Here is a 144179-nt window from a genome sequence, read left to right on the forward strand (position 1 = left end):
AAGACACATGGCTTGTTTCCTCTTCTGCTATTGTGAATAATGATACGATGAACATTGGCACACAATGTTTCTGAGTCAAGGAATGGAAGTACCGGGTCATACGGTGAATTCCACGTTTGGCTTTTTGAGGAGCTGCTTACAGAAACTGCGCTGTTCTACATTTTCACCAACAAGGTACAGGGTTCTAGTTTCTCCATATTCTCACTTGTTTCCACCATTTGGGATTAGATTTTGGACTACTAGGTGTGCAGTTTTGTATCTCACTGTGATTTTCATTTTATTTCCCTCATGACTAATAATATTGAAAACCTCAGTAAGGATTTTTTTAATTTTTAAAATGTCTGAAAGTATTCTTCAATGTGTTACAATATAAGTTTATTGTAGAATTTAGACTCTCAATATAAATCCAGTGAAAACTAAAATGTGTTGAACCATTATGTTTAGTATTTTGGTTTGTTTTCCTTTCCTGGACACCTGCTTCACTATCCAAATGAGGGTAGCTGTCTGGCCACAAATTAAAAAAGAACCCAAGAATGATGTGGAGAGGCTATCAATTAAAACTGTCACTATGACAAGAAACCTGAAGGTTTGGGAAATGATGCACTTTACACCAAGTTTTAGTCTCTTCTTTCTAACTCAAGTGTTCTGAGGGGAACTTAAGCTGTGGGTTACTTCCAGGTTAGAAATGTTTTAAGCCTCCTGATTACAATGAGATACAGAATCTGAGCAGAATCAACAGTAAGCTCTCACATTCTCACTTCAGCGTTTGCAAAGATTTTAAAGCCCCCTTCTTTTGCTCATTACTCACCTCTCCACTTTCATTCCCCACCCTTGTTTAATATTAAACATTTAACTATGGTTAAATAGTATTTTTTGGTATTACTCACTTTAGTTAAATGAAAAATTATGTATCTTAGTGAAAAGCCAATACTTCAACCTGGGAAAAAAAAGCCTGTGGTGACACATTGGACATGCTTTTGAATCAGTATATTAAGGAGACATTCATACATTTCAAGAATTGCTTAAATTCTGATATCCAGATTTAAGCTTGTGAACATATGACTTTAAACATACAATTAAAGCTATTCATAATGTGCTATTCTACCAACATTAAATTACAGTTATTTTGGAGCATAAGTTAAATGGTTTAAAGTAAGTCTGTAACATACCTGCAAAACACCTTCCTAACTCATACATGCAAATTACTTCTCATCACTCTAACCTCTAAGTTACCCTGCTCCAGAAGTGACTACTCTAAGGCTTACTGTGGTCCAAAGAGAAGGAAGAAAAAAAAAAGTAACCAGGACCAATAGCTAGATATATTAAAAAAAGATGGCACAGCAGAAGGGAATGCAATTCTACAAGTGCAAGCCCTTAAGAAGCAGCATGTTATATGATAAACCCCTTCTTTAGAAAGGTATCATTTCTATCACTGATACCACAAGCTAAATTATATAGCATGCCATCTTCAAGTAACCGTTGAGGCAATAGAATAAATGCAGAGGCATCACAATGAATCCCACTTAATACCACTATACAGACCAACACTTCTCTACAAATTCTTTGTCTGACTGCCAGTTAAATACAGTTTTAACTTCATAGCTTAACAATTAAGGGTCATACACTGAAGCCAATACATATACCTGGCATTTCAGTCTAAGCTATTCCATGTACATAGCTGAAATCAATTACAAAGTATGGCCTAACAAATGCTAGGGGTAATTTTTTTAAGTAGTTTTTACAAGTATTAAACTTATCTTGCACACTGAAGTCATCATACATACAGGGCAAAGTCAGAGCTTTTATATTCGAGTTTATTCTTCATTTAACTTTTAAAACACTACTATAGTTGAATATTAAAACAAACAATAGCAAGAAGTGAGCATATTATGATTACAGTCCTTCACTCAACCACTACTGCAAATAAAATGCCAGCAGTGAGTGTTATTCACTGGCCCCATTAGGAGGTCTGACACTGAACACCACCTCGAGGATGATGTTCATCATCCTCATACGCTTCTCCATTGTAATGGCGCCGTCTTTCCTGATTTGGATCAAAGTCCACTAGTTCTACCTGGTCCATTTCATCAGTCTCTTCTACTTCCTTCCTCTCAGGTAGGAGTTTTTCCAGCAAAGAGAGTTTATCCGGGGAGAGAAAGCCATTCTCAGGAAAGTTTACCTATAATTAAGAAATTTCTACTTTAAGTTTAAATGACACTTCATCCTTAGCTCCTTAGACAAATACCATTGACCCATCTTCCCCAGGAAAAAAACATGAAACCACACAATCTTTTGGTAAATCTGCCAATCCCAGGTTAGAACACATGTTCTAAGAAGGCATATATCATCTACTATTTTGAACTAGAGTTCAAGGTAAGGCCTTAAAAAAAAAGATCCTAATAAAACTACACTGTAATGATCACTTCTATTCAGCAAATACATTTTAATAGGAGAACCCATCCTAAAATACATTCTCATTCCTTCTAATGGATAATTTAAACAAAGCTATTGTTACTCAAAGATAGTCCCACCCAAAGATGTTTTTAATAAATGTTAAATTTGTGGGTCTGAGGCCACTCAAGATTGAAGGAAATGGTTGGGTTACTTTAAGAACCAGAGCATTGCAGTATTTTGCCAAAAATCCACACCAGCTAACATGCTTCTGTTGAACTTTAAGATTCCAGTTATAGCCTTTCATTAGTAAATTACCCACTTGCCACCCCCCCATCTTTAAATAGACAATAATGATGCAAACAAACCAATACCAACTTGTTAACAAAAAATGTTCAACATAACAAGAGTAACATTAGATCTAGACAAGGGAGAATATAAACTTGGTTTCTGGCCATTCAGAAACTAACTGCTACTGAATTTTAATAAACTAATCATTCTCAAACATTCCTACAGTACTGTATAGCTTACCTTAAATTCAATGATTAGGCGACCCTTTTCATATGGTCTACGGTAAATTGGCATGCCTTCATTTAGCACACACTTGATATCTCCATGCTTGACAATCTGACCTAAAAACATTGAAGCCAAATTCCTTAAGTACAGTCACACTTTTACGAGGCAGGGAAAATAAAGAACAGAGCAATGTCCTAGCTCATTGATAGGGGTAAATTTATATGAAACGATGCTGATACCTTTCATTTACAGGTTTTCTAGGGGCTTACAAGAGAGCCAACAATGCACGATTTCAGCTCAGCTCAAGGACAGACATGTACCGAGCAACTTAAATGCCACTTTCCTCCGTGGCTATACTAGCTATGAGCAGACAATGAAAACACTAGAATAGAAACAGACGCTCATCTAGTTACTGTACCTGGATGAGAAGTGATGACTATGGTTCGGTTGTCAAGAGTAGATATTGGCTTTTGGAAGCCACACAATGCCTCAACCAGCTGTATGTCCATACACATGAAAAGGTCTTCTCCTCGTCTGTACAATGTAAATACGGCATATACTTAGATCTTCAAACCAGCAATGATTACAACTACCAAAATAGGCAATTCTGTTCTCTTATAAACAAATGGTATCTTTCAAGAAGATGCCCTTTCTTCCCCATTCTTTTTTGTTTGTTTCTTTTTGACAGGTACGAAGTGGATTTATTTAGAGAGAAACATACTCCACAGAGTGTGGGCCATCTCAGAAGGTGAGGAAGGCCTCTTCCGCATTCTTAAGAGCTGAGAACTGGGTACAGCAAACATATGGAAACTGCCAGCAGTTTCCTGGACAAGGCTTCAGAATCCCTCCACACACTCTAGGCAGTGGAACAAACCTCAGGCTGGGTCCTGGATAAGTTAGGGTCTATGAAATTAAATAAAAGGTATATGGCCAATTTCAAGGGGTAGTAATTTACTGATGTACATGAATTAAGTAATATAGTGCCTGCACAGTATGAACACTATTTTTTATATTTAATAACAACCCACTTCTTCCTCCTCATGCTTATTTTCTTTTCCAATTCATATTAATGAAATCTTTTCATCAGGCAGAATACTCTCCAGAAATACTCCTGTTGAGGATTCACCTCAAATGATAGCATCAAAATTCTGAGCTCGATAGCACTTCCCATTATTCTTGCGACACTATTAATCTAAAACCTGTTCCTTCAGATGTCATTCCCAACAGACTTACTGGAACCCTACTCCAGTCTAATGTTTTAAAATTAGCCATTGATACATTATTTAACACTTAACTTTCTTGTGCATCACTATAAATTTATCATAAACACAAAATTATTTCCTAACAATAGACATGAATATATTACAGCTTCTTACACAGATGATTTTGGACATTTATTTAAAATTAAAAGCAACCCAATTTACCATGAACTCAGGATTGAAGAAACTGGTGAAAGCTTTAGGCTACTTATTTCAAAACTAACTGCTTATAAAAAAAATTGGGGGCCAAGTTTTATCTAGAGATATTTCCCCTACTGTATTTATACTTATACAACACATCTCCTAACTGAAGTATATCCTTCAAAATCCAAATTAGGCGACAATTTACCTAAATTTAGACCAAAAAAAAAAAAAAAAAAGATTTTTGTCTTTAGCTTCTTCTAAGATTGAAACATTAATGATTAACAATCATTTATAAAAGACACATATAGTCTAACTTTTCTGCTATACTTTTCTAGGTTATTTCTAGGAAATGTATTCCAAAAGTAATGAAAAAGCTCATTTATATTTGAGGAAAAAAAAACAAACCCAAATATGCAAGATGTCGGTTTGAGTATTTGATAAAAGTTTTTACCGAGTAAAAACAGCATGGTCCTTCTGATCTAAAACGATGATAATATCTCCTGGCTCCAGTCCTGGTTCTTGGTCTCCTTCACCATGGAATGTTATCTTCTGGCCATCTTTCATGCCTAAAAACAAAAGGCTAATTTTACACTCTTAACATCTAAGTAAGGTCAGAATCTCTACTGGAACACAAATGCACGTTTGTGCATGAAAAAAATGTTCAAGTCTTTGCGGATGCTGAAGTTTTACAGAATTTACCAAAAACGCCCACACGCTTAATAGATCAGTCCAATTTCTTACTGAAGAAAGCTATCATAGTGGAGAACACAAATTCTAGAGGCAAACAAGTCAGGCTTCGAATCTCAGAGCTGCTATTTACTACTAGGCCAGATTACCCTGGGGAGGCAAATTGCATAACCTTCCTAAGTATCAACTTTCCCACAGAGACCTATGTCCTCCACCAGGGCTCTTGTGAGGACTAAAGAAAAAGGTCTATGCTGGCACCAAATCAGTGACTGCCAAACATTATAACCATAAATGTTTTTAACTATTTCATCACTTTAAAAAAAACTTAAGTCAAATTATTTCTATTAAATCTAACAGAAGCATAAGTCAGACATTCTTCCTTCTATTGTATTAGCAGTAATATAAAATCTAAAAATTAAAAAAATATGTAATATTTATAGTGAATGATTTTAGTCCTCTTTTTTTTTTTTTTTTTAAAGAGGATAATTACGGTTGGGTACTTTCAGACCACGTGGTTATTAGTGTCAAAAATAAAGAAGTTTTTCCAATAGGCAAACGCTTAAAAAATTAATTTTATTTTTGGCTGCTTTGGGTCTTTGTTGCTGCGCGGGCTTTCTCTAGCTGTGGTAAGCAGGGGCCACTCTTTGTTGCGGTGTGCAGGCTTCTCTTGTTGCGGAGCACGGGCTCTAGGTGCGTGGGCTTCAGTAGTTGCAGCATGCAGGCTCAGTAGTTGTGGCTCGTGGGCTCTAGAGTGCAGGCTCAGCAGTTGTGGTACATGGGCCTAGTTACTCCGCGGCATGTGGGATCTTCCCGGACCAGGGCTTGAATCCGTGTCCCCTGCATTGGCAGGCGGATTCTTAACCATTGCGCCACCAGGGAAGTCCATCCAACAGGCAAACGCTTCTTAAAGGCCAACACATTTACTGAGATTTCTTCCCTCTGGCCCATGCACCTTAGTTCAGTAAGGGATTACTTAAGCCAACTAACACCTCTTTAAACAGAACTCATGTGTTTGCAGATGATTTCTCTACAGCAGTAGTGCCAGATTTCCTGAACCAATGATCACTGAGGTCACCCAACAAGAGCAACTTTGTTTCACTTTGTATTGTGGAAAGTATTAAACTTACATAAAGTAGCCAACAGTACAAGAAGTCCCTATATATCCATCAATATAGATCCAGTAATTACCAGCTCATGACTACTATTTTCATGTTATTACACACCTCCATCCACATTCCCTGCATATATTTCAATTAAAATCCAGACATACCAATTAACCCAAATACTTCAATATATACCCCTAAAAAGAGAAGGACTTAAACCAAAATATCAGTATTACACACTGACAAAAGTAAACATTTTTTAAAAATTTATTTATTTTATTTATTTTTGGCTGCATTGGGTCTTCATTACTGTGCGCAGGTTTTCTCTAGTTGTGGCGCACGGGCCTCTCATTGCTGTGGCTTCTCTTGTTGCGGAGCACGGGCTCAAGGCAATTGGGCTTCAGTAGTTGTGGCTCGAAGGCTGTAGAGCGCAGTCTCAGTAGTTGTGGTGCACGGGCTTAGCTGCTCCGCGGCATGTGGGATCTTCCAGGACCAGGGCTCAAACCTGTGCCCCCTGCATTGGCAGGCTGATTCTTAACCACTGTGCCACCAGGGAAGCCCAACAATCTGTCTTTAATCATTCACAAGGCAAAGTAACTGTCTCACTACACTAGTGAAGCAATTAAACTCAGCTAAGTTTTGCTGGTTGTTCCATTAATGTTAAGAGTATGGGCAGGGACTTCCCTGGAGGTCCAGTGGTTAATGCACCACGCTTCCATTGCATGGGGCACAGGTTCGATCCCTGGTTGGGGAACTAAGATTCCATAGGCTGCAGTGTGGCCAAAAAAACGGGCAAGTGCAGCATTCATAAATGGCTTCACTTACTACTAATGCCCTCCTGAGTACATACTGTTGGTAGCAAGGGGGAAATCTTACCAGAGAGAAATTCAAACCCTACTAAACAGGGACCAATTAAGGGGAAAAAATGGGAGGGAGGGGAGGTACCATGATTCACATGGGTGAATACTATTTCAGGAGCTTAAGTTAATGTAGATGTATATTTTCTAATAATAGTTTCATTTTAAAAGAGCAAAGTCTGAAAGAGCCAGCCATACTGATTATTTCAGAGTAAGAAGCACCATTTATTCTGGGGCTATACACATTTCTAAAATTTCTACAATGAGTTTGTACTGCTGTAATACATTTTAAAGCATTTTTAAATAAACTGTCAAAATTAAGGAATTGGCAAAATAAAGTAAATCCTAATAATATTTAAAGAAAATTTTAAGTTATAAGCCGAGACAGAAACTGAAGTATGTTTACATAAATCTGTAAAAACCATTAGAAAGTAACATTCATAGTCTCATAGTCTAAGTTCTTACAAATAAGTTAATAAATCAAAATATACCTATTCCTTACTCCAACAGTAGTTTTAAACCACTATAAAATGTAACGTTAATATAATTTGCAACAGCACTCAAGAATTGAAAATAGAAAGGGGCTCAGAACTCACCTTTGTCAATATGAACTTCTAGAATTTTCTTCTCTCGAACTATCTTCCTTCCATTGCAGCTTTTACATCTATCTTTAGGACTGATCCGCTCCCCATGGCCCTGGCACTCCATGCAGACAGACTGAATTTGCTGAACCATTCCAGGTCCTATCTGATGAATTCTTATTTGCATTCCAGTACCTCGGCAATTGGGACAGCACTCTACTGCTCCTTTCTTACCACCTCGGCCTAAATAGTTCAAAAAGAAATTATGTTTGAATTTAGTACTGGACATGGTGACGAATGTTTTAATGAGACGGTTCCTAAACACTCCACTTCATTAATATTTTCAAGGTCTGATGGAATGCCGCTATAAGATCTACAATTCAGCCTTTTTATTTGATAAAATATCGCCACAATCAGCTTCAGTTATCTACAAACATCTTGACTGCTGTTTTCCCAAGGAGCCATTTCAGAATTCTGGATTTTAAACATGTGCTCCCAAAGCACAGTTCATTCATTCATTCACTCATTCATTCATGGCTGCGTTGGGTCTTTGTCACGGGGCGCGGGCTCCTCATTGTGGTGGCTTCTCTTGTTGCGGAGCACAGGCTCTAGGCGCGCGGGCTTCAGTAGTTGCGGCTCGTGGGCTCAGCAGTTGTGGCTCACGGGCTCTAGAGCGCAGGCTCAGTAGTTGTGGTACACGGGCTTAGCTGCTCCATGGCACGTGGGATCTTCCCGGACCAGGGCTCGAACCCGTGTCCCCTGCATTGGCAGGCGGATTCTTAACCACTGTGCCACCAGGGAAGCCCCCAAAGCACAATTCTTAAAAGCCTACTTTAACTGTGAGATGAAAACATTTTAGAGTTCATTCTCTTTAGAAAATACCATATTTCCAACAAATAACTTGTATTTATTAAAAAAACACCTTAGAGGTTCATAGCCAATAATCTAACAGCTGATACCCCAAAAGAGGATACTGTCAAATCATATTACAGATTATGAAGCCATTGGAATGCCTCTGAAGTTCTAGAGAGCATAGGAAAGACTCATCTCTGAACAGTGTTGAGAAAAACAGACACCAAATTAGATCAGTCCCACTTGCATTCAAAATACACATATAAAAGTGCTGATAATTTGCTAATATTTCTCTAGGAGGTGGATTCAGGTGGTTTTCGTACTGGCACTCTTCAGAATTAGTGCAATATGTCAGTTTTATATATCCAGAATGACTTCAGTTCCATTTTCAATTATATTATGAATGTTAAGACATACCTTCACATTTGTCACAAATCACATTCTTTTGCAGAGCTAGTTTTCTTGTTGCACCATTATATAAATCTTCTAAGGTTACTGTGAGTTGATGCACAACATTTTTACCTAGAACAAAACATTGCACATTAAAAATCTAAGATGCTGAATCTTGTGTTCTGTACTATAAAAACGGTAAAGGGTAATGAAAGATGAGCCCTACAAGGGTACACACATAATCCTCTAACTGTGGTGTAATTTCAAATAAGAAACATCCAGTGAGATTAAGCAATTTGTATAAGGACGTAGTTACAGCCATCCTACATTTTACGGCAATCAAAAATGTTAACTGCAAAAATCACTTGAGAAAACTCACGTTATTTAAACAGACACATTTCACAGTAAATTAACCCAAACTGCTTTTCTGTCCTAATATATTCTTTGAATTGTTCACTTATTATATTGAGTAACATGACCAATTACATCATCCAAAAATTCTTCAGCACACTAAATTCCAAAAACGAATCAAGTTTGCCCAGGGAAGCTAACATATTTATTCAGCACTGTTTAAAGGCTAGATTTCTCGGGCTTCCCTGGTGGCACAGTGGTTAAGAATCCGTCCACTAATGCAGGGGACACAGGTTCGAGCCCTGGCCCAGGAAGATCCCACATGCCGTGGAGCGACTAAGCTCGTGGGCCACAACTACTGAGCCCGCACACCACCACAAGAGAAGCCACCACAATGAGAAGGCCGCACACCAGAACGATGAGTAGCCCCTGCTCACTGCAACTAGAGAAAGCCCGCGCACACAGCAACAAATCCAACACAGCCTCCCCCCAAAAAAGGCTAGATTTCTCATCCTTTACCATAGTACTGTCCAATAGAACTTTCTGCAGTGATGGAGATGTTTGGTATCTTGTGCTAGCTAACACAAGAGCCAGCAGTCACACATGGCTGTCGAGCATATAATTATGGCTACTGCAGACTAAGTAACTAAATTTTTATTTTTCTTTGCAGTGATCTAAATTTGATGTGGCCAGTGGCTACAAAAGAGCGACATATCTCATCTAGGAATGGGAAGTAGAAGGGGAGATCATCTAAGAACAGAGGTTACAGAAATGTAGTCACCTGCCCATACGTAGTAAGTTCCTAGCTAGTGATTCTCCCAGAAGGACTTTATTTACCATGAAATACTGCCTTATGCTTAAATGAAAGCTCTTGAACTTCCTATCTGCAGAACATGTCTAATGAACATTTTTAGTTACCAATCAAGAGTGAAGTGCCATCAACTATAACCTGTTCCTAGATCCACTTTTCTGTTCTGCATCACAAATACCGTTCCATGTAATTGGTTCTGGCAGGCTGAAAACTGCCCTTCTTACTTTAGCCTTACAGAGTTTACAGTATAGGGAAGAAATAAAGCTTCTTAAGTTTAAGCAAATATTTTCCAATATCACACTAAAAAAATGACCCTGCATTGATCTAAGCCACACAGTAGAGTTTGCCAAACAACTGACCTTGACTGAAAATTGTTTTAAGGTAAATTTCTTAAAAATAAATAAAATACACCCCTCTCCTTTTAAGAAAATCTGAATAAATGATTTCCAGTCCTTCTGAATCCAAAAAAGCTCAGAGAAAATTTAGTGGTTTGCTCATTCCTTCTAGAATGGGCTCTACCCATTAGTCCTTGTTTGTATGAACTACACTGGGGACAAAGTAAGATTAACTCTGACCAGAACACTGTACTTCTACAAGCAGTATTTCCACAGCCCAGAAACCACATTTCTATGAAATGTTAATGGCACGTATTTTGATATAATAAAACTGAAGCAAGCTTAAACAGATAGCATGCTATTTGGAAGCAATGAACCCGTGTTCCAATCAAGACTCTGATGCATAGCTATATATAACCTTGACAAAAATTTACCATTCTGAACTGTAATTCACTTTCGACTGTGTAAGGCCACTGTACCTCCCATTGAGGCTGAGGGGTGGGGGTGTGCGGATTGAGAATAAAATAAAATCTGTGAAAAGGGTTTTGAAAATTATGCTCCTATACTTCATTCCTTTAATGCCTGATAACATCACAGAAATCCTATGTATCCCAAGAGCTTTAGAAGCACTCACTTGTTAGCACTTGGTTGGCTTAGCTATTTTTAGTCTCATCAAATCTCATTCTTAAAAACTCTTAGCATAAATCAGTTTACAACATTATGCTAACAAGTAAACAAGCATTTAGTAGGTGAATTCTTAAGAATTTACTTTGACCAACGGCTAATTTTAATTTGCCACATGTGAACTGTCATTCTTACCTCTCCTTTCTCTCTGCATCCTGCCTCCTCCTCCAAAAAACATATCGAAGATGTCCATGGGGGAGCCAAAACCGCCACCTGCTCCACCTTCTTTAATTGCCTGCTCTCCTCCTTTGTCATATAATTCCCTTTTCTTTGCATCAGAGAGCACTTCGTAAGCTTGAGAAATCTGTTTAAACTGTTTCAGAAAAGGGGGGATAAATTTCACTCAAAAAACTCAACTGTTAACAAACCACAGCCACTACATTAGACATACTCAATTTCATGTTGTAATGGAAATACCGTACACCTGGCAAGAACTATTCAGCTATGTTACGAGTGTACTACTTGCCTTCTCTCCTTCATTTGGATTCTTATCAGGGTGGTACTTCAAGGCCAGTTTCCTGTAAGCCTTTTTCAATTCTTCTTGGGTGGCATTGGGTTTGACCCCCAAAACATCATAATAAGTGGTTTCTTTCACCATTTCCTACAGCCTAAAATAAGAAAGTTCAATTTTAGCCAACTTTCAACTGGTAGTTTTAATTAATAAAATTTAGGCATAGAAATCTGTTCTCTGAGAAACCTGATTGTAAGAACACCACCTTCCCTAAATTTCACAGAGAAGGTAACAATTCCTTTGGTAATTCAGCCATAAATTCTAAGACTATAAGTTAATAATTATCAGGGGATAATTCAAAAGCCTCCTATAGCAGCTGGTTCCCACTCTCCCACCTGAAAGCTCCCATAATAACGCGACTATTGTCTGGATTTTTCCTGTTTCCCTTCCCAACCAGCGACAGAGGGCAGTAAAGAAGAGGAGCACTAAGAGGTTCAATCCACTGTCATTATTCTTGGTAAATCTGATAAATCATACACTTCCTAGAAAAGACATCTGGGCACAAGGCGGGGAGGCAGTGTTTTATGAAACTAAGAACACCAGCTCCAGAAAGCAAGCTCCCCTCCCCCTCAATCCTGAGGCTGTTTCTCAGTCACAGGACGTACAGCTCCTCTGCTTCGACCGCCGAACCTCCTTCGCCCCCACAAGCCAGCGTAGTTTACACGTTGTTAGGTTTTCCCCTGCACTCAATGCCGACCGTTAGGGGTTCCTTCCTTTCCCCTCCCACCCAGGATGAAAGGGGTGGGAGGCGGCCAGCACTCAACAAAGCGGAGGAGGAGACCCGAGAAGCGAACGCCGCAGCCCCTCGCCCCCTAGCTCCTTCTGCGCGTGCGCACAGGGTCGCCCCCCACCCCCACCACCCCAGCCCACCCGCCCGCCAGCGAGCGCGGGCGGAGGAAAAGACGGAGGCGGAAGGTCCTTGGAGACCCCTGGCTAGATAGATAGGGCATGGAGAAAGCTCCAGGAAGGGTCTCGGGCCCACTCGCTGCACGCCGGCGAGGGGTGCCGGGGTACCCCCACCAGCCCTCCAGAAGGAGAATCGTGGGTACAGGAATCGACAACCCTCCCGCCCACGAGGAGCCAACCGCCTCCCGACCGCGGCTCCATCCGGCTTCCCGGCGCAGCCAACGGCGCCAGCCTTGGGACGAGGTGAAGCCCGAAGGCTGAAGCTCACCGGTGAGAGGGCCGATGCCGGTGTGGGGGAGCGGAAAGAAGCGCGTTGCCGTGCGCAGCTCGGGCAGCCGCCGCTCCTCCGCCTTTTCCCCGAGCGTTCTGGAAAGTTCCGCCTGGAGCGCCGCAGCCCTTGTCTTTTATAGCCGAGCGCAGGCGCGTCACCCGCCGGAAGTCCCGCCCTTCCCGCCGCTGCCACCGCCCCGCGGTTGCCTGGGCAACGGCGCAGGGGCGTTCGGGCTGGGAGGGGCTGTGCGCAAGCCTGGGTCTCTGGCGTTTGTGGAACTTTCTGGAGCCCTTTCATCCAGCCAGTGAGTGAGAGAGTGCAGAAGTCTCGAGCGGGAACGGGGATTACCTAAGAGCGCTACAATTTTGGGTCAGCAAGGGGTTCCAAAATCTGTGGGGCCGCCGCCGCTTGCGGGAACGCGGAAGACTCGGGAACTGGGCCCCGGACAGGGGCTGTGCGCTGAACGGGAACCTCTCAGAACAAAAGCCTTTTGCCGCACCTCTTCCCCGCTGGCGCCTCGTTCACCTCTTTCGGCGTCTCTAACCGGCTTAGTTTTTTAGCCTTGAGATTCTGGGAAGCCGCCGAGCACGAAATGCTGAGCAAGACGGGCCTGGGCCCCAGAGCAATCACCCACGCAGTCCAAGGCCTCGTAATTCACCAAACTGCGAAGTTGGAAGAGCTCTTAGTTCAAGTCCGGACCCGTATATACACGTTATTTGCTTTGGGCCTTGCCATACGTCGGGCTCAGGCGGCGCTCAATGGGGAAGCGTTTGCATTACCTTGGTGCAAACCGTGGGCCTTGTAGTCTCTCTGGCCAGGCGTTCACCGGGTTTGGCTAGCGGGGGACACAGTAACACCAGGAGTGGCTAACTGGCAAATAGTTTTAATTATTTGACCTAACGTTTAAGTCCTACTAGTCTATGAATCTGGATCTAGAGTCTGCAGAATGAGTCCTTCAGGCTTTCAAATGTTGAGTTCGGGACATAATGGAAGATGGGGTCTGTCTTCCTTATTCAATAACAAAACAAACACAGGAGGACTTAGCACCAAGGAAGATGGAGATGCAACGCTGGAAAATCCTGGTTCACTCAGACTTTAGTAGGGAGACAGGCAAGTCAGAGAACTGTAGGGGAATCCTGTTAATCTGATGGAACAGGGAAAGCTTCTCTGGGAAAGTGGCAGTTGAGCCGAGTTGTGAAGAAAGAAGAGTATTCCCAGCAAGGACAAAGTGCAAGGGAAGGCTATGATTAAGGTGTGAAAGAATATGATGTTTTTAGGAAATTGCAGGTACTTGAATATAGCCAGAGCTGAGAGCTGGAGTGACGGAAGGTGAGGCTTCAGAGCTAGTTGGCAAACACCTGTTGGTGTATGTTACTAAACTAAGAATTTTGAACTTTACCCTGGAGGCATCCCATGCTTATCAGTTCAGCCTTATCTCTTTAAATTGTAGCTTTGTGCATTTTCCCAAATGCACTTTTTCACCTGTTTGTGCTTGTGGTACGGCTGAGAAACACCTAACGTTTCTTTCTGTTTTTTTAGAAATTTTATTTATGTATTTTTGCTGCGTCGGATCTTCGTTGCTGCACGCAGGCGTTCTTCAGTTGTGGCGAGCAGGGGCTGCTCACTGCGGTGGTTTGTTGCGGAGGCCGGGCTCTAGGCGTGCAGGCTTCAGTAGTTGTGGCTCGTGGGCTCTAGACCGCAGGCTCAGTAGTTGTGGTGCACGGGCTTAGTTGATCCGTGGCATGTGAGGTCTTCCCGGACTCGGGGCTCGAAACTGTGTCTCCTGAGTTGGCAGGTGAATTCTTAACCACTGTGCCACTAGGGAAGTCCACACCTAATGTTTCTAATCTTAGATGTTACCTTCTCAATTATCACCTCAGGTATAAAGGGTTTTGTTTTGTTTTCTTAATTTTCAGTCACTAAAACTCCAATGCTGCCAGGCAGCGAGCTAGGGCTTGATAATATAAAAATCACGTAAGTCGTTTTCCCTGCCCTCAAGGATAAATGTTGACAAAAGAAGAGTATTGGGGTGCCAAGTAGTGGGAAACTTGCACCATCCAGATGAGTATCCCAGGCGGAGAGACCAACAGTTGTGAAAACATGAACAATTAAAAGAGAACAGTAAACAAACAGCTAATAAATATCGTCCATGTGTTATGTAGGCTTTGAAGTCCTCAAGTCCCTACTTTAGTGTAACGTGAACTGTGCGTTTGTGAGTCTAACATTGGTTAAGCATATGAAATAAGCATCAGTATGGTGTATATCAAATCACTTCAACGGAGAGTTTCCACAATAAATATTACCATGGCTAGTGTTTCTCAAGTATTACCATGTTTAGTGTTTCTTTTTACCTGAGGAACCCAACTGAAATTCCCACACGTTTTAGAAAGATGAAAGTATTATACAAACATGAAGATACCGTCTTGAGACTGAAACATTAAGACTATGAAATATGATATTGAAAATACTTTTAAAATCTGCAAGCTCTTTAAGCTTAATTCCTTTTTTCCAGTTATATATATATTTCAGATTATTTTCGAGTATAGATTATTACAAGTTAATTCTTTATTAAGAATAAAGGGCATAAAATTTGATTAAAAAAGAAAACTATGTATTCATTTGCTAGTATGTGCGTAGAATATTTCAGAAAGATACCCCAAAACTAGTAATATGGTTGCCTGTGGAGAGAGCTAGCTGCTAGGGGGAGGCAGATGGGAGGAGGAAGTTTCACAATATACCTGTTTGTAATTTTGGAATATTTAATCCATTTGAATGCAATACTTATTTAAAAAATTAAACTTAAAAATGTATAAAATTCCCTCCTCCCAATTCAAGCTTTGAACTAGTAACTCATCACTCCAGAAGCAAGTTAGGTGATTTTTAGTTGCCTTAAAAAACATCATTACGTATGTTTGACGGTTTTTCCTTCATAGAAACGTATGTAAGTAGTGCTGAAAATATGTGCTGCTAAATATCCTGGTTTTTCAGTAATAGAAGTTAACACTTTTAAGAAGCATTATTTACGTAAAATACAAAAAGATTAGCAGTAATTTAGAGTGTGATCTTTTTTGGTGCAGAAATAAGATCATATTATATACATGCTGTTTGCAATTTGCCCTTTTGGCTTAATTTATTGTCATCTTACCATGTTAGGATAAATAGTCTAGCTTGTTATTTTTAACGAGTTTATAGTGTATAGCATGCAGGCACTATATTTAACCATTCCCCTATTGAGCATTTTGGTAGTTTCCACTGTTTCATGGACAATGTTGCTGAGATATTCTCAAATAACAGCTTTGGGCACTCATGAAAGTATTTCTGTAAGACAGGCATCTGGAACTGAAATTGCTGTGTCAATGTGAATGCAAATTAAAAATTGAGTAAATAACTTTGCATATCAATTTGTACCCCTGTCAGCAGTGTATGAGTGGACCTTGCCAATGTGAGTTCTGTCTTTTTTTTTTTTGTCTTGTCTAATCTTAAAGGTTAAAAAGTGATATCTATTGTTTTAATTTGACTTTCTTAAATTGTGTGGTTAGCATCTTTTAAATGTTTACTGACTCTTCTTCTGTCACCCTGTCTGTTCCTCTCATTTGACCATTTTTCTGTGGTGTCCCTCCACTGTTTTAATGATATATAATAGCACCTTTATCTGTGATAGATAGTAGGTGTTAATGTGTCGTGTGTTGCAGTTATTTTCTCTAGTGTTTTGTAGCTTTTGACTGTATCTATATGTGTATATATTTGGACCATATAAAGTTTAAAATTTTTATGTAGATAAGTTTCAACTTTTTCTTTTGACTTCTTATTTCTTTTCTTCTCCTCTCTTCTTTTCCCCTCCTACTTCTCCTTCATTTGCTATGTTTAAAAGACTTCACCAATCCAACATTATATATTCTCCCAGGTGTTCTTCTAGCACTTTCATCGTTTCATTTTTCATATTTAAATCTTTATTCCACCTAGAAGTTCTTTTGGACTGAGGGTTATTTGTAATTAACTGAGCTTTATCTTTCTGCAGATGGTGAGCTAGTTTGTCTAAATATTTTAATACTCTTTCTCCTAACTCATGTGAGATGCCACTTTTATTGTGTACTAAATTTACTTAAATTTAATGTCTGGTAGACCTCTTTCTCCTCATTGCTCCTTCTTTTTACAATTTTCCTGGCATTTTCTAGTATTTTTCTTCTTCCCGATGAGCTTAAGAATGTTTCTGGCAGATTACCCAAGATCCCAACGCGATTTTGATTGTCATTACAGTGCTTTTATATATCAGTCAGTTTGGGAAGAACTAGCATGTTTATAATGTTGAATCTTCCTCTGTAAACAAGTTATATTGTGCGTATAACTATATATTCATTTTCTTTATTGTGTTTTATGCTTTTTTTTTAAGTTGAAGTGTAGTTGATTTACAATGCTGTGCCAATTGCTGCTGTACAGCAAAGTGCCTCAGTTATATACATAGAGACATTCTTTTTATAATTTTCTTTTCTATTACGGTTTATTGCAGGAGATTGGATATAGTCCCCTGTGCTATACAGCAGGACCTTGTTGTTTATCCGTTCTACACGTAATATTTTGCATTTACCAACCCAAATTCGCCATCCATCACTCTCCCTCCCCCCCTTGGCAACCACAAGTCTGATCTCTATGTCTGTGAGTCTGTTTTTGTTTTGTAGATAAGTTTGTGTCATATTTTAGATTCCACATATAAGTGATATCATATGCTATTTGTCTTTCTCTTTCTGACTTACTTCACTTAGTATGATAATCTCTAGTTGTGTCCATGTTGCTGCAAATGGCATTATTTTGTTCTTTTAAGGCTGATTAGTATTCCGTTGTATATTATGTACCACGTCTTCTTTATTCATTCATGTGTTGATGGACATTTAGGTTGTTTCCATGTTTTGGCTATTGTGAATAGTGCTGCTATGAACATAGGGGTGCATGTATCTTTTTAAATTATAGTTTTGTCTGGGTATATGCCCAGGAATGGGATTGCTGGATCATATGGTAATTCTATTTTGAGTTTTCTAAGGAACCTCCATAATGTTTTCCATAGTGGCTGCACCAACTTACATTCCCACCAGCAGTGTAAGAGTGTTCCCTTTTCTCCTCACCCTCTCCAGCATTTGTTATTTGTAGACTTTTTAATGATGGCCATTCTGACCGATGTTGAGCATCTTTTCATGTGCCTACGAGGCATCTGTATGTCTTCTTTGGAGAAATGTCTATTAAGGTCTTCTGCCCATTTTTCAATTGGGTTGTTTGTTTTTTTGCTGTTGAGTTGTATGAGCTGTTTGTATATTTTGGAGACTAAGCCCTTGTCTGTCTCATCATTTACAAATAGTTTCTCCCATTCTGTAGGTCGTCTTTTTTTTTTAAATTTTTTTATGGCTTCCTTTGCTGTGCAAAAGCTAGTAAGTTTGATTAGGTCCCATTTGTTTATTTTTGTTTTTATTTCTATTGCCTTGGGAGACTGACCTAAGAAAACATTTGTAAGATTTATGTCAGAGGGTGTTTTACCTATGCTCTCTTCTAGGAGTTTTATGGTGTCATGTCTTATGTTTAAGTCTTTAAGCCATTTTGAATTTATTTTTGTGCATGGTGTGAGGGTGTGTTCTAACTTCATTGGTTTGCATGCAGCTGTCCAACTTTCCCAGCACCACTTGCTGAAGAGACTTTTCCCCACTTTATATTCTTGCCTCCTTTGTTGAAGATTAATTGACTGTAGGTGTGTGGATTTATTTCTGGGCTCCCTATTCTGTTCCATTGATCCATATCTGTGTTTTTGTACCAATACCAAACTGTTTTGATTACTGTATGCTTTTTGTTTTAAACCAGGTCCTGATCATTTCTTCTTAAAGATGTTATTAGACATTGTCTTTTTGTTTCTATCACGAATGGTCTCTTTTCTTACCATTATATTTTATTTCAGTGGTGTGCTTTGTAACTCTTGCCAGATCACAAGTATCCATGGAGATAGCTGGAGATGACTGGAGGCATGGTAGGAGCCAATTTCTTAAGGGCCTGAGAATTATGCTAGAAGCTTGAATTTTATCTTGAAAGCTCTTGAGAGATCCTGGAAGATTTTAGGGATGGGGTGATATACCCTCTAACAGCTGACTTTTTTGGGGGGAGTGCCTGTCAGGCACTCTCTATAAATGTTGTCATATTTTAATCATATCAACCTTGTTTTACAGATGATTTGATCATATTTACATTTTAGAACAACCATTTGGATGCTAATGTGGAGGATGGATTCATAGGAAGCTTTTATGATGAGAGATTAGATTAGAATTGGTAAGGCCAGGACTTCCCTGGTGGTCCAGTGGTTAGGGTTCCATGCTTCCATTGCAGGGGGCACAGGTTTGACCCCTGGTTGGGGAACTAGGATCCTGCAAGACGCACAGTGTGGCCAAAAACACAAAAACAAAAACAGAAACAAAAAAACCCAAAACAAAACAAAAAAAGAATTCGTAAGGCCTACACAATAGAAATGGAGAGGGAGGGAAATATAAGTATAGAGGTAGCATCTGCAGGTCGCTTTGACTGGATGCAGAGTTGATGGAGAAGGAGTCATGGCTGACTTCCAGCTTTATGGCCTGAGCAAGAGGTTGGAGATGCCCTTCCTGAGATGAGGAGACCTGAAAGAGGAGGAAGAGGAAGCTGTGGTGGGGGCAGAGTTGGAGGGGAAGAAAGATGAGTTGAGTTTTGGGTGTGTAGAATTACTGCTATACTTTTTTTCTTTAAAAAGGAAAGAAAAATTTTATTAGAAAGTACAAAATGGAAAGTAAATTCTAGCTAAAATTCTAGTTTAAATGCTTGTATGAATTAATTTAAATTTCTTGCAACATTTAGTTTTTAATTGACTATGGGGCCTAGTGGGGCTGGAATTTTTTTGAGTGTCACCAATTTGTTCTGGTTCTCCTCTTATCTCTGTGACTACACATTGTCTCAGTCTTCTTTATGAACTGTTCTCCCTTTCAACCCCCAACCCCCAGTTGTTATTTTTTATTTTATTTTATTTTTAAAAATTTATTTATTTTATTTATTTATTTTTGGCTGCGTTGGGTCTTCGTTGCGGTGCGTGGTCTTCCCATTGTGGTGGCTTCTTTTCTTGCGGAGCATGAGCTCTAGGCGCCCCTGGGCTTCAGTAGTTGTGGCTTGTAGGCTCAGTAGTTGTGGCTCGTGGGCTCTGGAGCACAGGGTCAGTAGTTGTGGTGCACAGGCTTAGTTGCTACGCGGCATGTGGGATTTTCCTGGACCAGGGCTTGAACCTGTGTCCCTTGCATTGGCAGGTGGATTCTTAACCACTGTGCCACCAGGGAAGCCCTGTTACTTTTTATTTTATTTTATTTTTTTAATTAATTTTTTTTTTTTTTTTGCGGTACGCGGGCCTCTCACTGTTGTGGCCTCTCCTGTTGCAGAGCACAGGCTCTGGATGCACAGGCTCAGCAGCCATGGCTCACGGGCCCAGTCGCTCCGCTGCATGTGGGATCTTCCCGGACCGGGGCACGAACCTGTGTGCCTTGCATCGGCAGGCAGACTCTCAGCCACTGCACCACTAGGGAAGCCCGCCTGTTATGTTTTAAATAAACTTTTAATTTTAGAATAGTTTTACATTTACAGAAATGTTGCGAGGATAGTACAGAGAGTTCCTGTATACCTGGCACCCAGTTTTCCCTGTTGTCAGCTTCTTAATAAAAATGGTACAGTTGTCACAACTAATGAACTAAAATTGTTACATTATTATTAACAAAAGCCCATTCTTTTTTTAAATTGAGTATAGTTGACATATAATATTATATTAGTTTCAGGTGTACAACAGACTGATTTGATATTTGTATACACTGAAAAATGATCACCACAGTAAGTATAGTTACCATTCATCACCATACAAAGTTACAATTTTTTTTCCTTTTTAAAATCCATTCTTTATTCTGATTTCCTTAGTTTTTACTTAAGGTCCCTTTTCTGTTCCAGGACCCCATCCAGAATACCACATTACTTTTAGTCATCATGTCTCTTTAGGCTTTTCTTGACTGTGACAGCTTCTCAGATTTTCTTTATTTTGGATAACCTTGACGGTTTTAAGGAGTACTGGCCAGGTGTTTTGTAGACTGTCCTTCAATATGGATTTGTCTCATGTTTTTTTCATGGATAGGCTGGGTTTATGGCTTTTGGGGAGAAAGACCACAGAGGTAAATTGCTAGTTTCATCATGTATCCAAGGTACATACTGTGAACATGACTCATCACTGTTGATGTTGACCTTGATCACCTGGCTGAGGTAGCATTTGCCAGATTTCTCCATATTGTGAAGTTACTCTCCCCCCACCCCCGCCACCTTTTTCCATCCTGTACGCTTCAGAAGGAAGTCATATTCATCTTGATATCGTCAGCATGAAGGCATGGTCTGGCACAGAGTAGTAGTGTTTGTTGAACTTAACTGGTTCCCTGTTATTTTGTGAGTCTCACTGAAGTCCTGACAGATAATTTTCTCTGTTTTATCAATATGAAATAAAAATTAGTGAATTTGAGTAACTTCCTGAAAGTCACACATTAAGTGGTCAAATTGGAATTTGAACCCAGTCTTTCTGAATGCAAAGCCTGTGGTCTTTACCATTCTGGCTTCACAGAGACTTGTATTTACTTTGGCCATCTTCCCTAAGTACTTGTAATACAAAAGTGTTTATAGATAATGTGGTTAGATCCTTGGTTATATGGAACTTTCATTCTTCTATAATTCATCTTTTCAATTTAAAGTTGTATTTTAGACTTCTTAGCCTCGAAAAGGGGAGACGTCTGTGCCCTGTATTGCTTGATCCAATTCCAATGGAATGTCTTCTTTTTAATTCCCTACAGAATTGTGGAGGGTGGGTTGCAGCAGGGCCATACTGGGAAAATGGATACCAGTTAGGATGCTATTACAGTTGTACAGGACTGGCTATATAATTTGTAAGACTCAGTGCAAAATGAAAACATAGGGTCCCTTGTCAAAAATTTTTGAGATGGGAATCCCCTGGCAGTCCAGTGATTAGGTCTTGGTGCTCTCACTGCCACGGCCCGGGTTCAGTCCCTGGTTGGGGAACTAAGATCCCGGAAGCCGTGCAGCACAGCCAAAAAAAAGATTATTGAGAAATTCGAGACAGTGACAGCAGAGCCTTAAACCTAGCATGGGGCTCTTCTAAGCATGAGACCCTGTGTGACTGCACATCACACAGCCATGAATCTGGCCTTGCAGTAGAAGCAGTAGGCAAAGAGGGCCAATATTAAAGCTGTGGGAGTAGGATTGGAGAAGAGTGATAATGCAAGATATTAAAGAGGTATACCTACAGGGATTGATTGATGATTAGATGAGATAGGTGAGTGGGCGGATAAAATATGGAATGTAAAGTTTCTGATGGGGTAATACTATTCACTGACACAGGAAATCAGAGGACCAGGTTAGCTTTGAGGGGACAATAATGAGTTCAGTTTTAAACATATTAACAACCGAGTGTGGATATTCAGGCAACACTTGGATATACAAGTATTCATAGAAAAAGAGCAGGAGGATACAATCAGAACTGATAGTACTTACTTATCTCTGATGTTGAGGACCAGGGTGGAGGGTGGCCACCGGGTGGGGACTTTAACCTTTTAAAGAAAGTATTCATGTATTTCTTGTATAACTGAGAAATAATATTTTTATTCATGAAAATCAAGTCACAAAGTATTGTGTTTGTAAGAGAAATGGATTGAATCTGAAAGCAAAAGTTTGCAAAAGTTTATACAAGTAAAAAGAGAGGCATTTATGAAAGAAATAGATTTGCAGCTGCATATTTTCTGTTGCCAGTAATACGATACACATTCAAAATAGGCTGTTAGTTTACTATTCTTTAATTTTTTTGTTGAGCACTCACAATCTATTGGTTGTTCTACAGGGTGTATAATTTAAAAAATTTACATAAAATTTTACTCTTAATTTGTATCTCTGTGTGATCTTGGGAAAATTACCAAGCTTCTCTGAGTATAGTTTCTTTATTGGTAAAGTAGAGACGAAACTAACTTTACTGGGAATGTGAGAATTAAATAGGATTATAAGTGAAAGTTCTTTGTAAACTCTAAATTTTGTAAATTCCTACCCTTTAGCTCTGCACCCTTCTTAGTGAGCCTCCCATCTCCTTCCCAGTTTCATCTCCAACAGCCTACCTTCTCAACTCATTTTCTCACCACCTCCTGAACATCATTTGTACTTTTCTGCTTCCTTAACTTTGGTCTCATTCATTTGTTTAATCAACAAGTGTGTATTGAGCATCTCACCTGCCTCGAGGCTTTGTTTAAATATCACCTTCTCAATGAAGCCTACAGTGTCTACCCTATTCAAAATCACAATCTGCTCTTCCTCTTTAGCACTCCCAATCCCCCTTAACTTTTTTATATAACTTCACACTCATGACACAACAAATTACTTACCTATTGTCTCTTCCCGCTATACCCTCTTCCCAAGAGAAGTAAAGTTTCATTTAGATAGAGATCTTTGTCTGTTTTGTTTTATGATGTATCCCAGGCATATAGAACACTGCCTGGTACAGAGAAGGTACTCAATACAAGTTTATGGAATGAGTGAATGAATGAATATGCATCGTGCCAGACTTTAAGCCAGGCACCAGGTAGATAGTTGTGAAGAAGCAGAGATGGTTCCTGCCCTCATGGAACATCCAGCTTAGCACTATAGTGGTTTTTCTGCCTGCTTGGGCTGCCCTCCTGCAGGAAATGTCAGTGACTAATTGCTGAGTTCAGAGTAGCCTTTCTGCTCAGCAGTGAGCAATTTTCAGATAATTTTGCTTAAAAAAAATTCTGATAGGAAGAGGGGGGAAAATAGCAATGCATTTTCTTTAGTCATTCTAAGTTAAAAGTCAACAATTTTCCCCAATGCAAGGCAGAACAGTATCCTCTTTAAAGCGCCAGGCCTTATAGATTGTTGAAAGAGGTCATGGAGTATAGCTAGTTTACTTTTTCGTTCTTTCTTTTTAACCTGAAGAAAGATGGTTGTAATTTTTCATGCCATTGAAAATGAAAAGATGTGCAGTAAACATGTTTATTGCTGTCTTTTTGTAAATTGTGAAATGCTTCATCCATGAGATCTTGACCTATTTCTTCAGGTCCTCTATATACAGTTGGTCAATATGAGTTTTTATATTGCTAGAACTCTTTTTTAAGAAAAGAGGGGAAAAAAGAGCTCAAATTGAGTGTATTTAAAAATAATCTGCTGACCCAGCACACATAAAACAATGTGTCAGCAGCTATTCTTTCTCTCACTCTGTTCTCATACAGGCAACCGCACAATCCATGGACCATCCAAGGCTGGGGGGCCTACCTGCAAGATGGAATAAAGAATTAAGGAATAACACTGCTGCACAGGTATGCAACTGAACTAAATGATTTTTAATATCCCTTCCACATGGAGACTATTGATCTTGATAATTTAAACTCCCAAATCCTGTTTGTCCTCATTTATTTGAATAATCCAGTTGATAACATTTTGTGTATATATGTCTTCTAAATAACTATTTTAATTCTTCACCTCACTTTGCTATCAAATATCTTCTAACTTAAGTTTGATATCCCACCTTAATTTCTTTCTCTGCATGTAAATTCTGATGTAAATATGAATTATTTTTGCTCATGATCTTTTTGTCAGAAAAAATTGATGAAATGAAACTCTTGTGGAAGTAGCCTCAATCTATTGTAAAATATTTCTGTGGTGTCCCATGAACCCATGATATGATGTCAAAAATTTACTCTGCCAGATTTTTATTATCGTCTTGCACTAGGTAACAACTTAACTTTGTTTAACAATTGTTGCATTGTGAATAAACTCTACAAGATCCTCAACGAAACAAAGAACAATACAAAATAAGAATTCAGCTCAAGCAATGACCCCTATGCAAGGTCTCCTCTGATGCTTTTGACTGATTTATAAGCCCTCTTGTGTGCTAACATCACCCTGTAGATACACTTCTATCATAGCATTTATGTAAATGTATATAATGTATTATAAACATTGATGCCAATGTCTTCTTTTAGAAAGTGTTCATAGACATTTCCAAGGATACAAGAAAAATCTCTGAAACAAAAAAATCACACACACACACACACACACGATGCCATAAATTAAAAGTGCAGAGAAGAAATAAAAACATGGCTAGAGACAAAATAGAGCCAGGGACAAAGCTAAAAATGCAGATAGGAATGACCTTCACATTTGCTACAGCTGGGCCATGAATTTGTCTCTAAGCTGACAGCCTCGTTGGTCCTACAGTTCGTGGTGTCCCTAGGTAAAAAACAAACCTGTTACTCTGGAGAAGTAAAACTGTTCCCAGAATTGAGATCAGATTGGACTGTCTCCCAGGGATGCTCATGAAGAGAACATTATGTTATATGAGGAGCAGTGTCCTTGACAGCATCCCTGACAGGGTGTCTAGTTCACAAGGATGCCTCTTACAGCCTGATGGCAGCACACCAAAAAGGGATTCATGGGTTAAAGCACTGTTTCTGAGGTGGAGCACTCTCAGTGATCATGGCTTCACAACATTTTATTTCTCACACCTAGTACAGTTATTGGCATATAGCAGGTGTCAAAAAGTATTTGTTGAGTGAATGTCAAATGGAGAAGACATAGTTCAAAGGCTCCCTCTAAAAGGCCCCTCTGATTACCAAGACCTAACGTCCTGCTCCCCAACTCTGCACCCCTTTTTAGCTATCAAGCGATGCAGTTATGAAATATTTCTTCTACTGTTGGGGTAAATTGCCATTTCAGTTTTTTTTTTTTTTTTTTTTTTTTTTTTTTGCGGTATGTGGGCCTCTCACTGTCGTGGCCTCTCCCGTTGCGGAGCACAGGCTCCGGACGCACAGGCCCAGCGGCCATGGCTCACGGGCCCAGCCACTCCACAGCATGTGGGATCCTCCCAGACCGGGGCACAAACCCATTTCCCCTGCATCGGCAGGCGGACTCTCAACCACTGCGCCACCAGGGAAGCCCGCCATTTCAGTTTTAATATTAAACTTATCATGTCTTCTCCAAATAGGGGAGTGAGGCTGGGCCATTTGTGTGTGGGTGTACACACTTGCTGGTGGTGGTAGTGGTAGTTTTGGGTCAAGAAAGTACTCATCAAACTGGGAGGTCAGTTTGCTAGTGACCTTCACAGTGCTACTGGCTTAGATCCAGACTCCCACATCCAGGCTGTTCTTCAGAGCAGAGGCAGAGTTGGTGATGGTGCCACATTGGGCCTTTGTCATTGGTCTGTGTGCTGAGCATAAGGAAGACCCAGTAACAAGTCACAGGGGCACTGGCATTAAAAGAGACTCAGCGCTGGGCTAGCAGCTCCTGACTCAGGGCTCCTTATAGTCCTGTAGGGTGACGGGGGTTGAGCTGAGCTCACGAGTTGGAGTTCAGTCACTTTAGCTGGCAGAGTTAGAGGCTTGGGTTAGGCCCTGGTATAAGGGTTTTCTTCCTGGTGTGTGTCACCATCTCTCATTCCTGTCTGTCATCTTCTTGTTGTCATTGACATTGTAAAGGTGTTTTAGAGCAGGAACGCGGTCCCTCTGTGCAGCTTTCCACCTGCATAATCACAGGGGTGTCTTCATCATGATGAGGGAACTCTTCATCTTCTGGTGTGAAACCTTTCCTTGTTCTTGCTTCAACAGCAATGACACTGCCAGGGCTAGGACAGGAAACTGGGAGGGGCAGTGCAGTGGCAAAGAATATAGACTCTGGAAGCTGACTCCCTGGGTTTGAATCCTGGTCCCATGACAAACAAGTTACTTATTCTTTCTGTGCCTCAGTTTCCTCATCTGTAAAAAAGGATAATAATGGAACCAAGCTCATAGGGTTATTGTGAGGACTAAATTTGATGATACATGTAAATTGCTTAGAATAGTGTCTACATGTAGTAAACATTATATAATAATGTTTGCTCATAATAATAATAAAATAACAAGTATTACTGTCCTATTCGAACAGAAGAACTAATATAGCTAGTAAATCAACATAATATTGACTTACTAAAATATTGATTGAGTGCCTACTATGTGGTAGGGTCTTTTCTAGGTCATTGAAACAATGTTGACCATGATAGACATAACCCTCATGGAGCTTACAGATGAATGGGGCCGCAGACGTTAAACTAACAATTACACCAGTATAATTAATTGTACACCAGCATCTCTCTTATTAGGGAAGTTGAACCTTGACCCAGGGTTCAGGCATTTTAGTCTTAAGAATTCCAACATACAGTAGAAAACAGCACCTCTTTTTTTTTTTTTAAAGAAGAGTGTTCTTGTTATCTCATGCTGTATGACAAAATGCCCCCCACATTGGTGGCTTAAAATAACAACAGTAATTTTCTTGCTCAAAATTCTGCAATTAGAGCAAGGTTTATCAGAGATAGCTCATGTTTGTTCTGTGTGGTGACTACTGAGATTGCTCAACTAGGGCTGGAGGGTCCATCCAAGCTGGATCACTCACATACTGTCTGTTGGCTGGGAGCTTATCTGGGGCTGTTGACCAGGACCCCAGTACTCCTTCATAGGATCTCTTCATGTGGCTAAGTTGGGCTTCTCACAGCCTGGCAGCTGGGTTCTGAAGAGAAGCACCCCGAAAAGATAGGCCACAATGTGCAGGCACTTATCAAGGCTCTGCTCACATCCTACTTCTTCTTCTTTTTTTTTTTTTTTTTTTTGCAGTACGCAGGCCTCTCACTGTTGCGGCCTCGCCCATTGTGGAGCACAGGCTCCGGACGCGCAGTCTCAGTGGCCATGGCTCACGGGCCCAGCCGCTCCGCGGCATGTGGGATCTTCCCGGACCGGGGCACGAACCTGTGTCCCCTGCATTGGCAGGCGGACTCTCAACCACTGTGCCACCGGGGAAGCCCTCACATCCTACTTCTTAATGTCCCTTTGGCCAAAGCCAGTTCCTTGGCCAAGACCAGAGTCAGTGTGGGAGGGGACTATACAAGGGCAAGAATTCTGAGAGGAGAGAATCAATAGGGTGTAGAAAAGTAATAGACTGCCATAGAGAGAAAGACTAAATCTATGTTTTCTAAAAAATTTTTTTGTCCTTTCTTCTCCTTAATCACGTATGCCATATCCCCTATCTCTGAGACATCAGGGAGAAGTCACATATGTGGGAAGTGAGGTGTCTTCTGTATCGAAAGTCCTTTGGAGAGTGGTTAAAAACTTCTGTTACAGGCCATATAATTTAGGCCAATATTATTCTATGTTAAATAGATGTTTTACTCTCATTGAAAGTATGGTGAAGAAAGAAAGAGTAAATTTAATTAAACTGTGTTATTTTGATGTGCAGAGCTGGATCTTTGCTAGTGAAAAGAGTGACAAAGTAGGAGGGTCCCAGGGTTGTCTGAATAGTGTAAAAGTATAGATATACAAATTTGTTGTCAAGAGGAGCCAAACCACGGTCAGGAAAATGCCACTGGGCATCCAGTCTGAAGTATAGTGAGAAAGACAAATGGGAGAAATCGCAGGTAGGTCAGTATCTGAAGGACACGGACAAGTTCAGGAGAGCAGAAGAGCTCAAAAGTGAGTCTTTGAAAGCTGAGTATGTGCTGGAACTGAGCTCCCAGCACTGAACGTTCCTTAAAGGGAGGGGCTGGGTCTGGCTTGTTGCCTTCTCTGTCCTCAACACCTAGCTCACTGCCAAATACAGAGGACGCACTCCAAGCGATTGTTGAATGGATATAGACATTGAGGTTTGAAGAAACTGCAGGTTGTAAACCATTCCCTCTCTTTAAGATCCTGGTGCCATAAAATAATTAGAATGACTCTTTAAAAAATATGTACCCTTTAAAAAATATGTCACTCTGTGGTGGTTGGAGGTGGCGGGGCTCAAAAAGTCACTCCTCTGATTAAAATCCTTTGATGGTTTCCCTTCCCACCTAGATATCTAATGGCTTCCTTTGTTCTTTTAGGTCTGTACTCAAAAAAAAGCCTTCCACAATAAACAAAATATCCTCATCACTTTCTATCCTGCTTTTTCTTTATAACGTTTATCCCCACATGACCCATATATTTCTTCTTTTTTTTAAAAATTTATTTAATTTATTAATTTTTGACAGCGTTGGGTCTTCGTTGCTACACGTGGGCTTTCTCTGGTTGTGGCGAGCAGGGGCTACTCTTCGTTGCGGTGCGCGGGCTTCTCATTGCGGTGGCTTCTCTTGTTGTGGAACACAGGCTCTAGGTGCGTGGGCTTCAGTAGTTGTGGCACGTGGACTCAGTAGTTGTGGCTTATGGATTCTAGAGGGCAGGCTCAGTAGTTGTGCCACATGGGCTTAGTTACTCTGCGCATGTGGGATCTTCCCGGACCAGGGATTGAACCATGTCCCCTGCATTGGCACGCGGATTCTTAACTACTGCGCTACCAGGGAAGTCCCTATCCATATATTTCTTTTTTATGGTCTGCTTCTCCCCACTAGATTGTAAGCTCCTTGAAAGTAGGAGCTTTATTTTCTTCACTGTGGTATAGGCCCTGGCACCTAAAACAATGCCTGACATGTAGAAGCTACTCAAAAATACTTGTTGAATGAATGAAAAAATGTACCAAGCAATGGAAAGCTAGAGCTTCTCTGATTTCATCTGGCTAGAGGCCAAGACCCTGGAGAATCTTGGCCTCTAATGGGATGCAGGTGTCCATGTGGGCTCCTAAATCCACATCCCTCCTACTTGACCAGAGGGAAGAACTGATCTTGACAATGCCAGGAGCCCAGGCCCTCCTGTTCTGGAGTTACTGTTAACTCTGTGTAATTGTGAGGTTGAGGGCCTGGATAGTACAAGATTCATATGGTTTGGGAATGGTACCAAGGGCAGCTGCATCAGTCTTTAAGTTAGCTAGAGTACTTTTCCAGCTTCCAACCAGAGAACCTTGACTGAACGGGTTCAAAAAATTGAAAGAAATTCCCTGTGTTGGGTATGTGGATAGACAAGGAAAAAGTGGTAGATAGGATTCTGAGAGATAGATAACATCTCGTTCAAAAGTAAGACTAAAAGTTACTGAGTTTAGTCAGATTTGTGTTTTGAAATATTTTCTCTAGTTGCATGTAAATGGATTGGAGGGGGCTGGAGTGAATTAGGGAGAAAATAAGGAAGAACATTCCAGAGGAAATAGCATGAACATCAAGGAATGCAATAGAGTATTACAGCTGTGCCAGGGCTTAGCAGGGATAGCTCATCTATCTCTCTAGAGTACTGAGGAGGAGGGGGTGGAAGGGTAAGAAGTTCAGCATTGCTCGTACAAGGCTGGCAATGAAGAGATGGTAGAAGGTAAGCAGGATAAGTTAGAATTAGTATGTTTATAAGAAATTTTAGGAGAGACCACCACAACATCTGCAATTTACACAAATAAGAATTGGTGAATTGAAATGAAAGTTCTAACAGGAACCATCAATAGTATGAATGTTAGTCCTTGGGATTACAGTGATGATCCCCTAAACTCTTGCAAAGTTAGATTCTTGAGAGAGTTAAGCTATGAAATCAACACATAGTGGGAGAGGTTAACTAGTATTGAAAGTAGGAGTTGAAAACAAAGTGTAAATTATAGGTGGAAAATTTTAAAGTTAATTGCAGGGTATAGTTTATGGATACATTAGCATGTTTACTCTGATGTATAGAACAACTTCTCTACTGGTGCGTCAATTATGGGTGTGACTCTAAGAATTTAAAAAGATTATCATTAAAAACTTAATCAGAAATGACATAGCTATTTCACCATGAAACCTAATGTCAAAAAGGTAATATTCACAGAAACACCGTCAAGTTTCTCATGAAAAATTTTAAAATATTTTATTTGGATATTTAGCCAGAATCAATGTTATTTTCTCAAATGGTCTATTTTAAATTTTTATCACATATAATTATAAAGAAAATATAATGATTTTTTTCACCAAGTTCCTCATAGACCTTAAGGTGACCCCAGTATGATCTGCATATATAATTTTATCTTTGCGTCGTGACATCAAAAAGTTGGGAAGCAGTAGGAGTTACTAACTTACCAAAAAAAGAGAAATAAAATATCATTAGAAAATATTCAGGGACTTCCCTGGTGGCACAGTGGTTAAGAATCCACCTGCCAATGCAGGGGACACGGGTTCGAGCCCTGGTCTGGGAAGATTCCACATGCCACGGAGCAACTAAGCCCGTGCACCACAACTACTGAGCCTGCGCTCTAGAGCCTGTGAGCCACAACTACTGAGCCCGTGTGCCACAACTACTGAAGCCTGCGTGCCTAGAGCCTGTGCTCTGCAACAAGAGAAGCCACCGCAATGAGAAGCCCACGCACCACAACAAAGAGTAGCCCCCGCTCGCTGCAACTAGAGAAAAGCCCGCACGCAGCAATGAAGACCCAATGCGGCCAAAAACAAACAAACAAACAAACAAATAAATAAAATATTCAGCAGGAGTGTGTAGGTTGTATTCCCCCAGAAGCATACACAAGGCAAGGATTTGAGTGCAGTTAGTTTGTTTAGGAGCTGATGGCAGGAAGCATCAGTAGGGGAGTGGAGAAGTGAGACAGGGATGGGAGGGAAGCAGTACCGGTGGGTTAATGCACAGGTTACCCCTCTAGACAACTGGGGCTGGAGAGCCTCTGGGAGACAGAGTAGTTTATGCTTCAGAGTTGTTTCACCCCAGGGGTGTGGAAACAAGTTTACCCATTCACTTCTTTACATCATTTTCACTACTCCCAGGAGTGTAAATCCCATCCCTTCTGGCCTGTATGCAGTCAGAGAAGGCTCTTGGGGCCAGAGGAAGCCTTCAGGCAGAGTCGTAGGTACTTGCAGTGAGAAGTTTTTGGATATGTGAAAGATGCAACTACATGTGTAGCTCACTAGGTTTTGGTCCTATCCCCACTAAGTGACTTCTATTAGTTGCCATCTGACCTCGGTTGGCCTACAGAGAAGAATATGTCTTGTCTTATCCAGTTGCTACTGCCTCCAAAATAGCTCTTAAATCAGTCCACTTCTGTATTCTTGTCCAGGCTGCCAACATCCTTTGTGCTACATCAGTAAACTCCTAACTGCTCTCAGCCTTTCTGTTCTCATCCTCCCGTCCAATCCGTTCTTCTTCACAGCAGCCACAGTAATCTTCATAAAATGAGAATCAAATAATGTTGCTCCCTGGCTAACTCTTTAGGGTTTTTTCATTGACTATAGGATGAGCTTACATACAGTTCCTGAATGGTTTACTATCTGACCCTCACTCATATATCACCGTTTTCCTCTTACAGTCTACTCTTGAGCTCCATTGAATTTCTGTCATGCCTGAAAGAATATGCTAAAAGCCCTACTGTAGGGCTTTTGTACATGCCCTTTCCTCAGTCTAGATTATAGACCTAGAATATTCTTCTACCAAGTTTTGTCTGTTTCATTTTCATCTTTCTGGACTCAGTTTAATTGTCCTTTCCTTAGATAGGTCTTTCCTGACACCCCTCCCCAACCCCTCCCACTCTACCCTCTCTCCTGCAACAAACAAACAAACAAAATTTCCTAGCTATATTTTCTCTCAGAACTCTGTATTTTTCCTTTTGAGAAAATCTCTGAACCAGACCACTGCAGCCTCCCCAGGTTGGTCCTCTGGTTCCAACTGCCTTTCCCTTAGACCAGGAGTCTCAAAGTATCAACGAAAGAAGGGCCTTTAAGGGACGGGACAGGTTACATAAATGAGTGGGTGGAGACAATGGCAACTAGAGAGCACTTGGCAGCCACTCCAATTCCAACTATTTGTTGCCAGAATTTGCTGGATTTCTTGATTTTTTCCCCAGGAGACCAAGAATCCTGATTTTCATGCAAGATTTTCTAATTTCTAACTGTTATAATTTAAAAAATTACTCCCCCTGAGCAAAATAGCCAAAACAATCTTGGAAAAAGGAAAAAAACCCCAACAAAGTTGGAGGTCTCACACCTCCTGATTTAAAAAGTTATTACAAAGCTACAGTAATCAAAACAGGGTGGTACTGGACCAATGGAATAGAATAGAAAGCCCAGAAATAAACCCTTGCATATGTAGTCAAATGATTTTCAACAAGTATTCCAAGACCATTCAATGGAGGCAAGACAGTGTTTTCAACAAATTGTGTTGGGAAAACTGGATATCCACATGCAAAAGGATGATGTTGGATGCTTACTTTATACCATAAAAAAAAAAACTCAAAATGGATCAAAGACCTAAATGTGAGACCTAAAACTGTAACACATAGGGGAAAAGCATCCAATGATTTCTTGGATATGGTACCAAAAGCATAGGCAGCAAGAGTAAAAATAGATAAATTGGACTACATCAAAATTAAAAACTTCTGGGGCTTCCCTGGTGGTGCAGTGGTTAAGAATCTGCCTGCCAATTCAGGGGACACGGGTTCGAGCCCTGGTCCGGGAAGATCCCACATGCCGCAGAGCAACTAGGCCTGTGCACCAGAACTACTGAGCCTGCTGTCTAGAGCCCGTGCTGCACAGCAAGAGAAGCCACTGCAATGAGAAGCCTGTGCACCACAACGAAGAGTAGCTCCCGCTCACCGCAACTAGAGAAAGCCCGTGCGCAACAACAAAGACCCAACGCAGCCCCCCCTCCAAAAAAAATAAAAAAATAAAAAAAAACTTCTGTGCAGGGCACAGTTGACAGGGTGAAAAGGCAACCTATGAAATGGGAAAAAATATTTGCAAGTCATATATCTGATAAGGGGTTAATATCCAGAAGATTAAAAGAACTTCTACAATGCAACAACAATAAACTAACATGATTTAAAAATGGGCAAAGGACTTGAATAGATATTTCTCTAAAGAAGATATACAAATGGCCAAAAAACATATGGAAAGATGCTCAACTTCGCTAATCGTTAGAGAAATGCACATCAAAGCCACAATGAGATATCACCTTACCTTACACCCATTAGGATGACTGCTATTAAAAGAAAAAAAACCCAAATCAGAAAATAACAAGTGTTGGCAAGAATGTAGAGAAATTGGAACCCTTGTGCACTGCTGGTGGGAATGTAAAATGGTGCAGCCGCTATGGAAAACAGTAGGTGGTCCCTTAAAATATTAAAAACAGAATTATGAATCAGCAATCCCAATTTTGGGTATATATACAAAATAATTGAAGGCAGGATCTCAAAGAGATACTTGTACAACGATGTTCACAGCAGCCTTATTCATAATAGCCAAAAGGTGGAAGCAGATGAATAGTGTGGTGTATACGTGCAATGGAATGTTTTTTAACCTTGAAAAGGAAAGAGGTTTTGACACTTACAAGTGAATTAACCTTGAGGACATTATGCTAAGTGAAATACGCCAGTCACAAAAAGACAAATACTGTATGATTTCACTTACATGAGGTATCTGGAGTGGTCAAACTCATTGTAACTTAAAGTAGAATGGTGGCTGCCAGGGGTTGGGGGCGGAGGAAATGGGGAGTTGTTTGAGTTTTGGTTTTCAAGCTTAAAAAGTTCTGGGAGGCTTCCCTGGTGGTGCAGTGGTTAAGGATCCGCCTGCCACTGCAGGGGACACGGGTTCGAGCCCTGGTCCGGGAAGATCCCACATGCCGCGGAGCAACTAAGCCCGTGCGCCACAACTGCTGAGCCCGCGTGCCTAGAGCCCGTGCTCCACAAAAAGGGAAGGCACCGCAATAAGAAGCCCGTGCACTGCAACGAAGAGTAGCCCCCACTCACGGCAACTAGAGAAAGCCCGCGTGCAGCAACGAAGACCCAACGCAATCAAAAAAAAAAAAAAAGTTCTGGAGATAGGTTTCACTACAATGTGAATATTCTTAACACTACTGAACTGTACACTTAAAAACACTTAAGAGGGTAAGTTTTATGTTATTTGTATTTTGCCACAATTAAAAATTGAAAAAAAAATTTTATTTGAAAAAAAGAAAAAACCAAACCAAACCAAAAATCCCCAAAACTCTGAGTATACTAACAAAACACATTTATCACAGTGTGTGGTTTGAAGCCTTTGCCTTCCATCAGTGAATTTCAAATCTAAGCATGTACAATATTAGGATAACCTGGTGGGCTTGTTAAACATATTGCTGGGCCTCGCCCCTCAGAGTTTCTGAATCAGTAAGCCTGGGGTGAGGACTGAGAATTTGCATTTCTAACAAGTTCCCAAGTGTTTTGAGGCTACTGCTACTGATCCAAGGATTATACTTTGAGGGCTACTGCATTAGATAATACCACAGGCTTATTCTCTATTAATCTCTATATATGTGTTTGTGATAAATCTTTGGTTTTGGAGTCCTTGAAAATTTTGTGCCTGCCATGCCCTGAAGCCGTGCATTATGCCATGTGACCCTGCTTCTTGGGCCGGTAGTATGCTATAGAGAAAGGGCTAGACATAATAGGCTGGGCATTTTTGCACAGTATATGTTGAATAATCCAATTAGAATAATCCAATCCAGTTTTGAATGCAAGACACAACATAGGCAGGTAGGTTGAAGTAGAGGCTAAGAGAAGCTTAATTCTGAGGAAATAACTGGTCAGGTCACCAGAATAGCCTCTCTTTACGTCGAGCAATGTGAACCACATTCCACTGCCATGAGGCCTGTGTGGCCGCTGAGAAGCTTCCTGTGCTCCTCCACTTACTGGTGTGACCCTAATATAAACCTGCATCTTCTCTGCTAACAACTGCAAGTCTCCCTTACGTGTTTCCTGGAAGATCCTCCCACTCTGTTTTTATAGCTCTGATATCTCCATCATACCATTGAGTCTCTGCTTTCCTTTGGAAGGAAACGATATTCCAAATGAGAGAGGAGTTTTTCCATCTGCCAGAATGCGTTCGAATAATCGCAATATATGACTCTTAGGGAACATCTTGGAATTGCCGTAAAAATCGGTAAACACATCTCATTACAACATCCTGCTTCTCTCCTCCCTGACTGCCCCTCAGCCAGTTCATTTAGTGAAGACAGCATTAAAAAATCTTAGCAGGTTTCTCCGCTAAGGTTTCTCCCCTCCAGTCCTTTCTCCCCCAGAATAGGAGAAAGCAGATTGTAGCTTTGAAAGGGGGCGGCCACAAGCAGCTACTGTCTACAGCGCAAAAGGTGGCCTTAAAAGTAGTGAGCTTTTCCTTATGAAGGGAATGTCAGAGGCTGGACGACTGCCTAGAAACGGCCACCGAGAGGAGAGCAGCCTGAAGTCTCTCCCATTTCAGAAACTAAGAGGTGGTGACGGGGTAGCAGCTCTCGCATAGAGTGATGCTGAGAAAGCTCGTCCTCTTTGGGATAACTGCCAAGATCCAAACTTGGACCGTGGCCCAATACGGGTCCAAGTGGGGCGGGCACTTCCCGATCCGGGCATCGGGCGAGACCCTGTCGGCAGGTAATCACTGGTTGCTCTCCAGTCTGTCTCGCGACGTCATCCCACAGCGCCGGAAGTGGAGGAGTAACGTGAGCTTGTCAGCCTCCGCCGTTTCTAGGTAAGGCGCTTATCGGCCTGCCTCTTCTGCCTGCCGGGTTGGGAGCAGTGGCAGTGAGCCTCAGGCCGGGTCCGCTATTGCCTCTGAGGTGATGTGCCCTGAATAACGCTCTCACGGCTTCTTTCCCTGCAGGTGTTGCAGCATCCTCGGGCTCTAGGGCTCTAGGGCTCTGGGCTTCCCATTTCCCGCCTGCCGTGTTTTGGCGGCGCTCACGTTGGCCTCCGTCCCACTTCGCGTTCGTTCACCTGTGCCCCTGACACCTGTACCTAGCTTGGTCGGAACACAAGCAGAGGAAAGATTAGAGAATGGGCATTGTCTAACCCAAGGAGGCGGCGCAGCCTGTCAGGAGGGACATTGTTTTCTCCAGAAACCTCCATGAGAGGAACTTGAGGGCCCTTCACAGCGTCCTCAACAGGCCTTACAGGAAGGCCAGAAGAAGCAAGCCTTTTCTCATGCAGACCAGTGATAGCGGTTCAACAAAGCAAGGATATAATTTCCATGTGGAATTAATGTGGTCCAGGTTTGGAGCCTTTTGAGAATTTGATTTATATTGGGCGTCATTAGAACACTTGAGACAGGACTCTTCACGTGGGAAGACACAACAGATTTGTGCCCTTTCACCTTAGTTGCACAGTCAGTGCTCTCGGATGATCGTTTTACATTTCCTTAGCTCTTGCTTTCATCCTACCTTCACTATTAACAAGAGTGATAGTAGTGTTGAATGCTTGTTTTTTGCCAGGTACTGAACTTCTTAATTTAGCCCTTGTGACAACGCTGTGGTGTAGAGCAGTAATTAATATCGTTTTACAGCTGAAGAAATAAAGACTTAGCTTAAATAACTGGCCACAAGTCGCACAGTCCGTAGGTGGTGGAGGCAAGATTTGAACTTGAGCAGTTGGATTTTAGAGGCTTGGATGTTATCCACTATTTTATGTTGATTTTCCTCAACTGTTTATCAAGCTCCCAAACACCTTACTCTGTTGTTGTCTACTATTTTAGGGAGAAAATTGAGGTCATCCGATGTGCTCTCCCTCAAATTTCTGCCCCTGCCTTCCCTTCATACAGTCATCTAGATTACACCTATCTTTACCTTTCCTTCAGTATCAGAGGATGAGCTGTCTCCTGATCAAAGCAATTTCCTTTATTTTTGCTTCTGACCTTTCTTTTATATTTTCATCTATGAGACCTTGTTTTCATTTGTCTTTTGTGCCCTTGTCTATGTCAAGATCAGGTTTCTCATATCCATGTGTGTGTCCCCCCACCCACCCCACTCCCAAGCCAGAAAGAAAGAAAAAGTTCCTAGTGATCCATCTTCCTTTGGCTCTCATCCAGTAACTCTCTTCCCCTCTCATCCAAACTTTTAAAAGAGTATTCTAAATTCTGTCTCCAACTCCTCACCTCCCGTTCCTTTCTGCAGTCTAGTTTTCAGATCTGTCATTCCCCTGAAATTTTATCCTGTAGTCACTAGTGATTGATTATCAAACCAGATAGACATTCTTCAGTCATTACTGGATTCCTTTGCTGCTTTTGAAACTTGATGATACCTTTCACTCCCTACTCCTTTGCTTCTCAGGACAATACACTCAGCTGATTTATTCAACAAACATGTACTGTGATATAGAGATGAACAAGTCAAAGTGCCTCCTTCCTTTAAAGAGCTTACATTCTAGCTGTTTCTCCATGTGCCTCTCTTACCAGTCATTTCTCCTGTGGATAGTCTTCTTCCTCCTCTCCTAAAATGTTGGGTGTTTACAAGACTTGTGACTTTGGCCCATTGTTCTTTTCATTCTGTACACGCTGCCTAGGTGAGCACATCAACTAGCTTGGTTTTAACTCCCTCCTGCAGGCTCCCAAATTGAAGTGTCAGCTTAGATCTCCTCTGAGTTTCGTGCTCACCTCTGACTACCCTGCTGGACAGCTCTGCCTGCGAGTCCCACAGACTGTTCAAATTCTGTCTTCTCTGAACTTACTCTTAGCACATCCATCACTAAATCTTGTTGATTTTTCCCCCTAAATATTTCTCAAATCTCTGCTCTTTTTCCTATCTCTATTATTGTCTTACTTTGGACCTTATCTTCTTTGATCTGAAATTAGATGGCCTTCTAACTGGTATCCCCCGCTCTAATCCTATATCCGACGTTATCTATTCTCCACACTACCTATACTCCTCCCCCAAATGATCTTTGAAAACACATCTGACTGAGTCAAAGTCCTGCTAATAATATTTAAGGGGATCCGTCCATTCATCCAATCTTTTCTCTCATTTATTCAGCAAATATTTATTGTTTACTAAATTGCAAAATCCATTAGAGCTTCTAACGTTTGAGCTTTGCAACTGGTCACCCAGGGCTCTGCTTCATCTGGACCAGCCTGCATCTCCATCCTCTTTTTTTGCCTCATACTTTAGGTTGCAGCAGCCCTGAACTGCTTCTTCATGTGCACTGTGCTGTTTCTTTGTGCACTGCCCTTGCTGTTCCCTTTGACTGGAATCTTCTCGCTGATTCCTTTCTCTACTTCCTGCTCCTCACCTAATTAGGCTGCCCACTTTCACCTAATTAACCCAGTTAATGTATAGGTCTCATTTTAGGCCCACCTCTTATCAGAAACCTTCCTTGACACCTCCTTTTTCCAAGTCTAGGTTGGATACTCCAGCTTTGTGTTCCCACAACACCCTTTGCATAGACCAATCATTATACTTTCCACATATGTTACAATTGTTTTTGAGTCTCTCTCCTCCACAAGACTCTGAGCCTTTTGAAGGCAGGTATCATGTATAATACCTGCATCATGCCATACAAGTGAGATGTGTTACCTCTTTATTCCCAGCACCAGGGTGGCATAAGGCACATGGTAGGCATGGAGTAATTTTGACTGAATGATCAAATGACTGAAGACAAAAAGTATATGATGTAGTGATTACGAACCCATTCTCAGGAGTTCCCTAGTGGTCTAGTGATCAGGGTTCTGGCCTTTCACTGCCGTGGCCCGGGTTCAATCCCTGGTCAGGGAAGTGAGATCCTGCAAGCCATGCAGCGTGGCCAAAAAACAAAACAAAACAAAACAAAACAAAACCCCAAACAAGACAACAACAGCAACAAAATAACCCGTTCTCTGGAATAATTCAAATCCTATCTCTGGCACACATTGGCTGTGTGACTTGAACGTGTTACTTTTCTTCTCTAAGACTTAAATTTTCCTTAGAATGAGAGTTGTGAAGATTAAATGAGATGATGTAAGTAAGACATTTAGCAAGTACCTAGCACATGGTATGCACTTGATAAAAGTATACTGAAGACCAGCGGATCCCGAAGTACAAGACCAGACCTGGCCTAGGCCAGTGACCTCCAGAGACCCTTCCTCCGAGTTTCCTGAATGGATGCAGTCTGTTTACAAGGAGATTATAATCTCATTTGGCCAGTGGGATTACATCCATATTTCATTTTCAGAGAAGGTAAATCCGACCACACCCAATAACAAGATGTAGAGAAGAGAAGAAGAGATGTAGAGGAGAGAAGGCTCTGTGAAGGCCTCAGGGAGGAGGTGGGACTTGGAGGTTGAGAAGAATTTTTTTTTTTTTTAGGAGGAAGGGAAGAGTATAATTCAGTACCAGGAGAGCATATTCATAATGACTTACTTGGGAGACCTGATGCAGTACGTTATACCTGAAGGATGTATGTGAGGGGAAGGGAGGAGAGAGAGAATGGGTAAATGGGACTAATTTTATGAAAAGAAGTGGGAGGTGAAATAAGTAACCTCTGTGGGGTTAAAGTATGAGAGTCTCAACTTCAAGCCTGAGGGATTTGGGATTGATCAGGGCTGTGCTGGACATCATGGTAGCCCTCAGCCACGTGTAGCTATCGTAACTTTAAGGTAAATTAAAAAAAAGCTAAGTAAGAAATTTAGTTCCTCTGTTGCACCAGCTACATTTCAGTTGCTTGATTGTCACGTGGTGGCTACGTTAGTGTTTAGAACACTTCTATCATTGCAGAACATTGTTCTGGACAGCGTGTTCCAGGTTACCAGATTTCTGGCCTTGTGCGGCCCATCAGATCACCTGGGTCCCTTAAGAAATAATCAGAATTTCTTTCTGACCAGTCCCTACAACTCTGGAGTGAAAAGTGGGCTGAAAAATAGAGAATTAGGATTTACCCACATAGATGTGGAGATGGGGTTGCTCAGAGAGAGTAGCAAAGTACCCCACATAAGAGGAGCTAGAGGAGGGGAGAGAGAAGGAAGGGAGGAGAACCTGGATAGGATTATTATCTGGTCATTCACTTGCAAATATTTATTATATTCTTGCTGTATGCTAGGTATTAAGTGCTAGGGGTATAGTGGAAGGAAAAATGGCCTTGACTTCTGCTGTCATAGAGCTTGCAGTTTATGGAGTTTTACTGGATGAGTTATATTGAAGATTCAGGAACATCCATCCTTATGTGCTCCCCATACTCTAAAATGCTTCATTCCTAGAAGTTGGAATTGGAGGCTGAAATGGGTGAAGATATTGCTTAAGTTTAGTTAAATAAGCATCCTGTAGTCACTGCTTCAGTTTCTCAAGGTGTAGTAAATAGAAACATTATAACTTCAGAACTTTAGAGAGAATGAAGCATGTGAATGTATGTTTGGGTGGGGCAGGAGGGGTAGGTCCTATTCTGCAAAAGCCAGCCATGCTCTCAGCTGTCCACTGGATTCCCTCCTGTCCCTCCTATCCAACTGTTCTCTCTTCAGGCTGCTTTTATTATAACTGTGAGTAGTCAATCACCAGAGGACTTATTTCCCAATGCTTAATGAAGACATACTTCATTTCTCAGTCCATTAGCTGCTCATTCATCAGTTTCCAGCAAGAGCAAACATGCCCCTCTGAACACATAACATTTAGAAGTGGGACTTGCCTGCAGCACCATCATCATTTGAGGCTCTGGGTTTAGGATTTTAGATTTACAGCTGACTCTTCATGCTCTTGCATCAGCTCCCTCACAAAGGAGTTGCCTTTTAGACCTAACTCTGGCCCACATTTAATTTATTAACTGACTCATCTCTGACTCTAGATTTCTCCACTCCAGCCTGCCTATACACAGCATCATTTCACCTCACTCTGCAGCTCAGACCCTGGCAGTTGTCTCCTATGGATTGTTAAATCTCAACTTTTTGGCCTAGTGTTCTTTCAGCACCTTTGCTTTCTTTAGGTGACTCTCTGGGGCAGCTCCTCTGGGTTGGCCAACTAAGGTCTGCTTCTCACCCCTCACCCATGGCTTGTCATTGCTGAAATCTGTACCGTCACTTGTGCTTTTTGAAGTGGAATGTCCACTCCCACTCCTTTTCTTTCTTATCAGTCCTCTTGGGTCTTGGCTTTTTCTACTGGGCAGTTTCCAAAGCCTTTCCTGACTGATCCTATTTCTGTGACTGCACGTCTTCAGCACTCATTTGCTCACTCTGCTTTGCGTTATTCTGTCTTTGCAGATGGTAGTGAAACTCTGATTTTGAAAAATCTGGTTTCTTTTCTCTCTCCTTTGGATACAAAGCTTGTGCAGAGTGGCTGATTGAGTGTTGCCTTGCCTGCAAGGGGTGTTTTGCAAAGAGAGGGTATTAGAGGCTTGAGCATTAGTAGGTTTCTGGAGTCTAGGGAGGTGTCCCAAAGATCTAGTCTGTCCCTCCCACAGTTCCCTGTTCTGCCTCTAGGTGATCTCATCCTCTCTTTTTACCCTAACTTCTGTGACACGTTGATGCCTCTCATTATATATACATTCAGTTAAGGACAAATACTTCCTTTTTGTGTCAGAGCTGGTCATAATTCTTACAACTTTAACAGCCTTGTGGCATTTACCTTTATAAGCCCCTGATTCTTTCTCTTCCCTGAAACACTTTCAGTTTTACTCGAAACTGTGTCTCCTGAATTGCAATTCCCAAGACTCCAAATAAAGCACTTTATAGTCTCAAAAAACACACGCGCGCGCGCGCGCACACACACACACGCACGCACACACACACACACACACACACACACACACACGCGTATACCTTCAGTCCCTTCCCCTCCTTGAGCTTCATACCCGTATATCCTAGTGTGACTCTAGGATCTTCCGCAGGCAACTTAATCTAATTGTGTTTCAATCTGAAATCATCCCTTCTTCACTTATCATTTATCCCTAAATTATGTCTCCAGTGTATTCCTCATTTTGGGTAATGAGTATTTCCAAATTAGAAATCTTGGTTGGTGTCTCCATTCACTCCCTTGTCATTCCCCAAATGCAGTCAGCAATAAGTCTACCTTCGCAATTTCTCCTGGCTCTTTTTCCTCTCCATCCTCTTTGTTCAGGCCTCATCCCTCTCCCGAATTTCTTCTCTTTCTCTTCTACTGATATCCTACATGACCATAAAAGTTGTTTTACAAGAGAATATCAGACCCTCCAATAGTGTTGTGCAGGTTGCGTATTGCACAAAGGTGCTGCATTCACACTTTAGAAATTGTAGGTTTGTATATTTATTATGACTATCTTCTGGCAGATGGCAGTGAAATGTGTTGTCCTAACATCAGTATGTTTTGACAGTTAAGGAATGGAAACCTTGATGCCTATGGAGAACATCCTCTGTTCTTATGTCCTTAGTTCTCTGCCAGGCAAGCTTCTCACCCTTTAAAACTGAGCGTGAATATCCCTGCCTTTTTTGAGGCTCCCTACAAGAGTTAGTCTTTCCTTTCCCTGGGCTAAGGCCATATTTGGCTACTCCCTTCTTATAGTAGATATTACATTATGTTGTAATAATTGGTATATGAGTCTGCCCCATCGCACTCCAGGCCCCTGAAGGCTAGGGACAATGTTTCATCATTCTTTGATCCTCAGCAGGTAGCTTAATGTCCAGCACATAGAGTATATCAATAAACATAACAAATATTTGATTACGTAGCATGACTGAGGCACAGAAGTGAATACTTTACCCATATTGTTTTATTTAATCCTCACAACACCTTCATGAGTCCTGTCATTATCACATTTTACAGGTAAGGAAATTGAGACTAGGGAGGTGAAGTCACTTGTCTCAAGATGAACAGCTGGTAAATGGCATGTGTGGTGGTGCTGGGGTGTGGCCCTGGAGCACCTGTGCTAGTTTTTCCAGCGATTCTCTTGTGTTTTGTCTCTCAGAGTAATGATGCGGGTGTGCTGGTTGGTGAGACAGGACAATCGGCACCAGCGAATCAAACTTCCACATTTGGAAGCAGTCATGGTTGGGCGCAGCCCCGAGACCAAGATCACTGACAAGAAATGTTCTCGACAGCAAGGTAACTGGTCATAGGATTGTGGAGATTACCATGTTTGGTTCCCTCAGATAGTGATATAATCAAAGATGTACATTTCCTGGATGCTACTGATGGAAAACCTTTTGTGTGCCATAAACAAAACTCAGGAACTGAGCTCTTCTGACCAGTGCTAGGGCCCCATGCACTCCTGACTGCACCCTCTGAAAGTGGTTAATATTCAGTGTTGGGAGCAGGCAGGTTCTGTCCTGTACTCTGGGGTGGTGGAACTGAGTTCTGCACTCTGCTTTGCCCAGGGAGATTCCTCTTTGGGCAGTGAGACAATTGAATTCTGGGATTTCCAGGTTGGAACCATGTCTGAGAAGTGATGGGTTGGTTTCGTCCTTTACATTTTGCCACACACAGAGGGTGGTATCTTTAAAAGACTATGACATCTAGCTCTTGAAATGTCTTTAGTGGGATTTAATGAAATGAAAGTCCTTAGGAAAAATCTTTACCATGTACCTCATTTTTTACCTGTAAACTCCAGACGTGCTCACTGCTACCAGGCCTCCCCCTGCAGTGTGTTTGCCGTAGTAGGGGTTCCTAAGGCTTGGAGCACTGATTATGGTTTTTCCCACAAGAGTTAGTCTAAATGGGAAAAAGAAGAAAGCCATGCTTGAGCTGGCTAAGCCAAACATACAGAAGCAGACACTACTTCTTGCTCTCTGTCTGCCTTGTCACAGCAGCAGCTGTAGGGATGTGTATGTCACCCTGTCCAGAAGCTTTTTGTTCATGTATCTGAACACAAGTATTTAGTGTTACTTCTTCCCACACATGCTCAGACTGTTCTGTCCCTGCAATCCTTTTTCTAGAATATTCTTTCTACTCCTACCCAAGGCCAGCTGAACTTCAATTTTCCAGGAACGTATCTTTTACCTTTTTCTCTGTTGAAGGCATCTGTTGGTTTCATACAATAGTGGAAGTCTTGATTTAATCCTGAGATATAAGAGCTTGTGAGAGAAATGGGTCCCCTTTCCTGACTGCAGAGTCTGTGATCCTGAGTGGGCCAAGGGCTCTGGAATAGGGAGACTTGTGGGGATTCAGTGAAGCTGCCTTATAAAGATATTAGCAGTAGCTAAAGGAGTATGTACACTGTTGGGCATTTTATGGAAGGACCTGGAGCCCTAGCCAACTGAATAATGGATGATTTTGCTCTTAGGCCTTTGAGGAAACCCTTGTCACATTGCCTCCTGGAGTGAGGCTTCACTGTCTTGTAGGGAGAACAGGAGCAAGTGCCTGGTTCTTCATGGCATTTGGGTTTAACTTTTTTCAATCTCTTTCAGTACAGTTGAAAGCAGAGTGTAACAAAGGATATGTCAAGGTAAAGCAGGTATGTCTATTTATAACTTGGATTTCCATGTTATACTTGATGATTTTCTTACACTGTTGACTTTAGAATGTCTGTGCCAGCCAATAAAGGCTTCTCTTTCACATGTGGAAGTGGCAGAGTAATAGAAGTGAATATTAAGCACAGTGCCTGGCACATAGTCAGTGGTGAACGTAGGAGTAGCTATATTGCTAATGATGTTATTGCTATTATTATAATTATTTTCTGATTATTCCATAGGTAGGGGTCAATCCCACCAGCATTGACTCACTCATAATTGGGAAAGACCAAGAGGTGAAGCTGCAGCCTGGCCAGGTCCTCCACCTGGTGAATGAACTTTATCCATATATCATAGAGTTTGAGGAAGAGACAAAGAACCCTGGCCTGGAAACACACAGGAAGAGAAAGAGGTCAGGCAACAGTGATTCTGTAGAAAGGGATGCTGCCCAGGAAGCTGAGCCCAGTACAAGATTAGAACCTGGGAGCAATCCTAGCCAGTGCTCTGTGCCCCCAAAGAAGGGGAAAGATGCATCCACCAAAAAGGTGAGGGTAGTGTGCTTGATAGATGATGTGGAGATTAAATGAGGTGTAATGACTACTTAATTGTTTTGTACGCAGTAAAGCCCAGACATGCCTAAGGGGTTATTAACCATGATGAAAGAGTCACTTGTTTGTGTCACCAGTCAGTTGGGTGAATTCCCTTTATGTACTTTTCTCTTGAATTCCTGAGGTAAGCCCCTTGAAGGTAGGGTGATAATGGCAGTGTGCTTAACACTGAGCTGCTAAAATGGGTCAGTGTATATCTATAGAAGGTTAAGATTGGAACATTCTTCATAGATCATGCGATTCACATCCTGATGTCAAAGTGGAAACTTAGGCTGTAGATGGAGTGGGAGAGGGCAAAGAAGATGCAATTCACACTCTGGTGTTTCCAACCTCTGTCTAGACATGCACCTCTGAATATGGGAAGAAAATGGGAATGGTTTATGGTTTATAAAGGAAAAGATTGAGGTAAAGAGATATAGTTTAATTCTTAAAGACTGACCTTATTTCCAAGTTTGGTTGGACTTTGCTGACGTCCAGTATTAACTACTGACAAATTTAACTATCGCATTTGTGATTTACATTGCCCCTTTTTGCTTTAGGAATCATTGGGCCACTGGAGTCAAGGCTTGAAGATTTCAATGGAGGACCCCAAAATGCAGGTCAGAATAAAATTTTGCCATTGAAATACATTCCACGTTTTAAATGATCACTTCACAGAGTTCATAACTACAAATGAAATCAAAGGAGATCAGTCCTTCTGAGTGAGATTCGTTTTACTGGGCTGTTTTGTGAGATCAAGTGGCTTTTCTCATTGTCAGTAAGTTAGCAACTGGAGTTCTTTGGAGAGAAGCCAAGTTTCTCAAATGAATATCCCTTCTGCCTTGTTCCTCCTAAACTTCTGGGTACTATTATTATAAGGGAAGTTGTGTTAACCTTAGTGTGGTCTCTTTCAACAGAGTGTCAGATAATGTATAGTGACTGTAGTTACTGGGCTGCCCTGGGATTAATAGTCAGGTGTCATCCTGGGAGGAGTCTGAGTTCTTAAATTACATCCTGGAGTGACAAGGGGCAATCTGATAGGGCTTCTTGGAGCACACTTGCATGTATCTTGTGGTCTGCTGTGTTAGAGTGAGAAGGGTGCATTTGAATTCATGCCTGCAGGGGTTTTACATCAGATCCTCAGGAACTATGTGCCTCTTCTGTGTGTTCTGTGTAGTGTGGTGACTGAAAACGCAGACTGGAGTCAACTAGATCTGTGTTGGAGTTCTAGACTTCCCACTTAGTACTGATAACTATGTGGCCTGGTGCAAGACACTCAACTTATCTGAGTCTCTGTGCTTTCATCGGTCAAAATTGGGATACTAAGACCTTCTGCGCAAGATTGTGGTGGGAATTAAGTGAGTTAATGAATGTGACTGTGTCTGGCACACACAAGATGCGCTGTAGATATCTGTTTCCTTCTCTTGTGCCCCTCTGTAGGTTTACAAAGATGAGCAGGTGGTGGTGATTAAGGATAAATACCCCAAGGCTCGTCACCACTGGCTGGTCTTACCATGGGCCTCCATTTCCAGTCTGAAGGCTGTGACCGGAGAACACCTTGAGCTCCTCAGACACATGCACACTGTCGGGGAAAAAGTGATTGCAGACTTTGCTGGGTCTAGCAAACTCCGCTTCCGATTGGGCTACCATGCCATTCCCAGCATGAGGTAAGCCTTGTGGGGAGTGCTTGTGTGTCCTGGTTCTATCTAGGTGGACAGATGGATTCAGCATGGGTCTGCTGACTGTGCTCATAGCCCTGAGGTCCAGGGGAGTAGGGTAGGGTGTTTCCAAGGTAGGTGGGGTGAAACTTCAACCCTCCTGCCTGACTTGCTCATAAGCCTTGAGTTCCTACTTCTGCTTATAATTCGATAACATACAGTTCTTTGTTCTTCTCAAAGTGTAAACTCTGAGAGCCTAACTTATGAACTAGATGAAGCAGCTTCATTGCCTTCGGGTGAAGAACTGTGGTCAGTGGCTTTTATCAGATTTTTCAGAAGCATCTATAACCCCTAAATGATTAGGAACCATTGCTTTGAAGGAGGCAAGCATCACTGAATTCTTTCATGACAGCCTAGTAGATCTAAGATTTAAAATAAAATGAGAAAAAAGTGTAGAGCCTGTTTTCCTTTGGCTCATACCCGAAGGATTCAGAAAGGAATGATTGATTCTTTTCAAGGAATGAAAGCAAGGCAGATCTCCAGTTCTTTTGAGCTAAACAACAAGATAAGCAGAGTAATTGGGTTTCGGAGTCTTTATCTTAGGCTGTTTTTTTTTGGGGGGGGGGTGGTAAAATATACATAACATAAAATTTACTATTTTAACTATTTTTAAGTGTACAGTTCAATGGCATTAAGTACATTCACATTGTTGTGCAACCATCACCACCATCTATTTGTAGAACTTTTTTCATCTTCCTGAACTACCTCTCATTCCTTCCTGTCCCTAGCCCTTGGCAACCACGATTCTACTTTCTGTTTCTATGAATTTGACTTCCCTAGGTACCTCGTATAAGTGGAATTATACAGTATCTGTTGTTTTGTGGCTGGATTATTTCACTTAGGATAATGTCTTCAAGGTTCATCCATATTGTAGCATGTGTCAGAATTTCTTTTGATTATTTTATTTAACCACCTAACAGTCTTCACATTTTATTAGGTGGGTAATTATGACTTAGATTACTGGTCACTTTAACAAGTGAAATTTTTGTGCCCCATTTTTTCCCCATCAATACTCTTTATTTTAAATTGAGGCATAACTTACATACAATAAAATGCACAATAAGATCTATAGTTTGATCAGTCTTGATGTATATGCCATGTAACTATCACTGTGATCAAGATACAGAACGTTTCTATCATCTCCCAGGAAGTTCCCTTGTGCTTCTTTCTTGCAATCCTCCCCTCAATCCCCAAGTGTTGTTCTCCTTTCTTTCAGCATAGATTAGTTTTGTCTGTTGTAGAACTTCATATAAGTGGAATCATACAATGTATACTCTTTTTCTGTCTGTTTTTGGTCAGCATAATGGATTTTGAGATCCATGCATGTTGTTGTGTATATCATGGAGATACTTCATTTTTTTGCTCTTGTATAAATACCCAGAAGTGGAATTGCTAGGTCATAGGGTGGAGGTTATGTTGTATCTCATTAAAAAATATTTTCTAATTGTTAAAACCTTATTCAAAAATTTACGGCAAAAAGTCACCCATAATCCTATTTCCCTAATGCTGCAGAGCTCATGACTAACAGCCCTTGATCACAAAGCCCTTTTCACGTAGTAATCATGGTGGCCATACCTTTTTTTTTTTTTTTTAATTGGGGGGCTTCCCTGGTGGCGCAGTGGTTGAGAGTCCACCTGCCGATGCAGGGGACACGGGTTCGTGCCCTGGTCCGGGAAGATCCCACATGCCGCAGAGCGGCTGGGCCCGTGAGCCATGGCTGCTGAGCCTGTGCATCCGGAGCCTGTGCTCCGCAACGGGAGAGGCCACAACAGTGAGAGGCCTGTGTACCGCAAAAAAAAAAATATATTTTTAATTGGGGTATAGTTGCTTTACAATGCTGTGTCAGTTTCCGCTGTACAACGAAGTGAATCGATTATATGTGTACATATATCCCCTCCCTCTTGGACCTCCCTTCCCCCGCCCCCATCCCACCCATTGAGGTCACCACAGAGCACCGAGCTAAGCTCCCTGTGCTATACAGCAGATTCCCACTAGTTATCTATTTTACACATGGTAGTGTATATATGGCAATCTTAATCTCCCAATTCATCCCACCCACTGCTTCCCACCCTGTGTCCACACGTCCGTTTTCTGCATCTGCTGTTGTGCTAAGGAGAATGCTAAAGGCAAGAGCTGTGACTGGTGTGGGTGGGAAGCAAAATGACCAGTAAGTAAAGTTTCCAGTTACATATCCTTTTATGATCACTCTTTTTTTTTTTTTTTTTTTTTTTGCGGTACGCGGGCCTCTCACTGTCGTGGCCTCTCCCGTTGCGGAGCACAGGCTCCAGACGCGCAGGCTCAGCGGCCATGGCTCACGGGCCCAGCCCCTCCACGGCATGTGGGATCCTCCCGGACCGGGGCACGAACCCGTGTCCCCTGCATCGGCAGGCGGACTCTCAACCACTGCGCCACCAGGGAGGCCCTATGATCACTCTTTATGATATCATTTTGAATAAATTAAAGATAGGAAAGAAAAGGTAATAAATATTTTTTCTATTGTAAAAGTAATATATTTTCAACTTAGAAAATATAAAACTGGAAGTATGAGGTAGAACAAAGATCTTCCATAATATCACCACTAATTAAACTCTAGACCTTATTCAAATTTCAGCCATTTTTCTTTCCATTTTTTTTCTGCTCCAGGATCCCACATTGCATTTATTTGTTGTCTCTCCTTAGTCTCCCTGATCTGTGACAGTTCCTCCTCCTTTTCTGGTTTTCATGACCTTGACACTTTTGATGAGTACTGGCTAGTTGTTTTACAGGATGTCTCTCAATTTGAGTTTGTCTGATGTTTTTTCATGACTAGATTGAGGTTATGCCTTTTTTTTTTTTTGCCAATATACCACAGAAATGATGTGTGTCCTTCTCAGTGCATCATATCAAGGAGTGCAGGATGTCGAGATGGTTTGTTGCTCATGATATTCACCTTGATCACTTTGTTGAGGTGGTGTCTGCCAGGTTTCTCTACTCAAAGTTACTATTTTTCCCTTGTAATTGATGAATATCTTGGGGGGAGATGTTTAAGACTATGCTACTATATATTTTCTCCTCAAACTTTTGCCCAGTGATTTTAGCAGCTATTGATGGATCTTGCCTGCAACAGTTATTATTATGGTGTTTACCTAATGGTAATTTTATGTTTCCCTCATTCCTTCTAATTTATTAATTGGAATTCCTCTGTGTGGAAGAGCTGTCCTCCCCCATTATGTATTTATTCAATACACGTATGGACTCATGGATATTTATTTTAGTCTATAGGATTTAATTTAATCTACCTCTGTTTATTGCTCAAATTGTTCCAGCTTTGGACATTGGAAATTCCTTTAGATTGGCTCCTGTATCACTTTGACATGCCCCAAACATTTTTTGAGTTCTTCCTTATTTTCTGGCTCCTTATTTTTTGGAACAAGATGTTCCAGGCTTGTCTTATATTTTTCCTGTTCTAGCCCTGGAATGAACCACTTTTCCAAAGAGCCCGAGTTCTTTTTAGTGGATAATGACATTTATAAGCCAAGACTATAGGGCACGAGGTTTCTTTAGAGAGAAGTGGTTGGTTCCAGAGTGTCTTTGCTTCTAGGCCCTCTTAGCAGATGGAGCCAGGAAATAGATGCATGAATCCTAACCCACACAGATACATGCACCTCTCTGTTTATTTCTCTGTTTACCTACCTGTACATTTGTATGGAAAGCCATGAGCTCATGCTGATACTTCTGATTCCAGTCCAACTCCACAGGTTCATCCTTGTCTTCCCGTTTCCTTTTTTGTGACTTCTTTCTCTAACAGTGAGAAATTTGGCTCTCTTTAGGTACAGTTAGTTCACTTATTTGTTCAGTCCTAGTGTACACATAAAATAGTTGCAGAATTGCTAATCCACACCCAGGTGAGAAAGACATTTTACTTACTAGAGTACAGTCTTTGTATAACGTTCTTTTTATCTTTACAGAATCCAGTCAAAATACTGTTTTCCAAGCTTAATTAGGTAGTTATTTTCTTTCTGACTCCCTTCAGTGTGGTTCCTTTTTCATTTGTAATACAGTTAGGTTTATTTGTTACTGCTTATTATTCCGTTTTAAATTCCCACACGACACTGGTTGGTTTTGATGATTTATTGGGAGAATGTGAAATATTACTGATTCTAAGAGTCAAAGCTATACAAAAAGTCATCCTACTTGGTTTAACAAGTCCAAAAGCAAACTCTTGGTTTTCTTCCTCAAACCTGCTTTTCCTGAAGCTTCTTCATCTCAGCAAGTGGCACCTCCCCAAACCCACATCCAATCCATTAGTTGGTCCCTTTGGTTCTTTTCCAGAATATATTCAAAATTGGATTGCTTCTTGTCATCTCGACTGCTATAGCTCCTGTCTAAAACATGATTATTTCTGGCCTGGACTGCTGCAGCAGCAGCCTCCTAACTGGTCTCTCTGTATCCATCCTTACCCTTTCTACAGTCCTTTCTCCACACAGTAGCCAGAGTGATCTTATAAAGTGTCAATCAGATAACAGGACTCCCCTGCTTAAAATCCTTCAGTGGTTCTCCAGTGTAATCAGAATAAAATGCAAACCCTCTGCCAACCTATAAGACCCTTTATGATCTGGCTTCTACCTAGTCCCTGCTCCTTGTTTCCAGCCATTCCAGCCATATTTCCTTTCTGCTCCTTGGTTGCACCAAGCCCTTTTTCAGGGCCTTCACACTTGGTCTCCCCACTCCCTGAAACACTCTTTCAGATCTTTGCTTTCATGACTGCTTTCTCAGCTCAAATCACTGCCTGGGAGAGGCCTTCCCTGGACACCCTAGCTACTTAAAGAGGCAGCCTCTACCCTCAGGCACTCTCCATCCCATTTCCCTGTTTATTTTTTTCTTAGCAATGTTAACATTTTGAATTTTTCTTGTTTATCTGTTTACTTATTTATTATTTCTCTCCCCTCATTAGAATATAATTTCTGTAAGGGCATAGGCCTTTCCCATTTTGTTCACTGCTAAATTCCCAGTACTAGTACAGTGCTTGGCCCGAGTAGGTACTTCATGAGCTGTAAATAGTCTTTTTTTTTAAAAATTAGGGTATAGTTGCTTCACAATGTTGTGCTAGTTTCTGCTGTACAGTGAAGTGAATCAGCCATATGTATACACATTTCCCCTCCCTTCTGGTTTTCCCTCCCCTCAGAGCATCAAGTAGAGTTGTTCCCTATGCTATACAGCAGGCTCTCACTGGTTGTCTATTCCATACATAGCAGTGTATACATGGCAATCCCAATCTCCCAATTCATCCCATCCCCTTTCCCCTCTCGGTGTCCATGCATTTGTTCTCTACATCTGTGTCTCTATTTCTGCTTTGCAAATAAGATCATCTATACCATTTTTTTAGATTCCTCATATATGCATTAATATATATTGGTTCTTCTCCTTCTGGCTTACTTCACTCCGTATGACAGTCTCTAGGTACATCCATGTCTCTACAAATGACCCCATTTCGTTCCTTTTAATGGCTGAGTAATATTCCATTGTGTATATGTACCACATCTTTATCCATTCATCTGTCGATGGACATTTAGGTTGCTTTAAATAGTCTTAAGTGAATGAATGAATGAGTGGAGTTAAATGGAAACACTATCAATATTTTACATACCCATACTTTTTGTCATTTTGATTAAGCTGGGTTTAATGGTCAATCTTTGTTTCCTCTCAACTAGCCATGTACACCTTCATGTGATCAGCCAGGATTTTGATTCTCCTTGCCTTAAAAACAAAAAACACTGGAATTCTTTCAATACCGAATACTTCCTCGAATCACAAGGTAAACAGTGTTCTTTGGTTTTTACATTTGTTTCATTTTCTCAGTTGTTCTTTTTTTAAAAAAATTAATTAATTAATTTTTGGCTGTGTTGGGTCTTTGTTGCTGCGCCTGGGCTTTCTCTAGTTGTGGTGAGTGGGGACTACTCTTCGTTGCAGTGTGCAGGCTTCTCATTGCGGTGGCTTCTCTTGTTGCAGAGCATGGGCTCTAGGTGCGTGGGCTTCAGTAGTTGTGGCACGCAGGCTCAGTAGTTGTGGCTTGCAGGCTCTAGAGTGCAGGCTCAGTAGTTGTGGTGCACGGGCTTAGTTGCTCGGTGGCATGTGGGATCTTCCCAGATCAGGGATCGAACCCATGACCCCTGCATTGGCAGGTGGATTCTTAACCACTGCCCCACCAGGGCCCTTCTCCGTTGTTCTTATACTTGATTCATTTGTTTCCCCAAATAACTTGGCTTCAAAAACCCATGTACAACTTTGTGTTGCCTGTACAGAGAGCCCCGTTAAAAGAAACTGGGCTATTTGGACTGTAGTAGGATTGCCACTTTGCTGTGAGCAGCCTTCTTGGGGGACTTAGAATGCTGTTATGTCAGGGTATAAAAAAGATTGTTTATTTTAACAATGGGGGACTTCAGAGGTGGTCCTGAGAATAAACTCAGCTAGGAAGAACTTGGGAGCTGCCTTCCGTCAAGAGTGGTTACTTAACAGGGGAAGGCTGTGTATACAGAAGGAAGCATTTCCCAGTGTGTATACTGTGAAACTTCATCATGCTGGGATGTTAATGATGACAGCTCCTACTGATCAAGGGATAACTAGGGGTAAAGCCCTGTGATAATAAGCCTTTGACATAGTAACATGGATTGCTTAGAGTGTATCCTGAAGGGATGTAATCATCTCAGAAATAAGTTGCTCAGATTTAGAACCTGACTGAGCCCATTTTCCCAATAGTGAATGTAACCTCAAGTTTACTAGCTTTAAGGATACCTGGCATATTTGGGAGTCAGATTTTCTTCCTTCCTTCCTTCCTTCCTTCCTTCCCCTCTCCCTCCCTCCCCCCTCCTCCCTCCCCCCTCCCTCCCCTTTCTTTCTTTCTCTCTCTTTCTTCCTTCCTTCCTTCCTTCCTTTCTTTTTTTTTTTTTTGTATCTGGGCTCTAAACTCTATTTCCTTGTTTGCAGCTGTGATTGAGATGGTACAAGAGGCTGGCAGAGTGACTGTCCAAGATGGGATGTGTGAGCTCTTGAAGCTGCCCCTCCGTTGTCATGAGTGCCAGCAGCTGCTGCCTTCCATTCCTCAGCTGAAAGAGCATCTCAGGAAGCACTGGCCAAAGTGATTCTGTGGAGCCTGAACTTCTGCAGCAGGTGTGGCTGATTGTTTAGACCAAATTCCTGACACCTGTTCTGGATTGTGTGTGAACTTTTATTTCTTGAATTAAAACATGCAGTTTTTTTTCCAAAGCTTGTTCTGTTCCTGAGTGGCCACAAATATGGGGTGACTTGAATAGTTCAGGAATTAGGAATTAGGGTGTGTCATGGATGTGTTCTCTGGTGAGGGTGGCTGAGATAGGCCTGGCCCACCATCTCCAGGAGCCACATCAGGTCTGACTAATGGGAGCAAAGCCATGTTCAAACTGATCAAACACAGGATATAGAGGCAGAGGGCTGCTTATATATTTCTGTTTCTTACATTTATCCTCCCTCCTCAGAGGCAGGTGGTACTCTTTCATCAGAGTAGCCAGAATGGTCTCTTATTTATCCCGAAGGCACTGATTGGTCTTGTTCTTTTTTTTTTTTTTTTTTTTTTTTTTTTTTTTTTTTTTTTTGCTTTACGTGGGCCTCTCACTGTTGTGGCCTCTCCCGTTGCAGAGCACAGGCTCCGGACGCGCAGGCTCAGCGGCCATGGCTCACGGGCCCAGCCGCTCCGCGGCATGTGGGATCCTCCCGGACCGGGGCACGAACCTGTGTCCCCTGCATTGGCAGGCGGACTCTCAACCACTGTGCCACCAGGGAAGCCCTGGTCTTGTTCTTTGACCTCAATCTGGTCTGTAATATTCTCTCTCTTTCCCTCCTTCATAGGGAGACTTAGTTTCTTCTGTCCCCTTCATTGCTTTCTATCCCAAACCACCCAAATGCTCCTCTTCCCAGGAAGTCTGTCTCATCAGTTCTCCTTCACTCTGAGCAAACAGGCTAGGTGAGGGGGTAGAAGGATGGAGTTTTCTTCTAATATCAGGAGTTCCTGGATGGTATGGAAATACTCAGCCATATGTTCATCACAGTTCAGCTGTCAAGTCTTCTTGGTGTCTTGCTTAGATCTGTTGTCTGAAAATAAAGTTCATTTGTTTGGGGTCTCTCTTAGGTAATTGAAAACTATCAGGAGGTCAGCTAATAGTCACAAAGTCAGCTCTGATGCACAAAAAGATAGTTGTTGAATGAAAAGTTGCACAGAGCCCCATTGCTTTCCCTCAGAACAAATTTGGATGGAACAGTTGGATTAAGTTACTTTTTGGATAACATCAAAACTAAAGGTGAAGCGAAGTCTAAAACATTATTTTTGATGAGTTGTTATATTTGGCGGTGTGACATTTTTTGCTCTTGTTTTTTTTTAAAAAAAAGAACATCTTAACAATAACTTTTCTCTGAAGAGAGAAAAACCTCAATCCACAGAGACCACATTTGACCTGTGTCTTTCACAAATAAACAAGATGCCACAGTGGTTTTTTTGGTGGGCATGGGTATAGTCATAATTAGTAGTAATTAGTGATTATAGCAGCTAACACTTGTCCAGCTCCTTCGTTTCTGGTATTATGTTAAGTACTTTATCCAAATGATCTCATTTACTTCTTACTGTATGTAACTCTGGGGTAGCTACTATTGTTATGCCCCTTTAAAGGATGAAGATCTAAAAATCTGTAAAAGATCCTGGGCTCCAAAGTTGGTCTTGGTTCTGGTGCATTGAACTCATTATTTTCCCTCTCAGCTGAACAGTAAAATGCAGTACTAACCAGCAGAGGTCACAGACCCGCAGGGGCCTTGGGCCTGTGCTGACCAAAAGTTTCAATGGCTTTCGTTGATTTCTCTGAGGCTGGTCATTTCCTTTAAAGCCCTTTTGTCCAACATTTTTCGTCTCTGTCCTCTGTTCCTTCTGCATTCCAGGAATGTAGTCCTTATCTTATCAGCCCAGCTTATCCATAAATAGTTCCTTATCCAATAAATAGTTCCTTCTGTCTGGCTCAACTCTGGACCTTTGAGCCTGCCCAATTGTCTGCTTCCTTTCCTGCAGTGGTTGCCTCCTTACCCTGTGGCCCATGGCCTTCTCCCTCGACCCTGTGGAGGGGATGTGGCTTCATAGCTTTTCCTTTGGTGTCATCACTATGCCTCTTTCTAGAATCATGGGCTTGTTGGTTAAGAACAGACTCTGGATTCAGATCTGGGTTCCAATCCTGGCTCAGGTACTCAGAGCTGAGGGATCTTAGGTGAGTTACTTATTTTCCCTGGACTTCAGGGTTATAAGCATTAAATAGAATAATCCATGTAAAAGATTTAGCATAGTGTCTGGCACAGAGAAGGGCTCGATAAATGGTAACTGGAAGCTCTGCTTTTATTTTGGTGGGGGGAATGGTGGGGATTGGGAAAGAGGGTTCACTTGATCTATCCCCTTCTCCACATCTGATGCCTTAGAACCCAGAGAAACTCTCTTTCTAAAGGTATACTCCATGGACTCCTGAGACCAGAATTACTAGTTTCCTTTTAAAAAATTTGAATACCTGGGTTCTACCCCAGAACTATTGAATCACAATCCCCTGGGTCTAGGAATCAGCACTATATAACAAACATTCAGGATGATCTTTATTCATACTAAATTTTGAGAACCAGAGTATAAGTCAGCCCTTGGCTTCAAAACACCTTGCATTTCTGAAGCTTCCAAATTAGGCTATGTCCTGCCAGGGCACATACTGTATTTTCTGGTTGGCTTTCTGGGCCAGTTATGGGTCTTCCTTCCCTTTGCAGGGTCAATGTTATTTCAGGATCCAGGAAGACCTTGGGCATTAGATGAGGGAGAGTGACTGGCTGTAGCCACCAGCCCTTCCTTTCTGCAGGGGTTGGAGGGAGCCTCTCTGGCCCCAGGCTCTTAGGAGCCAAGTTGAAATGATGACTGCTCCTCTTCAATGGCTCCCATTCCCCTCTTCCTGCCCAGGGGTCAGTTTCAGAGGCTTGGCTTGGGACCCTGATGAATGTAGCTAGCCATAGTAGACTCAGAGCATATATGTTTTTTCCTCTCCTGGGTTTGTCTCTTTGATATCCAGGGATGAATAGTCCCTTCAGGGACCAGGCCATACTTGGGATGGTCATTAAGAGTCTCTGCAGGTTCAGTGACATTTCCTGGAGTTTGGATATGGCTAGATATCAGAGATTCAGGGCTCATCTGTGACAGAATTGGCCTAACTGCCTCTCTCTGTCCCAGTAATGCCAACTTGGAGACTTCCACAGAGCTCTTCCATAGACTAGATTAAAAAATATATATATGATAGGGAAGTCGCTGGTGCTCCAGTGGTTAAGACTTGGTGCTTTCACTGTGGTGGCCCAGGTTCAATCGCTGGTCGGGGAACTAAGATCTTGCAAGCTGTGCAGCGCGGCTGAAAAAAAAAATTGATGAAAGCCATCAAGCCTACTCCCCAGGATAATGTATATATACACATTTTATATACATTAATAGGGAGTTTATAAAGTCCCTGAAGTGCTTCCATAGACTCCCTAGTGGTCGGTAGACCTCAACTTACGAACCCCTGCTCTGGTGTAAAGGTTCATCACGTGTCTGGGATTTCAGGAGGTGTCTGTCATCACTGTGGAAGACAAGGGGCCAGATCCCATCTCCAGGATGTTTCTGGGATGCTCTCCTTTGGTCTCAGTGCTCCTTCCTCAGCCCTTTAGTACATACACATCCTGGGGGCCTCTGGCTGGAGTTGGAACCCGGACCCAGGAACTGCTGGCTGCAGTTTAGCCACCACACTCAGGCAGGAGTCTTGGGAAACAGGGAAATCCTCAGTGGGTCTGAGGGCTTTGGGAACCTTGGCTGACACTCATCATAAGCTATCTAAAAGGCATTGCATTGGGACTTCCCTGGTGGTCCAGTGGTTAAGACTCCACACTTCCAATGCAGGGGGTGTGGGTTCGATCCCTGGTTGGGGAACTAAGATCCCACATGCCACACGGCTAAATGAATGAATAAATGGCATTGAATCTACTTTACCAAAATGAATATCTAGGGGAAAACTGTACCGATCATCTGCACCATGATTGTATCTCAAGACTGAAGACCCAGTACAGCTTGTAGCAGCTTGTACTGTTAAACTAAGGCAGAGATTTTACTGAGGCCCCAGCCAGTGCACTTGAGAATTACAGAACATTTAACTAAATTTCAGATAAAATGCCCAGTGAACTTTAAGAAATAGATATTGCAGAAGGATTCAATTTAATTTTCCACCTAATCAGTAATGTTATATAGTTTAGCATATCAATATTAAAATCAAGATGAGAATATTTGATAAACTGCAACCAAGGAGAGACTATATCACAGATAGTATAATATGTGAGAGATAGTGAAGGAAAATTTGGAAGTGAGGTGGCCACCTCTAAATTCTTTGTTCAGCCAGGCTACTCAGTGAGCTTGAATAATAGCTGTTTTAGAAGAACAAATTAAATAATGACTTGGAGGGGCCAGAAAAAGGATGCAAAATATTGAGGTGTATAGGCCTCATGTCATCCCCTCCCCCAGGTGGGCTATTGTTGACATTATCACTAGAAAAAAATTACCTTTCTTTGCCTGTTTAACCCAGATTTATCACTGCATTGCAATTGGGTGGAGTCTTCTCAAGGTACAGGGCATACTGGCATGAAAAAATAGACCAAAAGCGTGTAAATCACATTTGTGATGCCAGGTTGTAGTATTTTCTCCATTAGGACTATCCTCTTTTATCTTGGCCCTATCATAGCCAGGCAAGACAGCAGTTTTATTAAAATAAAGCAGTTGAATATGGATGGATACTTTAAACTCTAGTCAAGAAGGCACATTTACAATTGAGTTCTTCTCTTGCTGAAGGAGAAGGTAGGTAAGATGTGACAGTCAGAGCTGAACTGGAACCTGAAACTGATCAAGTGAATGTCTTACATGGTAGCATGAAGAATAGGCTTTGAACAAATCCTAAGTTGGAGCTGGAGGAAAGGGCTCTCAAAGTCCATTAGCCTCTCTGAAATGGAGTAATCTATTATTTATATCTTAATCTGTTAACTTGTTTTTTTTTTTTCTTTAAACAAACAAGCTACCACCAAGGAATGAGCTTTGCTTGCGTCTTGGAGTCTCCTAATGAGTAGGGTTCTGATGCTTCTGACTCAGGGAGGGGCTGGTAGGTGAGCAATATGTAAGCAATTGTCAAATGACTCATCAAATCAGTGACATCCTCAAATGCCTGAGAGTTCCTCTCTTGGCAGTTGCTGTCTACCCAGACCTCAGGGAAGGAAACAGCCTGGGCATGGGGCAGTGGGAAAGGAGTTCTAGGATTCTGGGCCATTCACTACTCAATTCCTTTTGCCTGTTCCATTTTGCAAATTTATTTTGAGACCATCTATTTCAACCTTGTCATTTTTTAGAAGGCTACTGGGACTTGGAGGTTTAAAGGGTTCATTTAGCAATTTAAACCAGATCTTGGCCTGTATTGGAAGTCTTCTTGACTCTTCCCAGATGTGCTCAGGGTACTGACATCTTATTTAAGAATAAGGAATGGCGTCAGTGCTAAATCCCACTTGTTTCTTGTCTTGCATATTTTCTTTATCTAAAGGTAGAGTAGGAATAAAAGGACTTAGGCCTTGCGCTCTAGAGCCCGCAAGCCACAACTAATGAAGCCCATGTGCCTAGAGCCCGTGCTCCGCAGCAAGTGAAGCCACCGCAATGAGAAGCCCGTGCACTGCAACGAAGCGAAGCTCCCGCTCGCCGCAACTAGAGAAAGCCCACGCACAGCAATGAAGACCCAATGCAGCCAAAAATAGATAAATAAATTAAAAAAAAAAAGGCTTAGGCTTGTATTTGAAGCTCAGCTCTGTCACATGTTAGCTGTGTGACACTGGAGTAGTCATTTAACCTCTCTGGCCTCAATTTTATCATCTGTGAAATTGAGTTAAAATGTGTAATCCCCGATTGACTGTGAGGATTAAACAAGTATGAACGTGAAAGTCCCAGGTACAGCACTCATCAATCCTGGTCTTCTCTGCTAAACTAACCCCATCTGACCTGTGAGGCCTCAGTGAGTATTCTCTCCAGCAAGTTCTTTTTCCCTTCCAGTCTTGGTTTCTCATATTTAAAACCAGGGCTTTGGACTAGATGATACTTAAAGTCCCTCCCAGTAGTAAGAGGGATTTATAACTTGCTTCAGGCTCCAGCTGGTTAGCTTCTATTGCTGTGTCCCTAAGGTCTCCTTTTTTACTAAGATCAAAATTGGCAGATGAGCTTTCTAAAATACAGAGATTCTTTACATCCATGCCCTTAACTGTTAAGTAAGTTTTAAAAGAAGTCTTCATCTGCCCCAGTTTATGCTGATTCTGGACCCATGGTGGAGAGCAAAGGGCATAGCTGAATCTAGGGGTTTAAGTGACATCATTAGAACTTTCCCTTTCCATTTCTTAGTTCTGCTTTCCTGTGTTGACTCTCTCCAGGGGGCAACAAAAATAGCCATGGGCCTCAGAGAGAGAGAGGACAGTCCCTTTCCTTGACATTCCTGCCCAAGTATAGAAAGGACCCTGAGTCTTCTGCTTAGGTCACATACTCATCTCTGGACTAATCACTGTATCTCTTAGGAGGAGCCGTACTCTGGCTGTCTTGAGGAACAGGACCATCTTGAGGCGAGATGGGTGGAGGGCCACAGGACTGATGGCCCCGCTAGAATTACACAGAACAGGGAAGAGCAATTTGCAAAACAACAGATATTTACCACTCACATGGACTGCACACATCCTTCCAAAATGCTGGTAGCTCCCTTAGCCCCGTGCCGTTGACATGGGATCTAAGACTAAAACGGAGGCAGACAATCCTGGGCTTCTCGTAGCTACAGGTTGAAAGTTGACACAACCCACTGCCCCGACCCCCAGCCTGTACTGTTTGCCTTGATTGGAGAAAAAACTATCATATTCAAATTGAATAGCTTCTCGCTAAGGACCTTTTGCAGAAACTTCTCCAGAAGCTGTAGGATGCACTCCTACAACACTGGCTAGAGTTGCCAGGGTCCTGAGGCACCTCCATGTCCTGGCTCACTAGTAGACCACCAGCTCTGCTGCTCTTTCACTGGCTGCTCTTTCATTGCTGCTCTTTCATTGGCTGCTCTTTCGGGGGTAGGAGGCTAGGGCCAGGGCAGAGGAAGGGGCTTTGGGAGTTGCCCGAAAAGCCAGTTGAACAGATGGATTCTTTTGTGTGTGTGTGTGTGTTGATTCCTTCCTTCTTTTCTTCCTTCCTTCCTTCCTTCCTTCCTTCCTTCCTTCCTTCCTTCCTTATTTTAACATCTTTATTGGAGTATAATTGCTTTACAATGTTGTGTTAGTTTCTGCTGTATAACACAGTGAATCAGCTACAAAATGTTCATGACAGAGCAAGGGGAGGAAATAGGTAAAATACTAGAATGTGATCCCTCCAGCTTGTCAGGCATTAGGGAAGAGACCCAAGATTTTGGAGAAAGGCCCCAATAGGCACCCCTATCTGAATACCCCACCTGAGAAGCTGTTAGTGTATGTCTCATGTGAATGAGTAAAAGGCACCCTCTGCAAGTGGAAGCTTTTAGCCCACACTCACCCCTGAGTCTGGGGCTCATGTAGGTCACAAATGTGCAACCTTACAGGGTGGGGACCCTGTTTCTCACCAGACCATGAGGTTCTCTAGAACAGATGCTATTTCTTTGGTTCTCTGACATGTACCCAATAAAATTCAGTATACTTGGAACATAATAGGATCCCAATAAAATTTTTTTTTCTCCACTCACAGTGAAACATTTATTGGGTTTCTATTATGTGCCTGGTATCATGCTAGAGGTTGACAGTATGTAATTACATTTTAGACAATTCCAAAAAATGCCTGAGAGAGATAAGAGTGGAGCTCAAGTATAACATTTCCTCACAGTATCAGGCATAGGTATCTGTACCTGTTAGAAAAACGATGAATCCTGCCACAAGTGGAACAGCAAAGAACAGCATGTCCTACAGTAGGTCTGAGGGTATAATAGCATACTAAATTCCATTGTTATTTATAATAACAAATGTTTTTTGTTTTACTTTCTAATTTTTTTAAATATCTTTATTGGAGTATAATTGCTTTACAATGGTGTGTTAGTTTCTGCTTTATAACAAAGTGAATCAGTTATACATATACATATGTTCTCATATCTCTTCCCCCTTGCATCTCCCTCCCTCCCACCCTCCCTATCCCACCCCTTTAGGTGGTCACAAACCACCTAGCTGATCTCCCTGTGCTATGCGGCTACTTCCCACTAGCTATCTATTTTACATTTGGTAGTGTATATATGTCCATGCCACTCTCTCACTTTGTCACAGCTTACCCTTCCCCCTCCCCATATCCTGAAGTCCATGCTCTAGTAGGTCTGTGTCTTTATTCCCGTCTTACCCCTAGGTTCTTCATGACCTTTTTTTCCCCTTAGATTCCATATATATGTGTTAGCATATGGTATTTATTTTTCTCTTTCTGACTTACTTCACTCTGTATGACAGACTCTAGGTCCATCCACCTCACTACAAATAACTCAATTTCGTTTCTTTTTATGGCTGAGTAATATTCCATTGTATATATGTGCCACATCTTCTTTATCCATTCATCTGTTGATGGACACTTAGGTTGCTTCCATGTCCTGGCTATTGTAAATAGAGCTGCAATGAACATTTTGGTACATGACTCTTTTTGAATTATGGTTTTGTCAGGGTATGTGCCCAGTAGTGGGATTGCTGGGTCGTATGGTAGTTCTATTTGTAGTTTTTTAAGGAACCTCCATAATGTTCTCCATAGTGGCTGTATCAATTTACATTCCCACCAACAGTGCAAGAGGGTTCCTTTTCTCCACACCCTCTCCAGCATTTATTGTTTGTAGATTTTTTGATGATGGCCATTCTGACTGGTGTGAGGTGACCTCATTGTAGTTTTGATTTGCATTTCTATGAGCATAGTATCTGTTATGGATCAGAATTAGTGGAACATAAAAATGTTCATATTTTCCCACATAACATTCCAGATTATCAATCTTTGCTAACAAACAAGGTGATAAAAGGCTATTGGGGTTTTCCATACCTTTTCTATGAAGTATCTATTTTTAGGGGGATTATTATCTTTGGCCACCAGATGGCAGCATTTGAACAATAAAGTCTTAATTTGTCCTTTTTTTTGCGGCGGGGGGCAGTTTTATGTAACTCTTATATTTTAGAATCAGTGTTTTAAAATAAAATACAGAGGGGTTTTAAAAATAAGGTTTATGTGTGTTTAACTGATCTCCTAATTAAGATAGAAGTTTGACAGAAAACCAGGGTGTAGTAAGAATATAAAACATACATGATTGATAGAGGAGGTCATTTGCCTTGAGATTAAATAGACTCTAAAATTGGCTAGAGCCATGATTGAGATCTGATTCTGGCACTTAACCGTGGAGGGTCTTGGACATGTCAAGTGCATGGTAGGCATTGAAAAGTATGCTATCTCGTTTCCTCCCATTTCTTAAGTTGACCCCAAGGTTAGTAACTCTTGTTCCCATCACAGGTATACCTGGAAGCAGCACTGGGAGCAGACATTTCTGCTGGGCATATCTTTGAAAAGTGACATCATTTTTACATTGACTTAATTATTAATTCTCTGATGGTTCGATATTAGAGGAAGCACTGTCAAAGCGAGATGGTGATCCACAGAGAAGGTAAAGGGCTGCGTGTGCATTTTTCATGGGCCAGTTTCCAACCAAAGCCTCTTTCTGATAAAAGAACCTAGCTTCACCTCTGTCCTCCAGCTCTTTCAATGCTTCTCTCTTCTAAACAGGCAGAATAAGTGCCCCAACCTCAGATAGTACCAGAATATCAGAGCTGGAAAGAACTTAACAAACGAGGGCTCCTGACATTTTGAAGGAGTCACACAGGTTCTGAGAGGTGAAAACTGTGGAGTCTCTCTCACTGTACATACATTTTCATACAAATCAATTATCTATCGATTTCTTAGGGCAGAGGTTCTCAGCTGGTGTGTGTGTGTGTATATGTGTATGTACATCCCTTTGACCCTGATTATTTTGAACAATCTGGTAGGGCATTTTTCCAAACCACATACAGAAATTAACTCTGCTATCAATGGGAGAACATCTAATACTGTGTTTTGCGGGCAGACAAATGTTTAAACTCTTGCCTCAAGAGTCTGTTAAAATTCTTTAGTCTAGTAGCCTCTGATACCCCACTGAGTCATTTGGGACACAGAAGTGATTGTTTTAACACCAGTGATAAAGTTAAGTCTTTATTAAACACCAAGAACGCTTATATTCCCAAACTCATGGTGGGAGAATATATACTAAAATGTTAATTAGTGTTTTTTTCTGGATGGTGAGAATGTGGGTAACATAATTTTCATTATGTTGTGAATATTTCTAATTAGCTACAGTGAATATGTTTTTGGGAATGTGAGAAAAACCAAGTTTTATTTAAAAAAAGTAATAGGTCACAAGGGAATGCAATCAACATTCAGTTAATTTATATTAATAACTGGTAAAGCCAAAAATGGCTAATAATTTTAACAAGTCATATCACTTCTCCAGTCCTCTATAGATGGAAAGACATCCTGCAAGTCCAAATTCCAAGCCTTTAACAGGTTCAATTGGGCCTGAGAATGACACAGATGAAGGTAATTCATGTTCTGGATGATTTCCCTATCACTAGATTTAGAAGACTATATTTTCTCTGTTTGCCCACAACCTCAATCTCTGTTTCTTTCACAGAGATATCAACTACATTTTGTTCAAAATTGTTGTACACAGCAACTTCCTACTTGTATTTACAAATGTCTTTCAGCAGCCATTGAAGTCCCATGATTTCCCTTGTGTTATGTTGATGTGGCATATTATATTAGGTTTCCAAATATTGAACCGTCCTTGAGTTCTGGGAATGAACCCTCTTGGTTCCTGAGGGCTACTTTTTCAGTGTTGACTTGGACTCCAGGAAACATTTTTGATGGGGTGGGAATGGGAGATAACATTTATAGGTTAGTTCATGTGTGAGTGCTTTGTGGCCTGAAAGCCAGACTTCAGACATAAAGATCAGGAGAAGTGGAGGAGCAAATAGGACCTGAAAATCAGGAGAGAATGGTCAGGACTTTGGCTTCAGATATCCTTTGTGGTAGAGAATTCAAGTAATGAGAGAAGTGGAGAGGCAACAAAAAGAAGTCAGAGAAGCTAAACCAAACTACATAGTGAAAAGGGAGGAAGAGAAAGAAGATACAGGAGGTGAACATTTGGAGAGGACCTTGAGTCATTTGGGAAGTGGGAGCTTTTTTTTTTTTTTTTAACATCTTTATTGGAGTATAATTGCTTTACAATGGTGTGTTAGTTTCTGCTTTATAACAAAGTGAATCAGTTATACATATACATATGTCCCCATATCTCTTCCCTCTTGCATCTCCCTCCCTCCCACCCTCCCTATCCCACCTCTCTAGGTGGTCACAAAGCACCGAGCTGATCTCCTTGTGCTATGCGGCTGCTTCCCACTAGCTATCTATTTTACGTTTGGTAGTGTATATATGTCCATGCCACTCTCTCACTTTGTCACAGCTTACCCTTCCCCCTCCCCATATCCTCAAGTCCGTTCTCTAGTAGGTCTGTGTCTTTATTCCTGTCTTACCCCTTTTTTGAGTGGTCGGGAGAACTAGGGAAGGGAGGAGGAGATTTTGGAGAAGGGTTACTCTCCCTGATGTGACCTGGATCCCCTTTAATAATTTTTGAGAGTTGAAAGCAAAGATTATATACGTCATCTTCTTGGGGGGGAAATTTTGATTTCTGTTGTTTTCTTTCCATTTCTCATATCTTGCATTTTGTGTTTCTTCCTTTTTTCTTGATTGCATTTGATGAATGTTTGCTTATATTACAAAGTGATATTTTTCAGAAAAGTAGTTCTTGCATTTGTTAGTTACTTTCATGATTGAACTTTTTAAATAATGAAAATATTTACTGCTATGAATTGATTGCTGGCTTGGATCTGAGACTTACGGAAACTGCCTTGGCTGTTGATAACAAGGAAATATTTAATCTAATTTTAAGACCTGAACCATCAGATTTCCTTGTGTCCATTGAGAAGGCATATGTTCAAGATGCTAAAGTGGAAGTGGTATGTTTATCCCTAGAATAAGACTTTGTTCCTTGTACGTGTCACATGTATTTTTTCTTTGTATTTTCTTATAAATGAGTAGTTGTATTTGGGTGCTCTCATCTCCTTTCTCCTTACCTGTATCACAGCAACGAAACAATATGACCTAGGCAAGGATCTGCCATTAGTCTTTTATACTTTACTGTGATTTTAAACCCCAGTATTCTTTCCTTCAGATAGGAATTTGCATTTCAGTTCTATTTGTACAACAAAAAATTTTGTCCCCAGTTAAAGGATTTTTAATTTTAATGAAGTGCAATTTATTATTCATCCCCCCCCCACTCCCCCTGCCCCAACTCATGTTGTAAAGTCACCACCAAACCCATTGTCACCTAGATTTTCTCCCATGTTATCTTCCTGGAGTTTTAGTTTTGTATCTTATATTTAGGTCTATGATCCAGTTTGATTTAATTTTTGTGACAGATGTAAGGTCTGTGTCTAGATTCTTTTTTTTTTTTTTTGGTGAATGTCCTGTTACAAGATTTTTTTTAAATTAATTAATTAATTAATTAATTATTTTTTGGCTGCATTGGGTCTTTGTTGCTGCACGCGGCTTTCTCTAGTTGCGGTGAGCGGGGGCTACTCTTCGTTGCGGTGCGTGGTCTTCTGATTGTGATGGCTTCTCTTGTTGTGGAGCTCGGGCTCTAGGCGTGTGAGCTTCAGTAGTTGTGGCATGCAGGCTCAGTAGTTGTGGCTTGGGGGCTCTAGAGTGCAGGCTCAGTAGTTGTGGTGCACGGGCTTAGTTGCTCCGCGGCATGTGGGATCTTCCCGGACCAGGGCTCGAACCCGTGTCCCCTGCATTGGCAGGTGGATTCTTAACCACTGTGCCACCAGGGAAGCCCCTGTTACAAGGTTTAAAGCATTATCTGATGGGGAAATTTTTTTATTTTTATTTTATTTTTTTTTTTGCGTTACACGGGCCTCTCACTGTTGCGGCCTCTTCCATTGCGGAGCACAGGCTCCGGACGCGCAGGCTCAGCAGCCATGGCTCCTGGGCACAGCCGCTCCGCGGCATGTGGGATCTTCCTGGACCAGGCACGAACCCGTGTCCCCTGCACCGGCAGGCAGACTCTCAACTGCTGTGCCACCAGGGAAGCCCTGATCGGGAAATTTTTTAATATGAAGTAAGCATCTCTTTCCTCCCCTCCCAATGTCCCGCTTCTCTGATAATGAGAATCTATGATTAGAGAGAAGAAATTTCAAGGGAAAAGAATACAACTGCTAGCAGCAAGCCATGTAAATTAGGGAGACTACAGTGAGAGACCTCCACTCCCCCTCCAGCTGTTTGTTTTTCTTCCTCTGACAGTTGGTGGGGGTGGGGTTTGGAAGCTGCTGCCTTCCTGGGCTCAATGTGCACAGACATTTTAAACTCCAGCATAACTGTCAGCAGAGGCTCCTCACCTCTTGCCTGTGCCCATCTGCCAGTTCACAGGTGCCACAGAATGGAAGCAGTGTTCGGAAAACCACGCATTTGCCTCCGTTTCGCTGTCCCAAGCTCACTTCAAGATTTTGGGGAAAATGAGCAAGGGCAGCTACCACCCATGTTAAGTGTAAAAAGTCAGTCCTTTGTAGAAGGCATGATTGAATTGTCACAATTTGGAAAGAACTTGTCACAGTGTGTGATCTGCCCAGAGGCACTCTCCAAAACACCGCAAAATCCTCCAGGAATCCTTTCTGAAACTCCAGTTTGCCAGGCTGACCTGCTGAGCATACTGTTCTGTAAAGGCAGAGCTTGTTTTCCAGTTACTGGTGGTGGGAGGAATACCACAGTGGAGTCTACTTTTTGAGAAAGAGATGACAACTCATTTGTGAAAGGGAGATGGGCATAGGGAGCATTAGGCTGCCCAGGTGTGTGGGAGAGCAGTGAGGACAGGCATGTCTTTGGGGACAAAAGGAATTCTCAAGCTGGGTTTGCCCTGAGAAATAGAAACTGGTCTCTTCAAGATAAGATTTTTCCCCTCCTCTGGGGCCTGGAAATATGGTCTGCTGGGTATAGAGGGAGGCACTAAATAAACAGCACTGAGGCTCCCTTTGTGACAGTCACCAACCTTGGCAGCAATGCCATGAGGTAGGTGGGTTCAGTTTCACTTTGCTTGAGGAATTTAGTTTCAATTTGCTTGAGTGTTTCTGGGAATTCCCTGGCAGTCCAGTGGTTAGGACTCTGTGCTTTCTCTGCCGTGGCCTGGGTTTAATCTCTGGTCGGGAGGAACTAAGATCTCGCAAGCCGTGCAGCGCAGCTAAAAAACAAAACAAGACAAAACAAAAAAAAACTCAGAATGGTTCTGTCCCAGACCAAGGTAGTGGGTGGAGAATAGGGAATTAGAAGCTAGAACTCTTCCCTTATGTCCAGGTGCCTCCTCACGTATTCACAGAGAACATCTCCCTTAAACCAGTTACTGAGCCTTAACGTTCAGTCAAAGTATGTTAGAAGGCAAGCTGCGAATGTCCAAGCCTGGCTGAGCTGAAGGCAATGAGTCTGAAGGCTGGGGCATCTTATTTGAACAACCTGACTTCTTCCCTCAGTCCCCTTCATAAAAGCATGTGCTTCCCATCTCCATCCTTCCCTTCTAACCATGTGAACAGAGAAAGGTAAAAGTATAGCTGAAAAATGACTTACTCCAATAAAACCTCTGCTGCTACTGAGCAAGCGGAGGTAGAAAGGGCAGAGTAGAGAGACCCAGCATGTTTGGCTGTTTGGATCCTCCCTGCTCTGGCTGGCTTTTCAGAGTCTCAGTTTCCTTTATGGTAAAATCAGGTGTTAAAACAGTGAGAAGTAAGTGAAATAAAGTATCTAAAATGTCCAGTACAGGGCCTGGCCCCCTGGATTTAAATTTCCTTTTCTTCCCCCCAGCGACAAGGTGGAATGGACGGGCCTGCCTGGAAGTAGGTACCAGGCAGGTGTGGACCAAGCCTCCCAGGAGGGGGCGGGGTAGGGGCCCGGGGCTGCGCCTCAGCCCATGTGAAGCTCTTGCCCACTTCCTCCCTCCCTTCTCCTCCCATGGAGATGGGCTGAGATAGCAGAGCCACGTCTCTGCACTGAGTGAGGGGAAGGAGCCGAGCCAGGATCCTCACCATGAGAACGCCCCTGGGGCTCTGAGGCATCCTTGGCCTGTTGGTGTAGGCCAGAGGCTGCCCATAGGGGCTCAAGCCAGAGGAGGTGGGGAACAGAGGAGACCGTGACCAGGAGGGAGTCCTGGGTCCCAGATGGCTGGGGTTAGAGGAGGGTAAGCCCCAAGCCCTCCACCAGGCTCCCGCTGGAGACTTTGAGGCCCCCTTGCCCCCTCGCCAGGGTTTGGTGTTGGGGACGACCTGGGGCAGGAGTTCCCGGGGTGGTGGTAGTGGTGGTGGTGTGGGCACCTCCCTGGGGTTTGGAGTCATGGAGGGCTCAGAGAGACCTTCTCAGAGAGCAGGAGCTGCTTGCTCATCTCAGGGACCCGGGCTTTGTGAGATCTGGACAACGAAGACTACACCTGCTGGCTGCTGCTCCGCCTGGATGGACCAGGGCATCATGCTGGACTGCAGGGGGTGAGTGCAGCTTGATGGGCAACCCACCAGGGCTGGACTTGGATGACCAGACGCTGGGCAGTGAGGAAGGGGCCCCGTAATATCCTCCGCGCTCCAGGGCTGCCAGTCTAAAAGTGATTTTAACATCACCTCTTGGCAAAATACCTGTGCCTTTTCTATCCTCAATGACCAGTACTGATTTTTCTTAGTCTCTCATGTTAACCAAAACAACCCACATCCTAGTTGCTGGGTTCAAATGCCAGATCTACCACTTAGCAGCTGTGTGACACTGGCAAGTTGTTTAACTTCTCTGATCCTCAGATTTCTCACCTGTAAAACAGAGACACAGTAGGTCTACCTTGTAGGATTGCTGTAAAATAATGACAGTTAAACTCTTGGTATATGGTCACTAAATAACTATGATGATTATGGCAAATAGTTGTCTTCTAAGGAAACTTTCTTGTAGATTTGGTCTAATCTATTCATTGGAATTCTTGGTTTCTTTTCTGATGTAAGGAACTATACAACTTGCAGGTTCTCTCTGCTCTCCTGCCCTTTCCACCTCTCTTGCTCAGTGGCAGCCGGCTTAGGTGAGCAGGTTAAGAAAAGATTCATTTTGGTAGATGCCAAATATATCTTAGGACCAAGTAAAACATTCTTGACAAAAGAAGTCACTTTTAATTCAAAAGAATTTTGAGAAAGGAAATAATTTAGCCCCTCCTCCAAAGATAGGAGCTAGCAGGGTAGTTTCTATATTAATTAATAAACTATTATGTTTTTAAAGTGGAAAAATAATCTGACACGTGACAATTTTAGGTGAATTCACTTCACAATTGTTTGGAGCAACCATCAACTTCAAGATTAAACTTTCAGTCACTTGGCCAGGTACGGATTAACACTCCAACTCATTTGTGGTGACTAAGGAAAGTAAACATTTTGTATAATTGTAAACACCTATCATTATCATGGTTTCCACCTTCTGGGTTCTTTCCTCCTGTTTTCCATGTATTCTATCCCTACAAAGTCTGTGAGGTTTTAAACCAATGTGACTAATAGCAAGGACAGTCAACAGGGCATCCTCTCTCCTTCTGTGGCTCATTTTTTCCTGGATGGGGCTACTCTATACACATAATATAATTGTGTTTTTCACCTTATCTACTCCTTTAAAATCTGAGGAGGAGTTATCAAAACGAAAAGCAAAAGACCTTTGAAGATGAACGATGCAGGCAGATACTTTGGACTTTGTACTGTAATTAAAATTGTTTCTGAATTGCTTTTTGGTTTCTCATCACTGTATTCATATGGCTTCTGTTTCTTGAGAGAAAAACCTAATTTTTGTCTTTTTAATAGAATTACCTAATTGCACAGTCATTTTCAACTGTACCAAAGCCCACATTAACAATGAGCCAAGGGAAATAATTATGACTCGCAGACTGGGAAGAGGTAAATGATCTGATATGTAGTTCTTGTGCTTGAGGAATTTAATTTGACATCAACAGAAAGAGCATTTTTCTGAAGAAAAAAATCTTGTAACTTAATTCACAGTGTACTTAGCTATAGACAGTTCTATTGACAGAATTCGTTTAATGTTTTTCTGATTCATTTGGTGCTTAACAAAGGACTTTAGCTCTTGCCTCTCAATTCATTGGTGTATGGTTGTTTAATCTTAATTTTTATTGACTGGTGAGATATATAAAATAATTATGGTGAGAGATTTTAGTATATATATATCAAAATTGGACATCTCCAGGAGGCAAAGAATAAGTAAGGACATAAAGGAATTGAATGCTACAATAAGTAAACGTGTGTGTGTGTGCGCGTGCGTGTACACGTGAGCACCCAGGTGTGCACTCATGTATAGAGGAGAAAGACTCACATCCTTTGAATAGAGAAAAGATATACTCCCCCCATATGTTCATGGAACATTTAAAATAGTTGATCCCATATTTGACAACAAAGAAAATTTTGATACATCTTTGTGTTGTTTCATTTTGTGCAACAATCGTGTACTACATTTATAATGCAAAAAAAACCAAAATAAAAACAAAATTTTAAAAATGTGTTTGTTCTATTTCTAATGTCTAGAACAATGTTTGGCACATATTAGGTACTCAATAAATGTTGGCTACATAAATAAGCAAATGGCTTTTAACATTCGTTGAATACCTACTATGTACTAGGCACCGGACATCAGGCATTGCCTTTTGGCTGTGTGGCCTAAAGCCATTTGAGTTAAAAGGATTTGGGTATATCACAGAGCAAACCATGTGCACTCAAACATAACTAACAGATCACAAGTCTGCAGTTATTCCTTTAGCCCACACCAGGGGCTCTATCTGTTCTCCTAACTGCATCTGCTGAGGTGGTTTACTTCCTATCTTTGATATACAGGTATACGTTTCCCACACTTCATGTAATAATTTACAGAGTGAGGGAGGTGTGATAAGGGCATATGGAGTAGGGAAAGCTCTCTGATAATGAAGATGCTGACTGCATTAGGTAACTCTGACATCCTTTCCAGCTTTACCAAGAATAATTCTTCCATCTCCAGTCACACTGGCTCTGTTATCTGTTTACTTATGATCATTTTTTACTTGTTATCTGGAAATAGGTTCTTTTTTTCTTTCATTTAAAAATGCTTCTTTTCAAAATATTGGCTTAGTTGAAGGGGCTGAGTTTCTGCTGTAATTGCTGACTTAATTCATTGTAATAGGCACACCCTACTGAAGTACTGCTCACCATAACAAGCACTTATTTTAAAAGACATTTTCAATCAAGGAAAATGAAGAGCCCATAACTGGATTGGGCTATTCACTGTTTTTTTTATTAGACATTTGTTTACAGTTTGGAAATGTTTGCTGCCCATAAGCAAAATTAGCATCAGTATAAAAGGTAGTACCTTTTTCTACCCAATAATGTGTTGTGCATCTTCTTTAATAGTAGGCAGAATAGTAGGGTATCTGTGTTTTTTCTCTTTTTTGCTTTTTAAAAATGATCAGTTATTGAGAGCTTGGTATGTGTTGGGCACTGAACAAAGCTCTTTAAGTAAATTATTTTAATCCTCACAACAATCTTATTAATTAGGTGTGATGAAGAAACCAAGGCTAAGTGAAGATAAATAATAAAACTAATAACAGAAATTCTCTCTGGCTTCAAAGCTCATGCTTTTAACCACTGTGCTATACTTCTCCTGTCTATTGCGTGGTCATATTCTGGAACTTACCACCTTCTAGAACACCTCCATTTTAGAAGACTCAAGTAAAACTCAAGTATCCTGATCCCAGCTGTCAGTTTTTTCATAGTTTCATTTCTACTATCTCTGTTTTTCAGCATCAAGATTTCCAGTCCCTTGCTCTTTCCACTTCCTCCCAGTTTATCGGTCCCATCTTGGGCTTTGTTTCTTCTCCATGAACCCTCACGTTTGATCACCTAAAATATTCTCCCACAAATACCCCTTTTATTTTTATTCTACTGCTCATCCCACTCTACTGTATCCCAACCCTGGATCAGTGCCACAATTTGCTTCCTTTACTCCTATCTTCAGATTAGTTAATGTTAGAAAAAAATATCAGTAGATCTTGCAATAAACCTTGCAGATTGGCACCCCCCCACATCTATGGCCTTGAACCCTTGTTGGGCTCTCAGCACTCTCCTTTCATTCTGTTGATTGGCTGTTGTCAGGTTCCTCCTTCATTGTCGTCAATAAATATTCGATGTCACTACCACTGTCCTTAAGTTCTCACCTTACTCTTAGCTGACTGTGTTTTCTCCTACTTGATCAAAAAACTGAGGCCAGTAAGAATTATCTTGCTCACTTTCCATCCCCCTCACTGCCGCTCGTCTACATGCATACAATTCCTGATTTCCTTCCACAGGATAAGGGGGTCCCTCTTCCTGTTCAAATCCAGCCCTTCACCTTGACCTCAGGTCTAAGATGGAAGCATGTGCACTCTGGGCAGTAGGATGTAGAGTCAAGGACCCAAACATACTGTTTCTTAAGAAAATTCCTGGACCCTCCTTCATGACCCTTCTCTATAACTCCACGGCCAGCATTCATTCACATGCCACAGGTGACTAAGCTCTAAGGGAGGTTGTGAAATACAATCTTTATTTTGTATAACTACACGCCCAATTAAATAATAAAATTTTATTATTATAGAAGCAGCACAGAATGAGAATTGGAGATATTGAACAGTCTCTGTCAATGTTCCTTTGCACATGAAAAAAATTGGGTTACCTCTCTTTTTGTTCTTGACATATTTGTTGCTTATTTTGCAAATACTTAACAAATTTAGACCTTTTAACTTTGTTTATGGTGTCTCTCATCATACAGAGGTTTAAAATTATGTAGCCACATCAGGCATTCTTTCTTTTTTCTTCATTGTTCCTAAATTTTATATTTTGCTTAAGTAGGCCTTCCTCATACATATGTTCTCATATTATCTTTTGGTACTTTTATACTTTTGTTTTTGACTTTAGGTCTTTATTAATTGGCATTTATTTTGTGGTATAGTGTGGGTAGGGATCCGTGTTTATTTTTTCAATTTTTAGCTAAATACTCCAACTCATCTATTAAACAAGGCTTCATTTCTTATTCACTTGAAATGCCACATTTATGGTGAGCTAAATTTTAATATATACGTGAGTCTATTATGGACTCCCTATTCCACTACTATTGAGCTGTTTGTTACTAAACTCATACCACAATTTTCATTCATATTATTTTGTAGAATTTCTTTATTCTTCCTTTTTTTTCTTCTCCTTTTCCTCCCCACTTCTCCTCTGTTCTCTTCCTTACTGCCATTTTATCTAGCCAATCTTGTATGAGGCTTCTGTGAAGCTGAGGCAAACTGACACAGTATCCAGCTTTATTTCCTTAACCGTGGAATCTTTGTCCCTTCCCTACTCATCACTCCCCCATTCTTTGTTGCCCATCATTACCCCTCTTAGGTCTTGCTGAGGTTGGAAGGATTGTGGCTTGTAGTTAAGGCTTGTTCTTTACACTTCCTCTTTCTGATCCTTTGGACCAAGTGTCTGTGTAGAATCTATTTGTCTTTACTGCTGGATTTAAAAACTTTCTCTAAGTTCTCTGAAGATGTGAAAACATCACTGACCCCAGTGTATGTGGATTCACCTCTTCCTTTATTTCCTCTTTTATTTATTTTCTTTGACTGAAGCTCTTCTCTGAATTAGTGAGACGTTGAATCTCAGAGTCTTGTAGCACATAAATGAGTTACGTGATGCTCAGTGGTCCCATATGGCCATATGGCCTTGGAAACAGTTTGGTGCTCAAAGTTTGTCTGAACTTGTTCTGGGTTCAGATGATATAGAAGTGCTGGTGTTTGTCTCAGAGTGATGAGAAATAGGCATGCCTCTCCCTAGGGCTCTCCCTAGGGCTCTCCCTCCTGGGGCTCTCTGCACTACTTTGCTGCCACCTACCTTGACTTTCCCTATGGTCATGGCTTGTTTGACCAGTGTTCTTCTTCTTCAACATTTTATTGACTCTTTAAAAAAAAACCCCACAACCCCAAAACGAAACAAAACAAACCCCCAAAACAAAAGGGACTCCCCTGGTGGTCCAGTTGTTAAGACTCCGTGCTTCCAATGCAGGGGTCGCAAGTTCAATCCCTGGTTGGGGAACTAAGCTCCCACGTGCCAGGTGGCACAGCCAAAAATACCCAACATTTTATTGGCTCTTTTTTTTTTTTTTTTGAAGCTGAATCTGATTTATTCTAGAGATTGGTTATATTTATTCATTAATACATGATTATTGGCTCTTACACAGTTACTCTTCCAGATGAACTTTCTCTCCAACTAGTCAGATTTTATTAAAAAATCATTAGGCTTTTGACTTTGATGGTTTTTAATTTATCATTTAATAGAAAGCATATTAACCATGTTAACCATATTGGATCATCAGAACAGATTCTGATGACAAGAGCTGGGGCTCTAGTGGATATTATGAGTGTGTGTGGGTATGTTTATAGAATGATGGTGGAAGATAAAACATGGAAGGCTTTCCTTTATAGTGTGATTTCAATAGGAATTTTAGAGGAAAAAGTAATTTTACTCTGTTAGTCAGCTCTGATGAATTTTATGAGATAAAACAATCTATGTGTAAAAAGGAGTCAAGGCCGAATAAGCCAATACAGTTTGATTTACATCAAAGTGCTAATATATTATAAAGTCACTGAATGCACATTAAAAAGTTGCCATAGTAATAGTGATTTTTATGAAATGATTTTGGATACTAGATTCTTGAGTGATGGCATTCCTTGTTACTTGCTTCAAGGCATCTTTAGCTCTCTGTCCTTCTCTCTCTTGTCTCCTTGGAGGATAAACACAGGAAAGGGACCAGTACCTAGTACAATTCTTTGATTTCAATCATTTGATTTAAAATTTGAAGTCAATTTAAAACTCATCTAAGCAAAAAATATATTTATTGATAGGATTAAAGGATGGTTCACAGAGTTGAAGGAAATGTGGAAGAGGGGACCTTCAGAGGAGTCAGGAATATGGAGCAACTCTAAGAACCTGGGAAGCAGTAATCATGACATAGCCTCCTCAGGGCAACCAGAATGATGAGTGAGCTCGTACTGTTTTCAGTCTTGTATCCTTATATTCAAGGCTCAAATTCTAGGAAGTTTCTGATCTGCTTTGTTTAAAAAAACCTGTACATCTTGCCACTTAGAGATTGGTTCAAGATGGCACAGTAGAAGGACATGTGCTCACTCCCCCTTGTGAGAGCACTGAAATCACAGCTAACTGCTGAACAGTCATCAACAGGAAGACACTGGAACTCACCAAAAAAGATACCGCACATCCAAAGACAAAGGAGAAGCTGCAATGAGATGGTAAGAGGGGCGCAATCACAATAAAATCAAATCCCTTAACCACTGGGTGGGTGACTCACAAACTGGAGAACAGTTATACCACAGAAGTCTACCCTCTGGAGTGAACGTTCTGAGCCCCACATCAGGCTTCCCAACCTGGGGGTCTGGCAACGGAAGGAGGAATTCCCAGAGAATCAGACTTTGAAGGCTAGTGGGATTTGATTGCAGGACTTCGACAGGACTGGGGGAAACAGAGACTCCACTCTTGGAGGGCACACACAAAGTAGTGTGTTCAGTCTCCCATAGGAGACTGAACCAGACTTACCTGCTAGTGTTGGAGTGTCTCTTGCAGAGGCAGGGCGTGGCTGTGGCTCACGATGGGGACAAGGACACTGGCAGCAGAAGTTCTGGGAAGTACTCGTTGGCGTGAGCCCTCCTGGAGTCCGCCATTAGCCCCACAAAAGAGCCTGTAGCCTCCAGTGCTGGGTCACCTCAGGCCAAACAACCAACAGGAAGGAAACTCAGCCCCACCCATCAGCAGACAAGCGGATTAAAGTTTTACTCATCGCTGCCAAACAGAGCAACACACAGCTCTACCCACCACCAGTCCCTCCCATCAGGAATCTTGCACAAGCCTCTTCGATAGCCTCATCCACTAGAGGGCAGAAAGCAGAAGCAAGAATAACTACAATCCTGCAGCCTGTGGAATGAAAGTCACATTCACAGAAAGGTAGACAAAATGAAAAGACAGAAGACTATGTACCAGGTCAAAGAACAGGATAAACCCCAGAGAAACAATTAAATGAAGTGGAGATAGGCAACCTTCCAGAAAAAGAATTCCGAATAATGATAGTGAAGGTGATCCAGGACCTTGGAAAAAGAATGGAGGCAAAGATCAAGAAGATGCAAGAAAGGTTTAACAAGGACCTAGAAGAATTAAAGAACAAACAGAGATGAATAATAAATCACTGAAATGGAGAATACGTTAGAGGGAATCAATAGCAGAATAACTGAGGCAGAAGAACGGATAAGTAACCTGGAAGACAGAATGGTGGAATTCACTGCTGTGGAAAAGAATAAAGAAAAAAGAATGAAAAGAAATGAAAACAGCCTAAGAGACCTCTGGGACAACATTAAATGCACCATCATTCGCATTATAGGGGTCCCAGAAGGAGAAGAGAGAGAGAAAGGACCCGAGAAAATATTTGAAGAGATTATAATCGAAAATTTCCCTGACATGGGAAAGGAAATAGCCACCCAAGTCTAGGAAGCACAGAGAGTCCCAGGCAGTATAAACCCAAGGAGAAACATGCTGAGACACATAGTAATCAAATTAACAAAAATTAAAGGCGGGCTTCCCTGGTGGTGCAGCGGTTGAGAGTCCGCCTGCCGATGCAGGGGACACGGGTTCGCGCCCCGGTCCGGGAAGATCTCACATGCCGCGGAGCGGCTGGGCCCGTGAGCCGTGGCTGCTGAGCCTGCGCGTCCGGAGCCTGTGCTCCGCAACGGGAGTGGCCACGGCAGTGAGAGGCCCGCGTACCGCAAAAAAAAAAAAAAAAAAAAAAAAAAAAAAAAAATTAAAGGCAAAAATTATTAAGAGCAACAAGGGAAAATGGCAACATACAGGGCAACTCCATAATGTTAACAGCTGATTTCTCAGCAGAAACTTTACAAGGCAGAAGGGAGTGGCACGATATATTTAAAGTGATGAAAGGGAAGAACCTACAACCAAGATACTCTATCTGGCAAGGATCTCATTCAGATTCGAATGAGAAATCAAAAGCCTTACAAACAAGAAAAAGCTAAGAGATTTCAACACCACCAAACCAGCTCAACAACAAATGCTAAAGGAACTTCTCCAAGTGGGAAACACAAGAGAAGAAAAGGACCCGCAAAAACAAACCCAAAACAGTTAAGAAAATGGTAATAAGAACATACATATTGATAATTACCTTAAATGTGAATGGATTAAATGCTCCAACCAAAAGACACAGGCTCACTGAATGGATACAAAAACAAGACCCATGTATATGCTGTCTACCAGAGATCCACTTCAGACCTAGGGACCCATACAGACTGAAAGTGAGGGGATGGAAAAAGATATTCCATGCAAATGGAAATCAAAAGTAAGCTGGGGGGCTTCCCTGGTGGCGCAGTGGTTGAGAGTCCACCTGCCGATGCAGGGGACACGGGTTCGTGCCCCAGTACAGGAAGGTCCCACATGCCGCAGAGTGGCTGGGCCCGTGAGCCATGGCTGCTGAGCCTGCGTGTCCGGAGCCTGTGCTCTGCAATGGGGGAGGCCACAGCAGTGAGAGGCCAGCATACTGCAAAAAAAAAAAAAAAATTATATATATATATATATATATATATATATATATATATATATATATATATATATATATATATATATACACCCGACATAAGAGCACTTCAATACATAAGGCAAATGCTAACAGCTATAAAAGAGGAAATCGACAGTAACACAATAATGGTGGGGGGCTTTAACACATCCCTTACACCAATGGACAGATCATCCAGACAGAAAATTAATAAGGAAACACAAGCTTTAAATGACACAATAGACCAGATAGATTTAATTGATATTTATAGGACATTCCATCTGAAAACAACAGATTACACTTTCTTCTCAAGTGCACATGGAACATTCTCCAGGATAGATCACATCCTGGGTTACAAATCAAGCCTCCATTAATTTAAGAAAATTGAAATCATATCAAACATCTTTTCCGACAACAATGCTATAGGATTAGAAATCAATTACAGGGAAAAAAGTGTAAAAAACACAAACACATGGAGGCTAAACAATACGTTACTAAAAAAGCAAGAGATCACTGAAGAAATCAAAGAGGAAATCAAAAAATACCTAGAGACAAATGACAACAAAAACACTATGATCCAAAATCTATGGGATACAGCAAAAGCAGTTCAAGGGGGAAATTTATAGCAATACAACCCTACCTCAAGAAACAAGAAAAATCTCAAAGAATCTAAGTTTACATTTAAAGGAACTACAGAAAGAAGAACAAAGAAAACCCGAAGTTAGTAGAAGGAAAGAAATCATAAAGATCAGAGCAGAAATAAATGAAATAGAAACAAAGAAAAAAATAGCAAAGATCAATACAATGAAAAGCTGGTTCTTTGAGAAGATAAACAAAATTGATAAACCTTTAGCCAGAGTCATCAAGAAAAAGAGAGGACTCAAATCAATAAAATTAGAAATGAAAAGGAAGTTACAATGGACACCACAGAAATACAAAGCATCCTAAGAGACTACTACAAGCAACTCTATGCCAATAAAATGGACAACCTGGAAGAAATGGACGAATTCTTAGAATGGTATAACCTTCCAAGACTGAACCAGGAAGAAATAGAAAATATGAACAGACCAATCACAAGTAATGAAATTGAAACATTGATTAAAAATCTTCCAACAAACAAAAGTCCAGGACCAGATGGCTTCACAGGGGAATTCTATCAAACATTTAGAGAAGAGCTAACACCCATCCTTCTCAAACTCTTCCAAAAAATTGCAGAGGAAGGAACACTCCCAAACTCATTCTACGAGGCCACCATCACCCTGATACAAAATCTGGACAAACATACTACAAAAAAATTACAGATTGATATCACTGATGAATATAGATGCAAAAATCCTCAGCAAAGTCCTAGCAAACAGAATCCAACAGCACATTAAAAGGATCATACACCATGATCAACTGGGATTTATCCAAGGGATGCAAGGATTCTTCAGTATATGCAAATCAATCAGTGTGATACAGCATATTAACAAACTGAAGAATAAAAACCATATGGTCATCTCGATAGATGCAGAAAAATCTTTTGACAAAATTCAACACGCATTTATGATAAAGACTCTCTGGAAAGTGGGCATAGAGGGAACCTACCTCAACATAATAAAGGCCATATTCAACAAACCCACAGCAAACATCACTCTCAATGGTGAAAAACTGAAAGCATTTCCTCTAAACTCAGAAACAAGACAAGGATGTCCACCCTTGCCACTATTATTCAACATAGTTTTGGAAGTCCTAGCCATGGCAATCAGAGAAGAAAAATAAATAAAAGGAATACAAATTGGAGGAGAAGAAATAGAACAGTCACTGTTTGCAGATGACATAGTTCTATACATAGCTAATCCTAAAGATGCCACCAGAAAACTACCAGAGCTCATCAATATATTTGGTAAAGTTGCAGGATAAAAAATTAATGCACAGGGCTTCCCTAGTGGCGCAGTGGTTGAGAGTCCGCCTGCCGATGCAGGGGACACGGGTTCGTGCCCCGGTCCGGGAAGATCCCACATGCCGTGGAGCGGCTGGGCCCGTGAGCCATGGCCGCTGAGCCTGCGCGTCCAGAGGCTGTGCTCCGCAACGGGAGAGGCCACAACAGTGAGAGGCCTGCGTATCGCAAAAAAAAAAAAAAACAAAAAAAAACAAAAATTAATGCACAGAAATATCTTGCATTCCTATACATTAACAATGAAAGATCAGAAAGTGAAATTAAGGAAACAATCCCATTCACCGTTGCAACAAAAAGAATAAAATATCTAGGAATAAACCTACCTAAGGAGGTAAAAGACCTGTACTCAGAAAACTATAAGACACTGATGAAAGAAATCAAAGATGACAGAAACAGATAGAGAGATATACCAAGTTCTTGGATTGGAAGAATCAATATTGTGATAATGACTATACTACACAAAGCAATCTACAGTTTGAATGCAATCCCTATCAAATTACCAATGGCATTTTTTAGAGAACTAGAACAAAAAATCTTAAAATTTGTATGGAGATACAGAAGACCCCAAATAGCCAAAGCAATTTTTTTTTTTTTTTTGCGGTACACGGGCCTCTCAGTGCTGTGGCCTCTCCCGTCGCAGAGCACAGGCTCTGGACGCGCAGGCTCAGCGGCCATGGTTCATGGGCCCAGCCGCTCCACGGCATGTGGGATCCTCCCGGTCCGGGGCATGAACCTGTGTCCCCTGAATCGGCAGGCGGACTCTCAACCGTTGTGCCACCAGGGAAGCCCACCAAAGCAATCTTGAGGGAAAAAAACGGAGCTGGAGGAATCAGACTTCCTGACTTCAGACTATACTACAAAGCTACTGTAATCAAGACAATATGGTACTGGCACAAAAACAGAAATATAGATCAATGGAAAAGGATAGAAAGCCCAGAGATAAACCCACACACCTATTGTCAACTAATCTATGATAAAGGAGGCAAGGATATACAATGGAGAAAAGAGAGTCTCTTCAATAAGTGGTGCTGGGAAAACTGGACAGCTACATGTAAAAGAATGAAATTAGAACACTCCCTAACACCATACACAAAAATATACTCAAAATGGATTAAAGACCTAAATTTATGGCCAGACACTCTAAAACTCTTAGAGGAAAATATAGGCAGAACACTCTATGACATAAATCACAGCAAGATCCTTTTAGACCCACCTCCTAGAGAAATGGAAATAAAAACAAATATAAACAAATGGGACCTAATGAAACTTAAAAGCTTTTGCACAGCAAAGGAAAACATAAACAAGAGGAAAAGACAACCCTCAGAATGGGAGAAAATATTTCCAAATGAAGCAACTGACAAAGGATTAATCTCCAAAATTACAAGCAGCTCATGCAGCTCAATATCAAAAAAACAAACAACCCAATCCAAAAATGAGAAGATGTAAAATAGACATTTCTCTAAAGAAGATATACAGATTGCCAACAAACACATGAAAGGATGCTCAACATCACTAATCATTAGAGAAATGCAAATCAAAACTACAATGAGGTATCACCTCACACCAGTCAGAATGGCCATCAACAAAAAATCTACAAACAATGAATGCTGGAGAGAGTGTGGAGAAAGGGGAACCCTCTTGCACTGTTGGTGGGAATGTAAACTGATAGAACCACTATGGAGAACATTATGGAGGTTCCTTAGAAAACTAAAAATAGAACTACCATATGACCCAGCAATCCCACTACTGGGCATATACCCTGAGAAAACCATAATTCAAAAAGAGTCATGCGCCAAAATGTTCATTGCAGCTCTATTTACAATAGCCAGGACATGGAAGCAACCGAAGTGTCCATCGACAGATGAATGAATAAAGATGTGGCACATATATACAATGGAACATTACTCAGCCATAAAAAGCAACGAAACTGAGTCATTTGTAGAGACGTGGATGGACCTAGAGACTCTCATACAGAGTGAAGTAAGTCAGAAGGAGAAAAACAAATATCATATATTAATGCATATATGTGGAATCTAGAAAAATGGTACAGATGAACCCATTTGCAAGGCAGAAATAGAGACACAGATGTAGAGAACAAACATATGAACACTGATGTGGCAAGCGGGGGTGTGGTGGTGTTGGTGGGATGAATTGGGAGATTGGGATTGACATGTATACACTAATATGTATAAAATAGATAACTAATGAGAACCTGCTGTATAAAAATAATAAAATTATATTTAAAAAAAACCTGTACACACATACACACACACTTGCACACTTGTTTTTCTTGTAGAAAGGATTCTTACAGAGATTTTCTCAGTAGTTTGCAACCTCTTTCAGATTATGAATCAGGGATGGCCATACAAGAAATGCTAGTTTCAAATGGAGAAACACATTGTGCTTGAACAGTTTTACTTCTATGTACAGGTTTCTTAAAACTTGTCTTTCTCTGTGATTTTCTTTTACACTCATGTATCTATGTCTTCCTGCTGTCTTATCTTGTTTTTCTTCATTTCTGAATTTTCATCAGTGAATTTCATTCATGAGGGTGTTCTGTTTTATTATGTTCTCTTCCAGAAACCTCTCCTGTGGCACCTCCCCCAGGCTTTCCTCCCTCATAGGCAATGTCCAGAGTGCTACATATTTTTAGACCCCATTTCCCCCCTTCCTCCTGTCCTATTTCCTTCGTGTCCTCCTTTTAAGGCTGACTAAGTATGAAAACTATTCCCAGAAGAATCATGGCATGTGGAGCATAGCTGCCCCAACCAACACACACACCCACGGCATGAGGCTGGGCTGTCACATCACACCTGAAGATTTATGAACATGAGAATAAATGCTTCTTGGTGCATGCCCCTTGGGTCGGGGTCAATCTGTTACGCAGCATTTTTGGGGCAGTAGCTTACTGATACATAACTTTCCTAGCAAATGTATTTTCATTTAAACTGCAGTATTCTGGAGTTCATGCCTTATTCTTGTGAATGTCTTATAGAGTTTCATGCAGGGTAGAGAGAAAATGCTGGGCAGAAGGTGTCTTGTGGGATCCCCTCAGTATACACCAAGAGGCAAAAGCCTACTATGTGCATGTTGGTTTCACACACTAAATGATCAATGTTTTGTGAACTAGATTCTGGAAAACCTTTATAACACAGTATAGTTATCCAGAGTTTTTTTTCCCAGCTGAGTATATTTTCATCATGATTCTAGTATAGGTTAGAGTGTGGCTCTGGTTAGCATAAGCTCCTTTGATGGGCTCTTGAAACTCTGCTTAATATGGTCTCCAGCAGGTTTCCAGGCAGAAGTGTTCCAAGGGGAAAGTCATCAGCACTTTCCTGGAGCCTGCCTGGTCTATGAGATCGACTCTGAGCTCAAGACTCTAGTTTGTATTTTTAGTCTATAAAGATCAGTGTTTATGTTAGTGTTTATTAAGAATCCCCTTATTTGTGGCAGTAGGCAGTATATAGAGGAGTGCTCATCTGTCATCCATATCTTTCAGGAGGTTATACTCTGAGAAGACAGTGCGAATTTTATTTTAACATCTTTACTGTTTTTTATGCTTACAAAAAATCTGCTTCTTATAAAATATAAAACACATAAATAAATGGCATTGTAAGTAAAATTTGTCACCAATCCCACACCTTAGAGAAAATGACTCCCCATTCCTTAAGGTTTTTCTATGCATGTACAAAAATACACCTTTTTATTTTTTACAAAAATGGGGTTACACTCTAAATGCTGTTTTGCAGCTTGGTTTTTTTTTTTTCCCTACCTAACAATATATTGCAGACCTCTTTCCTTGTTAGTTATTATTCTAGTTTTGTTATTTTTTATTATTTAATTTTCTTCACAGTTAGAACTATTTGTAAAGTGATTCTCCTTGAGGCATAATTTTGTTTTCTTTTCTAGGATCATATCCTAAACCAACATACTTGTTTTTTTGTAACTGCTAAAAGCAGTAAAAACTTGGAAGAAAAAATTTCAAAAAGATACTGGATAACAAAAGTCAAGGCTAGCAGGTCCGGGTGATAGAAATTCACAATCTTTACTCAGGAGTGGGCCTCAGTCTGAGCCAACTTTTTGCTTTTACTTCACACTCAATTTTTTTACCTTATTGTAAATCCTTAGTAGAAGTAGGACATTAGAGGGGAAATAAACTGCTAGAAACCTGTGTGTTGACAGGAGCAAGTGACAGGTACCATTCTTTTCGGAGGAAGGATTCAGAAAAGACATTTCAAAAGACCCAAGGGTTAAAAAAAAAAAGATAGTGATCTAGAGCATTTTAGTATAGAGGGAAAGTATTAGTGATTCCTCAAGAGTTCCTGACCACAGTCCCAGGAAGAGAGCTGATATACATCATCAAGCTCCTGAGCCACAGGAAAAGTTTCATTATTGCCCCCTCTGTTGAAACAGAAAAATTGTTATGCATCAATATGTGTAAAATTAAAAAATTAACTGTTTAAAGGGGAAGCTCCAGTTATATGAAGAAGATATCAGCAATTGGGCAGCTCTTTCTTTGCCTGTTGAATAAACCCAATTGTCTGTTCTTTTAGTTGGGTTAGGGAAGCAGTGCGAGCCCCCTTCCTGGGCTCCCTTGCAGTTGGGTTGGCTATGAGACTGAGTTGTAGCTACGGAATGTGAGCAGAAGTGAAGGGCACCTCATTCAGAGCTGGCTCATAAACAATATTCTTCTCCATTTTCTCCCATCTGCTGGTGGGACTTTGATGTTCAGGGCAACCCGAAAAGCCATGTGTTGAAGATGGCAAGGGCCTTCATCAACCTGGCTTCTCTCCTTTTTCCTTATCCCAGGTTGATTGGACTTCTAAATAAGCAAGAAGGTAGTTTTCATTTTGTTTGGCTATTGAGAAAATGGACTTATCTTTCTTTACAGTGGCAAGCATTACTTTTGCTAATATAGAGTAACACAATCCTACCCCAGGAAACCTGGCAATCCGTGGAGATAGTCCAACTCCACTTGATTGTATTTTTGTGTGTGTGAAATCTCATTACCACTAAAACATGGTGACAGGTGAACCTGGTGATGCCTTTGACATAGTGTCTTTCCCATTGTCCAATGACTGATGACTAGAATCCTGCAGGAAGCCTAGTTTTCTAGGTTTGGGTGTCACTTAAGTCACTGGTTTTGGTCTTGAATGGGGTCTCCGTGGGCCTGGGTAGACTTCGGTCTTACAGCTCTTGCACTTCTCTGGAAACACTTTGATTCAAATCTTCCTTTATGACTTACAGCATAGTTTTGTAATTTTCTTTCAATCTATATCCTCCACATTTCTTCTTAAGTTTATTCCTAGTGGTTATTCTTTATGTATAATGAGATCCTGTTGCACCTGGAGTGTGATTTATATTTTTCATCACATTTTTGGTCTATTGCTAATATAAAGGAAAGTTAGTAATTTGTTTCATAACTAGCCCCTTCGTGAATAGTCTGATTAGTTCTAATTAGTTCTGATTGATTTCCCAAAGTTTCTAGATAGAGTATCATGTGATAATTCTTTCTTCTTTCTGATAGTTATACTTGTTGCTTTTTATTGCCTTCTTCCCACTCCCATTTGCCAAAATATTCAAGGCAATATTAAATAATAGTTGTAATATTGGATATCCCTGACTTCATCCTAAAACATATCTATATTCGTAAGAGGCTTGATTTCTCATTTTCTGTTTTTCTATTCAGGGATATGTGAATTTTTTTAAATGAAGGAAATTGTTCTCTAAGTTTAATGCTCTGTAATGGATTACAGAGCATGGAAATTATCTGTACCTTGAAAATGTGTTATTTTCAAATTATGTCAACTGGGTTGTTAGAAAAACACATAAATCTTTAGAAAGAAAAAATTATGATAACAGAAATACAGTTTTCTCACTTAATAACAGAAGTCAACTTAGCAGTAAAGCTAGATTTTGAAGGTTCAAGAGAAGTCTCCAAGACAGATGCATTTGCCTTGATTGAACTATCCTCCAGCTCCTGACACCCAGGGAGAAGATAAGAACATTTTTAGTCCTAAAAAAATCCTGTTAGTTCCTTTCCTGTAGCACACAATAAACCCTTTGTTTAATTGTTGTCCCTGGCACTTACAAACTATTGTTTAGATAAATTATATTGTTTAGATAAATTATATTATTTTAAAGTGGTTTTTAGGAAGGGAAACAATGAATTGTTCAGTGTCGTAATGATTCACAGTAAACTTCCAAGACCTTCCTTAAAGGCGGATTGCAACCAACATTTATATGAAAACGTATTCCTCATTTCTACTACAATAGTAAATTAAAGAAAAAGTTCTCTGGGACTTCCCTGGCGGTACAGTAGTTATTTAAGACTGTGCTTCCACTGCAAGGGGCATGGTTCGATCCCTGGTAGGGAGCTAAGATTCCACATGCCGCTCGGTGCGGCCAAAAAAAAAAAAAGTTCTCAACGGTTTTGCCCCCTGAAACCTGAAACTTAAACACAATGCAATAAATAATAGGGTGAGATAATTACATGATTATAGATAACCCCAAATTGAAAAGTACACCAAACTCATTAAGTCAATGTACAAAGCGTATTTAGCGTAAGCTTATTTGGCACATGTTAACATTGAGAATTAGGCACACACTTCTGAGTTATGTGCATCACCCACTTTCCTCAGCCCTATGCTCTTTCCACCTCCTTCACTCCCACCCCTCCTTTGAGAAACCCACTCATAGAGGAGCCCACTGAGCCTCATCTCCCATTAATTCACTTCCTTGACTTCTTTCTTCTTCTTTTTTTAAAATTTTATTTTATATTGGAGTATAGGGTTTTTTTTTAAGGCTTTTTTTTTAAGAATTAAAAAAACCATTTTATTTATTTATTTTATTTTATTTTTTGGCTGTGCTGTGTGTGTTAGTTGCAGCATGTGGGATCTTTACTGAGGCATGTGGGATCTCTCGTTGCGGTGTGCAGCCTTCTCTCTAGTTGTGGTGTGCAGGTTTTCTTTCTCTAGTTGAGGCACGCGAGCTCAGTAGTTGTGGCCTGTGGGCTTAGTTGCCCCGCAACATGTGGGATCTTAGTTCCCTGACCAGGGATCAAACCCGTGTTCTCTGCATTGGAAGGCGGATTCTTTACCACTGGACCACCAGGAAAGTACCTGGAGTATAGTTGATTAACAATAGTGTGTTAGTTTCAGGTGTACGGCAAAGTGATTCAGTTATACATGTATAGGTATCTATTCTTTTTCAAATTCTTTTCCCATTTAAGTTATTACAGAATACTGAGCAGAGTTCCCTGTGCTATACAGTAGGTCCTTGTTGGTTATCTACTTTAAATATAACAGTGCTTACATGGCTTGACTTCCTTCTTTTCTCTCTCCACCATTCACACCCCTGCCCCTCACCCCAGGGCTATGCTATGCTTGAAGGCAGTTGAGGCCACTTGCGTTTAGCCATAAGGTTTTTAATTAGGAGAATAAAAGAAATAGAGGATAGTCTGTTAGGTTTAAGAGAGTGTTCTTCAGTGGACAAAGGGAGTAGTGTAGGTCAGGGCAAGTTGAAAAATCCTCTCTCTTTTTTTTTTTTTTTTTTCTGGTACGCGGGCCTCTCACTGTTGTGGCCTCTCTCGTTGCGGAGCACAGGCTCCGAACGCGCAGGCTCAGCGGCCATAGCTCACGGGCCCAGCCGCTCCGCGGCATGTGGGATCTTCCCGGACCGGGGCACGAACCTGTGTCCCCTGAATCGGCAGGCAGACTCTCAACCACTGCGCCACCAGGGAAGCCCGAAAAATCCTCTCTTTTGTTCTGCTGGTGTGCTATGAAGTTCTTCTCAACTCTGTGAGATTGTTTTAACCTGATGTGGGCACTCTGAGGGGCTCCAAGTCAGTGAAGGGTGGGAAAGGCTTGATTCACCCCAACAGCCTCTCTCCCATCATTGAAATTCTTCTCACATATTAATCTGGTTATTTTCTTTTACATTTGCACAGGGCACCTATGGCATGAGTCACAGTAAGAGACTCATCATAAGAATGTGCCAGATTACAAAATAGATTTCCTTTCTCCCACTAGTGGCAGATTCAAAATTTTAAAATTACAGTGACTCAGTAGGCTTAAGAGCATAATTTTTGAAGCCCCATACTTTTTTTTTTGTGCTAGTGTAAACTGCATTTTTTTTCCAGTAGCACCGCGCAGCATGTGGGATCTTAGTTCCCAGACCAGGGATCCAACCCGTGCCCCCTGCAGTGGAAGCATGGAGTCTTAGCCACTGGACCGCCAGGGAAGTCCCTGAACTGCATTTTTGACTATAAAATTAATTAAAATTGTTATTTAATTCAGGCACTCTCAAATTTAAAACAATTGTCCCTACAGAACTGTACACTTTAAATTGAAAATGAAAGGTGCAGTTACACCATAAATGGATGCACAAAGGGGATCACAAATACAAATAGCACATGCCACTTTACTGCTAGTGTGTGGAGTGTATGTGTGTGATTTCTGTGGCATGGGTGTCTTATAGTATATGTGCATATATGTGGTGGATGTGTGGTTTGTGTGTTGGGTATATATGTATTATATATATGTGTGTGGTGTATGTGTGTGTATTTATGGTGTATTTTTTGGTGATAAGTGTGTGTGTCGTGTGTGTGTATGTTTGCTTGTGGTGTAAGTGCATTGTTTGTGTAGTAGGTGTGTGTGATGAATATGGTGTGTGTGTGTGTTTGTGTGTTCTGCAGGGAGCTGAGACCCAGGGCTTAGAATTTTTGTTTTTAAAAGTATCTCTGCATTGAGATCAATTGGTAAAGTCTTTTCAAATGTTTCATCTCCCCAGAAATCATTTGGAAGGTGTTTTCTTAAGCCCAAATATTTGTTTTTTAGGAGGAAACTTCAAATGTTATAAACTGCTTTAAGTGAAAACGATTGATGCAATACTTTATCAGCTGATACTGTAGTTTAATTTAACAAACAAAGCCACTTGTATTCAGAGTTATTGTACTCAGAGCTTTAAGAGGTCCCATCTCCTCTACGTCTGACGTGAACTCCATTTCCCCTGTTCAGTTGCAACCGTTTCTTTCTCTTTAGAGGCAGTTGTGAGGGACGATGTACCTCACTTTGGCATCTCTCCTTATTGACCCTGTGCCATCACTTGGGAGACAGTGTAGCTTTAAATGCTAAGAATGGGAGCTCTTGAGTGAGAACACATGGGTCCAAATGCCAGCTCCACCAGCTGGGCAAAGGCTTAATCTTGATGAGTTTCCTCATCTGTGAAATGGGGTGATAGTGGTACTTACCTTGCAGGGTTCTTGGAAGGCTTACATGAGATGATGATGTAAACATAGTGCTTGGAAGATAGTAAGTGTTCAGTGAACACACGCGTTGATGATGGAGTGGATCTTGTATGGGTCTGGCTGTGCCGCTATAGATATGGGGGGAGTGCAAGCTGCTAGTGGACCATTTCTCCTAAGATTTATTGTGAATTTATTCCATTTAGCCTGTATATACCAATTAGATTTATGAGTGACCTCTCAGCTTTTGCATCAGGGTAGGCTGATTTATTGGTGGGGTTAATAATGCATCATTTAATGAATGCTCACAGGGGATTTTGAATATGCCAGTGGTTCTAGGTCTGGTCCAATGTTAGGGCAAAAAGTCCTCTGAGCAAAAGTGCTCTCCCTCACATGTTGAAACTAGCTACCATCTGTTTCCTGCTCTGGAATAGGTAAGTGTCTCAGCATCAGATAACTGTATTTTGAGAGCATTAAAACCCCCACAAAACTCTGGCATATTATATAAGTTACTCTGATTAACATGCAGTTATTTGGCACAATTTTCAGATGAAACTTCACATTTTGTCCCTGCTATTTCTGGGCCTCGATGTAGACATTAAAGTTTGAGCAGAGTATCCAGTAGAAGGCTCTGGGTGCTGAAACAGAGGCTGTGGATGTGGGATGTCTGCTTTTCATTTTTGTGTTTCCATCCTATTTAATGGGGAGGGTCTTGGGCCCTCTCCTGGTGTGAGGAATGCAAGTTGTAGATTCTGGAGGCATGTTGGGGGTGGGGGTGGGGAAATACCTACATAGAAATACCTAGAAACCTAAAACCTTGTCTAGCACTGCAGCTGCTCCCAAAGAGTTTTGTGAAGATGTGGAGTGCCCGGGGGCTGGAAAGATGCCAGTGGGGACAGTTGCTACATCCACCATGCCAGCATCTACTCCTGCCCGCTGGCCTTCATGTTTAGTGCTGGGCTTTTTGCTGAATGTCAAGAATTAATGGTGAAGGGGCAGTCCTGCCAGATTTCTATCAGAACTTTACATCTCCCTCTCTCTTTTTCCTGTCTTGTCTCTCTAACCTCAGTCTAGACATCAGACATCCCACAGGGATGTCTCTAGGGTTCCCACCTCCAGGTAGTTCTCAAGCAGTGCTAATGACAAAGCCTTCACTGTTCCCATCCCTTTAATCCCAAATTATCCTGCCTCCCCTCAACCCCATCCACTCTGCCAAGGGGTCTTCATTATTTCTCTAGCAAGATTTGGATCAATACCTTCACTTTTCTTCAAGGCCCACCTCTAGGCATCCTCAAATTTCTTTCCTTCCCTTACTTGACTTCCCCTCCACCAGGTTTACCAGGGCATTTTCTTGGAGAACCTTTCACCTCTTCTAGGTTTTCTGCCACTAAACTTTGTGTCAGGCTTAGCTGCGCCTGTGATGTCCTCCCAGTCCAGCTTACCAAGTCAAGTTCTCTTTTATATAACATAACTCTTGCTCTCTCACTTCTAACAAATTTTTGTCCACTTTCTGAAAGGGAAATGACAATTTTCTCTAGACCCTAGCTTATTCACTTGTAACCAAAGTGTGGTTGTGCTGTTGATCAATCAATGAGTGAAGAAGTCAGTACGTTATGAATGTTATTGAAACAGATTCACTTTGCTGTACACAAATCAACTATACTCCAATAAAAATAATAAAAAAAAAGTCTTGGGACCTAAAAGGAAAAAAAAAGAATGTTATTGAGAAATATAAGTTCTACCCCTTGATATGTGCTTGAGGGCATATGAAGGGCAGTTATATATAGGTCGGCTTTCAAGAAACTTAGTCATGTTAGAGAGATAGTATTAACGCACATGAATCAAAAAAACAACAGAGGACAAGTATGTATTGATTTTTATAGTCTGCCTACACAAAGGAATCGAGATGGTTTATAATAAAAGATAGCTCTATGAAATGTTGCAATAATGATAAAAGATCAAGATTCATGTAATGGAGAGATAATTAAAAAGGAAACCCAATTTAAGGTAAGTTGTTGGGCTTGAGTACAAAATTAAGAATTGGGCTTCCTGGAAGTTAGGAAAAAGGGAAACATGATGGATCATATGATTTCTGTGTCTCATAAGAGGATACATATCAGTTTGCAAATACTGAATGTTTTTTGGTACTACATACTAAGAAGAATCCACCCATTTATTTATTTATTTATTTATTTATTTATTTATTGTGTACATATGTGTTCCAAACACCATGGATATGAAGATATACAAGAAAAACTAATTCTCTGACCTTATGAGGTTTATAGTTCATTGAAGAGAGAGAGTCAACAAACAAGTTAGTAAATAAAGTACCGTCAGGTAGTGGGTGAATGCTCCGAAGGCAGATAAAGTGAATTAATGTGGTAGATCGTGCTAGGAAGGCAGGGGAAGAAAGGTCCGTCTGAGAAGGTGATATCTGAACAGATACCTGAATGAGGAGAGGGAGTGAGCTCTGCAAAGAACATTTCAGGAGAGGGCACAGCAGGCTCCAAGGCCCATAGGTAGGAAAAAACTTGATATATTTGAGAAACGACCAGTGATACTGGAGAAGACTTGCACATAGTGGGGTGGGGGAAATAGCAGTGGTGGGGCAAGTGGCAGGGGACTGGTAGGAGATGAAGCTAGAGAAAGTAGCCATGTATGGCTTCGTAGAGATTTAGATTTTTTCCTCAAGTGTGATTGGGGAACTGTTGGGAAGTTTTGAGCAGGGAGTTATGTCATCTTTTAAAGTATCTAATTCTAGTTCCCACTGGCTACTGTATGGAGAATAGAACATTGCAGGTGGCAAGAGTGGAAGAAGAGACCAATTGGGAGGCTGTGGGAAAAGTCTGGGTGAGAGATCATGGTGGCTGGTCCAGGAGGAAGCTGGTAGAATTGGTATTAAGTGTTCAGATTCAAGTAGCATCAACAAGACTTGCTGATTAGCTGCATGAAGGAAATGAGAGAAAAAGTGGATTGAGATTGCTTTAAGTTTTTGGCCTGAGCACATGGATCAATGAGAGTCCATCTTTTGAGATAATGAAGACTGGGCATAAGCTGGTTTGGGGAGCAAAAATAGGAGTTGTGTTTTGGACATGTTCAATTTGAGTTATTTATGAGACAACTCAGTTGAGATGTGAAGTGGACAGTGGGATACATGAGTGTGGAGCTCAGGGAAGTGATATACACTTGGGCATCAGCAGCACACTCACGTTGTGTTTAACCGTTTCAGTGGAGCGCTTAACATAATAGACAAGGTTTTCAACGGGGGAGAATATAGAAACATCTTTCAAAATGGCCACTTGGTGACTGTATTAGGGCTCTTCAGAAAAACAGAACAAATAGGATGTGTATATAAATAAACAAACATTTAGTATAAGGAATTTGTTCATGTGATTATGGAGGCTGAGAGGTCTCAATATCTGCATGTGGCAAGCTGGAGACCCAGGAAAGCCAACATGTAGTTTCAGCCTGAGTACAAAGGCCTGAGAATCAAGAAAGCTGATGGTGTAAATTCCAGTCTGAAAGCAGGCAGGCTCTAGACCCAAGAAGAGCTGATGCTTCAGTCTGAGTCCGAAGGCAGGAAAAGGCAAGTGTCCCAACTTAAGTACTCAGGCAGGAGGAATTCCTTCTTACTCAGCCTTCTTGTTCTAAGTTCTTCAGTTGATTGGATGAGACCCACCCACATTGAGGAGGGCGATCTGCTTTACTCAGTCTTCCAATTCAAATGTTAATCTCATCCAGAAACACCCTCACAGACACACCCAGAATAATGTTTGTCCAAATGTCTGGGCACCCCCAAGGCCCAGTCAAGTGGACCCAGAAAATTAACCATCACAGTGACAGTAGGCATTACATCAAATTATAATTCTATGAGGAATGTGGGTGGCTAAAATAGGGAATTTTCTGGTGATCTAACTTGTTATAGGGTTAGAACCTTTAAATTCCAGAGGCTTGCCTGGTTTACATGGTAATGGTGGTTTTTCCCGATCACGAAAAAACTTTAGTTTTTTTCTAATAGTACTGTAGATTGTAGGCAGAGCTGAATCCCGTGAGCCTGGCATAATGCATACCAGGCAAAATAAACTAATGGACCTAGTGCATGAAGTTAATTAATTAATCTATCAGTCCATTAGGCATTTATAAAGATTTTTAAATTTGCCAGATAATACCATTAGGTCATAGGCTATTTGGGAGACCACCACATAAACAGACAAATTATGATTCAGCAGGGCTAGTGCCTGGCCACGATAAAGGTGTGAGGAAAAGGCTAGGAAGAACAAATGAGAAAGAGACGATTCTGATGGAACAGAGAGTGGTGGCCAGGGAAGGATTCACAGAGAAAGATAAACCAGGCTTTGCTAGGTGAAGGAGGCAGAGGAGTGGCATATAGAGAAAGGCGTGGACGTCTGGGAGAGCCTGAAGTGTCTAGGCAAGAGCAACAAGTTCAGTGTGACTGATGTGTAGGGTGCACAGTATAGAGAGGAAGGAACTCAGATCAGCCAGGCCCAGAGGGTGGAGGACCTTGCATTGCTGCCTAAGAAACTTGTCTCCACCTTTAGCAGGCACAAGAATCACCTGGGAGCTTGTTAAAAATGGGGATCCTTGGGCTTCCCTGGTGGCGCAGTGGTTGGGAGTCCGCCTGCCGATGCAGGGGACACGGGTTCGCGCCCCGGTCTGGGAGGATCCCACGTGCCGCGGAGTGGCTGGGCCCGTGAGCCATCGCCACTGAGCCTGCGTGTCCGGGGCCTGTGCTCCGCGATGGGAGAGGCCACAACAGTGAGAGGCCCGTGTGCCACAAAAAAAAAAAAAAAAAAAAAAAAAATGGGGATCCTTAGGCCTCCTCTCCAAGGAGGTGGATGCAGTCACTCTGGGGCTCAGAAAGCAATAGCTTAATGAGCTCCCCAGCTGATTTCCATGCATCTGGTCCACAGACCCCATTGCTATGGGCTGTGAAGGCTTTTAAGAACAGGGAGTGGCATGACCTGATTTTTTTTTTTTTTTAGGAATATAATTCTGCCAACTGTGCAGAAAATGGACCGACTTCACCAGCAGGGAAAACATATAGGAGGTTGCTGCAGGCATCCTGGTAAGAGATGAGGAGGACCGGGGCTAAAGTGTTGGTGGAGATGAAGGAAAGGGCTAAATCTAAGAGACCTATCTGAGTTAGAATACATGGTTGACCTGAGCAGGAGAAGGGCTGAGAATAATGAAGGTGGATTCTCAAGTGTCTAGCTTGGAAAAAGGAGTGGTCAATAATCGCTGACACTTGGTAACTGTTTGTTGGATCAATGAATGAATGAATAAATATAGGATAAAAAGTAGACGAGGTGGAATAAGAAAGGAAAATTCCATTTTAGATGTATACATTTGAAGGCAATACAAGAACTATATAGATCTAGTAGTTTGTGAAGAAAGTTCATGCAGGTTTGGAGATATGTATTTGGAAGTTGTTGAGATAGAGATAGTTCTTGAAGCAATAGTAGAATCTGAGACCACTCAGCAAGAAGGTGTAATCCTTAAAGAGAAGAAAGGCAAGGATCCGAACCTTTGGGGCAGACAGAGGAAAACTAGCTGGCAGAGAGGGGAAAGTGGCCGAAAAGAAGTTAGAGGATTGAGGGAATTCCCAAGCGGTCCAGTGGTTAGGACTCTTGGTGCTTTCACTGTGGTGGCCCGGGTTTAATCCCTGGTCAAGGAACAAAGATCCCACAAAAAAAGAGAAGTTAGAGGATTGAGAGGAGGTATGTTTTGAAAAGTTTTGAAAATAAAGGGAAGAAACAGTTTCAGAAACTATGTGTGCATGTAATATGTGAGTATGAGTGAATGTGTGTGTGAGTGTGAATGTGTGTGTGTGGGTGGGTATGTATTTGTGTGTGTGTATATGTGTGTGTATATGTGTGCGTGTGTGGTAGAGAGGTATATTGAGAGTACGTTGTCAATCTGAATGCTGAAATATGTTCTACCAAACTCTTTTTTCTAACATAGTTTTCCAGTAGATTTGCTCTCTTTTAAGGTCATTCCTTGATTCATGATTGAACAGCCAGGTCAACAGCATAAAGGAAGATAGTAGTCTTCCTATATACTATAGCTGGAGGGCAGTACTTACTTCAAGTAAGAGCTATTTCAACTTACTTAGACAGGAGGTGGGCTAGGACATATCAACCCCCATCCCCACAGCATTTGTTTCTTTATAGCATTTAGATTAGAATTAGCTTTGTTTGGATTTCTTTTTTATTGTTAGGCTTCTACAGTTTTGAAGACATATTAACATACCAACCAGTAGATATGAGGGTGCCCATCTCTCTTTCTGTGTGTAAAAATGATTATTTTAAAAAATCTCTGCTAATATGTTTGGCAAGACAGATAACTCATTTTAATTTTGATTTCTACCCCAGGCAAACACTTTTCAGATGGTTATTGAACATTTGTATTAATATTTTTTTCTGTAAACTCTGTTTAGGATTGTTGCCCACTTGTATTTTGGGTCTTAGAGGTCTTTTGGATTGATATTTGTATGTTCATTACCTATTAAGGGCATTAATAGCACTTTGTTATACTTGTTATAATCATTTTTCCAAACAGTCACTGATGCAGTGGTGGGAGGGGACTGTTAACAGTCTTGAGAGCAGGCTCTCCATCAAATTCAGAGGCTCACCAGCCAGGCTTCTTGACCTCTGGCCCTTACCCTTTTGTCTACATTTCTTAGAGGTTCTCCAACCAGGCCCAAGAAGGTCTCCTTACAGAATCAGTGTCCCTTGGAAACAAGGGTTCTCCTTGAAAATGAACTGAAGGTGAGCTTGTGAATTGTACCAGCTGTATGATTTACCTTCCTTTCTTCTCTCCCAGAACTCAGGCAGATATATATACCTGGAACTATTGTGGCACCTGGAGTGTTGGGTTTCCTTGAAGGCCTGTCTAAAAGGAAGACATGCATGTATTCATGTATGTTGGATAAACAGGAGTCCAGTTATTTAAATATAGACTTTATGACTTCCTCCAAGGTGTTAAATTTATCATCAGATAATTATTTAAAGAAATTAAATCTGAGCTGTATTGGGGAGGGGGGAGATGAGAGTTACTATTATATCATTTTTCAAATCTTATTTTCTTATGGTTTATTTTTGGTATTTTATTTTTGTTATATATTGACCTTGTTTACTGGCAAATTTGATAAATTCATTAATTTGTAGATTGTCTTCTCTGAGAGAGGTTTTCTTAGTATTGTTGTTTCTTCTTCCTTAAATGGAAGAATTCATCAGTGAAACCAACTAGATATGGAGATTCCTCTGTGGAAAGATTTTAAAATGATAGATTCAGTTTCTTTAATGGTTAAAGCATTATTCATATTTTATGGTTTTTTCCTATATCAGTTTTGATGTTTTACTTTTCAGTTTGTCCATTTTATCTAAACTGTCAAATTTATTGGCCTAAAGTTGTTCTATAATTCCATTGGCATCTCTGTTGTTTGCAAACTCTGTAGTGAGGTTTCCATTTTTATTTCTGTTATTGGTAAGCTGTACCTTTCCTCTTTTTTCTTGTTTGGTCTTGCTTAAAAGGATGGCCAGTTTTATTAGCCTTGAGGGGAAATCAGTGAAGGTGAGACTGTCTTCCCTAGGCCTCCCTTCTTCAGGAATCTTGGCAATTTAAGTCCCGGCTGTGTTGGCAGGCCCCGATTTTATTTTCCCTCCCCAAGTCTGTGAGATTACTGGTATCTCTGCCTCTAGCATCCATTCTCTGCCTGGCTTCTCACCACTCTCACCCTCCCTCCTGCCCTCCCACCCTCACCCCCTACAGCCTCTACCACCCTAAGACCCATCATTTCCCTGAGGAAAAAAAGAGGTAAACAGAATATTGGACTCACTTTAGCGAGCTTCCCTTTTCTTTGGAATCTTGGCCCTTCAAATCCTGGTTATTTTGACAGCTCTCTGATATCTTTAAACAGATGGCTAAAACCCCATAACCTGTAGCTATCACCCTCCCATTCCGCCTTCCCCCCATCCCTAAGCAAACATTAATCTACTTTGTGTACTTATAGAGTTACCTACTCTGGAGAGTTCATGTTAATGGAATTATATAGTATGTATTGAGTAGTCTTCTGTGACTGACTTCTTTCACTTATTTCAAGTTTCATCCATGTTGTAGCATGTATCGGTTCTTTATGCCTTGGCAAATTGTGGTAATCCTTTCTAAGCCTGAATCAGCTTTCAACACTTTATCCTTTGCATTTTCAATGTCATGAAATATCTGAGAGTTCTCTTAACCTGAGTTTTTTTTTTTTTTTGCTAGTGTCACTTCCTCTGGGACATCTTCATGCTTTTGTCACAGTCACTTTCATATTGAAGAGCATCATAACTGCCTGCTTTAACTAATCCTTACAACCTGGGTTCAAATTTCACAGCAGCATCCTTATTTGTGCTAACCACTTCATCAGATAGGTTAACATTAATCAATTCATGCCAACATCTGAAATGATGGAACCTTTTACTGGCAGTAAAAGGTTCCTTTTTGGTCTCCCTGTAATTAACGTTTTCTTTCAATATGGCAGCTAACTTTAATACTTCGGCCTGAATGCTAGCTGACCTGATTTAGATTATTTTTTTATTGCAGCCTTCAATCCATAGTAGAAGTAAGTGCTCCATTTCCGCCATAATTGGTTTTCTGTTGCTGCTACAATTTAAACTAAAATATTTGGAAGCAACTTGACCTTGTTTTTTATATTCATTGAATTTTGTCAACACAGTTTAGACCATAGTTTCATGAAAGCCTAGATCTCATCCTACTTTGCTTTTCTTTTGCCATTTTTCAGATCCTCTAGTTGCATCCAGTTTCACTTCCAGCATTATACCACTTTTTGTTTCTTTGCTGCACTTTGATCTTTTTTGTAAAATATTTCATGAGTTTATCTCTGGGAGACAAGGAGCTAACACAACTGTACTCTTTACTCTCTGTGAAAGAAATAACAAATGCATAGTGGCCAATTGCTGACAGCCTTGGAAAGAAGTGATGTGAGCAGTCACTGATCGTGATGCCCATCTGTTACTTACGTCATGATTTGTGGACTGAAGGTTAGCAGCAAAGTTTGTATCTTATGTGATTACTCAGGTTAATATACGGTGGTAACTGAAATTTGAATTGTTTTATTGAATGACTGGTGTTATTTAACTAAACCATAGTAACTGAAATTTGTACATCTTGGGACTGTGCAAAGCAAGGGATGCCTGTGTTCTATTTCAGTGCATCACTTACCTTTAAACCTCATCTGCTTAATACTCTTGGGTCTCAAACTAACTCTGAATGTTTTATTTGTGTCAGAGCCTGGAGGTGGTACCATTCTGACCTTTGGATTTAAAAATTATAGTAGAGAAGACGATTCCTGTGACTATCTTCTCAAATTGAGGGGTCCCCTGGCCTCTTACCTCCACTAATGAGGCCTTGAGCAGCTCTGCCTCTGACATATGTGATTTTCTTCTGTGGACAAGACAGCAAAGCCTTCTCTATCTCTGATGTCTGCTGTCCTCTGTTTCTCTACGTTCTTGCAATTTAGAACTGCCCTCTAGAAACACATGGCAGCCCTCACTTGGCTTTATAGCTCTTGCCTTCCAGCCAGGATGAAAGTTTTGCCTGAACACCCACGGTGGAAGCCAGCTAGATGCTGCCTTTCTCATGAATAACTCATAAATACCGGAAGCACTGTTTTCCCTGAAGAATGCCCCATAGTGGCTGTTACAACCTCTCTTTCAAACCTCAGGCCTATCTGCTTTTTCCCCCTTTAAGAACCTAGGTTTCAAAAACTCTTCTGTAGTATTAAACATGAGCTTCAAAAGCTCACAAAGGAAAAAGTGTTCCTGAAGTTCTATCTCTCTTTTTCCTTTGGCACCTTTGAGACATTTTCAATGTGACAAAATAGGTTTTAAACGGATCCAGAGAGATTCCGTGTGCTTCTTTTGTGCCTCCAAACACTTAGAACATGGGAAACATTTAACAAATGCTTGTTACTTTATTGGTTGAAATGACAAGCTACAGGCATACTTTGATTTACGCCTGAATTTATTTCTGAAAATTGATTTTTTTGAGGATGGGGATGGAGACATGATACTGCATTGGCAGGAGGGGAAGAAAACTTGCCCTGAGAAGATTCATAATGTGGATCCTCCTAACAGTGGCAAAATATCTTTTGTTTAAATCCATGTTTTAAATATTTGCTTTAAATGTGATATCTATCTATTAGTGAAAAACCGTTGCAGTCAGAATAAAAAGATAAGGGCATGAGACTTGGGAAAAAGTATTGTGACTTGTTCCCTGGAAGGGAAAAGCGTGAAAACCAATGGGAGTTTCTCCTGGAGACATGCTTATGGCCAGGCCGTTAAGCCCTCTAACTTATTAGACGTCTGGGATATTTTCCTTTTCATTTTGTCTCTGCTATGATCTCTATGAATTCAGCAGACACTTAAGTGTGCATGTAGTGAGAGTAGCCTCCTCCCTTCTGCTGTTACTTCTGAGCAGCCCAAGGGCTATTTGCAGGTAGGGACAAATCCACAAGGTGGTCTTGGGTTTGTTTTCTCTAGCCCCTAGCAGAGAAGGGGACTATGCTCACAGTGGGTGTCTAGAAGTGTTCAAGGAGTGATTAAATCATGCTTTCTTTAACAGTTTGTAAGATCCACTCTGGGAGAATCAAAGGTCAGTTACAAGATCAGTTCAGGGCCCAACAAGGAGGATCTGAGAGCTCATGGTGCCATGTCATGAGACTGGATTCAGGAACAGTAAGACTCTAGGAACTCCTTTGTGACATGGTTCATTACATGATTCAGATGGTCTAAGGGTAAACTGGCAGCTGCACACAGTGAAAGTCACGTATAATACCAGGACTAATTCCACCCCAAAACAGCAGAGTTCAGGGGTTCCTCAGTGCTGACTTAATTTGATTTTTGCTCATTCATGTTAGTTTATGTTTTAGAGGAAGAGTTTCTAGAAAGTAGGGTTCAGAGCTGTATGGGTTGAACTGTGACCCCACCCCCCAAATTCATATGTTGAAATTCTAACTCTCAGTACCTCGGAATGTGACTGTATTTGGACATAGGGCCTTTTAAAGATGTACTTAAGGTAAAATGAAGTCACGTGGATGGACCCTAATCTAAATATGACTGGTGTCCTTAAGAAGAGATTTGGACTCGGAAATGCACGGGGGAAGATCATGTGAAAACACCAGAAAAAGACAGCCATCTGTAAGCCAAGGAAAGAGACTTTGGAATAAACTAACCCAGTTGACACTTTGATCTTGAATTTCTAGCCTCTAGAACTGTGAAGAATTAAATTTCTGTTGTTTAAGCCACCCAGTCAGTGGTATTTGCCATGACAGCCCTAGAAAATAAATACAAGGTCTGTTTAAATTTCTATGAATAGTATCAAGTCTCAAGACCATATGTAAAATAGACGCATTTAATGGAGCAAGCAGAAATACAACAGATGGACAGAATTTTTTTTCCCCCTTTTAATGCAGGTATGGCATTTAAAGGCTAGGAATTGAATCAGGCAGGGTCAGACAGGATCATAGATTTATTATCTTTTATTTTACATCTGAAGATCTTTCAGCTCTCCCTGAAGCAAGTCTTTGGTGGGATGTGGGGAGCAAGAGGGACTTCTGGGCCACTCTGATGCCATTAAGGGTTTAATAGAATTTATTTTGAGAAATCACTTTGGAGAGAGGTTTAGAAATGATGATATCTACTATTGTTTAGCTAAGCAGTGGTTTTAGATGGCACGGTCTATTGCTGCACCTTGATTTTATCAATATCCTGAGAAAAATAAGGTGGTAATAACAGAACACGCATTATGTATCTATTTTTTGCCCCCATTCACTATTGTGGGACCTTTACCCTGCTATCAGTCTCCTTACCCCTCCTCTTTGTTTCAAGTGATTCCCAGGAAGACATTCTCTCTCTCTCTTTTTTTTTTTTTTTTGTCTGCATCAGGTCTTAGTTGTGGCCTGTGGGATCTTCGTTGAGGCATGCAGGATCTTTCGCTGTGGCGCGCGGTCTCTTTGTTGTGGCATGCAGGCTTCTCTCTAGTTGTAGCATGCGGGTTTTCTCTCTCTAGTTGTGGTGCACAGGCTCCAGGGTGCGTGGACTCTGTAGTTTGTGGCACACAGGCTCTCTAGTTGAGGCGTGCGGGCTCGGTAGTTGTGGCATGCGGGCTTAGTTGCCCCGTGGCATGTGGGATCTTAGTTCCCCAACCAGGGATTGAACCCATGTCCCCTGCATTGGAAGGCAGATTCTTTACCACTGGACCACCAGGGAGGTCCTGGGAGAGATTCTCTTATATCCTCTTGAATATAGACCTCTCATGATCTCTATTACTGTCTATCTAATTATCTGTCTATCTATAACAATTTAAAGACTTGTTTGATATAGTTCATAAGTTAGTTTAGATGTTTTAGTTTATTTTTAGTTTATTTTTACATACTTTATGAAAAGACTAATATAACCACAATAAAAGAAAGTTTGGAAAGCAGATAAAAGAAAAAAATCACCCATAGTCCCATCATTCTAAGACAATTTTTAGCATTTGATTGATTTTCCTTTCAACCTTTTAATCCTATGCATAGGAACTTTTCTCCAAATGTTGGAATTCTAATATATATACATGAGTTTCTATGCACCTTAAAAAAGACTTAAATTGTTATCATGAGCCTTTGTCAATGGTGCAACAGAATTTTCTTAAGCATCATTTTAGCAATATATAGCATTGAGTTGACACAATAGTTTACTTATCAGTTTCCCAATTCTTGGACATTTAGATTGTTTCAAATTCTTTAAAAATGAAGAACAATAAACAACACAGACATCTTTGACAATGGATATGTTTGAACATACTTGTTTTTCATTTCCTGTTTTGCATTTCTTCCTTAGAACACTTTCCCATTTGCTGATTTACAGTGGGAAGAGGCATGCTCTTTTTTGTGCAGAAGCTTAGAGTGTGTCCTACTGTTGGCGGTAGGATCCCTTATAGAGAATTTGTATCTGGGGCGACTCTTTTTAGTTTAACCTGTGCCAAGATCCCCGATGGCTTAGAAGCTCTGCTGCTGCTTTGGGGGAATCACCTGTCTACTTCACAGCTAGTGCATTTTGCCTAATAAGCTGCAGACTGAATTTCATCAGTCTGATGAAATTCAAGGATAAATGAATAGATGGAACCGGACAGAGTGTGTTTAAGACTCACACGAGGAGTTGGTTTGTGTCCTTAGACACCTCATATCCTCGGTGACCCTTCATATGTCAGTGAAGAGGAGTGTGAGCACCAGAAATCAGACACAGAGAAGCAGCTCTGTTGCACTGACCAAGGAGGAGAACAGGAGACTGTAAGGACTTAGTAACCGTGTCACTGGGCTGTGGGTCTTGCCTGGGGAACAAGATATCACGTTTTCCTAGAGTTAGGGGAAATGTGTCTCCCCAACCTGTTATTCTTCCTTTGTTCTGAATAATCTTCTGATTGTCATTTGGCTTCTTTCGTATCTTGATACCAGGATGGTGGCAGCACACCACGTAACTCACTGTGTTTGCCTCTTTATTCCGGCTACGAGGAGGCTACTCAAGAAAGAATATCGCACCTCCTGCTATGCTTTGTGGGCTGACTTTACTCCCAAAGCCATCTTGCTTTCTTAATTTTATTTGCTCTTTGCCTCATCTTTTTATTTTGGATTTATTTTCGCGTAACATGTTTGCATATTTCTAAGTAGCCTTAAATTTGTTTTGGAATAAGTCATGGTTTGAATGAAGAACTTAAGATTGGCTTTGTGGGTTAAGAATTGGTCTGGTCCATTTAGTATGAGCTTGCCACTGAGAGATTGCCCATCTTGGATCCAGTATCTGGATCTGACTGATCCACGATCAGACAGTAGATCCTGACGATTCAACCTCAGTGCTGTCCTTGAGGGCCTGTCGTTAAAAATCCAGCCCCTCTTAGGCTCTACCTTCCTCCACTTTGTGCCTCTTTAAAATGGCAAGAGATAGACCATATTTATTCAAGAGTTAAAAGCCTAGTTAACAGTTAAGTATTCTTAACCCATTTGTCTTTTCTGCTTCCTTATACATTTTACTTTTGTATTTTCAACCTACAGAAACTTTAATTTTGATTGAAGGAGAAAAGTGGATTTAGCTTTTAATGTGGATTATTCTGCTAACTAAATGTTATAATTTAGAATTTTGGAATTTTGGAACTGAGCCCTTTTAATACTTAGTAGCTCTTATGCATTCACTTTTTCCAGCATTAAAAAAATAATGAATTTACCTCTTCTTCCCTGAGGAAGCTCTTGAAGGTAGGGACCTCTTCATTTTTGAAGTCCTCACAAAACTGAAACCAAGTCTTTGCACAAAGCTGGAGCTCAACATAAGTCTGTTGAACTGAATACTCTCACCTTCAGACAGCCTTGAGAAATAAAGATGTCTGGACACTCTATCCTATGAAACAGAAAACAATCCTGCTAATAAATATATATAGGATTGATAACCTTTACCAAAGACTCCTCTCAGCGATTTCAAAGAAGGTCCCACCCACCAGAGGTGTCACACTAGATTTTGGTTTAAATTCCATTTGCAGTCAGAGGAGCTTTGTTAATTTTAAGATTGAAAGGTATTTGTATGAAGAGTACCATGAAGATTGTGTTTACTTTTTTAAAAATATTTTATTTATTTATTTATTTGGCTGCATTGGGTCTTAGTTGTGGCATGTGGGATCTTTCGTAGATGCACGTGGGCTTGTCTCTAGTTGTGGTGCACAGGCTTCTCTCTAGTTGTGGCATGTGGGCTCCAGGCGTGTGGGCTCTGTAGTTTGTGGCACGCGGCCTCTCAGGCAAGCTCAGTAGTTGTGGTACGCAGGCTTAGTTGCCCCGAGACATGTAGGATCTTAATTCCCCAAACAGGGATCGAACCCGCATCCCCTGCATTGGAAGGCGGATTTTTTTTTTCTTAACATCTTTATTGGAGTATAATTGCTTTACAATGGTGTTAGTGTCTGCTTTATAACAAAGTGAATCAGCTATACATATACATATATCCCCATATCTCCTCCCTCTTGCATCTCCCTCCCTCCCTCCCTATCCCACCCCTCTAGGTGGTCACAAAGCACCTAGCTGATCTCCTTGTGCTACGTGGCTGCTTCCCATTAGCTATCTGTTTTACTTTTAGTAGTGTATATATGTCCATGCCACTCTCTCACTTCATCCCAGCTTACCCTTCCTCCTCCCTATGTCCTCAAGTCCATTCTCTACGTTTGCATCTTTATTCCTGTCCTGCCCCTAGGTTCTTCAGAACCATTTTTTTTTTAGATTCCATATATATATATACATGTTAGCATACTGTATTTGTTTTTCTCTTTCTGACTTACTTCAGTCTGTATGACAGACTCTAGGTCCATCCACCTCACTACAAATAACCCAATTTTGTTTCTTTTTATGGCAGAGTAATATTCCATTGCATATATGTGCCACATCTTCTTTATCTATTCATCTGTCGATGGACACTTAAGTTGCTTCCGTGTCCTGCCTATTGTAAATAGAGCTACAATGAACATTGTGGTACATGACTGTTTTTGAATTATGGTTTTCTCAGGGTATATGCCCAGTAGTGGGATTACTGGGTCATATGGTAGTTCGATTTTTAGTTTTTGTTTGTTTGTTTGTTTGTTTTTTGCGGTACGCGGGCCTCTCACTGTTGTGGCCTCTCCGGTTGTGGAGCACAGGCTCCAGACGTGCAGGCTGAGCGGCCATGGCTCACGGGCCCAGCCGCTCCACGGCATGTGGGATCTTCCCGGACCGGGGCACGAACCCGTGTCCCCTGCATTGGCAGGCAGACTCTCAACCACTGCGCCACCAGGGAAGCTCCGATTTTTAGTTTTTTGAGGAACCTCCATACTGTTCTCCATAGTGGCTGTATCAATTTACATTCCCACCAGCAGGGCAAGAGGGTTCCCTTTTCTCCACACCCTCTCCAGCATTTATTGTTTGTAGATTTTTTGATGATGGCCATTCTGACTGGTGTGAGGTGATACCTCATTGTAGTTTTGATTTGCATTTCTCTAATGATTAGTGATGTTGAGCATCCTTTCATGTGTTTGTTGGCAATCTGTATATCTTCTTTGGAGAAATGTCTATTTAGGTCTTCTGCCCATTTTTGGATAGGGTTGTTTGTTTTTTTGATATTGAGATGCATGAGCTTCTTGTAAATTTTGGAGATTAATCCTTTGTCAGTTGCTTCATTTGCAAACGTTTTCTCCCATTCTGAGGGTTGTCTTTTCATCTTGTTTATGTTTTCCTTTGTTGTGCAAAAGCTTTTAAGTTTCATTAGGTCCTATTTGTTTATTTTTGTTTTTATTTCCATTCCTCTAGGAGGTGGGTCCAGAAGGATCTTGCTGTGATTTATGTCATAGAGTGTTCTGCCTATGTTTTCCTCTAAGAGTTTTATAGTGTCTGGTCTGGAAGGCAGATTCTTTACTACTAGACCACCAGGGAAATCCCTGTGTTTACTTTTAATTTGGTAAATGTCATTTCTATTTAGTTGTTTGAAATTAAATTTCAAATCTTTATAATAGTGAGAAACAGCCAAAATATTTCACATATGGTGAGAATAAGAGCCAAAGCTTGTAGTTATGGCAGGCCAAGAGTCTATGGCTTGAGGTGAAAATATGATTGCTTTGGAAATCCCTCCTAACCCTCCAGTACGTTTTAATTTCCTCCAGTGACTCAAATATTCTGAGACCATATGTAGGCCTAGCCATTTGAGCATTTAAAAATAATAACTATATTTTGGGTATCCAGTTCATTACTGTGATAGTCCTTGAGAACAAAAGACACAGAAAACGAATTTTTTTAAAAGGTGAATTCCATTCAGTTGCATTAGATTCTGACTAGGGCGCTAAAATAACCCATTTTTAGAGCTCTTCAGAATGATTAGGCTCTGCATTTGCTGCAGAGTAGCCCTGATCAGGAGAAAGGGTTTAAAAAATCCCACTCGTGATCATTTTTTTCACTCTTGCTTTTTGTTCTGTACTATCTTGTCATTATAACTGATGCTTTCTCACCTCTATCTATTGTTTAAGAAAAGAAAAAGCTTGTTTTCTTTTGGTGAAGGGGAAAGGTGGGATATGTGGCCCCTGGATTCCTGATGATGGACAAATATTCACTCACACTGTGTCTCTGGCAAAATCACCCAGTGAAACTGGGTGTCCAAGTTATGAGGCATCTGTGAACACACAGCACAGGACATGCAACTGTCAGCCACAGTCACACAGGAAATGCATTCTTTAAGAAAATAAAATCTTATGCCTATGTGTAACCACTAATGGGGCAGTTTCTGTGATTGGAATAGAAAATAATTCTGGGGTGAGACTAGAACGTTAGCTCCACATGTGAAATTCATTCACTGTTAACCTAGTATAGGAGAGAATTGAAATCAGAAGGGTGAAAAGTGCCACAGGAGGTCATTGGTGTGGTTAATTTGATAAAACACGGACTTTAATAGTAGAAACATCTCAAACTTTGTAAAAAAGAGAGTGACCGTGAAAATCTTTTATATCACAAGAAGTTCTCTGGTCATCCTGTGGCAAAAGAATGGTCCTTCTTAAAGAAGAGTTATACATTTTTCTTTTTCAACAACTATTCCAAATTCACTGAACTTTCTGTGACACACGCAGCTATTTTTTTTAAGTTTATTTTTCTTCAAGGCAAAGGTGACATTTTATCAATGAGAGAAAATATCTGCCTTTCAAAAGAATTCTTGCTATGGAGAGAACATCTTGAAAATGGATGTTTGGAAATGTTTCTAACATTATATGATTTTGTTGTGGAAAATGATGTGCCTCAACCACAAAAATCTTGATAGTTTACACTTCAAAAAACAGAATTTTCTAACTGGCATAAAAATTTCCATCACATAAAAAAGAATAAAATACCTAGGAATAAATTTAACCAGGGAGGTGAAAGACCTATACTCTGAAAACTATAAAACGTTGATGAAGGAAATAGAAGGTGATACAAAGAAATGGAAAGGTATCCCATGCTTTTAGATGAGAAGAATTAATATTGTTAACATGGCCCTACTACCCAAAGCAATCTACAGATTTAATGTAACCCCTGTCAAAATACCTATGACATTTTTCACAGAACAAGAACAAATAAACCTAACATTTATTTGGAACCATAGAGGACCCCGAATTGCCAAAACAATCTTGAAAAAAAAGAACAAAGCTGGAGATATTACCCTCCCAGACATCATACTATACTACAAAGGTACAGTAATCAAAACAGCACAGTACTGGCATAAAAACACACATAGATCAATGGAACAGGACAGAGAGCCCAGAAATAAACCCATGCACACATGGTCAATTAATCTATGACAAAGGAGGCAAGAATATACAATGGAGAAAAGACAGTCTCTTTGATAAGTGGTTCTGGGAACACTGGACAGCTACATGTAAATCAATGAAATTAGAACATTCTCTAACACCATATACAAAAAAAAAAAAACCCTCAAAATGGGTTAAAGACCTAAATGAAATGGATTAAAGACCTAAATGTAAGACCTGAAACTATAAAACCCCTAGAAGAGAACATAGGCAGAACACTCTTTTACATAAATCATAGCAGTATTTTTTGGGTCTGTCTCCTAAGGCAAAAGAAATAAAAAGCAAAACCAAACAAATAGTATCTAATTAAATTTAAAGCTTTTGTACAACAAAGGAAACCACTGACAAAATTCAAAGACAACCTATGGAATGGGAGAAAATATTTGCAAATGATATGACCGACAAGAGGTTAATATTGAAACTATATAAATAGCCCATACAACTCAATATCAAAAAAACGAACAACTCAATCAAAAATGGGCAGAAGACCTGAATAGACAGTTTTACAAAGAAGACATATAGATAGCCAACAGGCACTTGAAAAGATGCTCAACATTGCTAATTATTTGAGAAAAGCAAATCAAAACAACAATGAGATATCACCTGTCAGAATGGCTATCATCAAAAAGTCTATAAATAACAAATATTGGCAAGGATGTGAAGAAAAGGGCACCATTGTACACTGTTGGTGGGAATGTAAATTGGTGCAGTCACCATGGAAAACAGTATGGAGATTCCTCAAAAAACTAAATTTGGAACTACCATATGATCTAGCAATTCCACTCCTGGATGTATATCCAGAAAAAATGAAAACATTATTTCAAAATGATACATCCACCCCAATGTTCATAGCAGCACTATTTTTTTTTTTTTTTTTTTTTTGCAGTATGCGGGCCTCTCACTCTTGTGGCCTCTCCCGTTGCAGAGCACAGGCTCCGGGCGCGCAGGCCCAGCGGCCATGGCTAACGGGCCCAGCCGCTCCGCGGCATGTGGGATCTTCCCAGACCGGGACACGAACCAGTGCCCCCTGCATTGGCAGGCGGACTCTCAACCACTGCGCCACCAGGAAAGCCCCATAGCAGCACTATTTACAATAGCCAAGATATGGAAGCAACCCAAGTGTCCATCAATACATGAATGGATAAAGAAGATGTGAGATCTATATATATACATATATATAATGGCATATTACTCAGCCATAAAAAGAATGAAATTCTTCCATTTTCCACAATGTGGATAGACCTGGAGAATATTATGCTTAGTGAAATAAGTTAGCCAAAGAAAGACAAAATACTGTATGATATCACTTATATGTAGACTCTAAAAAATAAAACAAACAACTGTATATAGCAAAACAGAAACAGACTCACATACATAGAATACAAGTTAGTGGTTACCAGTGAGAAGAGGGAAGGGGAACAGGCAAGATTAGGGGTATGGGATTAAAAGATACAAACTATTATGTATAAAATAGATAAGCAGCAAGGATATATTGTATAGCACAGGGAATTACAGGCATTATTTTGTAATAACTTTTAATGGAGTATAATCTGTAAAGATACTGAATCACTATGCTATACACCTAAAACTAGTATAATATTGTAAATCAACTATACTTCAGTTGAAAAAAAACTTCCAGAAGAGAAAGTCAGTGGGTTTGATTAGCTTTGTAAGAACTGGTCAATATCAGAGAACATAGGAATTTTTTTAATATATCTTTATTGGAGTATAATTGCTTTACAATGTTGTATTAGTTTCTGCTGTACAACAGAGTGAATCAGCTGTATGTATACATATATCCCCATATCCCCTCCGTCTTGAGCCTCCCTCCCACCTTCCCTATCCCACCCCTCTGGGTTGTCACAAAGCATTGAGCTGATCTCCCTGTGCTATGCAGCAGCTTCCCACTCGCCATCCATTTTACATTTGGTAGTGTATATATGTCAGTGCTACTTTCTCACTTCTTCCCAGCTTATCCTTCCCCCTCTGTGTCCTCAAGTCCTTTCTCTACGTCTGTGTTTTTATTCCTGCCCTGCCACTAGGTTCATCAGTACCGTTTTTTTAGATTCCATATATGTGCGTTAGGATACAGTACTTGTTTTTCTCTTTCTAACTTACTTCACTCGTATGACAGACTCTAGGTCCATCCACCTCATTTCAAATAACCCAATTTCGTTCTTTTTATGGCTGAGTAATATTCCATTGCATATATGTGCCACATCTTCTTTATCCATTCATCTGTTGATGGACACTTAGGTTGCTTCCATGTCCTGGCTATTGTAAATAGAGCTGCAATGAACATTGTGGTACATGACTCTTTTTGAATTATGGTTTTCTCAGAGTATATGCCCAGTAGTGGGATTGCTGGGTCGTATGGTAGTTCTATTTTTAGTTTTTTAAGGAACCTCCATACCGTTCTCCATAGTGGCTGTATCAATTTACATTCCCACCAACAATGCAAGAGGGTTCCCTTTTCTCCACACCCTCTCCAACATTTATTGTTTGTAGATTTTTTGATGATGGCCATTCTGACTGGTGTGAGGCGATACCTCATTGTGTGTGTTTTTTTTTTAAAGGAACATTTATTTATTTATTTATTGGCTGTGTTGGGTCTTTGTTGCTGCGCGCGGGCTTCTTCTAGTTGCGGTGAGCAGGGGCTACTCTTTGTAGTGGTGCATGGTCTTCTCATTGCAGTGGCTTCTCTCTCTTTTTTTTTTTTTTTTGCGGTACTCAGGCCTCTCACTATTGTGGCCTCCCCCATTGCGGAGCACAGGCTCCGGATGCGCAGGCTCAGCGGCCATGGCTCACGGGCCCAGCCACTCCGTGGCATGTGGGATCTTCCCGGACCGGGACACGAACCCGTGTCCCCTGCATTGGCAGGCGGACTCTCAACCAGTGCGCCACCAGGGAAGCCCTGCAGTGGCTTCTCTTGTTGCGGAGCACGGGCTCTAGGTGTGTGGGCTTCAGTAGTTGTGGCACGTGGGCTATAGAGCGCAGGCTCAGTTATTGTGGCTCATGGGCTTAGCTGCTCCATGGCATGTGGGATCTTCCCGGACCAGGGATCGAACCCGTGTCCCCTGCAATGGCAGGCGGATTCTTAACTGCCGTGCCACCAGGGAAGTCCCTGTGATCAGTGATCTTTGATGTTACTATTGTAGTTGTTTTGGGGTGTCACACAGCATGCTCTTGTAAGATGATTAAGTTAATTGATAAATGTGTGTGTTCTGACTGCTCCACTGATGGGCCATTCCCACATCTCTCTCCTTTTCCTCAGGTCTCCCTATTCCCTGAGACATAACAATATTGAAATTAGGCTAATTAAAACCCTACAATGGCATCTAAGTGTTCAAGTGAAAGGAAGTCATACTTCGTCTCTCATTTTAATCAAAACCTGGAAATGATTAAACTTAGTGAGGAAGGTTGTCAAGAGCCAAGATAGATTGAAAGCTAAGCCTCTTGCACCAATCAGTTAGCCAAGTTGTGGAAGCAAAGGAAAAATTCTTGAAGGAAATTAAAAGTGCTACTCCAGTGGACACATAACTGATAAAGTGAAATAACTTACTTGCTGATATGGAGAAAGTTTTAATGATCTGGATAGAAGATCAAACTAGCCACAACATTCCTAAACCAAAGCCAAATCCAGAGCAAGGCCCTAACTCTCTTCAAGGCTGAGAGAGGTGAAGAAGCTGCAGAAGAAATGTTGGAAACTAGCAGAGGTTGGTTCATGAGGTTTAAGGAAAGAAGCCGTCTGCACAATATGACAGTGCAAGGCGAAGCATCAAGTGCTGATGTAGAAGCTGCAGCAAGTTATCCAGAAGATCTACATAAGGATTAATGAAGGTGGTTACACTAATCAGATTTTCATTGTAGATGAAATAGCCTTCTATTGGAAGGAAAATGCCATCTAGGACTTTCATAGCTAGAGAGGAGAAATCAATGCCTGGCTTCAAAGTTTCAAAGGACAGACTGACTCTCTGGTTAGGGGCTAATGTAGCTGGTGACTCTAAGTTGAAGCCAGTGCTCATTTACTATTCCAAAAATCTTAGGACCCTTAAGAATTATGCTCAGTCTACTCTTCCTGTTCTCTATAAGTGGAAAAACAAAACCTGGATGCCAGCACATCTGTTTACAACATGGTTTACTGAATATTTTAAGCCCACTGTTAAGACCTACTACTTAGAAAAAATGATTTCTTTCAAAATATTACTGCTGTGTAATGTACCTGGTCACCCAAAGGCTCTGTTAGAGATGTACAATGAGATCAATGAGATTCATGTTGTTTTCATGCCTGCTAACACAACATCCATTCTTCATCCTATGGATCAGGAGTAATTTTGACTTTCAAGTCTTATTATTTAAGAAATACATTTCATAAGACTATTGCTGCCATAAATAGTGATTCCTCTGATGGATCTGGGCAAAGTAAATTGAAAACTTCTTGGAATGGCTTCACTATTCTAGATGCCATTAAGAACAATTGTGATTCATGGAAAGAGGTCAAAAATATCAACATTAACAGGAGCTTGGAAGAAGTTTCCAACTCTCATGGATGACTTTGAGGTGTTCAAGACTGCAGTGGAGGAAGTAACCGCAGATGTGGTAGAAATAGCAAGAGAACTAGAATTAGAAGTGGATCCTGAAGGTGTAACTGAAAAGCTTTAAGAGATGAGGATTACTTCTAACGGATGAGCAAAGAGAGTGGTTTCTTGAGATAGAATCTACTCCTGGTGAAGATGCGTGAAGACTGTTGAAGTAACAACAAAGAATTTAGAATATTATATAAACTTAGTTGATAAAGTAGCAGCAGGGTTTGAGACGATTGACTCCAATTTTGAAAGAAGTTCTACTGTAGGTAAAATGCTATCAAACAGCATTGCATGCTACAGAGAAATCATTCGTGAAAGGAAGAGTCAAGCAATGCGGCAAACTTCATCGTTGTCTTATTTTTAAAAATTGCCAAAGCCACCCCACCCTTTAGCAACTTGCACCCTGATCAGTCAGCAGCCATCAACATCAGGGCAAGACCTTCCACCAGGAGAAAGATTATGACTAAGTGAAGGCTTAGGTGATGATTAGCATTTTTTAGCAATAAGGCATTTTAAAATTAAGATATGTACATTGTTTTTTAAGACATTATGCTGTTACACTCTTAATAGACTGTAGTATAGCGTAAACATAGCTTTTATATGTACTGGAAAACCAAAAAATTCATGTGGCTCACTTTATTGTGATACTTGCTCTATTGCAGTGGTCTGGAACTGAACCCACAATATCTCTGAGGTATGCCTATAGTTAAACCTTTTTATTGATAGGAATGTACCATCAAAAAAATTGAGATCAGGGCTTCCCTGGTGGCGCAGTGGTTGAGAGTCCGCCTGCCGATGCAGGGGACACGGGTTCGTGCCCCAGTCCTGGAAGATCCCACATGCCACGGAGCGGCTGGACCCGTGAGCCATGGCTGCTGAGCCTGTGCGTCCGGAGCCTGTGCTCCGCAACAGGAGAGGCCACAACAGTGAGAGGCGCGCGTACCGCAAAAAAAAAAAAAAATTGAGATCACTGTTCTATACATATAACTGTGTCTCAATCCCAGAATCCCAAGAAAGAGAAGATAATTGCTTTACTTGGTTCAGTTTTCCATTTCTGGTCCAATCAGCTATGGCCCAGGGAGGAGGGTGGCATAATACAGTCATCCTGAATATCTGAGTGTTCATGATTCCAGTCACAACAATTACATGATTTCATGGGGAAGCAACATTTATCATCACATGAAAATATTCTTCTACTTGTAAATTTGCCTCCTCTCAAATATCTATCCTGCTTCTTGCCAGCACCTGCCTCTCCACCTATCAACATATTTTCCCAGTTTCACTGATGAATATTGTAACCTTTGACAGTATACATGCAAACTCATTTAAAATAGGTTGTGAAGTGAAATTGTCACTCCTGCAAACGTTTTAGGATTTCATAAAATTGAAGAAAATGATGTTGGAATATTGCTCAAATCACACACAAATGAGGTTTGGGAAAATCAGATAAGCTAACAATTGAAGAGAAAACCAATAAGGGTTATAGCATGATAGGTTTTCAAAGCAAATGATTTGAATATAGAAGGATATTGACACTGGTAAATTAATATATCCCTGAGTTTTTTTGCAGAAATGACCCTGTTTATTTTGCAAATAAATCACAGTCTCATATTTTAAGAGCTTTTGTGACAGCAAAACACATCCCCACATCTGTACACATACACTTCAATGCATGTCCCACCCCCCTACCCCCCACTGCCAAAGCTTGTCATTCAGTGTTGACAATCCAAACAACATTCTTCTTTCTTTAAAGAACAGCAACCAGCAGTCCTGTTCAAGAGGGGGCCGGTGCACAAGACCACCAACTACAAAGGGAAGGTGATGTGGGCGCGGCATGTGGCCACCAGAATCCTAGGAAGCAGACATTATGAATGTTTTAGAGGATGAGATGTCGTATAGATTGGGAGATGTGCTGTGTGTGCTGGAACAAAGAGGGGGAACTCTCTCGTGAAAAATAGCCTTCTGTAAGAGGGAGTGGGGAGGGGCATCCAGGAGGTAGCAATTAGGGCTCTGGCCCTACTTTGTTCCCTTGGCTGCAGCAAAGGAGGGAAGAAGGGGAAATGACCCTGTTTATGATCTTAGTACAAAAATTGACCATGAAGTGAAGGATATTATATAATGCTATTATGCTCTTTTGTTTAAAATTTGTCCCCTAACATAAATATTTGAGTTGTTGAAAGACTTAGTACGTAATTGTGCCAATTAGAACCTAATTAAAAAGTAAGATAAAACAAACATATTTTCTTAAATTTTAATTTCATTTATTAAAGATAAAGACCTAATCAAATGTTTTCCCCCAGCTGTTTACTAGGGGATTTTGTTCCCTACTGAGGATCTGATGCTCAGTTTACTGGTTTTGGGCTGACCCTCCTGAGAGCTGTGGGTGGGAATTGGTGTTCTGTACACAAACCTTTGCACCTTCTTTGACTAATTCCTGATCATTTAACTCTTCAAACCGGATACAGTTTGAACTCTAATCCTTCAGGGTCTTTCTGGGTGTCTAATTTGTTGATGTGAAAAATTAATTTGAGCCAAGGTGCTTGTAAAATACAATATAGCTCAAAAGGTTATTCTTTCTTCAAAATACCTTCGTTTGAATAGTAGCCCTCAGTGCCTAAAACCAAGAGGTAAAAATAGTAGAGGTTTGGAGGTTGAGAGAGATGATTATAGGCAGGGGGGGCCTTTTCTGCCACATGCCACCAGTCAGTGCTTTGTCTTCACCCTTTGCAGAAGGCCAGCTCTGCTGTTAGTTTGTCTCTGCACCATCAACTCCAATACTGCATGTGCCCCTGGGGTGGGATCTTTGCACACTCTTCCCCACATTGACATTTTGGCCCTAACCCTCCCACAGAGAAGGTATGGCAAATACAAATAGATTTCTTTGTGCTAGATTATGCCATGGCAGTGAATATTCCTGTACCACATCAGGGAATTCGTTTATCACATTTAGCTTTTGACTGTTTACTATGAGTTCTCATGACCCCCAGCAGGTCCCAGCGTGTACCTTATGTATATGCCTATGAATGACTGTGTATGTAAGATTAGTGGCAATATCTTGGTGTCCATAAAATGGCTCATTTCTCCCACTTCTTATGCTAAATACAATTGATTTCATTAAATAGAGTCTTGTTTTCATTAGAGAGCACTGAATTATGAAATTGTCGAGCATCGTGCTCTAGATACAAAGATAAAAAGAATATTTCAGATTTGGTCGTTCATTCTTTAAAAAATACCTGGAGTAGACATTTCTGTATAGCTCAAGCTTAGGGAAGATATTATCATTTTTTTCCTCTGTCACTTCCAACGCGATGTGCTTTTATACCTGCTGTACTGTCAGAGGAATTTGAGCGACTTTCAGAGTTAGGAGCTTCAGGGACAATTCCGTTAGAAAAAAACCCCAGGGGGAAACAGTAAGGGCTAAAGATCCTTACTTTAGCCAATACACACAAGAACATTAGGAAGTAAATGTTTGCTGTGGTTTTATTAGACGCTCGTTAGCTGCACCCCTGAGCCCCAGGGTCCCTATAGGAATAAGGTGTGCCTCATCTACATGAAATCTTTTTAAAGCCTATGCTCTCATGGGGCAGACTCAGAGTGCTATTGTGTTTAAAATAATACAGTCCAGCATTTTTTTTTTTTTTTTTTTTTTTTTTGGCTGCTCTGGTTCTTCATTGTGGCACGTGGTTCTTCTTTTTTGCGGTGTGCGGGCTTCTCTAGGTGTGGCGCTCAGGCTTCTCTAGTTGTGGTGCACATACAGTCCAGCATTTAAAAAGTAATTTCCAAAGGTCTTAGCCCTTAACTCCCCTTCCTTAACTCTGCAAGGGGAGATAAGGAGACCACAGTCATATATCTTTGACATTTCCTTTTCTCTTCCGTCCATTTCCCTTACACTGAAGCAGCTCCCCCCATCTCCCTCACCCCAGTCTCCCTCCAACAAACACCTGTATCCCACCAGCTCTTGCCCCTGTGCCTCTTGTCATCCTCACCAGCTCCCTTCCTCTGGATTACAAGACCCAAAAGAGCTTATTTAGCAAAGCAGGACCATCCCAGGCTGGGAGGTGGAGTGAGGAGGGTCAAGATGGAATTCTCTTAAGCATGGAAGGAAGAGAAAGGCTGGAAACCAACATACATGAACTAGTTCCCTCTTATCAGGTACTTCATGTAGACCCCTTAGAGATTCACTCTCAGGGTGTCGAATCTTGGGTTTTGTTGTGGTGATTGGGAAAAGCAGGAATGAATGGCAGCTTTCAGACCCTCACCCAGGTCCGCCTTTGGGATGCTATTGCTCCTGCTGTGTGACTGTCGGTTGAAAGCTGTTGCTCTGGGCCACGTGTTTCAGTAACTAGCTCTGGCTGCCTGCCAGTCTGCTCCTGACATGCCTTTGTCATGGCCTTTCCCACTGGCACTAGGGGATGTCCCCTCTAGATGGTACTTTTGGGATGGCTATCTTTCTTTTCCACTCCTCTGATGCCCTCTTCTGGAGTGGGTCTTGAGTTTGCATATTCAGTTGGTAATTTAGGTCCAAAGTCTATTTTATTACAGTGTGAGGCAATTCAGGGGCACCAGTACACACGGGTAAACTAAATTAGAGCTACAGAGCTTCACTAATTAGTCCATCGCTTTTACAGCCCCTGCTTTGTGTCATCCCCAGAGCTGCCTTTAAGCGCAACACTGACCTCACTTTAGGTGCAGCTTCTCAGGTGGATTTTAATGTTTTCTTTGCTTCCTCCGTCCCTAGCTTCTTGGTCAAGTCTTCCTTTTATTAGTCTTCTCTTCAAAGGGCAGGGGAATTGCCCTTTGTCTGCTGTTTCTTTTTTTTTTTTAATTTTTATTTAATTGCTTGTTTTTTATTTTTGTCTGTGTTGGGTCCTCCTTGCTGTGCACGAGCCCTCTCCAGCTGCAGCGAACAGGGGTCACTCTTCACTGCAGCGCACGGGCCTCCCATCGCCGTGGCCTCCCCTGCTGCAAAGCACGGGGGTCCAGGAGCGCGGGCCTCAGTAGCCGCAGCATGCAGGCTCAGTAGTTGTGGCTCACGGGCTTAGTCGCTCCGCGGCATGTGGGATCCTCCCGGACCAGGGCCCGAACCCACATCCCCTGAATTGGTGGGCAGATTCCCAACCACTGCACCACCAGGGAAGGCCCCTGTCTGCTGTTTCTTGATCTCAATTTTTTTCTTTCTTTAAACAAAATGTTTTCTCATTATATGTGCAAGTCAAAGATGCATACTCACTATAGAAATTAGGGAAATACAAAAAAGTGTGAAGACAGACCATCTATAATCATCCATAACCCTAGAAAGAACCACAGGCAAAATCTGGTGAATTTTCTTTGCTTTTACATAATTGCAAATATTCTGTATATTCAGATCTGTAGTCTGTCTATTCTCCTCAGCTTTTCTTCTGATTTACTCTATATGAAGTCCTACCAAAGTCACGGTGCTGTCACTGCATTGTTATTTGCATGTGCATGTGCATGTGTGTGAGTATACACACACACACACACACACACACACTGTAACTGGTGTCTTTGGTTCAGGTGCTGAACTCCTGGCCATTCTACAACCTGATTCACAACACTCTACATTTTGGCCTCCTTTTACTAAACAGTTACTTTTTTCTTACCTGTTGTGTGCCCCCTTCTTGACTTTTAGGTATATATATATGGATTCTGGTTGATTAAAGAAATTATTATAAGATGTCTAAAGCCTAACTTTAAATTGGGTAACAGGTAATACTATGAACACATAGAGGGAGTCCCACTTTTTCATAATTGCCTATTGACCTGTGGCATTTGGAACCTCAGTCTTCACTCTCCCCAGCCTAAGCTCAATTGCTTATTCCCAGGAGTCTGCAGCCTCCATCATTTGTTAGGAAACAAGGTCTGAGCACCCAAGGAGAGTTTCCTGTTATTCTCTTGTAAAGTGATGACAAGGAGATTTGATAAAAGCTGAATGAATTTTTAGTCAAGGATGTTCTGTTCTTAAGCTACAATTGCTGTTTTCCCTTTAACTCTAAAAGTGACTCTACCAAACAAAAGAAACTTTAATCTTCATATGTGTATTATTATTATTTTATTTAAAAAATTCTCCTTTAAATGTATAATTTAAAAAGACTTATGCATCATTAAAGACAGTTTTCTTTTGTCTTGGGACTGGTTATATATGAATGTCAGAGGGGGAAGATTCACTTTAAAAGTGAAACTTCTGGGATGCATTTATTCCACAAAGTGAGATGCACCTTGCAGTAGATATAGAGAAGACCATGAAATAGCCAATTTAAAAATAATTTAAAATTTAAAAATGCTAAATCAAACTCTTGGTTTTTAAGGTGTGTTACCTAAATGATGTATATTTGATCTTCAAAATTTAACATCACTGAAGGTAGCATAAGAGAGTAAGGATTAGATGGTGTTTTGGAGGGATTTAAGTTAGGCATTAGAAGCTTTGCAAAATTCAGAGAAACCAGGATCTGTGGTCATAGACAAGAGAGGCCTTATCTTGCGATCTGTTAATAAGAGAGCAATCTGTCTCCTTGTATTACCCTTCAAGGAATCAATATCGTGATTCAGGAATGCCTCTTTCCAATCAGTCATATGTCCTGTAGGTGACTGTGAGTCTTGGTTTTGAGTATTTTATCTGGATAAGGAATGTTGTTATAAGATTAATAGAAAATAAATACGGTTTCATAAGCTACGTTTCTTGTGCTGTCATGTATGCTCCAATAAGCTAAATTAACCTTCAACTTAATTCCAGTGGAAAGATCAGATTCAACATGCACTACACTGAATAGCCATAGGGTGTTTATTGTCTGTCATATTTTCTTCTTTTGCACTAGAACTGCAACTTGACATGACTGATGGATATATGCTAGAGGTACCCAAAGAGCAGCTATCCCAGGGCAACAGTGCACAAACTAGAATGGGAATCAGGTAGAACGGGTGGAAGGAACCTTGGCTGTACTGATTCCTTGCTTTACTGCTATTCCAAGTGGTGTTGGTCCACGAGAGTATACCTTTCTTATTGCCTGTATCAGAATCAGAATGATGCTCTGGAAGCTAAAACTACTGTGCTACCAGCAGTGGGTAAGGATGCAGAATGTCAGCAGGTCAGAAGGTAACTCTAAGCTCTGTGAGGACAGGGCCCAGGTAGGCCTTGTTTTTTGCTGTACCCTGAGTACCTAGCATAGTTCTTATCTAGTATAGGAACCCAGTGAGTGTACTGTGGAATTACTAAAGGGAGTTTATTGCTCCATGGCCACACTTGTCCCCCTCCACAAGGGTCCTGGCTGAGTCTCTACATAGGAACTCTAGAGATCTCTGCATTAGAGCATCCAGAGTCTTTGTCTGGACAACCAGAGGTATGGCTCTGCAGCCCTGGCTGGGTTCTGGGGCCAAGGCTGGCTTTGGGAATACAGACAAAGGACTTCTGCAGACATCATTGGGGGAAGCCAGGGTCAAGAACCAAGCTGATTTCAACATCAATCTGAAGGGCCTGTGCACAGAGGCAAACTCGGGTTTGAGGCACAGAGGTGGAACAAGTGGACTTGGAAGATTGGTAGGAGGCAGCCTCGGACAGTCTCTTAAAGTGCTACATGGAGACAGAGTGCTTTTATGAGGCAAATTCATCCTCACCCAGAACACCGAGCCTCTGAGGACATAGAGTACCTTTGAGTGGAAACTTTTCTACACGCGTCTTCTTGATGCAGGGCCTCATGTCCCCTATCCATCTCTCTCAGGAACTTGCTTTATTTCCTGCCTCAGGCAGAAGGACCCAGGAAGTCCCTTTAGAATCCAAATAAGGTTCCGGCTTTTCTTTCCCAAGCAGAGTAGCAAGTTCTAGAATTGGCTGTGGCCTCAGCAGGTACCATCCAAGTGTTGCTTCAGTAATCCGGCTCCCCAGGACTCGCAGGGGTCTGAGATTGATGCCAACAGTCCCAGGCTCAGCCCTTCAGGAAGGGTTTGGCATCATTACAAGCCCTTGGGATTCATAAACTGGTCCCCACAGCTTTTCCCCTTGGTGGCTTCTGAGGGCACCAAGGGTAAAGACTTCATGCCAGATGGTCTCACCTTAGGCTCTGTGAAGGCAGCACTCACAGAACTTTTGAGCCTTTAAAGAATTGCCCATTTTTGATGCTGAGCTTATTGCTTGAATGCAAGCAGTTTAACAGAATTAACAGCAGTATCTTGGATGCAAGATGGTTTTTAACCTGCAATATTTTTAGGATCCTGCCAGTGCATCCCAAGGTTCCTTGAGGCAATTAAAACCATGCCCTTGGCAACATGCAGACTGTTTTGTCAGAGTTTAAATTTTTTTTTAGTGCACTTTCTCATCACATCTGGAAGAGGTTTGACTGGTGCTCAGAGAGGTAGCTTCCTAGGGGGGTCCTTTTGAATTCTTGATCTACTGTCTCTGGCACCCCATAGACCATGTTGGTGATGTTGTGGCAGGGCCCCAAGTGCTCCCCAGCACCTTCGTTTTCTTCCAGACCAACGAGGTTTGATTTACTGGGCAAATCCAGCAGCTAGAAGAAACTCCTTAAACTGTTAGGCCACAGGGAGCCATCTTAACTAAAAGGTATCTTGTTGACTCGCATGCAGAAATTTAGGCAATGGGAGACTCAGGGCCATTTTAAGTTTTCTGTAAATTCTTTCGGAGGCTTCATCACTTAGACCAAACATATTAAAGTGCACCCACATCTCAATTAAATCTAAAGTTTTCCATAAAAATGGTGAAAACATTTTTGTAATCTTGCTTTTAAAATTATTTGCCTATGAATGCCTTATTAAATTTACAGTTGCTTTTGTCTTCTTATCCTTGTGCCTACTCAGGAAATCTTAAGGAAATCTTACGGAAAACAAGAGAGTCTAATTCACAGAAATTATTCTTACATGTAATGAAATTTTTTATGAACAATAAATTGATCAATTAAAGAAGCTGACATAATGTTACATTTTGAGGCAGTTAATTAAACGCTTATTAATTTCAGTTTGCTTTTGTGTACCTTGGCACCAATTCAATTTTTTCTCCCATTGCCCCCTGGAAAACTTGTGGGACCCAAGCACTGAGCTTTTTGGGCCTAATGGGTAAAACAGCCCTCAGGGATTTGACTCTGATGTTTGGCTCAGAAATAAAGATTTAAAGGTTACAGGATCACTGTTTCAAACGTTAAAGGTCTTTCATGTCAAAGAGGAATAAGACAAACACTGTGATCCTCCACAGGACTGGAGCGGAAAATTCTCCAGAAAAACATATCAAAGAGGCTGTCCCAGGAGATATATGACCTGGAAGCATTCAGTGGGAGCTGGAGGGATTTTTCATGAGGCTGCAAGGTTGGAGAGGGCCAAGGATTTAGAGTTAGAAGATCCAAGTTCCAGTCCTTGTGCCAATCATTACTTATGAGACTTTGAGCAAGTCACTTAATCTTTGTATTTTTTTCCTCATCTTATAAAATGGAGATATGTCCCTGCTTCCCTTATCACACAGGGTTGCTGAAGATCAAAGTGAGATAACTTCAAACTCAAGGTGATAAATTCTACACAAATGTTAAGCCCCATTCAACCGTTAGAGTTATAAATCCCATTCTAGGATACTAGGGGAATGCCTATTAGGCTTATGATAGAGTCAAGGCTCTATAAAGGCAACCTAGTATATGGACTGTGTGTTTTAGAAATAAAGAATTAGAACAGGATTAGAGCTTAAAGAAATGTTGGAGATTGAGTCCCATGCTCTTATTTTATACATAGAGAAATGATGTGTAACATAATTGAGTGATTCACAAAATGATTTCTATTTATTTATACCCTGCCTTGTTTCATAAAGGATTTCAAGTGGATTGTTAGAATAGGTACAATGAAATAGGGAAATCTCAAGTAAAAATGAAGTTGTGATGGAGAATAAGTTAAAGTATAATGGCCAAGTAAAAGGCAGAGGGGAGTTACAGTGACAATATATAACTTTTATAGAGTCGATTAAAAATGAACAATAACTTTGGCTTTGAGCTTCCTGGTTAGCCAAAACAAAACTAGAAACCAAGCTAGTGATAGAACCAGCATCAGAACCCAGTCTTAGACCAGTCTGCTTTTTGTTCCATTTAAAATTTTCTTTTTATTGAATTTACTTTTTTTGGTCTTAAATTTTGTTTGTTTTGTTTAGCATTCTTTTTCTTTCTCTCCATTGGTTCAGTTTGTGGAGATGGCCTTTGTGAGGAGAGTGAGAGCCATTCCATGTGCTCAGTTGACTGGGGAAGGTCCACTTCCTACAGATGCCTGGGAGACAATTGTCTTTCCAACCTGTTTGGTCCCTACTGCCTCCGCCTTGACCAATCTGGGATGATTTGATCAACATCTCATGCTGAATTTTCCTGAGCTATTTGTTTCTTATGTTTATTATTCTGTGTCAGGATCTGACATCTTTTTAGAGTTCTCTGCTGTCAAAAGTCTTTGAAATTATATTATCCATCCCTATTACTTTACAAATGAGGAAACTGAGGTCCAGAGCTGTTAAGTGACTTGCCCAAGGCCACACAGCAGCAAATGACCTTTACTGAGCACCTACATTTGTCCTTATTTAATTCTTACTACAATTCTTGATAATTAAATATTATTATCCCTTTTTACAGTTGAGGAAAATGAGGCACAAAAAGGCGAAGTGCTTTGCCCAAGGTTACAAGTGAGAGAACTGGGACTTGAATCCATTCTGTCTAGGTCCAAAGTCCATTTCTTTGCACAACCTTCCACCCAGTGCCGCCTCTTAAGATGGTGACAGAGCACTTCCCTGGGCTCTGAGTCTAGAGCTCTTCCCACTTCACTTTAAAGATAGTCTCGGGCCCTAACTCCCTTGGGCTTGAGAGGTGTGCAAGATTAGTCCCAGAGTTTGGAAAGGTCCACAAATCAGTGTCTGGCTCTGCTTTTTGGGGATTATTTTTTTGGCCAGTGGAGTCAATCTCTATAGACAATTCTGATTTTCAAATGGATCCTTTGGTTGTCTAAAGCAAATGGTTTATATCCACGGTTTTCAGCCATTTTATTAAGATGTACTGTGTGGGGCAATGAGTTTTCACGTGCCAGTAATTTATAATAGTTAAAGTAATCTGGGGCTGGTGCACCTGGGGATTACAGAACTGGCAGCTGGGACCTCTCCCAGAGCCTTGATGGGAATAGGTCATGTAGCACATTCTGCATTGAGGCCATTGTAGCTAAATGGTCTCAATCCTATCTCTGCTTCAAGCAGTAAACTTTTTTTTGTACTTAAACAGTGTTTAGTTACTTACTAATTTATATACCACCACGTTCCACAAATAATATAAAGCAACTCAATTATGATATTTATATAGTTCTTTACATTTAATGTATTTTAGCAGGTTCCATTCAGTTCTAACAGTAAGTTTCTGAGACCAGCGTTAACAGCCCATTTTTATTGTCAAGCAGTAAATTTTAATAAGCATATCCTGCCACACTGTTTATAGAACTCCGTACTTTTTATTCTTATTTTAACAAAAGGCAGAGTTGTGATGTCAAAGAGCTTAATGTCTAATAGAGGAGAGCTAACTATGTTAAAAGAACAACACACACACACACACATACATAGACACACAACCATATCAATGATTGCCAACTAATCTGGCTTGAATCTTTGTTGACACTTGTTATCATGCAGATTGGGAGGGAAAATCATCTGTAGTCCAGTCCAACATGGAGTCCCATTCAATGAATAACAGTCCAGCAAATAATAATTATAAATAAATTAAGCATTCTTGCTATCTCTCCTGAAAATGCCATAGCAGGACATCTTAAAAATTCTATTTTTTCTACCTCAAAGTATCTCCCCAACATAGTAGCTGCTCCAAAGTCCCTCTTCTCCCCTATACCAGCTACTCTGCAAATCTTTACTCAACTGAACTCAAATAACTCGCTTATCTTTTTTTTTTTTTTTTTTTTTTTTTTTGCAGTACGCGGGGCTCTCACTGTTGTGGCCTCTTCTGTTGCAGAGCACAGGCTCCGGATGCGCAGGCTCAGCGGCCATGGCTCACGGGCCTAGCCACTCCGCGGCATGTGGGATCTTCCCGGACCGGGGCATGAACCCGTGTCCCCTGCATCGGCAGGCGGACTCTCAACCACTGCGCCACCAGGGAAGCCCCTCGCTTATCTTTTAACTCTTCCTTCTTTGCTCAGCTCTTCATGTAGGTCAGTGTTGCCTTTTTGGTGATTTTAATCTCCTTCTTCCCTCATTATCTTGGTTCCACACAGTACAGAAAGATCTAGGAGCTGATCTTGAAGTTAACTTCCTCTTTATATAGGGATAGGGTGTGGTTTGGGGAAGACGTTGGAAACTCATGCATTTTTTTGGTTCCCTATCAAATCAACTTTAAGGGCATCCACTGTAGTAAATTCAAAATCTCAAATTCTTACCAGCTCATGCTCTAATATATAGGCTCCTCTCCTGTCACTTGGTGTGTATCTAGAAAATTAACAAAGTACATCTAAACATTATTCTAGAAACTTTTATTAGAAAGGCCCAGTTACACTCAAAACTTATATTGTATATTCTGAAACTAAAAGTCAATGGTTTGGCATTTTCTATTGTTTTGGATTGTTGATGCTAATGTTTTCCTCCCTGGGATGGATAATGAAGCTTATTGACTCTGGGTTGGAGGCAAAGTGTGTGCAGGTGTGTTTGAGAGAGAAATAGCTCCTTGGAGCCTTTAGTAAGAGAATGGAAAGGAGTTCGCAAGATTGCTGAAGAATGATTCTAGAGAAGCAAGGGCAGGGTGGGGAGGAAGAGTATCAATAGCTTTTGGATGGCTGGAAAACCAAGTATTTTATTGTTTTTATTTTGAAGCTAAAGTGTACAGTGTATCAAAATTAAGGATTTTAACAAATCTAAAAGTCATGTGACATTTAAAATTTGTATTGAGGGCTTCCCTGGTGGCGCAGTGGTTGAGAGTCCGCCTGCCGATGCAGGGGACACGGGTTCGTGCCCCGGTCCGGGAAGATCCCACGTGCCGCAGAGCGGCTGGGCCCGTGAGCCATGGCCGCTGAGCCTGCGCATCCGGAGCCTGCTCATCTGGAGCCTGTGCTCCGCAACGGGAGAGGCCACAACAGTGAGAGGCCTGCATACCGCAAAAAAAAAAAAAAAAAAAAAAAAAAAATTGTATTGAATTCTCAAATATTTGGCTTTTCATTTAGATGTCTTTCTTTGTTTGTTTGTTTTTTTTTAAATTTTTTATTGGAGTATAGTTGATTTAAAATGTTGTGTTAGGGAACTCTTCTCAATACTCTGTAACGACCTCTATGTCTTTTTAACTGAAATCCTTGTTAAACCCATTGCAATCGACTTTGCTAATGAGCACCATCATCTTATTGGTAGTCTCACTGTTGCTAGCGATGAATAATTAAATATTGATTTTGTGCTGAATGCTATTGTTTTGATTAATTTTTACTGTAAAGTATTTAAATCATATTTCAGTCTTTGTTTTTATCTTCTTTTTTTTTTCTTTAGTGGTTTCAGTATCAGATACAAAAGATGTTTGGGATGGAAGTTGGATGGTACGTTTCACTCATATCGAAAAAGGTTTGTAAATGACCAGAATCAGAATTTTATTCCCGAGCCCCTCATAACCCATGTTCCCAAATGTGGACTCAAAATTACATGAGATTAGAGGATCTCTGTCTTTGGTCCCGACACTCTAGTGCCTGTGGTTCTTAAACCAAACTCACATGAGGCTTCTGGAGAATACCACCAAGATGTAGAGAAAGATAAGAGTTGGGCCAGTGTATATTGAATGCACCTGCTGAGAAATGCTGACTGGTGGCAAAGCTGAGTGAGAGATAGCTGTTATGCCACACTTCTAACTTTTGCAAGGGCATTGTTGAAGGTTATAGATCTTGTTCTCTCTCTCTCTCTCTTTTTATAGTAACACACTAAAAAATGGGAGAAAGGGACAAAAGATAAAATCTCCCTTTGGAGGCTGATGAAAATTGTCAGATTAGATGGGCTCTTTGGGAATCATTACTTCTTATAATGCTCTGCATATACCCAGAGAACACAGGAAATCACATGTCAAGGTCACTCTGCTCAGCAGAAAATTTCCTTAATGCCGAATGCAAACAAGGCTTTGACTATCAGCCCACCTCATTAGGACTGTGTGCATTCTAGCTCTACTTTTCCTACTTCTTCTGCCAGCTGTGGAGCCTCAGTTCAAAGGCCCCAATGCTTTTGACAGTAATGGTGATGGTTGATACTTTTCTGTCGAAATTCTGTCGGTTTAAGCATCCAACCAGGTTCAAGGTTGTTACCTCCCAGATTAGAGCCCACCCTGCCCTCCACTGCACCCCCAGAAGGCAGACCAGTTTTCCCCTTGGGATCATGGAAACCTGTTGTACTTAGAAAACCAACAGTGACGGCTCTGCCATTTCAGTCAGAAATTCTGTCTTGATGTTCAGAATGATCATGTCCCCTAGTTATGGTTTGGAAAGATAATCAGGCTTGCAGCCAAGTTTGAAGAAAAACAGTGCCCCCAATTCATTGCAAAACAGTGAGTGATTGGCGTGCTTCTAGGAAATAAGCCAGGCAAATTCTTACCAAGGAAAGTCATTAGTAAGTTCCAGGTTATTTTACTTGCTACTCTTATGGAAAAGGAAGGGAACATATATTCATTAGGTGATTGCTTTGTGTCAGGTGCTGCGCTAGATGCTTTATGTATGAATTTTAACCCAAAGCAAAACCCTGTCAGATGGGTATCGTGGGTATCATTGTCTCCTTGTAGAATGAAGAAACTGAGGCTCAGAGATGTTGTCACTTGGTCAGGAGCTTACAAGTAGTGGAGTTAAAATTCTAACCACCTCTGACCTTAAAGCCTTATTCTCTCTTATGACGTTCTTTCTGAAAAAAAGCAAAAATTACAGAATATACCATTGGTCTCTTCTGTACTGCTTGGTGTCCTTCCATAGCTGTTTGACCATTTAGCCGGGAACTAACTCTTTAGGTATTTACAGTGTGTAGAAGGGATTTGTGCATCTGATAAGGCAGTATATGCCAGTAGTGGTTTGTGTATTATCGATGGGAAGTTTTAAAACACTTTAACAGTTGTGCATTTATTTTAATACATATTAGAAAAAAATTAACCAGAATATCAGCTTATGATTTTAGACAAGTAAATAAAATAAATAAGCTCTTTTACAGAAACATATGAAGTAGACAATAGTGGTTCACAGATATTCCAAAAATTGTGATAATACCATGTGACTGATGGTGTTTGGGAATCATCATGATTAGGAATGGACAAATAATGTCAGTCCCTCTCAACTCTGAGAGACAGTGAGCCTAATTAGCCTATAGTCACTTCTCAATTACCCGGAGACTCTGTTCAACAAATTAGAATCCCTAACTAAGCTCCGTCTGCCACCCAGCCCATTCTTGGGGCACCACATCTCACTGCCACCTCATATAAAATCAAGAATTCAAATTAATTTGAGCCTCAGCCTATCCAAAATCTAATCATGCAGATAAATGTAATGCAACAAAAGCAAAAGAAAAGGATTTTTAGTTGGCCCAACTTTTGGGATTCTGAGGATCACAGTTATTATAAATATCCATGTAAATGGCATCTCTTTGCCAAGAAACTTTACCTCTCTGTTTACTTTTTAATTGTTTTAGACAGTGGCAGCAAGTAGGCAAATTATTTGAACCTAGGTTCTAGACTCAGCCAGGTGTGTGACCCTGGGGGCCTTGTTCTCAAAGGTGCTTTCCCTCTCTAGTGCTGTAGTGAACAACAAGCCATAGGTGACAAGTCCTTCAGCACCTGCAGAGGAGGGTGACTGACAAAGAAGAACAGATGGGTCATGTTTTTTGGGGACACCTGCTGGCTTTAAGGGTCCGGGGCTCAGCACAGTCTGGGCTCTGTTCAAGTTCCTTTGTTCTGTCAAGCAGGTGCAGGTGGCAGCAGGGGCAGGGGAGCCTAGAGATCCAGGTATGATGCCAGTAGGCAGCTGAGGTAAAGCCTAGATGACAGATGGTAGAGTCTGAGCCCAGAGACCCCCAAGGTCCACATCAGTCAGAAGCCTGCCCTGCTTGCTTCTCAGGAAGGAGTGAATGGTATCTAGAGACCCTGGTCTACTCTGAATGGCTGTATAACTGCTTAGCTATGGAAGGTGGCCTCATTCGTTCTCTGCTTTTGTCTCTTGGTTAAGAGCTCAGAATCTGAGTCACATGGGCCCAGAGTAAATTATTTACTAGCTGTGTGACCTTAGGCAAGTGTGACCTTACTTGCTATCAGCTTCAGTCTCCTCAGCTGTAAAATGAAGATACTAATAGCACCACCTTATAGGATTGTTCTGAGGATTAAATGAGATAATACAGATAAAGCACAGTGACTGGCTCAATAAGTGTTAATTATTATTGTTATTATTAAGTGATAATACTTACGTGGGATTAAGTCGTTCTACCTCCCAGTGACCTGGACTTATAGCCAGCTATTTCATTTTAATCAACAGTACTATAACATTATTTGAGTTTAATCACAAGTTAATTTGAGTCCAAGTCCTTGCTCATAATTCTCAAATATTGAGGGAAATTATGATTATTATTATATGGTCAAATTCCCCCCTTCCCACCATTCTCCTCTTTTGCACCATCTTACAGCTTAGGAGAGGACAAGGTCTCCATTACTCTGGGCTGTGCCTCATCTCTTAGAGGACAAAGGCCAGCCTGGCTGACGACTCTCCTCACGCCTCCATATACAAATTAGCCTGCAGGCCCCTTCTTGTTGCCTGCCTGAATCTCCAGGGAACATGGAGGGTTATTCATAGTGTTGGCTCTGACCGTGGTGCCTGAGGACATGGATATATTTTTAGTGTTTCCTCCCTAGGGTCTGGCTGAAAAAGGTCATGCCTATATTTTATGCCTAATGTCAATTTCTGAATAAATAACTTGTTTCTGTTAATAGGGCCCAAGCAATGTCAGGGTGTGGTATCCCCCTCCCACTTTGGAATGTCATTTTGCTAATGACCTGTAAGGAAGGTGCTTTGTAAAACCCAAAGCAGTTTATAGGAGTTCTTATGAAGGAGAATGAGGGACTGTGTCAAAGACTGCCCTGGAGAAGAGGGTTTGGTGCATTCAGATAGCTTCAGGGGGCTGAACTAGGACCACTAAGTAGATACAGGGAGAGGTTTTGCATTCCATGTTTTCTACTCATCAGAGTGAGCAGGAGTGGAGTGCACCCTGACAAACAATGAGCTTCACTCTTGCATGTATTTAAACAAAATGTGGGAGCAGGAGACTGGATGAGATGGGCTGAGGGCCCCTCCACTGCTAAGATTCAGTGATTCTGGAGTGGGTGGTGGTGGGAACTATTCTGAATGTTGGGACTGGGCATGGAACGAAGTGGACACCAAAAAATAGGTGCAGGAACCTTGAAAGTAAACCTATCTATGGCCACATTTTCCAGGGAATGATTCTGTGTTTCAGTCTCTCCATTAAAAAAATGGTTATTGGTTTATTTAGGTTACAAAAATTTCTTCCTAAGTCAATTTTGGTAGGTAATATTTTTCTAAAAGTATCATTTTTAAATATATTGACAGTACACAAGGATTCCCTTTTCTCTACATCCTCACCAACCTTGTTATTTCTTGGGGTTTTGATAATAGTTGTTCTAACAGGTGTGAGGTGATACCTCATTGTGGTTTTGATTTGCATTTCACCAATGACTAGTGATGTTGAGTGTATTTTCATGCACTTGTTGGCCATCTGTATGTCTTCTTTGGAAAAATGTCTATTCAGATCTTCTGCCATTTTTTTAGTCAGATTTTTTTGATATTGAGTTTTATGAGTTGTTTATATATTTTGAATATTAACCCCTATCAGATACATGATTTGCAAATATTTTCTCTCGTTCAGTTGGTTGTCTCTTCATTTTTGTCGATGGTTTCCTTTGCTGTGCAGTCTCCATGTCTTTCTTAATCAGTGAATTTCATTTGTCTGCTATAATAGTTAAACTAAATAGGACTAACATATTTTTCATTCTTCCCCAGATATCAGTAATAATTATCCTAGATTCATCTTGTTGGATCTTAACCAGTCAGATACCTCTTGGCACATGAGAAAACTGAAGTGGGATGGTTAAGTGACTTGCCTAAATTGTATATGGGGTGAATGGCAGAGCCCAGACTTAAACCTTCTGGTTCCTGGTCTAGGGCCCTGTCTGGTAAACCAGAAGCTCCTACTGTGGGCATTGAGAAAGCTGTGAAAACCAGGGCTCTTGGCTGAGCAGGAGTGACACACAAGCCCAGAAGGCCACCTCCTGCAGGTGTAAGTCCTTCCTGTCAGGTAAAGCCCTGCACATGGTAGGTGCTCATCAGACATTCATTGACTTGAACAAAGCAATCCTGTCAGTGCTGGCACCTAGTTAGCGCTCTGTAAATGGTTATTGAGTGAAAGCAGCACAACTTTCAAGGCCTTCGGGGAACTGACACCAAAGCTCAGGACACATGAAAAGGCCCATGGCTTGTTCTCGTGATGTTCTCTACTCCTGCATTTGTGTGTAGGTTCAACCCTGGGCTAGTAATGAGGCTTCCTGCATGCTCTGAGGCCTCCTGCCTTTATCTCCATTCTGGGCTTGAATGCAGATGAATCTTTATGAGGATACTTCCTACAAACAAGTATTGAGCCCAACAGGAGCTGCAGGTCATCCAGGTTGAGTCATTAGTAGATGACAAGCTGCCCCCCTCCTGCCATAGCCTGGCAGCATCCCTGGTGTGGGAGCATTCAGTCTCTTTCTGCGATTAACGGACTGTAGCTTAGCTGTGATCAGCCGAGCTCCCAGTCCAGGAGGTGGCTGGGCTCCAAATCCAGCTCCTTGAAAGTTCCTAACTGGGCTCCACCTGTCAGGAGGTAATGAAGAGAGACTTATTGGTATTTTTGAAGTGCAACTTTATACTTTTTGATAACTAGTTAGTAACATATTGGAGCTCTCTCATTTTTCAGCCCAGTCACAGGAGGCTTATGAAAGGTATTTATAACTTTCCTAACTGTGATCTTACTCCTTACTTATTGCCAAGTAGTCCTCATCTGTTTTTGTCTATGAATCAACGAGTGTGTTTTCAGTGTGGGGCAGGGGCATGATCCCATTATTGTTCTAAGCGTGAGCTGCAGCCAGTGGGCTCCCTGGGACACTATTCAAGCCAGAGGCAAGACCCTGGTTTCCTAGGCAGAAACTGTAGCCTTGGAGAATTGTCTGTTATCTTTTCTCTCCACTCAGCATAGTTGATGTCCTCTAACTTTTTCTGGGTGAGGCCTTAGACTAGAAATAATAAGGAAATGCAGACTATTCATATTAGGTGGTATTAATAACTAGTATTGATTAGGGATCTACTTTGTGCCAACTATTATGCAAGATGTTTTATATGTATTATCCTTAATTCTTGAACCCTACAAGGTCAGTTTTATTTTCTCAACATTATCTGCAAGGAAACTGAGGCACAGAACTGTTGAATAAACTTTCCCAGGGCTTTCAAATAGAGTAAAGTGGAGTCAGGATTAGAACCCAGGTCTTTTGGATTCTAAGCACATTCCTATTAAGCCAGGCTTTTCTTAGTGCTGATTAAAAGTAGTACAAATTTAACTTAATCAATGTCTGGATTTCTGGGTCACATGGTGGTAGATTACTCAGTAGAGTACCTGGTATGCTTCCTTCCAACTTCCCAATAACAATTATAATGGTTTTATGGCATCTGTTGTATCTTTACCCAGCTTCAAGAAAATACCTAAAAAACAAAGAAAAGGATAAATACTCAAAACTCAAATTGACAGTTTTTAGTATGATTTGAATCTGCTATAGAGACTATTGTATATGGTCAATATTCTGTCAAGTATTGGGGAGGAAGTCTATTCAACTAAAAATATTCTCTTACCCCAACACAAGGCAGTCAAGTTTTTATGTTGAAATCATTCACCTAAAAGGTACTTCTGACAAACTTTTCCCTTCAGATTTCTAAGTAATTTTGAGATTGTCTGATTCAAGCATCACAGGCATTGTGATTAAGTAGTGCTATTTCTCAGAAAGCCCAGCCCTTATCATAACATCCAATCCATTCTAACAGGTCTAGTATAGGTTTAGCTAGAACAGGTTTTGCTAAATCCTGCTTGACATGAAAATAGCTTCTGAAAATATGATTTCCAAAAATTGTAGAAACAGTGAAGTTGGGTTGACAAAAACCATTCGTGGACTACCTTTGCTTCACTGCATATAAAAGCAGGGCTGCTTGCCTGAGAATGAGAAGGGGAGAGGGGAGAAGATAACTTGTTGTTTCCCCATTACCTGCTCCCTGCCTCAGAAGCCTCGGGGCCATGCTAACAAAACGATTCTCAATTTCACTTGAAAAAAATTGATAAATGAGAATGTTCAGGGACTTAAAAAAAACAGTACCAAGGGGGAGTATTTTCACTCTTAGATATTAGAAAATAATAGAAAATTAAAGTAATTAAAAGAGTGTTGCTGAAAAAAGACCTGGGCAAATAGATTTGGAGTAGAATAGATAAGTTTGAAATGGATGAAAGGATATATATGAAATAAATGCATGACAGAACTCAAATATCAGTGAAGGAAGTGTAGGGGAGCAAAATTTGCCACCCCAAAATATTTCTTTGGCATGCGGATTATTTTAAGCTGAAAACAATCAAGGCCCAAAAGACTCAGAAAGAACCTTTAACTTTCCCCCTCATTGCCTGAAAGAATGTAGATAGAGGACCTGTTCCAGGAAAGGAGCTATCCACCATAGGTAGCTATGGTATGAACTAGGTGTGTGGACAGGGAAGAACTTAGCAAAGTCTGTTTGTTAATATTCCTTTCTGTGTTCCATTGTCTCTGCACTGCCCAGCTAACATTCATTTACCAAAGATTTGCTTTTCCATCACAGTGTAAACTGCCTTCCTTCTCTTTGAAGTCCCAAACTACCACCCGCTGAAGATGGTATTTAAGGTGAGGGTTTTGGCCATTTTGGCGAGTTACTCAGTTCTCCTGGGTCTCTTCCATCTATACATGTTATTAAACTTTTGTTTGATTTTCTCCTGTTAATCTGCCTCATGTCGATTTGATTCTTAGACCAACCAAAAGAATTTAGAAGGGTAGGGGAAAATTCCTTCCTCAAGCAGAGGGAAAGATTATTCAATCAGTTGTGCTGGAACAATAGATTAGTTGTGTGGGTAAAATCAAATTTTATCCTCACCTCACTCTATTTCCTAACTTAATTCTAGATGGTTTAAATAATCCATTGTAAAAAATGAAAGCGAAATAAATTTTTAGAAAGGAGTTTACAAGCTTTGGATAAACTCAAAAAGCAATGGATAAACCTGAAAAGAAAATATAGATAGATTTGTCTGCATTAAAAGATGAAAATATCTTACGCATTTGATCCTTCTAGGAATATCCAATTAGATTAATAAGTATTAAAGTGCTTTGCACACTGCAAAGTGGAATAATTTAAATATATTTGGAGTAACTGGTAGGAGGATATAATCTATTTATTTGGTGATCCCAATTCAAATTCTGCCTTTATTCCGATTTTCACGTGCACATGCTAGGTTCTTGTTCATTAGAACTGTTTTGTTTTAATAAAACATAACTGGTAATTTACTCCCTACCATGTTTTCACAGCAAATGTATCCATCACTTTTTTGAGAATGAAAGTATCACCTAATATATGTTAATCTATTCTTTTAAATATTTCCTACTTGAGGAACACAGAAATGCTTTGGCATAGATCCTTAGGACTTGGAATTGTCGTAAAACTAATGGGTCTTTGGGTTGTTGGAGAAGCTTTAAGGTTAGGGAGGGAGTTGTGCAGAGTGGAGGTAGAGCAGAACCACAGAACCAGGGAAAGGGACTAGGCTAAGTCATATTTTGTTTCTTTTTTTTTAATTAAAAAATATATTAATTTAATTTATTTATTTAGCTGTGCCAGGTCTTAGTTACCTCATGTGAGATCTTCGTTGCGGCACACAGGCTCTTTTAGTTGCAGCGTGCAAGATCTAATTCCCTGACCAGGGATTGAACCTGGGCCTCCTGCATTGGGAGCGCAGAGTCCCAGCCACTGGACCACCAGGGAAGTCCCTAAGTTGTATTTTCTTAGGGAAAACAGCATGGGCATTGGAACAGGCAGATATGGATTGAATCTTGACTTCTCAGCTAACATTCACCTAAAAGGTACTTCTGACAAACTTTTCCCTTCAGATTTCTAAGTAATTTTGAGATTGTCTGATTCAAGCATCACAGGCATTGTGATTAAGTAGTGCTATTTCTCAGAAAGCCCAGCCCTTATCATAACATCCAATCCATTCTAACAGGTCTAGTATAGGTTTAGCTAGAACAGGTTTTGCTAAATCCTGCTTGACATGAAAATAGCTAACGGACATCTCTGGGCAAGTTACTTTACTTCTGTTCAAAGAAAATCATAATAGTGCCTACCCTGGCTGGGTTCTTATTAGGATTAACCGTTACCCAAGAGGAAGTGTGTAAAGCAAGGAGTCAGTGCCCTGTGTAGTTCTCTTCTCTTTCCCTGCCTTTCTTTCTTGGACTTTCTTTAGCCATTCAGCCCTCTCTATCTAATTTATTCAACAAACTTACACTGAAATCTTACTCTGTACTTGACTTCTGAAAGGTACAGGGACTACAAACAAGAAAAAAGACATGGTAGTTCCTATTCTTGCAGTATCTGGAGACCTGGATATAAGACCCATATACCAAAATAAGGCATTAAGAGAGGTTTATACAATTCTGTGCAAGCTCTGAGAAGGCAGTGCCTGGGGAAGCTGGGAAAACAATCTAGGAAATGTTATGAAATTTTGTACTAAAGTGGTAATCCCCACCTCTGCCTCCTCATCTCTTACTCCTCTCAGAGGCTCAAAACTAACAACGGGGACCCAGAGGCAAGGTTTTCAGCAAGAAGGACTACAGCATGTTAATATAGTTGGTACTGCTCCGAATTCCTAACCACCGCCCCCCATCAAAGAATGTGTCTTCTACATTCTTGAGCAAATTGATGTGCCCATCAAACCAGCTTGTCTTGGGAGGACACTGCTCAGCTTTACCCATGGATGAGGAGGGAACACAGTTCTGACCTCACACAAATAAGAGTCTAAGTGGCATTTCTTAATACAGTGATGGTAGGACTGTGGCCATAGGAAGATCAAGAAGAAGACATTCACTTTCTCCAAGGTGATCCATAGGGAAGTGAAGCAAGTAAGGTAAGCAGAAACATGGGGCTGGCGGCCTTGAGGAATGACCCCTGTTGGGAAACCTGAGCTGCACAATGGTTGTCTGCTGTTAATAGGTGACCCTTCATCCTATGAAGTGGATTAAGAGTCTTAATCTTGGAGAATAAACCTTTGTTTTTGAACCTCTGCTTCTTGGGTTATCGTTTCCCCATTGCTGTTGTTTTCAGGGCTGTAGTTTTGCAGAGCTACAGACTTTCTGTGGAGGTGCCTCTTGCATTGTCGGGCAACTCTAAGTTTACAAATCTTCCTTATCCTGAATGCCAGTGGGTCTTCCACCCATTGGTCCTTATGCTGAGTCTGATCTGTCCTCAGCTGCCATGTCACCCACAGAATGCTTTCTATGCATCATTTCTACTCCTTACCTCCAACTACTTACCTCATTTGATGGGTAGGTATTATTACTTGATTTTGCAGAGGAAGAAACTGGGATTCAGAGAGGTTTATCAACTTGCTTGAGGTCACAGAGCCAATAAGTGGCCCAGCCAGAATTTATGCTCTTCTCTGACTGACTCAGTAGCCTATAGTTTTATCACTACACTATGCTATTTAAAAAATAACTTTTTTCCTTATTGTGGTAAAATACATACAGAATAATATTTACCATTTTAACCTTTTTAAAGTGTGCAGTTCAGTGGCATTAAGTACTTTCAAAGTGTTGTGCAATCATCAGCTATCTAATTTTTAAGCATTTAAAGACAGCAGGGACATCCAAGTCTATTGGTAGTGGGCCACAAGAGCTTTAATTAAGATAATTAATCTACATTTGTGTGGGCCAGTGAATTTCCAGTTGGTAACAATGGCTTGATGAACAATTATTTGGATGTGACTGACATGCTCATCTGAATTTGGGAGCTTTATTTACATTTATTATCTTCTGTCAGGAACATCATAGTCTTCCAACTTCAGGAAATTAAGCAAGAATATCTCACTATTATGTTGTTAATTATTTCAGCTTTAATTATAATTGCTAATTGATTCCAGCCTACTGCTTAACATCTGGGTGCAGCAGGCATACCATAGTAGTGAAAGGCAGGTAAACACACCAGAGAGCTCATATGGGCTACCTAATTAGATAAATTAGTGGTGCTGAAGACTCGGGTGGTCCACTTTGGGGGCAGCAGCATGCTAGGTTTCTGGGAAGGATGGGTATCAGGACTTCCTTAAGTTTGCTCTTCACCAGGCTGAACATTCTTGTTTTTCCTCATAAAACTCAGGTTCCAAAGCCCTTTATTGAGTGCACTGCTCTCCAGCCTGTTGACTAACATTTCTTTCTAAGTGTGGCATCTGGAGTGGGACCCACCACTGTCACCATGATCCTGCCAGAACAGAATAGAACACACCTCCCTAATTTTGGACAGCATTCCTCCACCCATACCACCCTAGATAGCATCAGCCTCTTGTCACTGCCTTCATGTTGCTGGCTCGTATTGAACTTGTAGTAAGTTCAAACTCAACATCTTCTTCATATATATTACTGTGGTACTAGACCTTGCTACTTATGTCCTTGCAAATTGGCCTTTTGGACTCAAGGGTAAGATTCTGTCTCTATCAAGGATGGGAAATATGTTCAATGCCCATGCCCATGGACCTTGTTCACATCCATGGACCTTCTTATTAGAACGTTTTCTACTGGGCCTGGATAGTCCTCAGAATCCTTCTCAACACAGTGCTTCAGTTAGTCATTACCAATCATCTCTCAGAGTTGACACATAAATAAAAACCTAATAGGGCTTCCCTGGTGGTACAGTGGTTGAGAGTCTGCCTGCCGATGCAGGGGACACGGGTTTGTGCTCCGGTCTGGGAAGATCCCACATGCCGCGGAGCGGCTAGGCCCGTGAGCCATGGCTGCTGAGCCTGCACGTCCGGAGCCTGTGCTCCTCAACGAGAGAGGCCACAACAGTGAGAGGCCCGCGTACCGCAAAAAAAAAAAAAAAGAAAAGAAAAAGAAATAAAAACCTAATAGCCTTTCTTACTTTTCATTGTTCCATATTATATTTTATTTTATATTTAACCCATCATGGCAAAGGATAGATCAGGATTCATTAAGGGCTGGAAGACTAGGGTGACCAATGTGTTATAATACAGCTGGGTAGAATTTTTTAAAATGAATTTTTATTGGAGTATAGTTGATTTACAACGTTGTGTTAGTTTTAGGTGTACAGCAAAGTGAATCAGTTATACATGCATATATATCCAACTGTTTTTTTAGATTCTTTTCCCATATAGGTCATTACAGAGTACTGAGTAGAGTTCTCTGTGCTATATAGTAGGTTCTTATTGGTTACCTATTTTATATATAGTAGTGTGTATACGTCAATCCCAATTTCCCAATTTATCCCTCCCCCTCTTCCCCCTTGGTAACTGTAAGTTTGTTTTCCACATCTGTGACTATTTCTGTTTTGTAAATAGGTTCATTTTTACCATTTTTTTAGATTCCATATATGAGTGATATCATATATTTGTCTTTCTCTTGGATAGAATTAATATCACAAATGTTTAGAGAACTTGAATGTTGTTTTCAGCAAAAGCACAATAGTTTTTTATTATTTAAAAAAAAACACATTTAAGGCCTTATTTTGTGAACAGGTTATGCTAGAAACAACTATTTGTAGAAATCGTGATTGCATTTCCCTTCAGTGATTCAGCTCCTTTATACTCCCTGCCACTCCTCCCTGACCCGTGTAGTTGACTTTAGATTCAGGAGAGAAAGGGGAGTGGGGAGTAGGCACATCACATTTTTTTCCTGTTTTCTTACTCCCAAGACTAATGGGGAGTAATACGTCAGCATTCATTTCCCTCTTCAGATAAAAAAAAGGTAGGGAATGAACAGGGAGACACTGGGCTGGCAGCAGTTTATATTGGTTAGCAGATACTCGGTTGGGTTAAAGTTTGCAATTTTGCAAAACAGTCCTGATACTGAAACTAGTCTTTCAGGCACAAAGTAGCCTGCAGTACCTGGCAGCCACATGCTGTTGAACTTCCAATTCTTCACCTTTGCAAAGGGCCCTGTGGCTTAGCCAGGGTCAGCAAACCAAAGCATCATTGACTTGAAGTGTATATAAAAAGCATATCATGGATTATGAAGCAGGGAAGAAGTGATGGTTCTTTTAATATGCCATACCTCAGGTATTTTAAATATCTCGTCTTGCCATCAGGAAGGTCTTCGTTATGTGCCCTTGACTTGGTGCCATTTTAATGTTGATAGAGAGTATTTTCAGAACCTGGTTTCCAAGAACTCTTAGTTGTTAGATGTTCAGGGTGCTATTCATCTCTACTTCTCTTTCTGACCGGACCAATGGGGAACACTCGTAAGGGATAATAGACAGGAAATTACACTTTTTTCTTAGATAGACAAGCTCCTGATATGCAACGTAAACTTTGGTAAAAGCCAGATTAGAGGGACTTCCCTGGTGGTGCAGTGGTTAAGAATCCACCGGCCAATGCAGGGGACATGGGTTTGAGCTGGTCTGGGAAGATCCCACATGCTGCAGAGCAACTAAGCCCGTGCGCCACAACTACTGAGCCTGTGTGCCACAACCACTGAAGCCCACGCCTAGAGCCCATGCTCTGCAGCAAGAGAAGCCACCTCAATGAGACGCCCTTGCACCGCAACAAGAGTAGCCCCCGCTCGCTGCAACTAGAGAAAGCCTGCGCGCAGCAACAAAGACCCAAAGCAGGCAAAAATAAATAAATAAACAAACAAACAAATAAATAAATTTATATATTAAAAAAAAGCTAAATCAGAGAACCTGACTCTGGTGTGAAAAGTTGAGGTGCATGCTTCCACCACCCAGCCCAAATCTAAGGCATTAGATTCACATGCTCAGCCCCATGACAGAGTGAGCAAGTGAGAATTGGGCCTGCAGTCACTTCGCTCACCATCCACATGCCAAGACTACAGGCCTGCCACACCCACCTAGTCATAGGTTGAACAAGAAGAATGGCAGGCCTGCCCCACTTAGGAAAGACAGCCCAGGGGGGCTTACCACGTGGAGCAGAAACAGAAGGGGTAGTCTTTAATACACTAATGCTGTCCACCATTAATTGTAGCACAGTGAGCATGAACTCTCACCCATCACATGGTCTACCCCCTCAGTGGAAAGTGAATCACGTGTAGGAGAGACCAGAGCATTCATACAGTCCTCCTAACAGAGGGGAGAGGGGGCAGAAGGTCCTTCATCTGCTGTACAACCAGCATCAGTATTCCTCCCCTCACCAGAATCAGTTTTGAAGAGTAATGCTCTGTGCTATCCCTTGGAGGATGTCTTGTTTGTGATCTAATCCAAGGATTGATGACTGGGGAAACAAGCTTTAGGCTGAAAAGATGGTGGAATTTTGATTGGAGAAAAATGTTATGCCTAGAAAACTCCCCATGGACAATCTGCAAGTCAATCCTTGGTTTATGCAAAACAGCACCTGTGCCTCCGTGCTGATGGTGCAGATGTAGTAATTAGCCACGCGGAAAAGCCAGCTGCACGCCTGGGATTGGGGGAGAGCTTTCTCCTTCTCCAGGAGTGGGGTACTCCAACTTAAAGAGAAACAAACATGTGAGAGGCCAGTGTGGAAAGGCTCTGAAAAATCTGTGACTACTTGGCTTGTGAAAATTGCCTTTTGTTTTCAAAGGAACAACATTTTTGAGAAAAATGAAACTTTTCTCAATGTGAGATCTTTCCTCTTTCTATCTGTATTTTATATTGGAATACAGTATGGCAATGTTAAAAAACCATGAATGAATTTTGGAATTAGGCAAAGTCAGGCTTAGGATCTGGCTCTCTTACCTATGGGGGACCTTGGCCAAGTTAGTTTGCCTCTCTGAGCCTCAGTTTCCTCATTCAGAGTGGAGATAATCATAGCTACCAGGCAGAGTTTTTGTGCAGAAGAGTGATGTTGGATGTAAAGTGCCTGGCCCAGAATGAATTGTGATGATGAGGTATGTTTTTTTCTAAATACTTTATTCTGCATCACAATGGGTGGATTTGCAAGCTTTATTTGTGCCCAACACTAAATCCGGAAGGATGTTTTTTCCTTTATGGTTCAGAAAAAGCTAGGTCAAATTTTAAAGTGGGAATTAGGAGATCATGTTCCAGAAAGATCCTTTCTGGTCTATATTATTGATTTCCCCAGAGAATTAGATCATCCAAACATTTGCAGATTCATTGGAGTGCCAGATGTGGTTATTGTGACAGAATACTGCCCAAAGGGAAGCTTGATGGATGTTCTGTTCAGTGGTGACATTCCTCTCAACTGGGGTTTCCAGTAGGAGCCAGGCATTTGCGTGGTAGGAGACACACTAGTGAAATCCTGCAACCACGCTGTCTTTTTTCTTTTTTTTTAACATCTTTATTGGAGTATAATTGCTTTACAATGGTGTGTCAATTTCTGCTTTATAACAGTGAATCAGCTATACATATACGTATATTCCAATATCTCTTCCCTCTTGCGTCTCCCTCCTCCCATCTCCCTATCCCACCCCTCTAGGTGGTCACAAAGCACGAGCTGATCTCTCTGAACCACACCCTCTTTACATCAACATTCTTTTTTTTTTTTGTAGGAATTTAACACAAATTTACTTGCATAGGTTTAAATTGCAGTTTCTATAATACAAATAGAAAGGTTACATCAACATTCTTAAGGATCTATTGCCATCTGAATGCATTATCTTGGAAGAAGATTTGTGTTATATCTTGGGGCATGAATGGGAATGGGTAGGTCACTATATCTAGACAGGATGCCTAGAGGGAACAGGATTTTGAACCAGGCTCACCCACTGGTGCTCAGCGGAGACCTGACTGGAGATGCTGACAGAAAGTCCTGTTTAACATCTAAAGAGTGTAGCTACAGGCAAGTAGTAGGCACTTGCTAGGTCTAATAAATTTATATAACAAACACTGTGATGGACAGTGAAGGTTACAAAAATAAATAAGAGATATTCCCTGCCTTCAAGAATGTCTTGACTTGGTGGAAAGACAAATAAGCAGAGTTATAGAAGTGTTGATGGAAGTCCTAGGGGAGTGTCAGGTGCATGGGGATAGCATCTAGTCTAGACTGGGCATAGGGAATGAATGGACCATGGGAGGTTTCCCAGTGGAGGTGAGCTGAGGAAAAGTGGACGTTTGCCAGGAGAAGGGGAGAAGACAGGTCATTCCAAAGAGAGAGAACAATGTGTGAAATATGTAGGAGAGGATGGTCCAGTCTGGGATTGTAAATCGATTAAGTATGACCAGAGCTTAGAGATGAGGGTGGAGTGGGAGGTAGGAGTGGAGAGGAATGAGGCAGAAAGGTAAGCAGATAGTCCTGAAATGGGCCAAAGTGGATATGATAATTTAGTATTTGAAAAAATGGAATTTCAAATAAGAGAGAAAAGGAGAGATTGTGTGAATAAAGGATTCAGGACAACTGTCTAACCATTTGGCAAATATAACATTAGATTCCTAGTTCACACCTTTAACCAAAATTAATTTGGGGGGCAGCTTTAAATTTTCAATATGAAAAATGAAATTTTAGAAGTACCAGAAGGAAACACTCAGATATGATTATATAACACCACAATGAAAATGTAACAGGAATATGAGCATCTGGGAAAAGTATTTCTAACATGATCTCTTACCAAGTATAACTAACAAAAGAGTTCAGGTTGATATTCATGGGCTAGCAGGTATTAGCAATGTAAGTAGCGTAACAAATAACTTCTGGTCTGTAATTATAGCTAAGCCTATGAACATCTAAATTTATTTTTAAATGTGACATGTATGGGCAAATCAAGTTTATTTGGAAGAAACATTCACTTTTTTCTGGATAATTATGACCCCATAGCATTCACAAATGTGTGTATAGCTGAGCTTACCTGAAGCAATGTGTCCACTGTCCCTGCAAACGGTGGCTCTGCATTTCACAGAGCCACACATTAAAAATCTGTGTGGATTTTTAATTTGCTCTGGATGAGGGATTTCACATCAAAATGACCTGTGTGTCTTTTTGCAGCTATGCCATCATTTTGTTGGAGACTGCCACACGAAGAGACCTGGTCTTGGTAAGAGTCTATTGGACATATTTTCAAGTGAACCATCAAAGAGTCCGCTTCTCCATTGCTTAGCAGTGAACAGTATGTCCTACCCTAGCAGAGAACGATGTTGTGTCTGATTTGATCATATATTTTTTGGAGAGAATAAGGTATATATTGTCTATCTATCTATGTATGTATCTATCTTTGAATAGCATATACTTATGGTTTGAAAAAGTACTGAAAAAATTCCATATGTAAAGTGTTTCTGGGTATTAGGGTGAGTTCCCCCATCCAAGTGTAGGCAGATTGAGTTGAAGGAGAGCAGGACTAAAGATTCTCTCACTGCATCTGGAACACAGGGCTCCTTTGGGATTTGTTTCTTTTGACCATATTCCAATGATAATGATGTTGAGTGTGGATTTTGTTCCCCAGGATGTGAATCCTTAAATAAATTCCTCTTATCCTTAGGTTTTGTTTATTTATTTTAAGAAATTTCCCTCCAGGGTTATGATTTCCAGTAGATCACAAAAATTATACATAGTTTCAACAGAGACCAAAACTGTCATAAAGACATTATCTATAAGAGAAATGGGAGGCGAGTGAGAGTGGGATATGGTTCTTTGACATAACTTTTCATTTCATTATTTAAAATGTAAAACCCTTGGGAGCTGTGTATGTTGACCAACAGTTTTGTGTGCTTCTGAATGCCATTTAACAGATAAATCAGGGATGTGGGAATTTAAACCAGAAGAGACAATATCAACTGATCTTGGTGCTTTTAAAGAGATGCAAAGAGGTACTGCAGGAGAGATGATAGTATATGATGAGAAAATCTGCC

At 41.0% G+C, this 144179-nt stretch overlaps 2 protein-coding genes across 8 annotated transcripts; one reads left to right on the plus strand and one right to left on the minus strand.

Annotated features, from left to right (window-relative positions):
* Positions 1–972: 972 nt before the first annotated feature.
* DNAJA1 (DnaJ heat shock protein family (Hsp40) member A1) lies at positions 973–12771 on the minus strand. The gene is made up of 9 exons (XM_081237691.1): positions 12647–12771; positions 11428–11569; positions 11097–11274; positions 8808–8912; positions 7554–7781; positions 4762–4876; positions 3326–3441; positions 2923–3023; positions 973–2179 (listed from the first exon to the last, which is right to left on the minus strand). Exons 2-9 carry the CDS (start codon positions 11557–11559, stop codon positions 1961–1963), a joined length of 1194 nt encoding a protein of 397 aa, XP_081093817.1. The 5' UTR covers positions 11560–11569; positions 12647–12771; the 3' UTR covers positions 973–1960.
* A 208-nt stretch (positions 12772–12979) lies between these two features.
* On the plus strand, positions 12980–95300 carry APTX (aprataxin). Of its 7 annotated transcripts, XR_014016031.1 has the most exons (11): positions 36267–36630; positions 43247–43383; positions 44685–44731; positions 44969–45271; positions 45874–45933; positions 46754–46980; positions 52722–52825; positions 53995–54177; positions 63608–63758; positions 64638–64723; positions 95100–95300. XR_014016031.1 is itself a non-coding variant. In XM_081236624.1 (9 exons), exons 3-9 carry the CDS (start codon positions 43251–43253, stop codon positions 54147–54149), a joined length of 1029 nt encoding a protein of 342 aa, XP_081092750.1. In that variant the 5' UTR covers positions 12980–13018; positions 23968–24054; positions 43247–43250; the 3' UTR covers positions 54150–54273. The 7 variants fall into 7 exon arrangements, 5 of the variants coding, with proteins under 5 accessions (XP_081092750.1, XP_081092748.1, XP_081092749.1 ...); XR_014016032.1 differs by lacking the exon at positions 64638–64723 and having other exon boundaries at positions 95100–95298; XM_081236624.1 differs by lacking the exons at positions 36267–36630; positions 63608–63758; positions 64638–64723; positions 95100–95300 and adding exons at positions 12980–13018; positions 23968–24054 and having other exon boundaries at positions 53995–54273.
* Positions 95301–144179: the final 48879 nt, after the last annotated feature.

This window comes from Mesoplodon bidens (assembly GCF_964165515.1).
Source record: "Mesoplodon bidens genome assembly, chromosome: 6".
In the NCBI taxonomy this organism is placed as follows: Eukaryota; Metazoa; Chordata; class Mammalia; order Artiodactyla; family Ziphiidae; genus Mesoplodon; species Mesoplodon bidens.

What these genes read in the sequence shown, in the direction of transcription:
- DNAJA1 (XM_081237691.1), bottom strand. Translation starts at nt 11,559, where the DNA reads ATGGTGAAAGAAACCACTTATTATGATGTTTTGGGGGTCAAACCCAAT. An exon ending in AGAAGTTCATATTGACAAAG is followed by an intron (nt 4,877 to 7,553) that starts GTGAGTTCTGAG and finishes TTTTGTTTTTAG; the next exon opens with GCATGAAAGATGGCCAGAAG. An exon ending in GACCATGCTGTTTTTACTCG is followed by an intron (nt 3,442 to 4,761) that starts GTAAAAACTTTT and finishes TACATTGTACAG; the next exon opens with ACGAGGAGAAGACCTTTTCA.
- APTX (XM_081236621.1), top strand. Translation starts at nt 36,563, where the DNA reads ATGCAGACCAGTGATAGCGGTTCAACAAAGCAAGGATATAATTTCCAT. An exon ending in GATATGTCAAGGTAAAGCAG is followed by an intron (nt 44,732 to 44,968) that starts GTATGTCTATTT and finishes ATTATTCCATAG; the next exon opens with GTAGGGGTCAATCCCACCAG. An exon ending in CATGCCATTCCCAGCATGAG is followed by an intron (nt 46,981 to 52,721) that starts GTAAGCCTTGTG and finishes CCTCTCAACTAG; the next exon opens with CCATGTACACCTTCATGTGA.